The 144179-nt window shown below is 37.8% G+C and overlaps 1 protein-coding gene across 2 annotated transcripts; it reads left to right on the forward strand.

The window, feature by feature from the left end:
* The first annotated feature begins 7095 nt into the window (after positions 1-7095).
* CNIH3 (cornichon family AMPA receptor auxiliary protein 3) lies at positions 7096-61211 on the forward strand. Of its 2 annotated transcripts, XM_062573525.1 has the most exons (6): positions 7096-7176; positions 32637-32705; positions 35326-35373; positions 51804-51916; positions 58821-58964; positions 61171-61211. In XM_062573525.1, exons 1-6 carry the CDS (start codon positions 7096-7098, stop codon positions 61196-61198), a joined length of 483 nt encoding a protein of 160 aa, XP_062429509.1. In that variant the 3' UTR covers positions 61199-61211. The 2 variants fall into 2 exon arrangements, with proteins under 2 accessions (XP_062429509.1, XP_062429510.1); XM_062573526.1 differs by lacking the exon at positions 35326-35373.
* Positions 61212-144179: the final 82968 nt, after the last annotated feature.

Genomic DNA, 144179 nt, shown 5'->3' on the forward strand with positions numbered 1-144179 from the left:
TGCCCCAGATCGTTGTTCTCTGGACAGCAGGAACGAGCATGCAGTAGCAATAGCAGTTTCAATATACAGAGACAAACGATAAAATGAGAGAATTTAATCTCCCTCTGAGGAGGAGAACCATTGAAGGGCATCCCATTTAGCTTCCCTCTGGCTGCTCTGTTTCAAAAGATGGAGCCATGAGGTGTGATCTGCAAAGGGTGGGAGCAACCCACAGGGTTTGTAGATTAGCAGAATATTTCAGATTGTGGGAGGAAAGAATTAAACGCTATTACAATCAGAGGAACTTGGCCCAGAATGTTATTTCAGTGTTTAGAAAAAATGCATTATCTTTTGCAAAATGTCTGGTTGTCATAGCTAGCACTGCAGGATCTTCAGTGACTGTTGAAGGATTTCTCATAGGTTAGTTATTGAGAAAATTTGTCATTCTCTTTACAGCTCTTTGATGACATTCAGTTATTCAGAAGTGTTAAAGTCAGAACTTCCCCTTCCCCCAACACAAATCCGAATTCAATTTAATGTTAGCAGGATTAACAAACATTAATGGGAATTACATGTGTAAATTTTCCACGTGTTAATTAGAGGCAAATTAGGCAATGCAAAGACAATTAGGACTGTTTCATTTATTCCATGTTAAGATCTTACTTTCCGTTCCTTGTAATTGTCACCCTGTGTGGGCTCCCATTTTCATGATGGGCTTCATCTCCAGACTAAACTTTTTGAACAGTTTAGAAAATTATTCATAGAAAAAAAACGAGATGTGTTATTTTGCCAATGCTTGAAATTCTTTTTACTATTTTATAGAAGGCTTCTGCTTTCTCCAAGTCTTGGAAAGACTTTACATCTGGAAGGAGGAACTTTTGTATGATAAATATGACTTCTGCGGTTGCCATGAATAACATGGTCTCTGGCTAATTTTAATCCTTTTGAAAATTTCCCATATACTTATTAGAGATCTGTTAGAATTAAGCAGACAAATTCTTTGCCCATCCCATCTCACCAGTAAAACTTTAGACGAGGATTACCCCTGCAAGTGCTACTTTCACTTCCTCTGGTGCTTTGTCCTGGGACCAAGAACAGAGACCCTGTCTTTCCAGGGTGCTTAGTATCCTATCAAATCGTTCAGCACTGGTGCAGAAGCAGTCTAAATTAACTCCCAGGGGACAAAAGCTGAGTTTAGGGTAAGGGTAGGGGAATGGGAGGCAGGGGACGTATTAGATTGAGGCTACGAGCTAGTGAGGAGATAAGGGAAAGGCAGACTAGTGGGCAGGAATACTGGAACTGCAAAATAGAGGGAAGATGATGCTGGAGAAACAGAGCAGAAAAGCATTGGTTAGGAATGAAGAGGTGCAGAAAGGTCTGTGCTCCACTAACCCTGCAGAGAATGGAAAAAGTCCCAAATTTCCTCCTCTCAAATACTTTTCTATTTGCCAGCAAATTATTTCTGACACCAACAGTCAAAATGTCAGAGCATGGGACACAGCAGTTACTGAGATCAATAAGCTCAGGTGACAGTGATCCAAGTTGCACATCTGAAGCCCCAGTTTTGCTAGTGCCCGTTTTGGGCTTGAGTGTGTTACTGTTTAAATTTGGTACTGGCTGGCAAGTGACTAGTAGAAGCAAAGCAGCATATTAACAGCTACAGGTTGCCATACAGGAAGACTTCTGCATTGCATGTTACTCTATACTTTTTGTAAGCACATATCTCAACAATTAAACATGGAGATCACGGCCTGACAGGAACCTTAGGAAATTCGAATGCAAAGTCCTGCACTAGGGAAGGAATAAACCCAGGCAATGACGTAGGCTGGGGATGGCCAGGTCTGCTGAAAAGGACCTGTGACAGGAAGGCAGTGGAACGAGCTGCCCAGAGAGGTGGCGGAGTCTCCGTTCCCAGAGGTTTTCAAGACCCAGCTGGACAAAGCTCAAAGCAACCTGGTCTGACCTTGTAGCTGGCTCTGCAGGAGATTGGGCGAGAGACATCCCGAGGTCCTTTCCAACCTGAACTCTCCTATGATCCTATGATGATTTCCTGTGGTAATAAAGTTAGAATTTATTCAACTGGTTCCAAACAGAAGAAGGTGGGAACAATATTTTTGCTAACAGTTGGTGAAACCGAGTATTCATGCAACTGGCAGTGAGATGAGATTATTGTCAGTCAGTTTATGAACTATCATGTTCCTGGTGTCCAAAAATAAGATTTCATTAACAAAATGTCTCTTGCCTTAATGGCTGCAACAGTAACCTTTTGAAAATGAACTGATCATGGACCAATGCAGTCATTTCATCTGGAATTTGCAGATAATATGAAATAATCATGTGTAATGCTACCAAATGCTTCCAGTCATCTCTATGAGATATAGGCAGTAAAAGCCAATGGTGGCAATTTGTATATAAATATTAATTATTAAATATTAATCAAAATTCACAAAAGGGAGAGTCAGCTGTATTATCAAAGTACAGTCAGTTTAATGTGACAGTTCTCTAGTCTAATGAATATAATGGCTTTTACTCTAACAAGTGTTAGGGAATACATTAAACTTAAAACTATATATTACAGCTATAATAAATCAATCTTAAAACTGTGAGCCATCTTGGCTTGGGGTGTACCACCTTGTTGGTAGATTTATGGTGATTTTAACCTTTCACTTCAGGGTCTACTGAACTTACAGACTTGCTCTTTAAGTTTCTGTGGTTGTGGTTGTTGTGTTTATTCAGTAGTTGAAAGGACTGGTTAGCAGCCTCTCCCTACCTCTGATGTTCTTCTGTAAATTAGTCATTTCAAAGTTCCTTCAGTACCTTCAAACTCTTTCATTATCTAGCACAAAAAGGTAATTTCATATAAAATCAAGTGCACATGACCTGCTAAAGTAAGCACATCTCGAACTCATAAAGTTACTGAATCTATTTTCATAACATGTCTATAGGAACACTGTATGTCATCTGGTTTTGAGAAATGTCTTTTGCTTGCCAGATGTACTCCTTTATTATTATTTGTCTAGTGATGGAATTTTTATTAGTTTTTTTTGGTCCCTTCATAGAGGTCTTCACAAAGTAAAAAAAAAAAAAAAAACAAAGTAACACCCTTCCCCCCCCCCCAATCTTCTCTGTTTGTGCTCTGACCCATGAAAATGTTCTTAGAGTGATAGCTTCCAAATTCAGTATCCCTGAGCTGGTTATACAAGAGCAGCACCACCATCTATCCCCTTGTGGTGACTATGTACGGAATTGCAGTCAGTTTGCATTGTAAAAAGCTGTTCGTCTGATTCTCTAACTCCTTCGGGAATCTGAAATAATATTTTCCAATAAACATGCATGATAATGCATGCTCACACACAATAAACCCACAGCACAAAATATGCTTCAGCGATAACTAGCATTCCTAAATTTGTTCTGCTCAAGTAAAGCAAAGGCCCTTACAGTCTTCTGTAAAAAGCATTTCTCCAATGGTTTTACAAAGCCACGATCTGCTTGTGTGTATTGTGGGGAACAGCCCACAAAAACAGTTCATGTAAAAGCTTATGCTAGGAAATATTGTTAAGCTCAAAGTACATTGTATGATCTACCAGCAAATGCATTTCAGAGAAACAACAGCTTGATAAAGATGAGAGAGGGAGAGAATATGAACCATTTGCTTTTCATTTCGATCAGTTTGAACAGGAATTCACTTTCTTTTTCTTAGCAGACTTTTGCCTGGTCTGAAATTCATCTCCGTAATTTTTCCTGCTGTCTTCCAATGATACTGATGTGTGCAGGAGAGTGAGAACAGCAGTCTGTTCAGGGAATTGATTGGGAATATCCATTTCCTCGAGGAAGCACAAGCATTTGTGAAATTTTGAAGACAACAGAATTAAAAATGTGGTGCCAAGTCTGAGATGGTGTCCACTAAAATAAGCTGCTAAACATTAGTACAAAAGATTAGTAATTTGGGAGTTCAAACTGGTGAAACTGGAGAGAAATTGAAGCCACTAATAAAAATAATGGGAAAGCACATGAGAAATAAGATGTCGGTCTTCTCTGTCTCTGAATATGGTACCGTCAGTTCTGTGTCTGAATATCTTTCATGTAAAGTAGTTTGATAGGAATGCATTTCCTGCTGGAGCGCTGCAAAATCTCTGGGCCTTTTATATCCCATAAAAGAAAAAAAAAAACACATATGTGCCTTGATGTGTGGATGTCATTTTGCTTATTTGGGGGGGAAAAGTGTAAAAATAATAACTTTGAAGCGTTTTATAAAGGTATGTACAAATATTCTGTATTTGTCCAGTGTGCCAATCCCCCATCCCTTCAGTTGATGCTGCTGCACTCTCAGCTCTCAGCTCATTCATTCCGGGCTCTGAGTTGCCTTGTTTGGAAGGAGCACAGCTGGGTGCTGGACGGTAATTTCTCACGCAGCTAGCCTCAGATCCACCCGTTGATTTGAAAGTTAGGACCAAGACCTTAGAAGTGGATGGGGAGCTAATAGACGGCTGATGTTCCTGCTACGTTTACAGAGGCTTAAACCAGTGAGAAAGGGGTCAGGTACAGCTGTATTATTTTCACCTTTCGCCGCAGATACTGTGATTTGCAGTAATCTGGTTCAGAAATGACAAAGGAATGGCTCCCTGCTGTGAGGTCCCCATGCCACACAAAGTCACGAGTTCGTAATGAGATGGAGACAAGGAAGACATTTTTAGTGATTACTGTGTAGTCTAGACAAATACCAGAGATGTGCTGAGCAGAAGGCTAAATCTTTGCACCACTTACCACAACTTAAATATCTGAGGATACTTAAGACATCCTCAGGGTATAATGCAAGGTGGTGGTGGTGGCGGGACACAACGTCCTAAACACATCTTGATTGATTTTTCCCTTGCTGTGTATCCGAAACTTTTGTTATTAGTCACTCACTAACAATGATTAAGGACTAGAAATGCAGCTGATGGGCAATATATATTTGAAATCAATATCAAGACTGTGAGATCTTGGAAGTGTTTGGCTGTGAAACTGCCTCTTTGGAAAATGAGAAACAATTATTTTGCATGTGTGTTTATTGAAGAGCCCCAGATACATAGCTGGAATGTAAATGAAGATGAGAGACAGTGAAAAACAGAGACTATTTACCTTGGAATACAGTCCTGAACTGAGATTTAATATTTTTTTTGCACTTTTGTCTTTTATGGCACTTACAGAGTATTTTGATTTTTATAGATATACATATATGCGTGTGTGCACATAAATACACAAGTGCTCCAGAAGAAAATGTTTTGTTTCAGTTTCCCTTGAGCTATCAGCTGTTTTGTGATCAGTGTTAAGGTAGGTAATATATATCCAAGTATTAGAGTAACCGTGACAAAATCAAAAAAATGCAAAGACTTTGTAGTTCATTTACAGCTCTTTACAAAATGTATGGCTATGAATAAACCATTTATTTTCTCAAGTGTGTGCTCTGCAGGATAGATTTCAGATACAAAACAATTAAAAGGTCAAAGAATTACAATGCATTTACTGCATCCCTGTATGAGAGCAAAGCTCATTATTTGCAGTGTCCCAGCCTTCTTAATTAAATCATCAGATCACAGGTACTTTCTGGAGCATCTCAAGTATAAAAGGTTACTTCCATCAATTTATTCCTGATTAGTTTATTAATTATGGGCCTTGATACTTGATTCAAGTCAGCACTCCTCCCTCAAGATAAAGTGCTTATTATTTTTTAAAAAATATACCTTGATTTTAAATAATAATATATTGTAAATATATTTTTAAAAAGCTTGTACTAAACTTGGCTTTGATGGAATTATACTCTCTTCTGCCATAAAGAAATCTGATTCCTTGTTGGTGACCATGGGCAAATTTCTGAATAGTTTTGTTACTGAATCCTCCTTCTAGTCATAAAAGGATAGAAGAAGTACTATGAACTGTAGTTCTTTTAAGTTTTGAAAAGGTATTTCAATAGTGTAGCTTCCATCCATAGTTTTCAGAATAGTTTTAAATGAGACCTCTGGTGATTCTGTGGTATTTTCTCCTGAAAAATTTTGTTTACAGACCTGCCATTTTGTGTCAACTGATGCACTCCCAAGAGACAGACAAGCTTTTCAAGAACTTTTGATTATGTATATAATAGATAGCCCCTGCAGCTTAAATGGCTAAGTTGTCACTGGAGAGACAACAGATCCTGTTAAGAGATAGGGTAAGCCTTTCCTTCCTTATTTTCGATATGTACTTCAAAGATTTGGAGAGAGCATACACCCAAAAGTCATTAAGAAAACTTTGCCAAATTGGGGCATTTAGGAAGTTCCTGTCTTTATTTAACAGCAAAAATCTTTTTCCTCTAGTGGTAAAGGATAGAACGATCCTACTTAGCTGAGCTACTCAGTTACACTTAATGAGCTCCTAGACTCCGGTTCAGCCACCTGGCCGGACGGGAAGCGTGACTCGTGTCTCCGGCCTCGGCTGCCTTCCGCGCAGCAGGCCGAGCGGCACCGTCGCAGCGCCCCGGCCTTCTCCGGCCGTGCTCCCCTCGGCAGCGAGGCCTGCTCCCCGCTTCGGCAGGGCACGCGGCACCTGGGCGCCAGGGTGTTTCTCGCCGCTCCTCTCAACAGGGCTCCTGCCCTTCTCGTACGGGGTTTAGACCTGATCCTAACAAATATATAAATAAATAAAAACACTTAAAACTTGGCCATATGATTTGTTATGCCAGGATTTGGCCCAAACTGATCTCAGCGACAGCCTCCTCTCACTTCATTCGCACCGTGGTGATACTATCTCAGTCAGACATACGCCGCCGTCGTGACGGAAAATGCCGGCCGGGAAGCGACGGCCCCTCCCGTTCCCTGCCCCCATCACACACACACCGCGCCCGGCCGCCGGGAGGCTCCCGGAGCGCGCAGCGGGGCGGGGGGACCCCCGGCTCCCGCCGCCTGCTGCTGCTCCTGCTCCTCCTCCGCGAGCAGCAGGTGGAAGGAGGGCGGAGGCAGCGCGCCGAGCCGCTCGCCGCGCCGCAGCTAGCGGGGTCGGGACGGGCTCGGAGGAGCCGGCTGAGAGGGGCGCCGCGCCGCGCCGCCGGCGCGCTCCGACCGCGTCCCGCCTGTGGGGAGGAGGGGGGCAGCCTTCCTCGCCATGGCCTTCACCTTCGCCGCCTTCTGCTACATGCTGTCGCTGGTGCTCTGCGCCGCCCTCATCTTCTTCGCCATCTGGCATGTGAGTACGCGCGGGTCCCCCGGGCAGGGCCGGCTCGCCCCCCGCCCCGGGCCGTTAGGGGCCGTTAGGGGCCGTTAGGGGCCGTTGGAGCCGCGAGGCGACCGTTGGCGGCGGGGCGGGGGAGGGGCCGCGCCGCGAGTGCTTGGCACAGGCTGGGTGAGCTGGGCAGGTGTTATCTTCTGTTAGTGCTTTCTCTAAACACGGGTTCACCAACGCAAAGACCGATGAAAGTGCTTCTGTGACAGCTGAAGAATAAAATAAAGTAAGAAATTCGTGCCCTTGCATCTTCTGGGAAGTGCTCGCACCCTGGATGCTGCTCTGGGCTTGCAAACGCGGGGAACTTCCCGCGCTCCTGCCTTTCACTGAAATAGGAGAACTTGCTAATCGTGCTGATCTGTGAGGTCTCCAAGGTAAGCGTAACAATTTTTTGTTGCCCAAGAACAGGGCATCGTGATGGAAAAGCCTTCACATACACGGTGAAGCAGTTGGATAGTCTTTCTTTCAATAATTACCATGTTAATAACTTTTGAAAAGTCAGAGTTTAATGTGAAACTTCGTCACCCTTGCAGAGTGTGAACTGGGTATCCAGGATCCATTAATTTCACTTGATAATGGAATTGTTCACTTCTTACTGTACCCTAGATTTAAGCATGTAACTTAAAAGGTTTATTTCAGCAGTGGTGATGTTATGCATAATTGGGGATTCTTTTAAATGGTTACATATTTTGGAATTATTTATTGCTATGTGTACCCTACACAATTACCTGCATACTGTAAACATTTAAGATGGAACAGGATAACTTGAAAAAGAGAGGAAGTGTCATTAGTACTTTTTCAGGACGGATATCTGATTGAGTAAAATGAAAGAACTCCTTCGACTGATAATCAAGGGAGGTGCAGAATTTATTCTTGTTGAAACAAGACAGTAGGAAAGCTGCTAGCTTTGTTTTACATAAGCCTAATCGGCATATGAACCAAATCACGTTTTGTGTGTGTGTGTGTTGCAAGAAATCTAGTTGTTCTAAACTGTTAATGATGCAGTTGCAAGATTTTTCTTACTAATGAAACCACAAAAGTATTATAGTAATATCATAGTACTGCGGGGCTGAAAAGGGTTGCTAGCAGTCAGCTAATGTACTCCTGTGCTCTGAACAAAGATGAAAATCTCAAGATTTCTCCCCTCCTACCCCCCCCCAACCTTAAGGACTCCAAAAAGTGAGATTTCTACAACTTCCTCAAAGGGCTTTGAGTGAAAAAGTGTCTTCTATTCTGAATCTCTTGCTACGTATTAAACTCTAACTTCCTTAGTTACTATCATCATTTCCATAATTGGTGACGTATTTGAAGTCTATTATCATGTCTCGCCAGGAGTATTCTTCCTGGACTAAAGTTGCTGTAGTCTAAAGACATACAGTATTTCTAGGAAATGTGGCAAATTATTCTTCTGTAAATCAGTGTAGTTACTGCAGATCTATTCTTAGTGGAGAAATTTTCAGCTTTCAGTCTGCAAACCCATGGAGAGTGATACATTATATCATAAGGGGCACCTAAGAGAGGAAACCTTTTTTCAGAAAGCTTAGGTTTGTAGTGCATGGTTCTCATATTTGTTGAAAAACTGTTAAGGGATTGAAATTAAAAGTGGCTGAAAACACCATTCTGCTGTAATAGAGAAAGCAGAAGAAGCATCTATTTATTCTTATAAATAGATGATAATTTTATTAAAATACATTGTTTGTGAAGATCATAGAATAATAGATTTAACACATGCCAAAACGAACATTTAAGCATACCCCATACATAAAAACCAGAAGAATTTCTATTATCCCGTGTGGAAGAACTATTATAGTCTGTTTTTCTTATTTGTTCTAAAATGTACTCTAACATGTAGCTAATGTATTCAGTCATAGAAGTTTCTTTTATTTAAAATATCTCATATAAAGATTTTCCCAAGAAACAAAACTCCTACTCCTTCCCTGTGACCTGATTTTTTCACTGTAATATATTTTTAAGGAACAGTAGATGTATTTTAAATAGGTTTTCAGAAGGGCAGTAGAGGTTTTCAAGAATTATGTCTTCCTGTTGAAGTGCCTTTTAAGTTCTTTTTTTTCTTTTTTTTTTTTAAGAATTTTGTTACTGAGAATAAATTGTTGATTGATCTGATCCCATCATTTTGAAAGACTCATGAAGTTCAGAGACTGAACCTGAATGTTGTAAATTATTTTGAAGGACCAGAATAAATTCTAGCATTTGAACATCCTATTGTTCCAAACTAAAGCTTATTCAGATTTGGGCAGTTATCTGGATTGATTTAACAATGGCTCAAGTAAAATGTCAATTTATTCCTGCCGGGACATCAGATGGTTTATATAATAATAATAATTTTCATTAATATTGATGTAATAGGTGCAATAAAAATGTGAAGCCAAAACAAAGAAAGAGTGTAAAATGAGGATTTCTATTTTGGGAAACTGTACTCTTCTGATGCCTTTCCTCTAGATACTTAAAGGCTCTCTAAACATCGTTATGCTTAGTACTCTGTTGGGGCAGACAGAATGAAGCTAGACAGAATTTTTAAAGGAATTGTAAAGAAAATACGAAAACGCCTTCAAATATCTGAGATGTGTAACACATTTTTTCCTACCTTTGAGTGAAGTGCCCAACTAGGTTTATGTTGGCTGGCATGAGAAGAAATGAACAAATTAGATCATACTAACAGAAGCATTTAAACTATGCACAAAATTTATCTTAACGTATTATTGCTGGGATTTCACTCATACATATTCAGTGAAAGAAAAGTCCTAGAAAATCTAATTCTCAGTGTTGTATATAATGCCAATATTGGTCTCTGAGGTATAGGAATCTCTTAAGCATTTAGATTGTTCAATGACCATATTACTTCTATTTGGACTGACACAATTCTGAAAACATTATGTAGTAGTGGATGCTTTTGTGCCACTGTTGTGCAAAACAACTGGAAAATTTAGTAGAGAATAGTGACCTTGACTATTCTACTTGGTTTCTTCTAACAAGGCTGTGGAATTTAGTAAAACCTTACATTCCCATTATAGAATTGCATAGGTTGTTTCAAAAAATCTCTCTTGGTGTTCAGAGTAAACTCTACAGATCACTGTGAATTAGTGCTTTCAAAATTCAGTAACACTTTTTCATCTGAGAACTAAAATATTTCCTGGAGTTTATGAATTCTCGTAAATATATAGTTTGGTAAATTTGACTACATTTGAAGCCACATTAGCTGAGTATATGCCCACTAAACAGAACACTGGACAGACTCATTAGTCTGTCCTCAAATGAAGCTAGCCAACAACAAAATGTTAAGCTAACTTCAGTGAGTGAGTAGTGTGAAAAAAACAATACATTATCTAGAGATACCTTAGTACAGTTGTATTGAGTATATGCTCTATGTGATTGCAAGATGTTGCAAGATGTGATTGCAGAAATGCAGTTATGATAGCTCTCTGTTTGCTTTAGTAGCTGAAGTATCATTTGAGTGTATTTTGACAAAAGTGTCCTCTCAGCTGGCGTAACACAGCTGACCATATTTTGGTGGGGTTGTGTGATATCACTAACAGCAAAATTTGGTTCATTAATTCATAATTTTATATCCTGATCTGATGATGTCATATACTCAAGAACAGAGTATGCGATCATCTTTACTGGATGTCACAGAGACTTCATCTTGCCTTGCTCAGCTGTTATTGTTCCTTATAAACAACTTGTTAATGACAGAAATCAGTTTTACTTCAATCCTAAATGATTTTGAACTGAGATTTAGCTTTCTGTTAGCATTTAACTGAGCAACGTCAAATCTTTTTGGACTCCCAGCAAGATTTGATATTTGATATGTTTTCTGGTGTAGTTCTGTTGATTTCAATTAAGCTATGCCTGAAGTGAAGTTGACTGAAGATGACCAAATTGTGGTTTATTTTTAGTCATTTAAAATATGATATACATTTGCAGGACTTCATACTGGTAATATTCTCTTAAAATACGTTTATTTGGGGCAATATGGATATATATGTAAGAAAGGCCATCCCTTTTCAAAAATTTTAAGATAGATTCATTTGCTTTGAGACTTGCTATTTTAAGGAAAGCTTTAAGAAGAGAGCTTTCCAAATGCTCAATTTTATAATACCACAGTAACAACTCATAAATATTAAAAACACTACTGTTTCAAAAAATAAATTAACTATGTAGTAGACATGTAGTTATGTCTTTTTGAACTTATACCGTCATACTTGTAAATGTATGTTAATGCTTAATAACCAGTAGTACTAAAGTATTGCCAGAAAGTATTAGAAGTATCATACCAATGAAAAATTTAATAGTGTTTGCACAAGAATTTGTGCCGAATCAGGTAAGTCTTTGGGGTATTTTGCTGTAATTGTGAAATCAAATGAACATGGAACAGCTGTCTGGCATGGTAAGAGCAGCATCCAGTGAAATCAGTGACGAGTATTTGAACCCAACATAAGAAAAATAAAACATCAGAGCATGAAGAATTTTTAAGTTCTGTGCTGGTTTTTTTTGAGTGTGGGGATAGTATTAAACCCGATAAACTCCCTCCATATGACTTTGCCCAGACTTTACAGTTACAAGTTCGCAAGTTAAATATAGTGGGAGGCAAAGTTTGAATACAGTGAGGTAGACTAAAATTGGATTCTTGGTTTTAAGTTGAAGTAAGGAGTGTCCTTTTTTGAGAACTCCAGGGGCAGAACCCTTGGGAATCTATATTTTGTGCTATTTTTGCTTTTGGCTTTGTTTTTTTGTGCTTAGCAGATGCCTTAAATGTTCTATGCATTATTTTTTCATTTATTAAGAGTGGATAATAGAATTGAAGTCCAAGTGCTGCATGTTGTTTTATTTTAATATGTATCTCTAAAATATCTTTAGCTTTCAACAGAAGGTGCTGTGTACGTACAAGGTGTATGCCACTTATGTTATTTGTCACTGTATTGTCCAGCTGATGTGGACTGTATCTTATTAGTACTCAATTTGTAGCAATTTAGGTAAAAAATTGAAAAGCTATCTGAGACCTCTATACATGGAATTTGGTGAGTGTTCAACGTCAGATGCACTTATGCTTCCTTCTAAAATTCCTAGCCTAATTTTAGATAAGTTAGGATTAATTTTAAACATAAATGGAAAGTACAGGAGAGAATAATTTAAAACTTGATTTGATAGCAAATTCACATTAGTCACACATGATCTACTAGTGTATCAGTGTTCTCTGTATATAAATGTCTTACTGTGTCTGTACGTTTGGCTTGGAGGGTGGCTAGCTATCCTATCTAAAAATGAGTGAAGAGATTTGTGAGCTTACTTGAGCCTGTGCCTTGCTTGAGTAAAGGCTGCCAGTCATCTCAATTTAACCTCTTTACAATGCATTAGAGCCTGCCTTGTAATGAAAGTAATTTCCTTATAGACTTGCAGTTGAGCTTGATTTTTCTTTGAGTTATTTAAGTTCAATTCTGTCCTTTAATGAACCATTAATTCAGTTCTCTGAGAATATTGGGTAATTATATGATTAAAGATAAGATCAGATTAAAGTTTGAGGAGCAGGAGCACAAAGACTGTTACTATATGTGTTATACCTATTTCTTGAAGATCTCTCTATCTCAGTGACTGAGCACATTGTCCCTGAAGGTTTCATAATCATGACAGCCTAAAGAATGAGTCTGATATTTCCACTCTTTTTAAAGACAGAGCACAACCAGATTGGTCTGACTATAACATAGCTTGACAGTTCCTTTATAACTCTTCTTTCGGAAGTTTGTCACATCAATGTTGACAGGCGATGTATCAGACCAGGCAGCATAGACTGTGGTAGAAAATATATTTTGTATACTGGTAAATAAATGTATTTCAGTTTATTTACTTTGTCATGCTTAAACAGTAATTAAAACAAAAAAGTATTTGGGCTTTATTACAGAATTAAAAACTGTGAAAACATTTAATTGGATCTGTCTATATTCTTGAACTGTCATGAGATTTATTTGGAGAAAGATTTTAAATTGTGAGGGGTTGCCACTGGTTGTAACTCCAGATGCTTCACAAATCACAGTGACTCCATTACTTACGTACATCTGTGCAGTCTCATGCCTCCTACGAAGATACGCAAAGAACTGTTTCAGCATCATTTGAATGTCACATATACCATATTTTTCTTTAGTTTAGCTGAAAAATCTGATTGCTACAGAGATTTTATCTCTAAATTGATAAATCATGTATTTCTAGTACTTTTTTAAAGTACAGTGGTTGTTAATAGCAAGGCATTACAATTTTCATGTATTACTAAACTATTTGCACAACTCTCAGATGGAGTTTCAGGCATGAGTTTATAGCACTTGTTATATATGTTTATTTCTTCAGCCACTCAAAAAACGATGTTAAATCACCCTTAAAACATTTAATTTAACCTTCAGACCTCCGGCTTTATTACTTTTTTTTTCCTTGAAGACAAGAAGCACAGCAGAATTAAAATCTTTTCCTTACACATACTAGGACATCTCTTTGACCTGACTAATTTACTCAGTGGCTCTTGCATGCAGTTCATTTCTAATCAGTGTTGCTGCTGACAGCTAGTGTTGACTCTTAAGCAAGACCTAGTTTGATTGCCTGATAAAGTTATAAACTGGGGGGTAATTAGGGATTTAACTCTTTTTGAAATTGGTAGTTTTGAGAACATTTCCCTTTTTGTGGAAACAAACTTATCTTTCCCATGTGAAACAAGTAAGCATTATTATTATTCCCACTCTGCAAAGAGATATTTTCTTAAAGTCACAGGACAGAGTCAGTTGATGAGGTAAAGGCTGAATTTCAAGTACTAGCTGATTTACTAGATTTACTTGTTCTGACTTTTCACAGTTTGAAATTCAAAAAAAAAAAAAAAAAAAAAAAAAAAAAAGATTTCCTGACCCTGATGCTCTACAGAGAGTAAGATGAAATTTTATCAATAGGATACCTCCTGTGTTCCTTAGGTATAATAATTACTTCTTCAAAAATGTCCAGTTCCTAGAAAATTCATAGAATAATTTAGGTTGGCAAAGACCTAGTAAATTGTCTAGTCCCATGTCTTCCAAAAAGCAGGGCTATCTCTGTGAACATTTGTTTTCTTATATGTAGTTGGAATTTTCCGTGATACAACCTGACTGTTGTCCTCTTGCTGTGCATCTCTTAGGGGAGCCTTGCTCTGCCTTCTCTGTAGCCCCCTGCCACATTGAAGGCAGCACTTAGACCTCTCTGTAGCCAAACCCACTTCAGCTTCTCTTCATATGCCATGTGCTTCAGTCCCCAATCATCTTAGCAGCTTCCCCTGGGCTTGAATTAGGTTGTTGGTATGGGGGACCCACAACTGGACACTGGATTCCAGAGGAGACCTCACCAGTGCTGAACAGAGGCCACGTACCTGCTGGGAGTATTGGTAATGCAGCCCCATGTGTGGTTAGTCTTTTTTTTTTTTTTGTTTCAAGGTTGTGGCAAAACTCAAATATTGAACTACTACTGTGCACCAGGACAGCCAGGTCCTTTTCTACTGGGCTGCTCCCAAAGCAGTTAGGTCCCAGCCTGATGTGTGGCATGAAGATATTCTGTTCCAGATGCAGGACTTTGTGTTCGTCTCTGTTGATCATCACGGGCTGCCCATTGGCAGCTTGTCAAGGCCAGTCTAATGGCAGCCATGCTCTCCAGTGTATCAGCTGGTCTCCCCAGTTTGCTGTCATTTGTAAACTTGCTGAAGGTGTATTCTGCCACACCTTCCAAATCGTTGATGAAGATGTCAGACAGGGCTTGCTCCAGTGTTGATCCCTGAGGAACTCCACTCCTAACCGGGCATGAGTCAGACTTCAAACCATTGTCCACTGTCCTTTGAGCTTTGGTGGTACAGCCGGTTTTTTCACACATGTTGTAGTCTGCCCATCCTGCCTGTGTCTATTCTGTTTGGCTGCAGAACTTTTCTCCTGGGACACTGTTACCACCCTCTTGCCCAATGTTTCACTGCGCTCAGGAAAGCTCAAAGGAGCAGGAATGCACCTTGTGGAAGCAGCAGAAGTATCTGTATGTTTTTCTTCACTTTGTGTTGAAAAAAAGATTCCTGTACAAAGCAAAGATCTATTTTAGGAATATTTTTGTGAAAAGCTATATCAGAAGGCACTGCAAAATTGTAAAATTGCTACAGTGGAAGTAGCTTTTCTCTGCTAGACTTGGCAGGCATGCTGAACTTGCAGCTACCTCTGTGATAATGTGAATAAATGAAACGGAACATAACAGGAGACAAAGAAATAACTCATTCTTTGGGTAATCTCATAAAACACTGCTCAGAGCTCCTTATCAGTGCAATAGATGATGAAATTAAAACAGAAATACATTTGGGTTGGTTTTATGTTCTTTTGTATTTCTACACTTTTGGAGGATATGTTGTATTCTAGCTAGAAACCTTTTTTTTTTTTTTTTAATATGGCTGAAAGTCTAAGCTAAGCACCTCACTGGAGGAGATGGAGTTTAAAAAACTGAATGTATGGAGAGATTTACAGTAAATTGGTGAGAATTAGTAGGTTAGAGTCCTTTGCGATTCTCTGGTAACAGGTGCTATGCAAGTGCCAAGCGTTGTTGATATCAACGCCATTTTTTGGATTGAATGACTTTTGATTTTTTTCTAAATGTATTTAAATGCCAATCATCTTCGTGTTGCAATTCACTGTTTTAAGTTTTTGAGTGTTTAGTCAATCTTCTGTTGCATTATTATTTTATCATGTTAAGAATTCTGGCTAGATAGTTTAGTTAAAATCACAATATGTAATACTTCTTCCCTTTCAAAATTATTGTACAACACTTAAGTATAAATTGCCTTGTACATTCACAGAATTGGTACTTATAAACAAGAATTATGAAGGCTTCACTCAGATGAGTTTGACTGCATGAACTTCAAAATTGGCCTTTCATCTGCATTACATAAACATATTACATAAACATTAGTAGTAGATTCTTTACAGAATGCATTTGATGATCATTTAAGTGGCAGGTCTTTTGGGAGCTTTGCTGAATTTGTCCTTACCCTTGATCATGCTCTTGTAGTTAATTTAAGTAAGTTTCATAAGAACAGAGGTGAACATACAAGGTGAAGGGATGCCTTTTGGGTCAGTGTTTGGTCATCTCACTATCAACATTTGATCATTTTTCTTAGCTGCTGTATCTCTTCACCTTGCTTTATTTCTGCAACCACAGCTGTATTCCTTCACCTTGCATTATGTCTGCAAATACAACTGTGTTGCTAGTATCGTCATTACCCTGCCCTTGGTTGTTCCCTCCAAATTCTGCCTGGCCTTTTTTTTCAGAAAGAAAACATAGAAGGATCTTGTATGTTCACATCCTTGCCTGATGCCACCTGCATTAAAACAGTTCCTTTTTCTTACCTGCTTCTTGCTGGTACAGCTGGGCTCCTGCTGTCCTGTTGGCAGGAGGCACAGTTCTAGCAGTGTTTTGTTTTCTTCCTGGCTCCTGGTTACAGCACTAGAGGGACCTCACTGTTGAGTGGGCAAGGAGGAGGTGAAATGATGTGGGCCCTGGGGGCAGTGGAGATTAAGGAAAGAAGGATTCCAGGGTGAAAGGTATGAAGGAAAGAGTGAATGTGAGAGAGAAGGTATAGATATGAATAAGGGACTAAAATGAGGGAAGACTGAGGACAGAGAATTCTTGTCCTAGGTGTAGTTATTTGAGAAGGGAAGGCTGCCTGAACTGGAAAGTGTTGCTGAATTCAGATATTGGACCCCTTTGGAGGAGCTTGTGTAATGAGTCTTCTGTGTATGGGTATAGGGTAGTGTGGGGCATGCTTGGTCAGATTTATGAATGACAGAATCTAGATGCACTTATGTATTTCCTGGATTTGGGTGAAGACATGTAAATCACTGCTGGTAGGAATGGAGAACAGGAGAGAGGGGAGAAGAGAGATAGCAGCAGTGTGAAACCTGTGAGGAAATGCCAGAAGGAAGCTCAGTATAAGGAATGAGGTGGGTAGCAGTGCTACTTCTCCCGTCCTTCAGTTTTTCCATCATATGTTGATACTTTTGAGGACGTAATTATATGGAAAAAGAATGCATACAACAGAAATTAAACCTGTCAACATAATGCATTTGTAACAATGTGCAGGAAATTTTGAAAGCTAAGGAATAGAATATGTTGTGGTATGGTGGTAACATTAGAAATTTGCTTAGGGACAGTACTAGGTGATTTGTCAGTCTCTCATCCATGACTCTTATCTTACTGTATTTAAAAAAAAATCTTCTTTTTATTCTGGTGTATTTTCCCGTATGTTTACTACCCTCTCCCTGAAATTATTCTGCGGAGCATCCTGTTTATTTCGAGCTTTGATATTATCAGCTTTGTACTGGTAACTGATAGAAAAAGTGCTTCTGTTCCTTTTGAGAATAATTTATGAAGATAGAGCTTTGTGGCTTTAATGTTTCTATGTATTTTTTCTTTCGTATTTCCTGTACTGTAGTTTGATGAAAAGAAAAAGAGAAGTAGGGACACTGAACAGAAGCACATTACATGTAGGAGGGGATAAATTGCAAACGATTTGTAATTTTGAGAAAAACAGAGGCAGAAGAATGCCTTCTGCAGATCTGGTCTTGTTTGTAGCCTTTCCAGGACAGAAGAAAAGCTAGCTGGAAGAGTCTGTGTGAGATGAAACAGGATGTGCTTTGGTAGATTCCTGAACGTGTGGCCATGACTGGGATTCCACACTGTCACGTTGTTTTTCAAGGCAGTCTTGACTATCAGATCAAATTAGTACCTGAGGAACAAGTGACAGCGTTCTTGATATAGCACATCAATTTGTTGTCATGTTGATGTAACTGATCTTTGGGTTTTGGTGCTGAACTAAAGAATTGAAAGAGGTTAGACACTAAAATGTTTAAAAGGGTTGATTTTATTATCTAAACGGAAAAGCCTTTTTGTTTTGGGAAGAATCCCCGTGAAATATTACATTGAACATAGGAGGAGGATATTGGAACATAAGGCAGGATATTGGTGGCATGCTTGCGTCTAAAACCCAAGGAGTCACTTAGGACTGTGGGAAATCTATATTCCTTTCCCTTCACTGCAGAAGTTCAGTCTGTATTTCCTGTAGCCTACAAAGGTGCCCTGACTTCTTGGCTGTTGGGAGATACTGAGGCGGGAAACATTCTCAAGTCCTAATTACAGGATTCCCTCTTGTGTAAGTTTCTGTTGGCAGAAGGACAACAGCATGTGCAGCCACACGGGAGTGCCAAGGTCAGATCTGCTGTCTTTGATTCAGGCCCTGACCTTACCTTTACCACTAGCCTGTAGAGTATCCTGAGAAGGGTGTCCTGCTAGGTGGAGTGGTCTCACACTGTGTACAATTCTTCAATGGAGAAGTAAGAGTAGGTCGCATGCCTCCCTAATCCCTTCAATGAAATGGGTATTTATGCAGTGTGGCAGTGGTATATACAGCGTTATCTCTCTTCCAAAAAAGCCAAGTAGCCTGATGATTCAGGTTATCTGGAGAGATGGAAGACATGATTTTAAATCAGCTGAGGCAGAAGAAGTGATTTTGTCACACTGAATGTAATCAAATGTATATGGCAATCCAATACTTTTTTCTATTCAGAAAAGCTTGAGGTATTCATCCATTTTGTTTAATACTTGCTCATTGAAAACTTTTTTTTTTCTTAATGTAGTTAATAGCTGGTTGTGTCCTGTAAAAAAGTTGAGTTTCTGCAGGAGTATGTTTGATTCAGAGTACTGCTTCTTTCTAAACTGTTTCCCTGTACTGATTGTAGTAATGCAAAAGTTGTTTTAAAAACAAATGAAAAAAAGGAATTGTAACAACAAAATGATGAAATCCTTCAGGAAAAAAAATGCGTGACAGTCTGGACTTACCTTAAAAATTCCTCCTCCGCTTGAAGTCTGTTTTGAAATGTGTTCTAGCTGCAGGAAGTAAAACTATTAGCCTATTTAGAAACAGGCTCTGTACAGCTATATTAGCATCATCGCTTCTCTTCAGCTTGCTTGCTTGTCTTCCTGCTCTTAATGAACTGCAGTTTATCTGTGCACAGCTGATTTTTCCTGGCTGCATTTCAACTGGTTTAGACTGAAAGACAGTGAGTGGGTAAAAGGCTGTGGTACAAGCCCAGGTATTATCTGAACTTTGTATTTGGGGAATATTTGGCTTTTTTTTTTTTCCCTGTCTTTCCTCCCTTGTGAAGGAGAGGACTGACATCTCTCAGTTTCAGGAGAGCAGGAACATATTTCAGTGACTGGTGACTGTAGTAAGAAGGTGCAGTCTCCGTCCAGAATCCTGTTGTTATCCAGTAAAACTATTTTTCCCTTGCAGTTGGATGAAATGATTTTAAAGAGCCCCTTTCATAACAGCTGTAGAAATCTGTCAATAAATGCTTGTCAGATCATCCTTATGTGTTCCCAGGAGATTTTTGCAGTGCTGTAGGTCTCAGTGGTTTTGTCAAAACTGGTAACAACAAGCAAATTCTTTGCATTCAGAAATCTGGTTGCTTTTTCAAATTGTCTGCAGTGTTGCAGTAGTAATAACCAGTAATGCACCAAGACTGTAACTTTCCATTCAAAGTACTGAAAGCTCTGTGCAGTGTGGTTGTGTTCTTCAAGATAAATTTCTGTCTGTTCACAGACAGTTAAGAAATTACAGCAAGATTTATGTGACTGTCAGTGTAGCTTTAGCTTCTAATTAGAGCCTATTAAGTTTAAATCACGTTCACCTATATGTAATACCCTATTACAAACAAAAGAATTTCAGTGAAAAGATGAAAACCAGGTGCTGAGGTTTACATTTGTGCATCCCTGGATGGAGCCAACAAAAGCTTTGTCTGTTTACGTTAGCAGTGTCTTTGGATTTCTGTGTGGAGAGCTGTTTAATAGTGGCAGCATATGAAATTCAAGTTAAGTAGAGCAAGGAAATGCCATACAATTATTAATGTGAAATCTGACAAATCGAACAATTTTCAACCCTTGAGTGATTTAAAACCTTTTGCAGTCTTAATCCAAAAAGGCACTGCTTAAAGCAATGCTCTGCTCTGCAGAGACAAACAACAGTCATCTAGAAATGCATAATTTAATTTCTCATATGCTATTAGTCCACTGTCTGTATTCTTTGTTTCTGCTAGCGTTTTATAAGATGTCGACATGTGGAGGCTCTCTCTCTCGCTCTCTTTTTTTTTTCCTTTCCATTGATCTGTAAATCATTTAACTTCTGAGCTTCATTTTTCCTCTTCTGTGTAAGATAGAAATGATAATTCCCTTGCATTTGTGAAGGGTTTCTAGGAAGGAAGGTTTATAACTGCAAGACATTATTAGTTATTGTTGTTTAATTAATGTGTAGTGAATTCATTTATTTAAATATAATATTCAGAAAAGTAAATACACTGGAGAGAGGGAAGGGAAGAAAGGAATACCTCTGATCTCACTTCCCTCACCACACTTTGCTTGGCTGCGGTGTTAAGATATTCATCAAAACCAGCATTCTGAACACATAGCTCTGGGAAGCTACTGAGTTGCATAGGCAGATATGATGAAAACTAAGTTTGAAGTTTTCTTTTTTAAAATAGATATTTAACAAAAGGATATTGGAAAGAAGAAAAAATGTAAAAATTAAAAGGTGAAATTCTCTGGCTTTTGAAGTAGGTTCCCAATCCATTCATGCAATTTTGAATAATTGTTCTAAAAAACTGCTGTTTTTCGTTGTCTAACAGAGGAGAGGAAAGCTGTTAGAAAATCAGGAGGAGTGATTTCCACAAATTATACCTGATGATGCAAAAATCACTCCAAATTATTTTACTTTATGCCCTGTCCTTGGTTCATTGATAATGTAACTGCAATTTCCAGAGGGATTTAAGACTTGCTTTAAATATAATTAAGATGCAAATGTGCCTTGATATGGCAGGTTTGTAGATGAGATCATAGGGAGAAAGGCAGGAAACGAAGTCATATGAGATTGACTGGTATACCCATCTGGCTAATGGGGAAGTGCTGTTACAGATATCAGAGCACTTGCTGGGTTTTAGAGATAAGCACTTACAAACAGTCAGATAAAGCCATGAGGGAAGGCGTGTTGTCAAGGATAGGCAAGGATTAAAGGTTTATTCTTTGATGCTGTGATACTAAAATGCAAGTTGGGGGTGCATATTTCAAATATTAGCATAATATATCCATGTAAAACTAGAACATTAGTAATGTTTAAACCGAATGATTGTTTTGGCTTTCTGACTTTATCTAGGATTTTTCCAGGGTATATATGTTTAAACTTGCATGTATTTTGTAGTAGTTCACATGCTGTCAGAATTATATAATCTGATAACACATTTTTATCTTATCTTCTAAATCCAAAATAAATTCCTAAGTAAAAAAGTAATGTTGGAAAGAAATTTTGCTTTTTGTCTTAAATCTGGAAATGCTTTTGGAATTTTCAGTTTGTAGATAATGTTGGAAATACTTGCTCTTCTGATTTAGAGAAAATATATTATATTGAAATCTCTAGTAAGTATACTTAATGCTCTTATTAAAAATGAGGATCTGATTGCTTGTTCTAATTAAGAAAACACTAGTGTGCAGGATCATTAGTAGATATTCTTTCTGCATGAAATAGCATGCTGAAATAGACCTAAAATGTTCCTTGAACGGTTGTATGTCTTTTGACTTCCATGTCTTGGTTAAACTGCAGCTTAATAGTTCTACTTTCTGGTGACTTAAATCCTCCAGTCCTGCACTTTCCATTGTAGTTCTTCATTTCCTTCTCTAAACTGTTTACAGGGTATTGATAATTAGGGTTACAGCAATAGTATTCTCGACCACCACCCTTGAGAGAGTGAATATTAGTAAAGCAGTGCCATGACATGTTTTGGATCCCCAGTAAGTTGAAGCAGTTTGTTTTGTGAAGAACCATTATTTTATTCTAGATCTTTTTACTCCCAAAGGAAATAGATGTTGGGAGTGGGGGTATGTGCAAACAGCTTTGTAAACTTGGAATACTGCACAACTCGAGGATTTAAAAGCCAATACTCTTCAGTATCCAACTTGCTGAAATACTAAATTTGCTGTAATTATGATTGTAACGTTTATGAATAGTTTTGTGCTCTTTCATGGATCACAGATTGGACTTGTGAACCTGAATAGGGAACAATTCTGGGGCACAACAGAAAACCCCTTAACTTTGTCAAGTATGGATTTAATACTGGGTCCAGATAGTTAGTGATAAGAACATGAATGAGTAGTGCTATAAATGCTCATCTTATTAAGTAGATATGAAATCAGAGTGTAAAAACTTCTTTAAGAAGTGAAAAGCAGAGAGTTGTACTGATCTGGTGATGTGTTTGAAGGGTATGAAAATTGAGCCAAGACTTGGAACAAATGCTATTTTTCAGCCTCTTGTCAGCACGTGAGATGATGCTGTGCAGCGTCCGCCTCTGTTGTTAGCGCATTTCATTTTTACTGAAGTAACTTGAGCAGTAACAGCCTACTTTGTCCCACCTCCTGGAGACAGAAGGTGAATCGAGAATAGAGCTACTATTTTGCTGCATGTCTACACAGCTTCAAGTGTTTTAAACAGTGAGTTAGCTAATAACCTCTCTGTTACAAAGTATTGCAGATAGTCCTTGAATCACATGCATCTCTAGGGAGCTGATGTCTAAAAGATTTGAGTGTGCTCTTAACTGTGAGCCTGGCTCCTTTCACTGAAGTTAATTTTCTATTTAAGTAATAGTTATAGAATGTTTATAAGGTGCATGTGCACTTTTTATCTATATATACACCCTTCTGGATATTTTCCCGTCACTACACCTTCATGTTTTTATTTGATGCATTTTTTTGAGTGGCTACAGGTAAGTGATAGTGTAACAGCAAACTCTGTTTTGTGTAGCAGGAGTTGAGTTCAGTCCCTTCTGCCTTCAGAGGCTGTGAAAGCTGCACTGTGCAGCCCAGTGGCAATCAAGAAGTTGCAGCAAGACATTGAATTATTACAATATAATATGAAATGGGAGCTGAACGCTATTTCCTCTGAGCAGCCAGCTCTTGATTTCTGGGTCTTAAAAGCCCCAGTTTGGTAACAACTACTAAAAAGAGATAATGAACTATACACTCAAGCACTGTCAAGTAAAAAATTACTTCCTGTTGTAGCACAGCCAGGTTCCATCCTCTCCCCATGCTTATGGACCAAAATAAGCCAAATAGCACTTCAGAGTATCACAGGCAGATTTTTTTCCCAGTAATTTTTTTCATATTTTTCTCCAAGACTAATGTCAGTACTTTATGCTTTTTCTAAAGGAACATTGTCAGGTGGGTTTAAACCTACTATCAGGCATGCATGATGCTGTGAGTGCTAAAGTTAAGAAAAAAGCATTCTTAGTGTGGATGTCAGTATAATCTCTGAAAAGCTGAGCCACATCAGAACCTATAAAATTATTTTACAGTTAACACTTCTTATGATTATGAGTATTACAGGAGTATATGAGAGTGTTATGAGCAACAGCCACTTAAGCTAGAATGAGTATTCTCATAGGAGATCACAGTTGAGCTATAGACTCAGAGGAGCTCTTAGAGAGGGGAAAGGGTTCTCCCTGTTGTGTTTACATTGTTTGGTAGTGTGAATCAGATAAGCTAAAACAGGAGAAAGAAGGGAGAGGAACAACCATCTTGAACAAATGTTCGCATAGCAAAAGTTATTGTCCAGATTAATTTCACATCATGATGAGGATCAGGTGGCATAAACTGTTCTCTTAGTCTGTCACTTTGTCCATATCACCCCTCAGTACATTTCTGTTTTGGCTCCCTGTCATGTGAACTCAGCTACTTATTCTCAACTTCAGGTCCCTTTGCAGTCCTACCCAGTTGACTACCTCCCACACATTTTGTCTGTCGCCTCCTCTGGTCAACAAAATCCAACAAAATAACTCACTCAGCTTGTATCAAACTATTTTCTGCATGATAAATATTCAGCACTATTTGCCAGGTGGTTTGGCAAGTCAGGGAAAACAGTATAAATATGTCTATACTGCAGTTGACGGGCAGGCCTGAGGTCAGTGTAACTGCACATTGCACTTACCTGTCCACCTTCTGTCTGTGCGCTGACTTTAGACAACCTATGCACTGCCTATGTGGGTGGAAAAGTGCATGAAGCTGTGTGTATAGGAGCAGACATATGTTGCTCTGTTTCCCCCATCTTGGAGCTGCACTTTGTTGTCTGTATGGCAAATTAGTCTGTCTGTCTGTCTGTCTATCTATCTATTTATTTATTTATTTTGGTAGACAGCTTTAAGTGGCATCCAAGATGAGGGGTAGACAAACTCTGTTAAAATGAGCCATAAAGGTAATTTCTTCAAGATAGGGTTGTAGTACATTGGAATGGTCATGACAAAGAAGCATATATTAAATGTTGCAATTCTGTTCTGTGCTAGGTGTGGTTGTAATCAAGTTCTATTTCATCTTACGTTTTCTGAGATACCACTAAGTAATAATAACCAGTTTCTTCCCTGTTAATGAATTCACATCACTACTTCAAAACTTCATGTTCTCAAATAAAATATATTTCTTTAAGGACTCTGTAAGTGCTTCTGTAAAGTCTTAGTGGTTAAAAAAATCATGCATTTTCTTTAAAATTGAGAGTTTGTGATTCATTCCTGCAATTGAAAGGTGAAATTTTCAGTTAAATGTGTCTAAGCATAGAAAGAAAACAAAATTCAGGTTCAGTCGTACGTGAATGCTTCATTATTCAAAGCTGTTATTGTCTGGAGAGATGTGCATAGAGAGTGGGGATGATGAAAACACATTTTATAAATATTCTTGCAATTATTGCTCTACCGAAACATACGATGTCATCACAATCTCATCTGTTCAGTATAAGCGTTTAAATAGCAGCAAACTCTTTTCTGACTTACATGTGGAGTTACGAGATTTGCAGATGGTATGAATCACCAGAGAATGCAACCGGTATTTTTATAAACCTTTAGGTTTATTAGATGGCTAGCATCCACAATTATACTTTATTTCTGTCAGTAGAAAAGGTATAGCTCAGCCAATGGTGGAACAAGCTCCCTGCAATGTTCTGCAACATTGAATCAGGGGGGAAAATCTCCAAGTCAAAAGATACATCAGTCCCTGTTGCCCATCCATCCCTGGCCTCTTTTTTGCAATAACAATGAACTTTGTTGTGATTTTATTTGATGTAGATTTCTAAATAGATAACACATAGATAAACATTTTAGTTTCTGAAAAAAGCATCAGATAGCTTTCTAGAAAAAAAATAAAGACTATGTGTAACGTTAATATTCACTAATAGAAATAAATTTCTTTTCCATGTAAGATCAGTGGCATATATTACCGAAATGCTATGGCTCTAGCTATCTATTTAGCTTTGTAGCTAGAGGCTAGTCATTTTTCTTTTGAATAGTGTTTTTATTGCATTCCCTTTGGTGAGACAGGGTCACTGATATCTGCATGTATGTAGTCTTAATTGCCATGCTAGATCAAATTAGGTTAGGTAGATAAAAGGTATTGAACAGTTTACAAAACATGCTTATAACAAAGGCATTTTAAATGCTGAAGCGCTCTCACTGGTATCTGTTGCACTGTTTGTCTCCAAAGGAACTGCTCTATCAAGGTGCTAAGTGTGACAATTTGTGAGCTGGAAAGTACCTTGAAGACATTCAAATGCTGTTTCAAAGTGTTCAGCAACTCTGATCAGCCCATGTATGGGAAGTGGAAAGTTATATTGCATCCAGCTAAAATGTAAACAGGCAAAAGATGGTTTCTTTGGAGTATGGCCAGAGCACTGCACCTCCTGTGAAAGCACTGTGCAGTCTTTAATGGTGACAAGTAGTCAGCTACTTGGCTTTTGTGGGAGAAAATGGCAACTCCAGCCACACGATCCCCCTAAGCATTAAACTGGTACATGATGTTAATGATAATTGAAGATATTTCCTAATTAATTATGTAAACCATTCTGCAGCACAACGCAGTCTTGTTTTCAGTAATACACTATGTGAGTGTACAATTATATTATATTGTGAGCAGCCACCAGTCTTGGGAAGCTCTACCTTCGTTTTCATCATTTCTCATCCAAGATTTTAGGATTAGTATACCCAAAATCATGAGATTAAAAAAAAATAAAAGAAAAAAAACACTTTGGGAGTTTCCTTGTATTCCTTCTAGTTGTGAGCCTGCCTATTGATACATGTTCATTTTTTTTCATTGTACTGAGAAACAGAAATATACTTTATCATAAATAAGAGCAGATATCTTCATGTGATCACTGGATTTCCACTCCTGGGAACTTAAGAAAATATGTTATAGAACTTAAAATATTAAGAACTGGGGAGGGTTTATTTCTTCCTACCTCCACCCAGAGAAACGTTGAGTCTGTCACTGAAGAAACTTTCTTCCAATTCTGTGTGCTCAACAGCAGACCTCAATAATTTTACTGGTACCTTAACACTGTCTTCATTTGCAGACATCCCAAAAGGTGCATCTGTGAGATCATTGTATTTAGATTCATTGATTCCATTAGAGGAATGTGTTTAAAAGTATCAGATTAGTTTCAGTCAATTTAGATATTATGTAAGCATAACAAAATCATAGAATCATAGAATCAATAAGGTTGGAAGGGACCTCTGGAGATCATCTAGTCCAACTCCCCCTACTCAGCAAGGTCACCAAGAGTACGTTAGACAGGGTTGCATCCAGGCGGGCCTTGAAGATCTCCAGAGAAGGAGACTCCACAACCTCTCTGGGCAGCCTGCTCCAGCGCTCCATCACCCTCACAGGGAAGAAATTCTCCCTCACGTTCAGGCGGAACTTCCTGTGCTTCAATTTGTGCCCATTGCCTCTTGTCCTGTCACATGGGACAACTGAAAAGAGTTTGTCCCCGTCCCCTTGACACCCTCCCTTCAGGTGCTTGTACACATTGATCAGATCCCCCCTCAGTCTGCTCTTCCCCAGGTTGAAGAGGCCCAGCTCTCGGAGCCATTCCCCAGAGGGCAGATGCTCCAGCCCTCTAATCATCCTCGTAGCCCTACGCTGGACTCTCTGCAGTAGCTCCATGTCTCTCTTGGACTGGGGAGCCCAGAACTGGACACAGGACTCCAGATGAGGCCTCCCCAGGGCTGAGTAGAGGGGCAGGATCACCTCCCTCCACATGCTGGCAACAGTCTTCCAAATGGAGCCCAGGAGACCATTGGCCTTCTTGGCCACAAGGGCACATTGCTGGCTCATGATCAACTTGTGGTCTACCAGCACTCCCAGTTCTTTCTCTGCAGAGCTGCTCTCCAGAAGGTCAGCCCCCAGCTTGGTGCCTAGGGTTATTTTTCCCTAGGTGCAGGACCCTGCACTTGCCCTTGTTGAACCTCATGAGGTTCCTCTCCGCCCAGCTCTCCAGCCTGTCCAGGTCTCTCTGAATGGCAGCACAGCCCTCAGGTGTATCAGCCACTCCTCCCAGCCTGGTGTCATCAGCAAACTTGCTGAGGAGGCACTCTGTCCCCTCATCCAGGTCACTGATGAATAAGTTGAACAGGATGGGACACAGTCCTGAGCCCTGGGGGACTCCACTAGTCACAGGCCTCCAACTAGACTCCACACCACTGATGACGACCCTCTGAGCTCTGCCTTTCAGACAGTTCTCAATCCACCTCACTGTCTGCTCGTCTAGCCCACGTTTCCTGAGCTTCTCTAGGAGGATGTTATGGGAGACAGTGTCAAAAGCCTTGCTGAAGTCAAGGTCCGCAATGTCCACTGCTCTCCCCTCATCTACCCAGCCAGTCATGCCATCATAGAAGGCTCTCAGATTGGTTAAGCATAATTTCCCCTTGGTGGATCCATGCTCGCTACTCCTGATCACCTTCTTTTCCTCCATATGTCTGGAGATGACCTCCAGAATGAGCTGTTCCATCACCTTTCCAGGGATGGAGGTGAGGCTGACTGGCCTCTAGTTGCCTGGGTCCTCCTCCTCGCCTTTTTTGAAGACTGGAGTGACACTGGCTTTCTTCCAGTCCTCAGGCACCTCTCCAGTTCTCCAGGACCTTTCAAAGATGATGGAGAGCAACCTGGCAGCAACACCTGCCAGCTCCCTCAGTACCCGTGGGTGCATCCCATCCGGGCCCATGGTTTTGTGGATGTCTAGCCTGCCCAGAAGGTCTCTAATCCTATCCTCCTCAACCAAAGGAAAGTGTTCCCTTCTCTAGACTTTCTCCCTCACGTCCAGGCTGCAGGATTCATGAGGGCTGCCCTTAGCAGTGAAGACTGAAGCAAAGGAGGCATTCAGTAATTCTGCCTTCTCTGGATCCCTTGTCACCAGGGCCCTTGCCCCATTCATAGTGGGCCCATGTTTTCCCCAGTCCTCCTCTTGCTGCTGATGTATTTGAAGAAGCCCTTCCTGTAGTCCTTAACATCCCTTGCCAGACTCACTTCCAGCTGGGCCTTAGCCTTCCTCGCTGCATCTCTGCATACTCTGGCTGCATTCCTGTAATCCTCCCAAGCAGCCTGTCCCCTCTTCCACATTCTGTGTGTTTTCTTCTTTTGTCTGAATTTGGCCAAGGGCTCCTTGCTCACCCATGCAGGGCTCCTGCTGCCTTTTGCTGCACTTCTTACTCATAGGGATGCACCGCTCTTGAGCTTGGAGGAAGTGATGTTTGAATAGTAGCCACCTCTCCTGGACCCCCCTTCCCTCTAGGGCCTTAACCCCTGGGATTCCACCAAGTAGGTCTCTTAAGAGGCCAAAGTCCGCTCTCCTGAAGTCCAGGGTTGCAATCCTGCTTGTTGCCTTACTTCTTTCCTGTAGGATCCTCAACTCCACCATCTCATGGTCACCACAGCAATGGCTGCTCCCAACCTTCACCCCTCTAACCAGTCCCTCTCTGTTGGTAAGGACAAGGTTCAGCAGGACACCCTTCCTCGTAGGCTCCTCCACCGTTTGTGACAAGAAGTTATCATCAATGCACTGCAGGAGCCTCCTGGACTGTTGGTGCCTTGCTGTGTAGTCCCTCCAGCAGGTGTCAGGGTGGTTGAAGTCCCCCATGAGAACCAGGGCCTGTCATTGTGAGGCTACTTCCAGCTGCCTATAGAAGACCTCATCAACTTTCTCTTCCTGGTCAGGTGGCCTATAGTAGCTACCCACAGCAGTGTCCCCTGTGTTAGCCTGCCCTTTGACCTTTACCCATAAGCTCTCGACTGCCTCCTCTTCCTCCCTGCCTAGGCAGAGCTCGATGCATTCCAGTTGCTCTCTCACATATAGAGCAGCTCCACCACCTCGCCTCCCTGGCCTGTCTTTCCTACAAAGCACATATCCATCCATGGCAGCATTCCAGTCACGAGAGCTATCCCACCATGTCTCCGTGACTGCAATGAGATCACGGCAACTGCACACAGATCTCCAGCTCCTCCTGTTTGTTCCCCATGCTGCGCGCATTGCTGTACAGGCATTTCAGAGAGGTGGTCATGCCTGCAGGTTTCCCAGGGAGGGTGCACGAGGGTCGCTCATAGCCATGTCCCAAATGCACATCCCCAGCTGCATGCACCTGTTGGAGGCCCCCCCAACCCAACTTGTGTTTTGTTGTCTGCCCTGTCTGTATGACACCTTCCCTCCACCCTCCTACCTAGTTTAAAGCCCTCTTTACCAGGCTGGCCAACCTATCTGCAAAGGCAAATGTGCCCTGCTTGGTGAGATGAATCCCATCTCTCCCCACCAGTTGTTGGTCTTCAAACCATGTTTCATGGTCATAAAATCCAAACCCTGCTGCCAACACTAGTGGTGTAGCCAGTTGTTGATCTGGGAAATCTTCCTACTCCTCCTCCCATGCCTCCCCCTAATTGGCAGGACCGACGAGAAGACCACCTGGGCTCCCAGAGCCTTGACCACCGTGCCCAAGGCCTTGAAGTCTTCTTTGATTGTTTCCAGTTTGTTCTCTGTATCGGTAGCACCCACGTGAAAGAGCAGCAGAGGGTAGTAGTCTGAGGAGCGGACAAGCCTTGGTAGCCTTTCAGACAGATCTCGTGTCCTCGGCCCCGGCACGCAGCAAACCTCTCTCAAGGAAGGGTCGGGTCGGCAGATAGGCACCTCTGTCCCCCTCAGCATGGAATCACCCACTACAACCCCTCGTCGCCTCTTCCGAGTGGTCGCACAAGGCACAGGGTCAGACAGGCCAGTTGCTTCCCTTGAGGCCAGGTCCGGGTTCTCCTCATCCTGGAGTGCACTAAACATGTTCTTCAACTGTAGCTCCAAGTCTACAGGAGGACTAGGGGCCTTTCTTCTCTTTGTTCGAGAAGCAACCAGCTTCCAGCCTTCTTCGACAGTGCTGTGCTGTACTATTTCACCCTTCACAGAGTCCTCCAGCAGCTCCCCTGCTGCAGGGGACTGGGACTCTGGGAGCAGTACGGTCTCTGAGAACACCCTGTCTATCTCCTGCTCACGTTCTTGTACGCGTCGCAGCCTACTGACTTCGTCCTGCAACTCTTTCACTTGAGGACACAAATCCTCAACAACAGCACACCTCTTGCAGGAGGGCAGACCATCAGTCCAGGCCTTCTGGAGATGCTCCAAGCACTCCCTGCAGCCTGAGACCTGTAGGGCAGCATCTGCTGTAAGAGGGTCTGTCTGGGTTGAAGCTTCTGACACAGCTGATGTAGCAATTCCCACAGCTACAGGTAAATATGCTTTACGGCGAGTTACAACCATGTTAGCAAGAGTGGGCACTACTAGCGCAGGAAAAAGAAAGATGTCCTCTTGCACCGAATTTCGCTCCTCCTGCATGAAAATGAATTGTACGCTAACAAACAATGCAGTTTTTGACTAAAAAGTTGGGAATGGTGGCCAAAAAAAAAAGAGAAAAAAGAAAAGCCAAAATCTAAACACATAGTGTATCTGAAGCTAATCTCTCTTCCAGACTGTCACTTAGTATTTCTCCAAGGTTTCTCTTAGCTGTGTTAGAGCCCTGCTCAGCAGAGCCCTGCCTTAATGGCTCTGTCTTTTCAGAGTGACTGGGTTTCTCTTCTAAACATGCTTGAGGGTTATCATGTTGCCTCTGTGTTCCCTGAATCTTTAAAGGCTTTCTTGGACTTCTTGTGGAAAAGGTTCCATCTCATGATTCCAGTATACCATTTCCCAGTGTTGTCTCAAACCAGTGCTGCTTTGCCACATGAGCTTATTCTTGTATTGGCTGTCATTTTGTATCATCATTATATCAAACTGCTTGTTGCTGTTACTGACTACCAAAAAGAAATTTCACAGCAAATTCACTCTGATTCATTATTTGAAAGAAATTTCAACTCATCTCTGCATTTACAATAAAAAAAGCTGTTTCCATTATACATAGTTAAAAACAGTTGTCACTTGAAGCTCCTAACTAGTTTTCTATCTTAAACCTACATCTGTAAGTACCAGTGCTGTGAAGCAAAGAGAATTGAAGGGAGATGCCCCAGATCAGAAGGTAAATCAGTGACAGAGCTGTGAACAGAGGCAACTCTCTTACCTGTTACGAGGCCATCCTTCCCCCTTTCTGTTGATCCCGTCAGTACTGATAGTGAGAGCTGATTACAAACACAAGCATGTGTGCCCGACTTTGGCATGGGTTTTACCCTGTTAACAGGTGGCTCAGCTCAGGAGTATGAGGAAAGAGTTGTCATATGAACCTAATTCTTCACAATCATATTGAGGCCTTGTAGCAGTCTCTGTTATTCAGTCTTTCACCTTAGTCTGTTGCAGATCTAACTCCTAACTTGTGGTGATACTGCATCCCCAGAGAGGAATGTTTAATTTATAATCACGCTTTGTAGTCCCTTTGCAGTTTATTCTGGCACTGTGGCTTGTTGTAGTTGAATAAGTTGAATTCTGCCGTGTGCTGTTATGAAATGCCACATTTTTCTGATTTGAAATGTGCTCAGCATGATGACTGCAGTGTTGGAGTGGGATACAGAGTAGTAGTTAGATCTGTGGATTGTAGCTCCAGGTTTTATCATCAGGTCTCCCAGTAAGTTGTTATATAAATCATGGACAGGTCATTTTCAGGCTTTCTGTTTTTTCATTCCATATCTGTAGAATAGGTGAGATTTTAACTCTCTACATAATACCTGTATTAATATGCAGCTTTTTATTTTTTGAACACCTAGGCAAACATGTACGCTGTAACATTTCATAGAATGATTGTTACATTTGTATATTTGAGGAAGTTAGTTCCCTGTATTCTGTTATAAGAATTTGATTTGTGCTCTGTTTCCCCAGCCTGATATAGAAAAAGTCAGGAGCTCAGCCTCTGGAATTTGTGTAATATCTGAAGCACAGTTTGATTCTGGGTCTCTGCAGTGACTTAAAGTCTTGGAAAGGGAGGGAGGGAATGCATCTGGCTAGAATCTAACTAAACAACAACAACAACAAAAGTATTTGAACATTAATTACAATATTTGAAAAAATTGTTTTGCAGATAATCGCCTTTGATGAGTTACGGACAGACTTCAAAAGCCCAATAGATCAGAGCAACCCAGTCCACGCAGTGAGTACAACCAGGAGCCTGCTAAGCAATAACTGCTAAAGAGAAAGATGCTCTGAGCTATCAGTGAAAGTGTGAGCATGGAATGGAATGTAGAGTCTGTTGTGAATATGATTGTAGTTTGCAAATTTGACTTACCAGGCCTGTCTGAGGCAACCAGATGGCAGCTCTTTATGCTAATAGCTCTCTTTCCTGCTGGAGAAGACAGGAATGCACTTTGGAAGTTCAAAATTTTGAAGGACTTAAAATGTAATGCTAAAATTTTCTTTTTATCTTTTCATTCTATGGCACCAATTTTCCTTTTAAAAATCATTTACTTTTTCTGCATTTTCGTATGGTATGACCACCATCCCCAGTGCCATCTATATTGACCAAAGTTTTGAAGGGATTGCGTAAGAGGTGCATTCCTAGACCTCCCTGTCTCATGACAGGGCTCGAAGTTCTCCTGGTCCTTTAAGAGCTAATAACACATTCTGTTGCATCGGCTGTGAGAAAGGTTAAATTTCATCCTACAACTGTGAAGTTGGTTTTACCTCATGAACCAAAATGCAACCCAGGTTTAAGCTTATGAAAATACATCTTTAAAGTAAAACTGTGAATTAGAGTGATTTGGTTAACTACAGTTAAACTTGCATCAGATTTTCACTACCATAACTAAGACCAGAACTTGGCCTCATCATGTCCCTTGAAATTATAATGCTTATGACCGGTGCTGAATTTGATTTCTACAGACTATCAAGATGTTGAATTACAAGCAAATGATATTTAGATTCAGTAGAATTTCCAGTAAAGAGCTGCAAAATATTTTGTGATTGGTAGCATTATTTTGACTGCCATGTACAAAAATTCTTACGGTAAGTCAAGCAGTAATCTCAGTTTGCCGCCTTCTGCACAGTGCACATGCTGGTGTGCTTTATATTGATAGGAAGATCTTTTTATATGAACTTTTCTTAATACTACATATTTCTTCTAGTGTCTTTTTGAATGTCAATTGTCTTTTCCCTGTGCATACTCATTGGTGCCCACATTCCATTTCTTTGGTGGGGTAGTTAGCCTCGTTGCACTGTGAGGAAAATCTGGTACTCACTCATGTATTTTCTACCATGTTTTTAAGAGGTAGGGTAGAGCATTATATCAAAAGTAGGCTGAGTTAGGGAGAAATCAAAGATAAAAACAGTGGCAGTGCTGAGAACTGAATTCAAATTTCCTGATTCACACTGTATAACTGTCAGTCCAAAGATAGATTTTCCCCAGCTGCAGTTAGGCATCTGTCTTCTAAAGGTTGTTGAGAGGATTGTCTTTCTGTCTGCACTTAGCTCCAGTGAAGGCAAGAAAGGTTTCTGCAGGTGCACAGGCACATCCTGTGTACATTCAGTCTCATGATTACAACCATGATGAACTTAAAATTTCTGAAGCTCTTTAAGATCACAGACATCAGAGACAGAAGCAAGCTATTTGTCTTGTATCTATCAGTCTGTCACAGTCTTTCCAAAATGACATACTTATGTTTTAAAATGATTAAAATTGGGGAAGGTTGAGGAAAAGAGGTATTTCTTTACAGAACAGAAATAAAGCTCAAAACCTGGAGCAATTTTAAAACATTTAAAGAGCACAGTCTTAGGAAGAGTTTGCTTCTTGTACTGGTGCATTCCATTACCTGTTTAAGAAAGGTAACTGCTGAGAAGAGTTTTTCCCATGTCTGGAGGAAAACATTACTCTGTCATAAGTTTATGTTAAGATCTATATCAGTCCAGTGCTTTGACTTATTGTAAAATTGCTTTTGGTTTCAAATTGCCTCACTACTACTGGGCATAATGCACCAGATCTGTTCTGTGATAAACCTCAGTAGATGCAGATAAATACTGAAAGTCACCATAACTGAGCAGTCTGACTCTAAGGATGCTCTAAGCAAAATTCTCAGAAATAAAACAAATCAAAGACAGGTTCTCTTTTAAATGGCTTATAGTGAGAAATTCACCAAGAAAATCAGACCTACTCTGCACAGTTACCATCACTGGAAATACTAGGATGTTGGTTACACTGTTGGAAAGCAGAGTGGTTTTGCTGCCCCATCAGCAAACTGCTCAATTATAGTGACTTTCAGTATTTACGAATGCATTCATTGCTTAAAGTGACATTTCTTGGACTTTACAGATATTCTTTACTAATAGGTTAAGCTCTGTGTTGCATGTAGCTCAGGCAAACTGTCAAGGGTAGAGAGGTACCATCTTTACAGCTGTTTTTTAAGTCGGAGGTTGGGTACCTGAAAATGCAAAACCAAGTCTTTTTGATGTAAGTTAGCACCAGTGTACAGAGTCACAAATACTGACTTAAAAAGAAGTTGTAGCCTCTAACTCAAGGCCAGCTGTGGTTTGAAACTCTACTTTATATAATTATACCCAGTAACAGATGAAAAAATAACTTAGAGGAGTATTGAAATGAGTAAGTTACTTTACTTGCAAGCAGTAGATAAGAAGTGAATACTATTGGGTAAAATAATAATATACGTTACTTCCTTGAACCCAATAATTATTAATTTTTGACCTATTGTAATTTTAATATATTGTTTTTAATTTATAACACCAGCTAATCTCCCTCCTCTTTTTCCATTTTTCTTTGACAGCGAGAGCGGTTGAGAAATATTGAGCGTATTTGCTTCCTCCTGCGAAAGGTGAGCTCGGATTTTGTGAAGTTTCTGAGAAGTAAAGCCACTGAGTGGTGGTGTACATTCATTTTCTTTTTGTATAATTCTCTCACCACACTGATGAAGGCTGAGTTGTACTGCAGAAGTGGAAATCATAGTGACTTTGTAAAGAAAAAGCAAGATATGTTATAAGAGGTTAACGTAAGCCAGGATTTCTGGATAAGAACTGAAACTTCAGAACATCTATCCCTTCATTTTGGAATGTGCTTTTCAGAGATGATGCATTATTTTGCAGTTGCAGCTTCAGGTGTGTATAGGCGTATCATCTGATGGTACCATTTGTGATACAGGCTTTAGAAATACGAATTCTGGACAGTGGCTTACAGTTTGATAAATGAAACATTTTATTAATGACATGTTTAGTATTTGAGTTTTTTAAATGGTTAAATAGAAAGGTTGAGATAATATTTATTTTGACTTGAGCCAAGAGAGATGTTGAATGCCTCAGTTTCTGCAGATTTTGAAGGAGCTAATAAATTGTAGGTTACATTCATAGGTTACACCTTTCCTCTATAGCTTGATAGAGAGTTTTCTGTCATCTTGACTCAGTGAAGTGAAAATAATCACCATTCCAAACTATTCTGCTTTATATATTCAAGTTTCTATGAATTGCCTTCACCTCCAGAGTAATACAGCCACCTAAATTATTCTTCATTCTTCCTTAAAAGGTCATGAGTGAAGTACAGACTGCTAATTGCATCCTAATCAAGCTAAAAAATAAATTCAGATATATTTTTCAGTAACTGATTGCCTTATCCTGAGAGGTTTGGGGAAAGGTAGGGCAAGGAGTTGTTGGCTCAGGTTGATCCAAAGAGGTTACTGTGGCCACATCAGCATCTATGAAGTGACGTTCTCAGAAGAATCAGAATTTTAGACCTATGTATTTGGCACCATTATGAGCATGTGGCTGTCAAGAAGCACATTTAAGTACTTACTTAACATGCTTATGACACAAGAGATGTGAAAAGCAGAGAAAATACTTATTATTAATAGCTTTCCGTTTTGTGAAATTGGCACCCAGCCAGTTTCAAGCTGTGCCCCAGTTTCTTTGATATAAAGATATAAAGATATCACCCGATAATGAATTAATATATGTGAGCCCCATGAGAATGCCTTGCCAACACCAGTGTTTAATTTCTGTTGAGCCTCAGCCTCACTGAACAGTAAAATGGAGCATTTTGGCAAATTACAGACTCTGTGCACATCAAGGACTGGGTTGCTTCTGGTCACTTAAATAGTTTGTGAATTCAGCCTCTCCTTCAACATTCTTTGGGGACACATTTATTTTCATTGAGAGATGAGATACAAGAAGAGGAAGTTGGAATAACTATGGCAATTTGTAGTCTTCAAATCTGAAAATCACTAATGATATCTATGGCCTACATAACATAAACGATGTACTATTGAGGAAAAATGCTGGAAAAAGAGTGAAGATATTGCGTGTCTGTTATATTGATACAGGAAAATAGCAGTTAGGACGTTTTCAGCAAGCACTAAGTTTATCCCTTATGTTATAACTTTGTTTTTTATTTGGCTTTAGGTCTGTTTCTATTTTTTATGAAATAATGACATACATGTTTTCCCATGGCTTGAGATCAGCTATTTCTTTTAAAGGACTTTGAAAATTATAGTATCTTAGTACTTATGACACTAAGATTTAATGTTTAGGATCTGCTGTAAATCTGTATTTTAAAGAGGTTTATAGGTAGACTATAAAAAATATGTTCAGTTTCATTCTAGGCTGTTTAAGATGGTTTCTCATGAATTATTAAATATGCATACAATACCATATATGCTATAGAAATCTGGCCAAAATAGGCCAAGTCTCCTAAGGGTGGATTTTACTTGGAGGATATTATTACTAGACTGACTAGGTATATGTTATGTCACCAGATACTACATAATTTAGCCACATTTTCTAACATAAAATAGTTTTGGAAAGATGATCTGCAGCCAGGCACTTTCTGACATTTGGCGTGGGGAAAATGTTTCTATATCATTAAAGCAACAATTAAGAGAGCGTGTGAAGCAGGTTTGTATGGTGCTGGCATGTGTACAAGTACAGTGCTATAAATTAGAGTTAGATCAACCTGTATTTTCTGGTCACTGGAGAGGTATATAAAGAAGCTATGAACTTTGAATAGCCATGGACAGACATCTTGTTTCCTAGTGTAAACAATAGGAAGGAATTATTTTTTGAAAGCAGCATTGTGTCACGTTCCCTCAGGATACACAGATCTCATTCCACTCAATGGCTTGTTTAGGGGCATGTGTGGTTTGAATTGATGAGTATTGCACTGTGGGGCCATCGGTGCATTACGGCTGTTACGTGATTCACACAAGAGGCCTGCTGGTACTGGTGAGCACTGTGCCGTCTGCATCTGCGCTATCTCTTTTGCTAAATTTTGTCATCAGTTTCCTACCTGTGAGTGGTGCAGCTCTGCTGTTTGGGCTAGCATAAGAACAGCTGATGCTTAAATTATCAGCAACTCATCCAGAAAAGCGTATGCTACTGCTATTTCCAGGAAAAGTAACTGCTCTAGCAACAGAGGGAAAGTTACAGGAACAAAGAGAAATGCAGACAAAGCCACAGCACTGACAAGGTGGAGGAATTGTCTGTTTTCCACTGATCTTTCTGTAACAAATCTCTGAAAGAGCTAGGAATAGGTCCGAGTGTTACTGTCCTCTGCTTGGTCCACTAGGCTCCTCTCTTGCCTTTGTTTCTCTTAGGATATGCCTGTGTTACACTACAGTGCTGCACAGAGATACACAAGCGGGTTGTGAATGAGCTGTCTTGGGCCAGTGGAAGCAACACAGGGATGTTTGGTTGGTGTCTTCCTGGGCTCCTTAGCCCCGTTGAGGAGCAGGATAGCTCAGGTGTGCCATATAGATCTGCTATGATTTTAATGAAAAAATATTTGGGGGAGTTATTAAAACATATTTAGTAAATGATGACAGCAATATTATTTTATAATTGTAGTTGCAGTTTTATTTCAAAAAATCTACCTACTTGGCTGATTCCTATTGGAAATACTTATTTTAGCACTAAAGGCAATGAGAAATTTCCTACATTAAACTATAGTCTATATAATTAGTCAACTTCTGTTAATATTATTACTTTACTTTTGAGGAGACGTAAATTAAGCTATGATTAGGTTATGATTATAAGCAACAGCATCATGGTATTTGAATTAAACTGGTAAATCCTTACTGTAAGGAGGAAAGTTCATTGAACTTGCTTCATTCTCAGCAAACATTTCAAACTTCAGTTTGCTCACACCAAACACTGCTGAACAATACAAGTGACCTTTCTCAAAATAACAGCAAATATTTGTTTTTAAACTCCATTAAACTCAAGAAAGAGAGATTTATGAACAGCAAAACTGGAACTGGAGCTTACCTGGGAGGGAACTGAGGTAGATAAAAAGCCAGATTTTTTTTTTGTTGTTCATTTCCCTACTGCAGTGGAAATATTTTGGTTAGATTAAGCATAAAATTCATAAAACTGCAAGTGTAAGAAAATACTCTACCAGAGCTCAACCCTTTATCTTGATTTTAATTGAATTTTTTGCAAGTCCTGAAGAGATGATTGGAAGAGAATAAATTTGGCAAGAAATCTAACCACAGATAAGATGACATTAACCTCAAAGATATTCCAGCTGAACTTGAACTGTCTTAAAAAATACAAAAGCAAGCAAACAAACCCCCCCGCCTCAAGAACAATTTCTGTATATCCAGAATTACAGGCAGTTCAGCACTCCAGTACTAGCAACAGCAACAGAGGAGGGTAAATCAGGAGCTGATGTGTTAAAAATTGTCTTCACTTAATCCTTTTCAAAATGTATTTTAACACCCTAGCTGGGAAGCTGTGGTTTGTCAAGTCTCGGTCTATTCTAATAGTTCTGTCACTGTGGTTTCCAATGAAGCTGGATCTGGGATAGCAGTGGTAGAAATTTATTGTGTGTTTACCAGATAAAGTTCTGGTTTTTACTACCTTGCAAAAATAAAACTGTTCTTCCAATTTACTTTATATTTTACAGGACATTCCCTAATACACATTTTGATTAGATTTCACTGTATTTACAGCTAAAACTTGGTATATTTTCATTTTTAAATATTCTGTAAAAGTGTCAAAGCCACTTATATGTATGAAAACAACAGTAATTCAGAGGTATAAGTTATCAGAAACGTGAAGGTTTGTGGACTAACACTGCAGGTTCAAATGTAGATGGAGAATTCCAAGGAAGATGATCAAGCTTGATATTGCATTTAAGTCATACCTATTGTCAGCATTGAATACATGTACTCAAAGTTTGGGAAAAAATACTCAGTGAAAGTTTGCCAAATTTGCTGGACCAGTTAATAGGGAACAAGATTTTCATCTGCTTTTAATTTTTCCTTAATAGCAGATGAAAACATTAATTTCTTAGTGTGGAGGTTATTCTATATTTAAATGCAGATAAATATTACAGAAAGTTTGCATTTTTTAAGAGGTAGCAATGTCTCTCCGTGTTTCTTCTTATTCAGATGACAAGTTTTTTCCTGCATATTTTGGATGAAATGTGCACTAGAGTAATTGCCATGTGAAATTTTTTTGTATTTGTACTTCGTTAAGTTCCAGACCTTCATCTACCAATAGCTCCTACCATTCTTTGCATGCAGTAGCTATAGTGGACATACCCCTTTGGAGAGGATTGGTTGTCACAGTAACTGGTTTCAATTGACTGATGGCAACCTTTGCTTCTTGGAAAATCTGCTGATTGTTACGTTGATGACTCTCTCCAATGTTCAGCCTCATGACCATTTACAAGCCTGAGATAATGTGATTTTTTTTAGTGTGTGTTTTTGGATAGGTCAGCTGATGACTTTATCACAGGTTTAGGGGGTTCATAATCTGTGATATTCTTTTAGCCGCTCTCCATGCAGATAGTCATCAGCAGGGTACTTCTTTAATCATATTGTATGATATATTAAAGCACTTAATGTAAGGATATACAAGTAAATTTAACAAGTGTGATGTATAGTCACTTGGAGTTTTTTAAGTAGTGTGAATCCACCCATATGGATTAATAGGACAGGAATAATATTTTCTTTGTGGGTATGACAAATACTATAGACAGAGACTTCAGTAGTAGGCCGGTTAGTTTGTTGCACAACTGGAAATAGAAGCAATAGTAGCCTTTAGTTGTACTATAAATTATTTTCAGCTCTAGTAAAGATGTTCTAGTTCCTCATTTAGCTAGACTTAACAGAAAAAGCAAACATTGCAGCATAGCCACACTGTAAAGATAAGTCTGCTTAACCAAAAGATGCCTGCGTTGTATACCTGCATGTTCAAACGTGACTGGACACGGTCTTAGGCAACCTGCTGTAGCTGACCCTGTTTGTGGAGGGGGTTTGGACCAGGTGATCTCCGGAGGTCCCTTCCAACCTCAACTATTCTGTCATTCTGTGATTGTCTATGCGAGGTAAATGTATTCAGGTTTGTGGCATGTAACATGCATATTTTCAGTACCTCCTAACTAGTAGCCAGCATTTTGTTGTCGAAGTTTAGGTGCTTGTGTTATCTGAGAGGAGAGCAGTTGTTTCATCAAAAGGTGATTTCAGACAGTGGAAGTAATACCGGTGTGCTGCCTCACAGAAAAAGTTGATGTATCCAGAGCTCTGATAAATTGCACCTGCAAGAAGGATCACAAAGGGAACAAGTCACAGGACCGTGTGACATTTTTTTTTCTATTTATAGTGATTGTAACAATGATGGAACGCATGAACTTTGTGCATTCTCACTGGAGTTCAAAGAGTTCATCATTGTTAGTGGTTTCTCAATGCATGTTGTACTTTTTTGCTGTATCTAATGCTCTCTCTTTTCACACCTCATCAATACCATGAAACTGCTGAGTTTGACTAATGGTCTGGGCAGCAGGAAAACTGGCAGGAAATTCTTCCTACTCCATGACTGGCAGCATAAACCCTAATCAAGAGGCCAAGTGGATAAATTATCAAGAATGAATATAGAATTATGTGTGTAGAAAACGTACGACAGTTACCTGTGCAGTTATTCAATGGTACATCTCCCTGTGAGTCAGTACAAAGACGGAAGTTTGTACCCAAGGAGACATAACTATGTATAAAAAGATTTAAGTAAATACTGTGCATTCTTTCAGTTATTTTTATGACCTCAGATACTTTCTTAATCTTTTTCACTGTAGTTCAGTGGTTCAAAACAGAGCATATTCTAGATCAAAAAGCTTTTTTGATATCCCTGAATTTAGGAAGGGTTCAACTTCATGTGAGGCATTTGTGCCTATCATTTGTCTCTAAGATGGGACAAAAACTCTATGCAAGTGTTCCCAGTCCCTAACTGATATTGACAGCTTGGAGCAATCTCTGTTTATTACTAAGAGATGAGTAAATGTTGATATTCAGACCTAAAACCATGTGGAATAGGGCAGGACTTGGATCTGAATTTGAGACTGACTCACATAATCTAGACACAATTTAAATAAAGGCTGCAGTGCATTCTTGGTGGTTATGATTGAATTTGTCTGAATTTGTGTAGAAATTCTCAGAGAAGCTCAGGAGAGGCGATGAAGGTCAAACTCTGACTAGAATGAGGTGGGAAATACAAGTTTTTAATTAGACAGTTCAGCCCCTGCCTTTGTAGCACTTCACTTGTGCTTTACTCCTTGTAAAATCATAATTTTCAGGAACTTTGGGTCTGGTCATTACTGGGAGAGGGAAGTGTCACAAAGGTGCCTGGCACATATTCCCAAGTTGAGTGGCTTTCGATCTGATAGCAGTTTCATTGCTAGTCATATCAGGGTCTGAATTCTATAATAACTGACCTGATAAACAATATGAATATGAAACAGTTTTTCAGTGGTCCTTATTGCTTTAGAGGTTTTAATATATGATCTGTTGGTACTACAAAGGCATTCCAAACGAACATTATCATATGAAAAGTCGATATATGTCAATATATTTTAAAAATGTCTTCGGTTATATCAAGAGTATATCAGAGTGTTCTTATTTGTCAAGATATTTGTTATTTTTTTACATAAAGGAATAATGAGCCTTCTAATGTCCAACATACTAGAAAAATCTGGAAGAAAATAGAATGCAGGAGTAATTCTGCTTTAGTTGTGATTAGGTGAATATTTCTTTGTTTTATTTTTTGACATTGTTTTCATTTTGCCTTCTTTACTTCTTTCATTATTTAGGTACTGTGATTTTTTAAAGGCCCTATTGTACCTTCAGCTAAAGATTCTTTTCAGCAAGACTTGGCACTCCTTCTCCATCAGAGCTTTGTAAACATTTTCATTATGGCAACGCTTCCAGGCTCATGTAAACATTCAAGCCTCATGTACCAAGTGCTTAAAAAAATGCATAGTAAGGAATATTCCCTACTCTGAAGAGCATACCTTTATGCTCATGAGACGTGTGTGTACAGCAGAAAAAGAAAGATTGCATGACTGATCCAGTGATGGAACTCTTGTTTTCAGAAAGCTACCTAGTTTTCTGGCTAGCAGGCATGGTTGTAATATCTTAATTTTAAATGAAGCTAAAAAAGTGTGTTTACTGTTTTTGAGAGGTTTGAGGGTTCACTGAGTTTGTAATTGCATATAGTCTTTAATCTCCATAGCAGCTGTTCAAATTCAGTCCGGCAGTGACTGAAAACTACTCCAGTCTGATTGAGAGCTGTTGGGAGTGAAATTATTTGGTGTTCTATTTTCATGATGTTTGTTTTACAAAAATGCTAATAAATATAGACAATATGATGAGATGATAGGTCTTTAAGATTACAGTGAGCGTGAGCTACAAACTTCTCTCTACTATACATATGCACACATAATTAGCTTCTATGCTAACTGTCTCAGAAAAAATTCTAGAGATTACATGTAGGCATTGGAATAAAGGATGTTGTTATTTCTAAAGCATTAGATCTGCAGTAGAATTCATAGACCTAGGCCTGCCATGCTGTACAGATTTTGTCAGTTAAGGCTTGGACTATCAATCCAGTGTCTTTTATAAAATTAAATTAAGTGTTCTTTTGTTTGAAGTGACATAGGACTCTCTTACATCAGAGTCTATGTGTGTGAGAGGGAAAAAACTGATATGTGTTATAAGTGTGAATACTTTTTTTATAAATTATTTGAAAGATACTGTCACTGCTGAACTGTTAGAGATGGTAACGTTAACTTTCTTCTGGCCTTCCGAATGGTTCTGACAAAGTGTTTTTGTATGAAGACCCAGTAACTTTTTATACTGCAATAATAAAATTTTAAGTTAGCTAAAGTTGTACCCAGTTTTTACTTTATAGAAATCATGGCTTATGCATGATTTATTTTTAGACAGTTTTGGTGGAGTACTTGTTGTTAGTCAGAAGAGAAATGTGATAAATTTTGCTGTTTGTGTAAATAGCAGAACTGTCCTCAAATTGCATGAGTAAGGGAAAGAAGGATGTAGCTTGGCAGGGGGAGTGAGGAAATGGAAAAGCAAATAAAATATTTCTAACTGAGGTATTGTGCACTTTCATTAGCTCTGTATTGGTTTAATTGTTTTCTGTAGCTTGCCTGAAAGAAGATGGAATTTACATTTGGTTTGAAAGCCTGAGACTGTTTGAATGAAAACTGTTGTTAGCTTAAAGAATGCTTGTGGGTTTTCTTTCAAATGATTTTGTGAATTGGTTGAAGACTTATTCTAAAGGAAACATTAGAGACATGGAGTTATAAGAACTTAAAGCACCAGAAATATTTCACCTGTTCCTAAGATTATTAAATAATAGATCAAATAACTGTCCTCCGTTTTTTTTTTCTGTGTTCTATGAATAGAAATCAGTATTTGACACAACTCTAGAAATAAATAGGTCAGTTTTACATGTTTATGTTTTGTCATGTAGAGTGGTTAAGTAAACTTAACTTATTAGCAGATAAGCCACTAGCTTGGCTAAAGTATCCTAATAATTGTCAGATCTGTAAAGGATTAGATGAGAAAATGATCCTCATATGAGAAATAAGGAATATGCAGGACTTAGAGAATATGTAGTGTTCTTGGCAGGCAATTCAGTCACTACTGACATTCTTTTATATGTTCATTGTGCCAGCACTATTTTTAGTCAGATTTAGAAGTTCTTGAATTCAGCGCTTTTCAGAAGTTAGAACATAAAATAATTGAAATTTTTAGGAATCATTACCAAAGGATGTCTGTGTCCTTTACTAAAGATAATGAAAAGCTATATCCTGCTGTTCCTGCGCAGGTGTTCAAAGCAGGAGTGGATTGTACAGGAGAAGCTGTATAACTATTTTAAGCCTAAGAAGGAACAGTTTAAATTTTAGATTCAGTCACAGTTTGGTGCTTACTGCCCCCTTTACTCCAGGGAGGAAGTAAGACTTGCGAATGCAATGTATGATGGAAATTGATGTATCCTTTGAGGGGAGATATACATGGTTAGTGATAATACTATTACTCATGAAAATATTTACATATAAAATTATTTCAGGCTAAACCACTCTATTTTACTGTTAATCCTATCTTTTAAATGTTTATTCAATAATTAAAAAGTGGCAAACGAAGTATGACCCTGTAATAGACTGCCTTGTTGCCTTACCATTCTGTTTCCTCCGCTACTGTTTTGGAGCATGTGTAAACATATGTACTTACAGTGTCAGAATATTGCAAGAAACAGTACAATAGGGCTGAAGTTGCAGCAAAAATTGCTATGAGTAACTGCTGCCTGTATTGTACTCCTGAGAGTAGAATTCTCAGCTGCTTTGGTAACAAAACTTACGCATTTGCTCCTCAAAGTTGTATTGAAGATACTGGCAAAATTTTATTTGTTAATGGGCTATATTTGTTTTAATTTGGTAAGCAATTATGTGCATTTATATGTGCTTTTTAATTAAAAAAAAGGATACTGGGATTAACTTGAACACTACTGTTATATTAAATGGAATTTTCTTCATACCAATAAGTCAGAATCCAACCCTATGCAGCTCTATGCAAAGACAGAGAAACAGTACCATAGTTAAAAATAGAATAAACTCATTTTCCATCATACCTTATATATGGATGGAAACTGTTTCAGCTAGGGAGTAAATTCCTACTTTGCATTTAAACGCTGATGTTTTCAGTAGATGTGTAAGAATAGCAGGGCATGGTCTGTCTTTACCGTGTCTGCTCCGTACAGTCACCTTGCACTTCCTCGGACTGACAGTCTTTACGCTCCGGCTATGGGAACAGGCCTTTAGTGAACACACAGTTTTCAGTATTTATGAAACTGTCAATCTGAGGCAGACCCGGGGAGAAGGCCTGAGGGCCCTTCATGTACTGTGCAGATGGCTGAGCTTCATTTTAATGATCTCTGAGATTTATGCACTCACAGACCTGTCTGTGCAATGAGGTGCTGGTTTTCTAGTCCCTAATGAACAGCTGCGATACTAATTGTCATTCTCAGCAGTTTGGGGAGAGCAGACAAAGCCTGGCTGGGCTCTTGGACTAACCCTGGCTGTGGGGGGCCCTGGCTGGCTGTGCCTGAAATGTAATAGTGAGGTATGGCAAGAAAGCTTTTGTTACCCTGTTTTGTATGAAGGTTGTGAAAATTAGAGACGTTTGCCCTCTGGGGTTACTAACCCAGCTTTTGTTACTGGTTCTGAATTAACTTAAAAAAAAAAAAAAAAAAAAAAAGGAAAGAAAAGGAGTTGTAAAGATATTCTCCTGATCCCTGCAGAAAAGAACAGTTGGCAGAGGATGTACACTTGTAAGATCACAGCGCACGTGCCTTAATGGCATGTCTTTCAAGGACTGGGCACTTTTTGAGTTGGCCTAGTTCCTTGCAGGCCTTAGAGTGGAGAATCTTTTTCTTAATCCCCTTCATAACCTCCAACAGCTTCTGCAAAACAGACATCTTTATAGATATTCTTGATAAATGTTCCATAATGACCTGATCTTCCTCTGTCACTCTTGTCAAATAGTTACTATTATTTGTATTCTGATAAGACTTAAATACTGCAGCCATAAACTAGCTCAGTGCAAAGCATTATACAGATAAATTTAAAAGACATTCCCTGCCCTGTTATTCCACTAACAGCTCTAACGGAATCTATAGATTTTAATTATCTCGGTCTTCCAGAAGATAAAAATAGACAATTAAGTAGTTAAATTATAGGCCTAAACACAGATATCTTCCAGTAGCTGAGATGGAAACAGAATCAAGAAATCCTGTATTTTAATATTAGATCTGGTACCATGTTGCAGATGGACAGGGACTACTTAGTGAGAATGATAATTAGGTTCTTTGTGTTACTCATTTCACTGTCAGATATCTGTGCTGTGGAATGACTTATGTTCATATACACTTGATAATGCTTAAATGAATTTCAATAACGCATTAGAATAACAAAATTCCCTTTACGAAGTGTTGGCTTTGTGCTGCTGCTTTTCATTGTGGGCCAGAAAGGAGGAGGGTTGCAAATGCAGATGATACAGCCTTTGTTTTTATATGTGCTCTGCATTCAGTCCATGCGGCTCAGTCTCACATGCGTTGCAGCATTGGTCTCCACTGGATAAAATGTAAAACTGTATATGTGAACTTGGTCAGTTCTGTACTATAGAAAGACTTTACGCTACAACTTGTTCTTTTGATAGTCAGAGATCCGTTTTTCCATCCATTTTCTTTGCATCTACATAGCAAGCTGCTAGTTACTTCTTTATGTTTGGGTTAACATAGGTGTAAATAACCAAAAATACTCTGGATATATGTTTGTGTCATAACAATTTTAACTGTGCAGCTGAATATTCCAGGAGATGACTATAAGCAACTAGAGAACAGAGCTTCCAGAGACACAAATGAGCACGGCATTTAACAGGAGGATTGAATGAAATTGAACCTGGAAATTTGCACTGAAAACTCTGTGTTTCATTTAATGGCTCTAGGGCAGCCTTTCAGAGAAAGTTTTGGAAGTCATATAACTCAAATCATTTAAAGTGAATTGGAAAGATACAATGGAAAAAAGTAGGAAGCCTTCCTGTACTTAAACAGTAAATTTAATGTGTTTCAAGTAGCATGTTTAAAACTGTTGCAAGTGCTAAGATGTATGGTCAGTGTATTTTAAGTTATACACAGTGAATCTTGCCTCTTTGGTTTGTGTAACACCTAGAGCAAACAGACATGATTTGTTTGTTTCCGTGTTTGTGCCTTCCAGATACATGCCCATTCTGGGTCAATGCACACACTACTGCTATTTTTCTGTGTAATTCTGCATTTTCACTTGCACTACACTCTTCCTACTTTTGTATCTGTATTGTTCATTTAGCAGAATTTCGGTTAGTTCTGGCAGCCTCTATTAAGATGGACTCTAAAAGTGTAATGAAATTAAGTCTGTGTTCTGAAAACCTTGGGTTTATTTCCCTCTCCCCCGCTTTCCTGTTGCAGGTGAAGACAAATTCTGCCAGTCGGCTTTAGCAACTGATATTATGGAAAAAGCAGCAAAGTGAGCACCATAGTGACAAGCTGCAGTCATCCTTTAGTGGAAGTAGGTGCAGCAGTGCCTGCTGTGATAAAGCAGCACACACACCTCAGGCCGAATTTGGGGCCCTGGAGTGATTCCATGCATACATAGTGTTTTCAGTTTCTTGCTGCTAGTAAGTGGATAGAAGAGGGCTTGTGTGTTTGCAAGGTAAATAACTTGTTTCCGCTTGGGTAATCAACAGAGCTCTTATGTGAAGGAGATTCAACCTCCTCTTCTCATTTTTTTCCTGTCATTTGCGGGAGGGAAGGAAGGCTTTAAGAAAGGAAGTTGTCTTTGCCTTTAACAGCGAAATAAAGACTGTCTCAGAAATTCTGGGAAGGGTGGAGTGCCTAATGGCTGGAGTCCTGAGTAAAGTGTAAAATCTGTGGGTACAGTATGGAGGCTGGGTTGCAGGAGGGGAGACTGAAGTAGACTCAGAGTCTTTTTTTAGAAAGAAACAAAGTTTCTGTTAAAAACTGAGATTTCCTATTATTACTGTGTAGCATTCAGGAATATTTGTCCTAAGAAAGAAGTTGAAAGAAATACGAAATCCTGACACTTCAGTGACTTAACAGTGATTTGGAAAAAGTTTGATTCATTTATTGAGTTAATTTCCTATATATGCAGGATTTATCAGCAGTGATGGAAGCAAACTGCTATTCATGCCACTATGATACCTAACATAAACCAAAACTAGGAAAATATGTTGTGTGCCATATTCACTGATGAACCAAACTGTAAGATTTATTCCATTTAAAAGTGAGATAATGTTCTGTAATAACAAAGTCACATATGGGAAGGAAATACTAATATATAAGAATGCATAAGAAGGAGGACTGGCAGAAAAAATGGGGTTATCTTTTGTATAAGAACAGCACCATGTATTGAGGAAACAGGAAACTGAATAATGTGATTTAGGACCAAGCTACCTGAGAAATACCCTTCTGCAGCTGTGATCTACAGAAGACTGTTTTCCTACAAACATGAAGAAGTTGCAGACAAGTGCTTAGCTCCAATACTAATTTTCCCATAGACATCTACATGCAGCAAAGCCTGCCTTATTTTCTTACAAATTTGAGGGAAAGAAATGTATCTACATGTACATGCGTATGTGTATGATTTTGTATGAGGATATATTGTATATCTATAGTGAGATGGTAATGATACGAATATGGTGTCTACCCAAGATTTTACATTTTAAGTAGATATGATGGACTCTGAATAAGGATTTTGAGTAATTACTGATACATATTTTTAAGTAAATAGGCCTATCAGAACAAAGCATAGGAAGGTCTAGTAATTTCTTGCCCTTGCTTTTGTACATTATAACAAACATACATTATAACAATAGCATCATTTTGGTCTAGAAATTGTGCTTCCTTTTCAGTTTTCTTTGTGGTTTTTCACAGGTAAATGTCAGTAAGCAGAATTTCTGGTGATAAGTTTGTAGTGCCATTTACTAGCTTGGGACCCAAAGTAACCAAGCTGCAACTCTTAAGAATTGTACCCCTTTGCCAACTTCTCCTTCAGCTCTGTGTTCTGGAACCATTTCAAGACTTTATCTTAGTGATTGTGTCCAAAACCAGAGGTCTTTACTTGAAGCAAACTGCTCTGGGTTCAAAGTAGAAATACACTATTTATATCCTAACATACTTACCATCTGACAGCTTCATATGGTCTCTCAGAAATAAATTAAAGATCTCAGTTTAATTTCTACTAAAGATCTTAGCTTAATTTTATTGAAGAGAGATCCACATCACAGCAGTTACTATCTCAGTTGACTACCTCAGCAGAAATGACAAGGAATGACTGTTGCTCCAGATTTGCTTCTCTCTTGGAGCCTAATCCAGTATTTGGTAAAGTTGATTGAAAGTTTCCATTGGTTTCAGAGGACATTGTGTCAAACTGCATGATGATTCTTCCAGCCAAAAACAGAGGCATGTTACTTTTTCATTATTTAAAGTTATAGTCTACTTTTTCTCACAAGCCTTGCTGTGGGGGCCCTTCTACGCTTAATGCTTTCAGTTCTCTCACTTACTTTTAGATTTGGTCTTGTGATTAAATCACTTGTATATAAACTCTAATTGGCCTGTAGGCTGGGCTTTGTTTTCTCTTTTCTATAGATTTCCTTCAGCAAGTGATCAGCACTGATCCTTTATTTATTTATGTCCATGGGAAAGTATCACTCTCAGAAAAGGGCAAAGAGACAGAAATGGCCCATTTGATGTTCTGTCAAAAGCTTAGGTAGATGTAATTTACACCACAAACTGTGACTAGAAAGCGAGTATGTTCCTGTGAATACACTGCTTCCTTTGTTTCCTTTTCAGTTTCACAATGCTTTTTTTGTTTGTTTGTTTTTTAAGTTCTTCATAAATTTCCACTATAGGTTTCCTTATGCGTTACTATTGGCCAGCCTGTTGATCAGGCACTGGGATGTGTTCTTGTTAAGTTTGTGAACTGAGGTGGAATCAGAAGTTAAATATATGATAATGGATGTTACATATTTTAAGTGCTAGGATGTTTAGTGGGTAGCTATCCATCATTAAGACCTTTCTTTTCTGCAATTAGTGACAAAGATAAATCATTATTTTGGGAAAGGTTATAGTTATGCTATAAATCACATTCTAAAAATGAAAAAAAAATCAAGCAGTGATAAATAACTGCCATCTGGAATCCAAACTATGTAATTGTACTGTGATTTATCGTCTATATAAGGTAAGCTTTTGTGGATGCTAAAGCTGAAGGCATAGATACAGAGATACCAAATGTGTTAACTACTTCAAGTAATAAAGTTAAATGAAAGTAGAAATATGTTCCATGTGAGTTAAAAAGAGTCCTAAAAGCCTGGAAGCTGGACTCCATTATAGCATAGCTGTATGGGAGACATTATAGTAGGTTTTTCATTATTTTCAAAAATAGGGCTTGTATTAACTATTTGACAGATGAAAATGATTTCAAACTAAAAGAAGCCACTCAAATGTTTTTTCTGATTTAACTGCAGTTGACATGGCTCCAAGACACAGCAAGAAATGCAGATCAACAGTGCATGGGACTGTGTAGCTGATGAGAAATATAAGCTGTTGGAAATTAATTTCTTTTATGACTTGAGTGAAGATAGCAGATTTCTGAGAAAGGACATCAGAAAAAAAAAGATGAAAGACACCTAAGAAACAGGGAAAAAAGTAAAATGCCTTTAGAAATAACCACTCAATTAACATCATGTGATTTTCAGTTTCTGCTAGCTGCCCACTCACTTTTTCTTTTAATAGAAAGAATTCTTGGGTCTGAAACACATAGTGATGGGAGCCATGGATTTATTAAGGAAGTAAGTTTTCCATCTTAGCGGTTTGAGCTTAAAACACTTATTCACTAATGAATTTGATCTCTTCGGGATGTGTATAATATACCAAAGTGGTAGAAGTAGTCTTTTATTTATTGGAGGACACTCTCCAATACAGAAGGTGAGGCTTCAATATTAGGTTTATTCTTTTCTCTTTGAATGGATCAGTGATGAAACTTATCTCTTTAAGAACTCTTTTATAAACATGCACTCTTTTAGTCTCACAACACTTCTGTGCAGGAGGCAGTAATACAATCCACATTTTGCAGACAGAAATCTGGAGCACCAACTGAGAAGATAAGTGATTTGTCCCAGGCCTCTCAACAGCCAGTGGAGTAGAGCCAGGATTAGAACCCGGACAAACTTGGCACTGCACCTTGTGCTCATTACTCTTAGCCACACCATCTGTCAATTGAGGTATGTCTGGGGATAGACCTAGACACATAGGAGACTTGCAGAGATGGTTTGTTTTCTGAAAAACTATTTTAGTGGCTAAACTCATAGAGGTGTTTTACTGACACCTATTCTTATTTCTATTCCTTTCTTTTTAGCTGGTGTTGCCGGAGTACTCTATCCATAGCCTTTTCTGCATAATGTTTTTGTGCGCTCAAGAGTGGCTCACACTGGGGTTAAATGTTCCTCTGCTTTTTTATCACTTCTGGAGGTAAGTCTGTCTTTGTATGCTGACTGGTTGTTACCCTTATTTGCCAGCTTGGTGCACATGCGAATTGCTTGAAGTACAAACTGCAACAATAGGAGGATGGCTGGTTATCTTTTGCCTAATTACTAATGAAATTAGATATTCCCAGGAGTTTCAGGATGCAGTCATTACAGCATAATCAAACTGAATGTGAGACTTGGAAATGAAATAGGCTGGAATAAGAAAATGGAACTCAGTGAAGTACTAAATACTTCATAGACAAAGTTGTAAGACAGCCAATGTGCTAAGACCTTAGATATGTTTGTCCAGTCCTAACAAGGAGATCTTTCCATTGAAGTTGTCATATTTACTGGCAGGTTGAGGGAATTTTGCTTATCTTCTCTCATAACTTTATGCATTTTTGACAGTATAAAATAGATTGTTTCTCACTGTACCTGTCCAGAAGAGAATTTCTGTTCTGTAAGAGAAGTATACTGGAGTATAGATTACAGAAGACGATAAACTGTTGTCTTCAGCCCAACAAAGTGAAGAAGTGGGAGTGTTTGAGCTCCAGATCTCCTCTGGTTCTCTGTATTCACTGAGAGGCTTTCAGAGGGAATCATACGCAGTTAGATCTTCTGTTTAGGAGTTTTAATTTTCTCTGGATGGGCAGTGGCAGCTGACAATGCAGCTTCCACTGTGTTTTAGCTTCCACTTATGTCACTTATGAAGATAAGTGAGATACATTAGTTTTTGTCAATCTGGAATCCTACACTAATTTTGCATTCATTTGTAAAAGCAAAGATGATTTTTGTCTGTCAGGATGTCTTTGTGTTACAGAGATACATTTGGTAGCAGAGAGCTACTTCGTAGAGTACCTTGAAAAATAATTCTGTAATGAATGCAATACAATTATGTAATCTCAGCTAGAACCTAGCTACTAAAGAGTGACAGCTTTTTTTACACGTTTTTCTGCAAAAGCTAAGTAGTAATGAAGAATGATATAGAACAGCATACTACCTAGAAGTTAGAGTAACAGTATAGTTCTCAGAAACCTAAATTGAGTGAAATTATTAGTGTTCTTCTCCTTGTTGGTTTGATGCAGTAATATTGTAATGTTTTAACACTGTTTTACTAAGGGTTAGCAATAAAGTTGTGACAATAATACTTGTCTAAAATAAAAATTGTATTATATACAAGCTCAAATGGTGAAACTCTAAGTAGTCATATAACCTTTATAGGGAACTTTGGATTGTCTTTGTTTCCCTGAGGCTCCATATGGGCTACTGAATTATTCTGTAATTATTGCTGTTTAACCACAGATAAGTTTGGTACACGAGCTCCTTATGTAAAGTTCTACCCAAACTCATAGGAAGATACTGTTTAATATTTTCATCCAATGAAGGTAATTAAGCAAGGATTTAACTTGTGATCTCTGTAAAAGAATTTGCACTATTCTTAGAGATTAGAAGTGAATGTGACTAATAACAGAAAGGAAGAAGGGAGGAAGACCTCTTAGTTTCAGAGTTTACTGCTGGTTATTTAGGAACATGGGGATTTTATTTCTATCTGTTTATCTTTGTATCTATCTAAGCAATCCTAGCAATCTTTAATACAGTTACATTATTACTTTCAAGCAAAAGAAATAACTACTTTATGTGATTCATACAGATCTTAAAAACATTTCATTAAAATTGATCAGGACCTTTTGTTTTTGCTTTTTACTGCAAAGTAAATGAGATGAAAGCTCCTTTGTCAAAAAAAGTTCTTTTTTCAAGATTCTCTCAAACATCCAATTGTTGCTGAGAATAACTAGAAATTTCATCTTTATTGGAACAGAAAACAATGAAATATATTTGGATGATAAATTTTAGAGCAGTGCTGTATGTAGAAAATTAGTCACTGGCCCTTATTGAATTATAGAATCATAGAATCACAGAATCAGTAAGGTTGGAAGGGACCTCTGGAGATCATCTAGTCCAACCTCCCTGCTCAGCAGGGTAACCTACAGCATGGTAGACAGGGTTGCATCCAGGCGGGCCTTGAAGATCTCCAGAAAAGGAGACTCCACCACCTCTCTGGGCAACCTGCTCCAGGGCTCTGTCACTCTCACAGGGAATAAATTCCCCGTCATGCTCAGGCGGAACTTCCTGTGGTTCAGTTTCTGCCCATTGCCTCTTGTCCTGTCACATGGGACAGCTGAATAGAGTTTGTCCCTGTCCCCTTGACACCCTCCCTGCCGGTACTTGTACACATTGATCAGATCCCCCCTCAGTCTTCTCTTCCCCAGGCTGAAGAGGCCCAGCTCTCACAGCCTTTCCTCACAGGGCAGGTGCTCCAGCCCTCTGGTCATCTTCGTAGCCCTACGCTGGACTCTCTCCAGTAGCTCCATGTCTCTCTTGTACTGGGGAGCCCAGAACTGGACACAGGACTCCAGATGAGGCCTCCCCACGGCTGAGTAGAGGGGCAGGATCACCTCCCTCCACGTGCTGGCAACAGTCTTCCTAATGCAGCCCAGGATACCACTGACCTTCCTGGCCACAAGGGCACATTGTTGGCTCATGGTCAACTTGTTGTTCACCAGCACTCCCAGGTCCTTCTCTGCAGAGCTGCTCTCCAGTAGGTCAGCCCCCAGCTTGTACTGGTGTCCAGGGTTATTCCTCCCTATGTGCAGGACTCTGCACTTGCCCTTGTTGAACCTCATGAGGTTCCTCTCCACCCAGGTCCAGGTGGAGGGACCTGTCCAGGTCTCTCTGAATGGCAGCACAGCCCTCAGGTGTATCAGCCACTCCTCCCAGCCTGGTATCATCAGCAAACTTGCTGAGGTGGCACTCTGTCCCCTCATCCAGGTCACTGATGAAGAAGTTGAACAGGATGGGATCCAGTCCTGAGCCCTGGGGGCCTCCACTAGTCACAGGCCTCCAACTAGACTCCGCACCACTGATGACAACCTTCTGAGCTCTGCCTTTCAGACAGTTCTCAATCCTCCTCACTGTCCGCTCGTCTAGCCCACACTTCCTGAGCTTCTCTAGGAGGATGTTATGGGAGACAGTGTCAAAAGCCTTGCTGAAGTCAAGGTCCACAATGTCCACTGCTCTCCCCTCATCTACCCAGCCAGTCATGCCATCATAGAAAGCTATCAGAATGGTTAAGCATCATTTCCCCTTGGTGGATCCATGCTCGCTACTCCTGATCACCTTCTTTTCCTCCATATGTCTGGAGATGACCTCCAGAATGAGCTGTTCCATCACCTTTCCAGGGATGGAGGTGAGGCTGACTGGCCTCTAGTTGCCTGGGTCCTCCTCCTTGCCCTTTTTGAAGATTGGAGTGACACTGGCTTTCTTCCAGTCCTCAGGCACCTCTCCAGTTCTCCAGGACCTTTCAAAGATGATGGAGAGCAGCCTGGCAGCAACATCTGCCAGCTCCCTCAGTACTCGTGGGTGCATCCCATCCGGGCCCATGGTTTTGTGGATGTCTAGCCTGCCCAGAAGGTCTCTAATCATATCCTCCTCAACCAAAGGAAAGTGTTCCCTTCTCTAGACTTTCTCCCTCACGTCCAGGCTGCAGGATTCCTGGGGGCTGCCCTTAGCAGTGAAGACTGAAGCAAAGGAGGCATTCAGTAATTCTGCCTTCTCTGGATCCCTTGTCACCAGGGCCCCTGCCCCATTCATAGTGGGCCCATGTTTTCCCCAGTCCTCCTCTTGCTGCTGATGTATTTGAAGAAGCCCTTCCTGTTGTCCTTGACATCCCTTGCCAGACTCACTTCCAGCTGGGCCTTAGCCTTCCTCGCTGCATCTCTGCATACTCTGGCTGCATTCCTGTAATCCTCCCAAGCAGCCTGTCCCCTCTTCCACATTCTGTGTGTTTTCTTCTTTTGTCTGAATTTGGCCAAGGGCTCCTTGCTCACCCATGCAGGGCTCCTGCTACCTTTTGCTGCACTTCTTACTCATAGGGATGCACCGCTCTTGAGCTTGGAGGAAGTGATGTTTGAATAGTAGCCACCTCTCCTGGACCCCCCTTCCCTCTAGGGCCTTAACCCCTGGGATTCCACCAAGTAGGTCTCTTAAGAGGCCAAAGTCCGCTCTCCTGAAGTCCAGGGTTGCAATCCTGCTTGTTGCCTTACTTCTTTCCTGTAGGATCCTCAACTCCACCATCTCATGGTCACCGCAGCAATGGCTGCTCCCAACCTTCACCCCTCTAACCAGTCCCTCTCTGTTGGTAAGGACAAGGTCCAGCAGGACACCCTTCCTCGTAGGCTCCTCCACCGTTTGTGACAAGAAGTTATCATCAATGCACTGCAGGAGCCTCCTGGACTGTTGGTGCCTTGCTGTGTAGTCCCTCCAGCAGGTGTCAGGGTGGTTGAAGTCCCCCATGAGAACCAGGGCCTGTCATTGTGAGGCTACTTCCAGCTGCCTATAGAAGACCTCATCAACATTCTCTTCCTGGTCAGGTGGCCTATAGTAGCCACCCACAGCAGTGTCCCCTGTGTTAGCCTGCCCTTTGACCTTTACCCATAAGCTCTCGACTGCCTCCTCCTCCTCCCTGCCTAGGCAGAGCTCGATGCATTCCAGTTGCTCTCTCACATATAGAGCAGCTCCACCACCTCGCCTCCCTGGCCTGTCTTTCCTACAAAGCACATATCCATCCATGGCAGCATTCCAGTCACGAGAGCTACCCCACCATGTCTCCGTGACTGCAGTGAGATCATGGCCCTGCGACTGCACACAGATCTCCAGCTCCTCCTGTTTGTTCCCCATGCTGCGCGCATTGCTGTACAGGCATTTCAGAGAGGTGGTCATGCCTGCAGGTTTCCCAGGGAGGGTGCACGAGGGTCGCTCATAGCCATGTCCCAAATGCACATCCCCAGCTGCATGCACCTGTTGGAGGCCCCCCCAACCCAACTTGTGTTTTGTTGTCTGCCCTGTCTGTATGACACCTTCCCTCCACCCTCCTACCTAGTTTAAAGCCCTCTTTACCAGGCTGGCCAACCTATCTGCAAAGGCAAATGTGCCCTGCTTGGTGAGATGAATCCCATCTCTCCCCACCAGTTGCTGGTTTTCAAACCATGTTCCACGGTCATAAAATCCAAACCCTGCTGCCAACACTAGTGGTGTAGCCAGTTGTTGATCTGGGAAATCTTCCTACTCCTCCTCCCATGCCTCCCCCTAATTGGCAGGACCGACGAGAAGACCACCTGGGCTCCCGAGCCTTGACCACCGTGCCCAAGGCCTTGAAGTCTTCTTTGATTGTTTCCAGTTTGTTCTCTGTATCGGTAGCACCCACGTGAAAGAGCAGCAGAGGGTAGTAGTCTGAGGAGCGGACAAGCCTTGGTAGCCTTTCAGACAGATCTCGTGTCCTCGGCCCCGGCACGCAGCAAACCTCTCTAAAGGAGGGGTCGGGTCGGCAGATAGGCACCTCTGTCCCCCTCAGCATGGAATCACCCACTACAACCACTCGTCGCCTCTTCCGAGTGGTCGCACAAGGCACAGGGTCAGACAGGCCAGTTGCTTCCCTTGAGGCCAGGTCCGGGTTCTCCTCATCCTGGAGTGCACTAAACATGTTCTTCAACTGTAGCTCCGAGTCTACAGGAGGACTAGGGGCCTTTCTTCTTTTTCTTTGAGAAGCAAGTAGCTTCTGGCTTTCTTCGACAGTGCTGTGCTGTACTATTTCACCCTTCACAGAGTCCTCCAGCAGCTCCCCTGCTGCAGGGGACTGGGACTCTGGGAGCAGTATGGTCTCTGAGAACACCCTGTCTATCTCCTGCTCACGTTCTTGTACGCGTCGCAGCCTACTGACTTCGTCCTGCAACTCTTTCACTTGAGGACACAAATCCTCAACAACAGCACATCTCTTGCAGGAGGGCGGACCATCAGTCCAGGCCTTCTGGAGATGCTCCAAGCACTCCCTGCAGCCTGAGACCTGTAGGGCAGCATCTGCTGTAAGAGGGTCTGTCTGGGTTGAAGCTTCTGACACAGCTGATGTAGCAATTCCCACAGCTACAGGTAGATATGCTTTACGGCGAGTTACAACCATGTTAGCAAGAGTGGGCACTACTAGCGCAGGAAAAAGAAAGATGTCCTCTTGCACCTAACTGCACTCCTCCTGCACAAACTGCTGCATCTGTTCTCTGCCTTTGTTCACTGCACTCCAGGCCTGGCTCTTAAATAGATCTCTCCCTATTACCAACCCCCAGGGTACTTGATCCACCCTAAACAAGGGCTACCTGTGTCAAAAGCTCCAACTCCTTCTATTCATGGGCAAGGGGAAACTGCTCGTTAGTGGTAGCTACAGCCAGCTAGAGTGGGGGATGAGTGCTGGGGCTTCTTCCAGGAGAGCTTAAGGCTTCCTGCAGTTGCCCTTGCCCAGCTCCCCTTACCTGTTGTTGGCAGAGTCACTCTCTAGTCCCCTCATCCCACAAGGGTCAGCAGACCACAATGACCAACACAGGCCCCAGAAGTTCAAGGCAAAGCCGAGACAATTATTTCCTTTTTATAGTTGGAGAAATTGAGCTATCAGTTGGTTGAGACTGTTACCTTTCATCGTATCTGCAGTCTGTTGTATAGATGCAGTTATAGCTTAGGAATCTGAACTCTATGCTGTGGTCACAGGCCAGCACATACGGTCACTCACAATATGTAAATTATTGGAGATTAAGCCAGAAAGAAGTATATGGGAAGGTGGAATGTGTCAATCTGAAGAATTAATAGCACAGAGAAAGTCCGTATGCATGAATTGATCAGGCCTGTAAGAACAATCTGCTTAGTCTAGCATCCTGATTTTAACAATGTCCAGAAATAGAGGCTTGAAAGAGAGAGGAAAATTCCTGGTGTAACATGGAAGGAGATTTTCTTCTGAACTCAGCTGTTGATCAGATATTTAATATAGAATGTTACAGAGACATTCCAGATGTTTTCTCCTGCTTTTTCAGGTATTTTCATTGCCCAGCAGATAGTTCAGAACTAGCATATGATCCACCTGCAGTCATGAATGCAGATACCTTGAGTTACTGTCAAAAAGAGGCTTGGTGTAAGCTAGCTTTCTATCTCCTTTCCTTCTTCTACTATCTTTACTGGTAAGTCTAGTCTTTCTACTAACATTTGACATTTGATACTATATTTAGAAATGACTGGAGCAAATAGGCCCATTTCTTTAGCTTCACAAAACTGTTCCTGATCTTGATTCAGGGAAGCATACCCATTCATAGCAGCATGTACTTAAATCCACTGACACCTCAGGATGTATTGCTAAGTGCATATCTAAGACCTCACCCAGGCCCTAGAGCTAAACCAAGGAAACGCATTTTTTGGATCCTCTGCATAGTCTCTTAGGATGGGTGACATAGCAAGTGTTATGACAGTGACATTATATCAAAATTGTAATCAGTGAACTGGCATAGCTTGTTAGCATGTAATTTGCCACATTATGGGGCATTTGACAGTGTATTTCCCACAGTCCTCCATAAGCCAATCTGAATGCAAGACCTGAAAACCAGATCTCCTGTATCACAAGAGTAGAGAGTGTTCTAGTGCAGCTGGGAACATCCCCTCCAGAGCAGGCTGAGTTCCTGCAGGAGCCTGGCACGTGAGATTACCAGGCACACACTCATGGGCAGTTCACAGTCTGCATGCATGGTGATGCTCAGGGTGGTAGGTAGGTGGGACACAAGGTGTACCATGCTTGTAGTCATTCCTACAACATCCTTTTTGTGACAGAGTGGACATAATTATAGTGTATGATTCAGAACTCCACTTTAAGTTGGTTCTTGGAGATCTGCACCTCAGTCAAACCTGCCCCCACAATCCTTTCAGCTGTCAGATGTTTTTAATGCACAGTTGCAAATGTCAGATGCAAGAATATATGGGGATCATATTTAAGGTAAGACCTCCACAGAATCCCTGTGCTTTTAGTGGCCTCTGTAATTGCACCGTAAAACTACTTGACAAGAAAGGCTAACACTTTTAACTTTAAATGAAGGTATTGTTTTATGACACCTTTCTCCTACTCCTTTTCCCATTACTTATTTGCATAGACCACCATTCCAACCAGTCTTGGATGCTGTAATTCCTTTGTAAGATATGGTTGTATACTAATGGAAGAGGATAAACGTCACTTCCTCTTTGATCGCTAGTGTGTTATTTGTTCTGTTGTCAGTCAGCACCTTATCTTGAGGAGTCTGCTGCAGGTTGACGTTTCTCAGGTTTACATTTAAATACTATTTAGCACAAATTTTCCTGGCCACATGTGCATGTATATTTGCGTGCATTTGCATATGTAGAAGGAGAAAGGAAGTAGAAGAACCCAAACACACAGAATTTGGTAGATGCCTAACTCACACTGAGATGGATGGAGTGCAAGAATCTGAGCAGGTATGTAGCATCCAGTAGCTTTGTGGATTTGGACTGAATGTCCTTCCCTAGCTTCCCTGTCCTAGCTCTCTTAGCAGAGGTAAGAGGCCAAAGTGGGAAGCATGGGAGTTATGCTAGACCAGCTCCGTTGATAGAGTAGGAGAGATCATCACAAGGCATGGGTGGAGGAAGAAGCATTTTTAACCCCACATTTTTGTGTTGGGTAACAGACCCTGGCAAATCAGCTATGTAATGTGGTTTAACGTTTCAGCTGGGGCTTTATTGTTGTGCAGCTTCCTCTGTGTCCTCCCTCCCTTCATTTCAAAATATGGCCTTAAGCTAAAATCCACTGTCTGGTTCTAAAAGAAGTAATATGAATTGTATTCACGTTTGCTGAATTTTTCTGGATACTGTCAGAAATAGAATTATAGTAAAATGGAGCTGTGGCAATATACTGTGATTTCTGCACTTTTCAGAGTTGCATTGAATATGTATGGATTCACTGCAGCTGGTTTCTGCATTTTATGTTTCTTCCACTGCATGGAGTTTTTTCTAAAGGAAATAAAATAGTGCAGTTTCATTGGAAACCCTGGCTGCCCTGCAGAGCAAGCACACTAAAGCAGAATGGTTTTGTTCCTTCACTTCTCAAATTCAGCATCAGACTACACGTTAATAAGCTCAAACACAGCTTGAAGTATAGTAGTATGCTGTTAATGAATTTGTTATTTCTTGAGTGCTTTCTGATACCTATCTTGAATCCACCATAATTAAGATGTTTTAGTGAGATGGAAGAAATGTGAACCAATGGAGCAAAGGAAAGCACAGGCCATTACAGTCAGGCCTGAAGAACAGACAGTAAAGGGTTATAAAAATCAAAGTGCTCTGCATGTCTCAAAAGGATACTTTCATATTGTGTCTTTCTTTTACATTCAGCATGATCTACACTTTGGTGAGCTCTTAACGAAAAGATCATCATTAAAAACTGAAAGCAACAAAGGTTGGAGTGCAAAGACAAATCAGCCAAGTGATGCATAATTAAGGAGGGGAAAAAAAGAAAAAAAGAAAAAAAAAGAAAAAACTTGAAAACTTTGAACCCAAGAAGTAAATAGGACAATTGAAGGAGAGACCCAGCAAGAAGGATGGCTACTTGAAGAAGCTGAATATCATGTGGAGAACTGCTGAGTTAATTTTGTTTATCTCTTTTTTTCCCAGCATATTGCGGTTGGTAACTTTCAAACCCAAACAAAACAAAACAAAAAACTATCACAAGGCAGGCCGAGTTAAAGAACTATTCACCTCTTCAGGGATAATGCTTCTCGGTTAAATGAATTCTTTGTAATCTGTAGCCCAGGGAGCAAAACTGCTTTTCTTAATGACTGTTCTGTCCTGAGGAAGCAGAAGACAAGATCAGCTTACGAGGAAGAAACAGCTATCTAATACATTCTGAAAATGAGCACTGACTGGAGTTCAGATAAGATGTATGATTGTCCTCCAGGAATGTTCACTTGATGCTAATCAAACAGGGATGTTGGATCCTGTGAAGTCGTTTCAGTATTTGTTTTCCTCCTCACCCATAGCAACAATAACAAATTTGCAACTGTAGTGTTCTAATTTCTAATGATATGCTATTTCTTTAGGTGAATATCTGGTATTTTTGTATTTCATTTGTTATGCACCAATAAGATATAATAGCATGTATAAATACATTGAACTTAGATCAAGTACTTATGAGGATAGTATTCCTCTAAGTACAAAAAATAGTGGAAAAAGCTACATATCTTAAGGAAGAATGTAACATAGATATTGTATCCACTGGAATGATGGATATGAAATGCTGGACCAAGTGAACTTGGTCTGTAATTCTAATGTACAGCTTTATTTCTGCTGTCAAATTAAACTAATGCACAAAATGTTTTTTTTTTCTCATATAAGGTAGGTGTTGAAAGATGCTCCTCTTTTATAATTTAAAAAAATTATTTTATCATCTAATTCACATTTACATTCATGTATGTGGGCTGTATATCTTCATATATATGTATATGCAACACATCTACATAAACGGTCTATCTGTATTAGGTTAATCTATTTGATTTAACAAATCAAAGCCATCCTGTGTCCAGCACTGCTGTTAAATCTATTTCAGCACTCATCCTAGAGGACTGGGGCTGGTTCCCATAGTCACTAAGCTGTTTCAATGCAACAGCTACCCAGCTGTTCGGGGCACCAGGCACACCTGAAAGATCTAGAGTAGCACCAGTGCATGCACAGAAAGCGTTTGGGTCTTGCACTGTGAATGAGCTAATAAGACATGTTGCAACCAGTAATGCTGTGGAGCAAAGTGCAGAGAGCCCCACCAGCAAGGAGACAGCCTGGTTACAGCTCGACTTGTAGGTGGTAGGTCATTAGTACACTGCCAGATTTGGTCTGGCTTTTGCAGAGCCAATAGGCCGTTACTCTACCAAACTCTGATGACTTGTTTATCTGGGCACAGGACTGCAGAAGGGGAGAGAGTCCAGTCTCAGGTCCAGCACTGACCCTGTGTAGAACTCTATGTTAGATCATGGTGCAGAAGCAATGGCTGAATGGAGTCAGCTTATGTCTGGCAAGGTAAAAACTGAGCTGAAGTTACTGCCTCAGTATGGTGCCAAGGCTCTTTCTGGTGTGACCAGGCTATGGTGATAAAATTAAATTTTTGTAGCCTGCAAAGCACAGTAGCTGCATGCAAACTGCCTGGTGCTGGCCTGTGCCAACTAGCAAACTATGCCTGAGCATTGATTGGAAGAGTGCTAGCTGTTTTGGGCAAAACATATGCTGGGGCCATTCTAACAACAGTTAGATGGTCAAGTTTTTCTAAGCCCTGGCACTCTTTAATTCAGAAGTACAGACATAGCCTTGTCTTGTGGGATCCAGATGAACTCCTTATAATCTGGCATTCTCTGTTCTGGAAGCACACAACAAAGTTGCCAGATCAGATTTTTGCAAAGCTAATTTGCATCTGAAACAATTAATGCATAACCCATAAAAAGCTAAAAATTATGTATAACTGAATTCCTTCTTCACATCCTAACTGAAGTATCTTGTTCTGCAGAAGCATATGAGCTAGATATGCAGGAGCAAATCAGCATCACTGTGCTAACGTCCAGGCATCTTTCTTGTAAAACTAGCAACACTGAGTAAGTGACTAAATCTTTCCATGCATTATATAGGAGAGACATTTCCTGAACACTTCAGTGGAATTCACAGCAGCTAATAAGCTGAGCAAGATGCTAAGAAAGCTAGCTGTTTTTCTCAAAGTTAATCAACAATTTAAGGCACATCTGTCAGGATGCATAGGAGGTGGGAAAAATTGAATTCAGGTTTCCTATGTTCCAGGACTCCACTTTAAATTCAGTTCCACCAAAAGTCCTGGCAGTTTTTTATGAGACTGAATGTGTGGAAGTATGATGGGGTCTTGCAGAATGGCTAGCCAGGAGAACACCTAATTTATAAATCCTCCTGAGATTTCTGTGTAAACTAGGCTGCAAACAGGTCAGTTGCTTGCCTGTAGGGCTGGGTAGAAGCTGTGTGGGTTCTTGTGACTGCTGTTGGCATCTGATTCTTGACTTTGGCACACACAGGGGCACTTATGTACGTAGGTCTTCTGAATGTAGCCTCAGGTGACTTAAAAGACATAATGCTTGAATGGACCTGCTAGGTCCCTCCAAAGAAGTTCTCTGTTTCAGACAACCTCATCAGTATACTTATCAAAATCCACTAGAAAGCAAAAAAGATTATTTGATCCAACTATTGCTGTTAGAATGTGTTTCCAGGATCTCACTGCTCTAATGCTGGAATTTTTTTTTCTTATTTCCAGTTTAAATTTATTTATGGGTATGTATTCCATTTGCTCCTGAGTAAACATGAGCCTAAATACCTTTGTCTTACACTGTTTAACCTGACATATAAAGAGGCCAGACTTTTCCAACCTCCATTTTATTAGGATAAGTGAGCCATCTCTTCTTGCATCTTCCTGTAGAAAAGCTCATTTCTTACTTAAAGGATTTCTCTGCCATGTTTCTAGTCAAATTAATCTTTCTTGAGAGTGGATGACGAGAGCTGTGCATCCAGCTGCACATCTGCTCTGTGACCAGAGCAGGGTATTTTTGAGAACGTCTTACCCTAACTTGTCCTTACTAAGAAGAAGAGTCCATAAATTTTTTTTCAGCTAAATTTCTCGATTTCATTTATAATCTTTATTCATAAAAATAGTCCCACTGCTCTTCATAGCATTTTGTCTCTCTTCAAGAAAAATTTCAATTTAAATCAATGGAAAAATCATTTAACATGAGGATAGTTTCTCTGTCATTGAATTTAGAGAAGCTCCTCTATGAGCAGAAAGTATTTATGAAAGTGGTCAAAGCATTAATTTGAGGATGTGTTTAATGTAAGGCAGATATCTCCAACCCAGATCCCATGAGTAATAAGACCCTCTAAATTTCAAGAACCTGCGAATGCTGCAGACCACACAGAGAGCGCAGTGAGATACTGCCTTCAGCATGTTCCTTGCCATGTGTTGTTACCCACAAGTTGGAGGATGTGCTTAAGGAAATCTTCATAACTTAGGTTATTAACTCTGTCGCCAGTGCCACTCTTCTGGCAGTGCTGAGGATAAGTCTGTGTTACATGGAGACTCTGAGATCACTGAAGTACTGATAGTAACAAGTAGATTTGAATACCGTATTCATACAGGTATTCAAATTAGTCATTTTCTTCTAATGATATGTTTGTCTCCCTGAGTTTGTCAAAAAGTTTTCTTTGAGAAGTCAGATAGCTTTGTTGCATAATAGAAGGTGTATCGTTACTGTAAAAGGTTGAGAAATTACCCTGGGCTCTTCTGAGTTATGGCTGTGTGATCTGGTTTCTGAACCATAACTGTACCTATGTGTAGTGGATGCTTTCAAGACCAGATTTGTCACTTTCTCTTTTAGACTTGCCAGCTGTATTTTAAGAGCAGCAGTATGAATAGAGCAGGGAAGAAGATGGAGATAAAAACTATTAATTCTTCTCCTAATTCTTGGTCATATTGCTAGCTAAACACTCTAGCTAAACATACTTTCACACAATCAAGGGAAGTGCAGGGCTGCCTTGCCTTTGGTGAAGAGCAGGAAAAATGCTGTGATTTTCATTCACAAGGTGGTCTCTTATTTGTGTCACACTTTTAAGAAAGAAATAATCTATACTATCCATTTGACCTCCAACTTTTCTTTGTTGGTTGGTGCAGGCTAAAGAGACCCTGTCAATATGACCCTGCCTGCTCACTTCCTATCTATTTTCACAGAAAAGTAAATATCACTATCAAGGAGCAGCAGTTCTATTCTCTCACATGCTCTGTTGATATAGCTAAACCCCACAAAGGGCATAAAAAAGCACATTATGTCCCTTTGGTCTCTTGAACAGGCATGTAGTGAGTGCACATGATTCAGTGATTATTTATTTTCCTTGTTTTCCCCATGTGTAAAGTAAGAATGACAATTTTTAGCTTGTAAAATCTTTCCATACATATAGTATTGTTTTTCGTAATTGTTTAATTATGAAATGTTTAAAGGAAAAAGGTAAGAGATGGAAGAAAAAAATGTGTGTGGATGATGCTCGCTGAAGGGTTAGGTACATGGTGTGCTAGCCTATAACTGCCTGTTCGTGAATACGATGAGAAAGATGCCCTGTTGGTGAGGTGTTATCCTTTGGTTCTGCCTGTCCTATTTATAGTCACAGTAGTTGCAGTGATGTTGAATAAAATTGTTGCCACTATGAGTGTTTTGGTCTCAAATACAAGTCAATGCTGATAGCAAAGTGCTTCAACTACAAGTGATTAACTGCCCGTAGACTGTCATACATATTTTTTCCATCTGTTTCCTTGGGCTATTAGCTTCATTTTGCACAAAGCCAGTGACAGTGAAGAAAAAGTTCTTCAACCTACACCTTCTTACAGAAACTATAGTTTCTTATGATCTGGCACTGCTGTTGGGGTAACGATTGCTCATGCATTAGTATGAGTATTAGCAGATCTGCTGCTTTTCCTTTCTCCATTCTGTCTCCACAAAGACATTTTTGAAAAACATGGAACTAGCGTACAGACTTACAGTCTGCAAGTGTAGAGTCGTAGAGTCCACAGAAATTCTTTTTAGTTCTGCATAAGAATTATTCTGGTTTCTTTACATCTGAGAAGCCTTCACCCTTTTTTTTACAGGGCATGGTCCAAAGTCCCTTGAAGTTAGAGGAGGTTTTCTGTTGTTTCAAATGGACTTTGGGTAATGACTCTAGAGCTACTGGGAAAGAGGTCCACACTGGAAAGTCCTTAGAGATTCGGAGGTAGAGATCCTGCTTTTAGCTCTGACATCACATCCATTTAACTGAATTTTCTTAATGGAAGAGGAACATGCATTTCAGAGATAAGTGTAACATTTCAGTGCTCAGCCAGGCTGCTACAGAAAGTTGGGTAAAATCCTAGCTTTGGATAAAATCTTGACTTCATTGAAGTTAATGAAAATTTTGCACTTAGCATTCTGCAAGTGCAATCAAGAAGTCAATGGAAAATAGCAGTAAGTTTAACTCATCAAAAATGTTGGATGTTGGAGAAAGCTTGGATTGCTATAAATAGGACAGGAGATTGAAAGGTTGAAATAAAACAAGATGTTTTTATTTAGGAAGGAGCAAGTGTAAGACTTCCATCTGTGCAGCACTGAACTTTGCTTCAATGATATCAATCCATATTTCTGCTCTGTTGAGTTTTTAATGATTCATTACTCATAAAAACATGATTCTGATTTATTTTTATTCTACACAGTAATACAGTTGAAGGAGAGGGAACAGGAGAAACTGTACTCTAAAATATAGCATTCCCATTTTTACAATGAGCCTTTTTCCCCCCAAGAAAGCTTGTGAACAGGCTATAACAAAATTCTAATGACATATCTGAGCAGTACATCTCAATTAACCTAAGACTAGAGCTGTTTGCTGCAGATGATTGCTGCAATTGAATAAATCTTGGTCTTAGGAATATTTTTAAGTGTTTACACTTTTAAAGTAGGGAAGTTTTCTTTTAATCTTTAATTTGCTGGCCAACTTCTCATGCAAAAGAAAGTATGCTTCTGTGGCCTGATTCTGTATGTTTCGGGTAGTCAAACTCTCAGTGAGGCTCTGGGGGAAATTAAATGTTTATGTTTTTTTCTAGTAATGGGATCTTATATGTTCATCTGTTACGGAAATGAAGAGAAGAGGTTAAAAAGAGCAAAGCTCCTTTACTTTGTCCAAAGCTTGAATAGATACTGCTCCTTTTCCCTCTGAAGTATATCACTAGTCCCCTCTGGTCAAATCTGACCGTGCAACTGTTACAATAGTTAAAGTTTTGTTAAGCAGATTTTCAACCACTGGTCATTGTAATTAAACATTTATTGGGAAGAACACTCCTACAAACCATGCTGAGATTTATGGAAATGTTGTCCTAATTAATAAAGCCAAGATCCAGTCTTACGGAATAGCTCTCACCTGTGCACAGGAATATATAGTACCAACCAAACTAGAATTTACACTTCATCTGTAATACAATTCTTTTAATACTGTATTTTGCTTGGTGTAAAAAGCAATATAAATTACAAGATAGAATATAATCAGGCTACCACAGTTGGCAAAAATCTGCAGTGCAAATCAGGAATGTAAAATTTGATTGTGGTTCTTTCTAATCATTTCAAATAATTACTATTTCTTTCAGTTATGGACACTTCAGAGTTATTGGAGGTACAAGTCGTGAATTTAATAGCAGCTTTAGAGATACATACGTTCACTCATTTTGAAGTAAGAATTTAAAACCCATATTTCTTTCTAAAATGCATTTAACACATTTTCAGACCTGGCTCTCAATATGTAGCAAATACGTATTACAAATGAACTACTGAACAAATGGAAATTAAAGCAAATGAACTACTAAAAAATTAAATACTAATACAAAATGTGACAAACATAAGAGATTCTTTAGCAGATTTCTAGAGAGCTTTGTTATCTAAGGTAGCGTCATGAGGGGTTTGGTGTCATTTACTGGTGTGAGTATCTGCACTGCTGAAGCCTACTTTAGTGCTGCCATTGTCTTACATATCAGTAACAACAGTTCTGTAAGAACATGAGAAAATACAAGCTTGGTTGTGTCTTCCCAGCTGCTGAGAAAAATCTTGTCATGTAGTCACATTCACTCCAGAGCAGATTACATCCGCTTTGTCACTTTGAATCACTTACCCTCTCAGAAGGGAAGAACATCACATTCCAAAACCCTTCCCAGCCATATGCAGTAAATGATGTTGACCTGTCTTGTCTTTACAAGCACAAAACTGGTCACCAGGCTGAAAAATACCTTAAGACAAGAGCAATTTTCTGTTTGTTCTTGAGCTTCAGCTTTACTGTTCGTCTTAAAAAAAAAAATGTGTGTGGGAACTAGATTTATCTCTTGTGCCTATGACCACCACCACTCCATTGGTTCTGGAAACCTTCATCTCACCTATTCTTTTGTAGAGTGCATTTTAGTACATATCAAAGTGTACTAAATCCATTTCTTTGAAATGCATTTCTCCTTAGGTTTGACATTCAACATTCTTGCTCTTTCAGTACTGATTAGTCATTTAGCCAGGAAGAGGTTTATAGATGAATGATAAAGCTATATAAAATAATCAGTGGAAGAGTGCACTTACTTGTCTTTTCTCAAACATTAAAACAATTGAGTACTCAAAGAATACTAAGCATACTGAAAGGCAAAGATGTGAATCACATGAAAACAAGTATATATGGTATTTCAATCAGTGGAACACATTGTCTCAAAAGATACAACTAGGCCGGATATTCAGTATTGTTCCAAATAAAACTATACCCTTAAATAGATAACAAAAACTTCCATAGTTATATTTGAAAGAATAAAACTGCAGAAAAGAGGCAAACTCACATCTTTTGGGACATATCCAGTTGCTAATGGATTGCATTCACCAGACAATTTACCTTGTGCTCAGCTTATCTATTACAAAGATTTTTTTAACTTTATTCTGAAATGTCTAGAAGTGTTTACTGTCAGAGGTAGTAGTTGAAACCACATGGGCTATTTCTCTGTTCAGCTAAGGGTTTGCATTCTGTTCTCGAATGTAAATCCAGAACATTCACTGAATTAGAAGCTGTATTTCAAATTATTAACTTTTCTATACTGAGAGTAAAATTTTCAAAACCTCCTAAATGATGAAGGAGTTTAAGTCTAATTTTTAAAAGATATCTGTGTATTTATTTAATAGAGTTAAGGCTCCTGAGAACCTCTTGAAGGTGAGACAAAATGCTTGTCCACATAGCCAGTATTTTAGTGTGCAGTAAGCAGACTTTGCAGTGTACTAGCTATTCCTCATCAGCTCCTTGTATTGACACTCTATATTGGCACCTTTCACAGTTAGTGTGCACTGGAAGTGCCCACAGAGGAAGTTAATATAGAAGAACTAGCGTATCATTCACTCCCATTTGTTGCTGTTTAGATTCACTTTCCCTACAGATGAATCATTAGACTCCTACATAGTTTAGGTGCTTTAAGTTGTTATTTGAGAGCAGTGTAAACGCTCATGTTAATGCAGCGTACATACTCAAATCAGCTAACCAGATAAGATACTAAGGCAAAACCACATAATCTCTATTTAACAAATGATAGTCTCATTGTTCAGGTATCAGGCCAGAACTGAGAAAATGGGAGTTCAGTTCTTGCCTCTTGCAAAGACTTCCTTTGTCACTTTGGGCAGCGCTTAACCTCTCAATTCACCCTCTATTAAGCAGAGATGGTAGTATTTGCTTTCTCTCTCATTTTGTCGGTCTTGTCGATTTAGATTATGTACTCCTGTGAGATGGAGCTGTTTCTGTCCCTGAGTAATGCCTAGACTGCAGAGCTGAAATTGGGAATGACATACCTAGATGGTTTTATAATATAAATAATTAATACTTTGTCTTATGGGTGGGAGCAACTGAATTCAATGAGATTAGTCAAAATACATTTGTTACAGTATAGCCAAGATCAAGACCTATCCCTGTATGTTGCTGTGAACCTACTGACAAACTCGGAAATGTGCTTTGTCCTCTGAATGCAGGTAATGCTATATAATTTGATGCTGCCATAAAAGTAGCAAAATGTAAAGAACAAAAAACCAAAAAAGCTGTCGTTCCTGCATTATGCACCCTTCTAATACATAACATTTCATTATCTTCCTCATCATGCAGCTGACATCCTGTTTTACTGATCTTTCAGTGTTGCAAGAGCAAGCCCAGTGCAAGCTCAGACTAAAATGATGATACTGATTCTGATCCAGATTGTTTGTTTGCATGCGGACATATATTTTGGAAGAAAAGCATCCTATTTTAGTTTTAATTGGTTAAAAATGAAAATCAGCTAATTTCATAGAAATAATTTTTATTTTGAAATATGAATAAAGCCACATATATACCAGAAGCTGACATTTAAATGTATTTATCTGCATTAGCTAATGCACTTGATTTTGGCCTGCAGGGAGTGAGTCATGTTCACAGGTTAAATCCACTGTGGGAGCAGTGATTATCATCAGAAGGGAAGGGAATGCAGCTGATAGGGTCTATGAGAGGAAAATTAAAGCTGACCAGTCCTGTCTCTCATTCAGAGCACTGTTATTCTTAACAACAGCAGCCAGTGCTTTGAATATCTGTGAAAGAATATATTGTATTTTCTATTATGGGTTTGCCTTACAAGAGCAAGCAATGTCCCTTTAAGTTAAGTATTAAATAAGATTGAAAATTATATCTCAAAATACAAATCATTCTTTCCACACCTGTTGAGTTTAAGTAGAAACAGTATTTATCCTCCAAAAGCTTCCTGAAGTGGTGGCAGCAGCAGGAGAATTTTAATGGACCTTCTCTTATTCATCATGGGAAGTCTACGAGAATGAGCAATGAATCTTTTTAAGCTTCCTTCAGATTGTAATAGCACTTTTATAAGCTTCAAGGAAGTTCAGAAACAATTTCTTATAACTTTTTTTTTTCTGTCTAGGAGCATGCAGCCCTATGCTGAGCATTGATTTATCACCAGATTAGAAAGCCTTTTCCCTATATTTCTACAGTAAATGAAAACCTATGTAATAAATATTACAAAGATGTTTTCCAGAGAGATCCCAAGTAAAGCTGACAGACCACCAGAATATTTATTAAGATTACATTTTTATAGTGGATTTAATGAATCCCTTGACTAAGCCTGGAAACTGTCTCCTTTCCCTGCATGCTGAGTGTAATTATGAATTGGTGATGCTGTTTTTCATGGGAACACAGGGCTCTGTTTTCTCTCTGCAACAAATTTTAACATCCATGAAACACAGTTTCTATGTCCAGCAGATATTTTTTTTCCTAGAGCTTAATCATAGAATCATCGAATCACAGAATCAGTAAGGTTGGAAAGAACCTCTGGAGATCATCTAGTCCAACCTCCCTGCTCAGCAGGGTCACCTAGAGCATGTTAGGCAGGGTTGCATCCAGGCAGGCCTTGAAGATCTCCAGAGAAGGAGACTCCACAACCTCTCTGGGCAGCCTGTTCCAGTGCTCCGTCACTCTCACAGGGAAGAAATTCCCCCTCACGCTCAGGCGGAACTTCCTGTGCTTCAGTTTCTGCCCATTGCCTCTTGTCCTGTCACATGGGGCAACTGAAAAGAGTTTGTCCCTGTCCCCTTGACACCCTCCCTTCAGGTACTTGTACAAATTTGTGTTCTCAGATGAGGACATTAGTTTTGTCCTTTCTTGTTTTGTCGTGGTTTTGTGCCTAGCTTTGATAGAAGCTGAATTACTTTATGCAAGGAATGAGAAGTCAAAGACCTGAAGCTGAAGATTTGTTTATTGTTAGTATAACCTTTGCAGTGACCAATATTGTTGGCCATAAAACAACCTGCACATTTTAAAATTTGTGTTGAAACTTTAGTTTATGACTTCTTTAGTTTATGACTTAGAGAAACCCTGGATATAGTTTCTGGCCTACATTAAGGCATCACTGCAGGGCTGCCTTGTTTCAAGGTTTTCATAAAGAGACCAACTGGCCTATAAAAGAGTTTTCATACTTTGCAAGGCATTAGAAAAGCAGAGCTTCTTTGCTGTGTCCTTGTTGATGATCTGAAGTGTCAGGGTCTGGGTAGGGGTCTGTCTATCCTGCTGACTAACTGCTGGAGCGGCTTTTTGAGAACTGCTATTAGCTCAGAGCAGTTGGCTTTCTTGTTATGTTCAGTGATGAGCTACTTTGCCAGTTCTAGCTGTTGCTTATTTTCTACAGAGTTTCAGTTGAGCAGTACTGTAAATTGATTTAGTAGGAAGACTAAAGGTTCATTTTGTTTTCTCAGGGTGGACAGATAGTTAGCAAATCTACCCAACCATGGGCAGCAGTAGCTAAACTTCTACCTGTCTCTCTTTGTTCCTTCTTGGAAAGCTTCCTCCACCACCTATCTTCTCAGTTCTTGTCAGATGTTGTCTGAAACTACTACTCTACTCTTCACAAAAATGAGAAGTATATCAGATATTTCTGCATAGTTTAGACAGTAGAATCTCAGGACACCAGAGTCTGGATCACATGGCTGCTCTATGTCTTCACTGCAGGCAAAGGCATCCAACCTTGTCCTGTAATAGATACTAATCTTTGGTAACCCTAAGCCCAGTGAAGTTTCTGGGACCATCAAACAGAGTGCAGGATCTTATCAGTGGATGTTCATACCTAGTAACTATCTAGAATGGCCTACAATGGCCAAAGCCTTAGAGGAAGGTCTTGTAGGGTGTTAATAGATGTGGTATGATCTGTCCATCATGTTAACTCTCATCCTGACTTCTTAGAGCTGGAGATTAGTATGAGTGTCTGAAGTTAATATCCGTGAAGCATTAATTATAACTAGATTTTTTAATATATGCAAGTGTCTAAACTTTCTTGTTCCAACTAAATTTTGGGGTTATGTGGCTGTGGGCTCTAGAATTTTACTATATGCTATTTGGGAAAAAGTCTTTTGCCGCTTTGGAATTTATTCTTAGTTTCATTGAAAATCCCCGTGCTCTTCTGTTATGAGATTGACAAGACAGAAATTCCTGATGTATCACCCTTACCATATTAATTATCAAATCCTATCATGACCCCTTTGTCATGTTTTTTACAGTGTTCAATACTAGACTTCCCAGTTTTTGTGTGCCTGCTTTTCCATGCCCAATTCAGCCTTTTTCTTTTCTTTTTTTTTTAAGGGGTAGTTTAACTGTATATATTTCTGCTTCAGGTGATTTGAACAGGTTTTCTGTATTCTCCATGTTATTCATTGTTCTGCTTCTCATCCAATCTAGCATGTTTACTTTTTTGTGTTTAAGTTACAGCTATTATGAAGCAGAAATCTTCTCTGAACTGCCCAGCTGTGATATCCAGTCGGACAGATACCCGGCTGTACAGATTGGACTGAAATATCCAGTTGGACAGATTCCTGATTTGGAGTCTAAACCATCCCCCTTTTAAACTGAAAGCAAGCTATGTACCAAGTTTTTGCAACATACCATCTAAGGGCCAAACAGGCCTGCACAGCAACTTCTTTGCCCTTTGGTCTGTGATTCTGAAGCAGAAGCATAGCGTCTGACTAGCCAGCTGACAGGCATGCACCCCTAAACTGAAGTGTTGCTCATCCCGACTTCTCAAGCCAAGAGGTATGGCTAATTGGCTGACTATCACTGAAAGGATGTACACATTGCTTGACCTCTCAGAAGCTGAGAAGCAACACACATTGCCTTTATAAATACAAAAGTTTGCTAGTGCATAAATGAATTAAATGAGTGCCTGTTAGATTCTCTCCTTTCACAGTTTTTTGAACAGCTAGCCTCAGAGAAGAGCTGAAGAAGATGAGTACAGGACAGGTTGGAAGAAGGCATTTTAAGAAGAAGAAAAGAGAGAGGGCATAGAAGTGGATGAGGAATATTACCTTCTGAAGGAAACATGACCATATGGAAAGCTTGTAAGTTCTCAACACATATGGCACCCATGGTGGATAACTGGAGTAGTTAGTGGCCTACTCACTTACGTGAGAAAGCTTTTGACTACCACTAGAGTACCTTTTCCAGATCTTGTTGCTGTGGCTTATCAGTACTTACCAAGCATCTTGCCTAGCAGCTTATCACTGTTTTTCTTCTGGAAGCCTCTTCCCCTCAGCCTCTGCTGGTGAGATGGTTTGTACCAACGTTCCTTAAACCACCTCAGTGAAAAGCCATTAGCTCACATTTACCAGCAGTTTGAAATTCTGTGACAATACTGAAGACCATGGAAAGGATTGTTTGGGAAGCAGGGAGCAGTCAATAACATCTGAAACCACAGCAAGTAAAGCTCCTGGAGCTCACATTGGAGTCATTACTGAAAGAGCCTAAACAGAAAGTAATAACTTGGTTTTCTGGCATTCAGGGCATTATGTACTAGATTGGGAATGAGAAGAGAGACTCAGATAAAATTAAAACTATTCTGACCTTAAAATCTGATCTGTTTGGAGCTTCAGAGTGTTTGGATAATCCCTTTATCCCCTTTCTGCTAAAACTCAAAGTGAAAACTCTGAAAAAAGAAAAGAAATATTCTTCTGAGATACAAATTCTATTCTTCAGACTTGAGGAGGTTGATTTATTTTAATAGTTAATGTTATAATTAGATAGTTATCTGAACAGATGGTCCACAAGACCTCTTGAGGTAGATTTTCTGTCATTGATGCCAAGTAAAGGAGTAGATGAAGTACTGTATTCTGACACAGCTTCACTATGTGATCATGGTCAAATGGCCTAACTTTTCTACACTGCTAAAATGGGGATTAAGGTATTGCTGTGTTTCACCACTGTGCTGTAAGTTTTATATATAGCTTGCAAAGGAATTTGAGTACATGGAATGTGAGACATTTCACTAGCAAAATAAATTCTTTTATATTAAAGAGAGACAGAACAGTTTAAAATTTAAAATCCATGACAGGAAAGCTTAGCTTTTATTTCTGAGTATCCTAATGTCTTACTGTCAATGAGACATCACTTTATTTCCAAAAACCTTGATTTTTTCCCCTCTCTCTAAAATTGGGTGAATATTGAAATACCGAGTTTTGCAAAGACTAAGGAAATTGCCAGATGGAAAGCGTCAGAGAGGAAAGAACATTATCAATGTCACAGCTCATAACCACTGGCTACCTTAAAATGAAAGGGTTTTGTATGGTTAACATGTTGCAGGTCATATTATGAAAGCTGTGTTGGCAGCATAAGCCTTTAAAATGATATTGTTGAATTTGGTTTTCAGGAAGTGTTAGTCCTTATTTGCGTAACAGACCGTCCAACAAGTTCATCAGCTCAGCTCATGTTTGTAAGAAGTCTAATACATTTTATTAGCATTCAGAGCAGTTCACAGACCTGTGGATTACGACACATCGCATAGAAGTGTTTCAAGTCTGACTGCATGATAGCTGTCAGGAGGATATTAGTTGACTGACAGTTATCAGAATTATCTAGTTTTGTTTAATTTCAGTAAGGGAGGCAGAAACTACTGTCAAGGCAATCTGGGAAAAGGCACTCCTGTATGGATTTAGTAAAATGGATTCAGTAAAATTAATTTGCTTGAGAATCTATTTGAGGATGAAAACTTGCATAACTAATGTTAGTGTCTGCCAAGTGATCTGAATTACCAAAGCCACTATTGCTCTCAGCAGCACAGAAAGTTGACTTCTGGCTTATAGAAACAATTTGTAACAGTGGATCAAAATTGCATTCATTTTCATTTGCAGTATTTTATTTATTAGGCAAGTTGGTTGCATAGTGGTATATCAATTTTGTTAAATATCCAGTTCAAGAAATGGCATTTGAAAGCAAAAACACTACTTGCTGACAATGTATTCTGCTACTAGAAAAGCAGACTAAAATCTTATCAATAAGAACTTTTTTTTTAGTTTTTTGTCTCTTGACTGTTGATAAAAATAAAAATGTAAGATCTAACATTAACATGGAACTTTGGTAATAAGGTGCATGTGACCCATTTTATTACCAGTGTGTCTATTAATCTGCATTTTGTTTTTCCTTCCTAGACAACAAGGAGATACTGTAAATCCAAACTGAAGAGCAGTTGGCTATCTGTGTCCAAAAGTGCTAGTGGAATTAAAGAGAAAATAAATAGTTGTATAGTAAATGTACCATGAAGTGGAACCATTAAAGGCTAGCGGGACAATATTTCTCTATAGTCTCATTGTTAGGTAGATAGTATATTAACCTGCTGTCTCTGTAGACCTCTCTGTATAACTGCAGCTATTTCAGCCTAACCTGCTACAAGCTCTTGGTCCTATTCCTCTTAACATAGACTTCATGCAGCAAACAGCAGCAATACGGGCAAAGGATATGGTATCTGTGGAGCGCTACATTCAGGGACTGAGTAGAAAGCAGGCTGCCTGTAAAGATGAAAATGTATTTGGGAAATGCAAGCTTCTTTGGGTCTGATCCAGTGGGTCTTTGCATTCTGGAGATGCTCTTGCTGTTCTTTTTCCTAGATAGAGCCTGTGGCAGGCTAATCTCCTCGGCGCGTGTCTGATTGGCTTAGGTGGAAATTTGTGAGAAGTGGAGCTGTACCCTCAGCACTTCAGCAGTGGGAGCAGCTTTGTTCTGAGCTGTGACACAGTCAAGAGGGAATGAGAATATGTCAGTCTGAGGAAGGGATGCGAACCAGTGAGGTTGTGGCAAAATGTGGGACTAAAGGGGTGAGGGTGAAATGCCCTGGGCTGCGAGAGATCAGTATAGCACTGAGTGGAGAACCTACAAAATATTGCAGTGTGATAGAAGAGATGTGAAAAGGAGAGTTTGGACTATATGAGAGCAGAAAAGAGGCTAGAGTGGTAAAATAAATTACCTGTACTCAGTTGTGGCCCTGAAGTTCTTCCTACTTTGTGTCTTTTATCTCCCAAGGTCAGCAGCCTGAATTAATGGTTTAACAGCAAACTGAGGAGCAAGTACATAAAAGGATTCTGTCTGAATGCATTCAGCTGAAACTAGATAAACCAATGCAATTGCTCTTGGTCTTTTTTTGCCTAAGGAGAATATTATCTAGCTGTTTCTAGCCAGAAACATTTTATATGTGCTTAAGGAAAGGATAACAGTTTGTTTTGCATAATTGTTAAAATATCTAAAGTGAACCTGACAGCTCAGCTTGAAATTTCTTGAGTTGAGAGACTAAGGCCATAGTAAGCTATCATTAAGATCAGATCTGCATTATTGGAGCGTCTGGCAGTACAAATGTGGTCTGGTTGAAGTGTATGTGAAAGGCAATGTTTTCCTCAGGTTAGTCAGAGCAGAAAATCTGGTGGTTTTAGATTTAAAATGAAATAACAGTAATACTTAAGCTGGGAGTATATAATGATGGAAAAAATACGTATATACAACTTCCTATCAGTAAACTTGCGAAAATTCGGGCTGAATTGATTTTTCAGGGAGAGCACTTTTTTAGAGAGTTAAAATAGCAGAAATGTTAATATCTCCATGAGAAAGCAAACAAATGTCACCCCAAGTAGTACATCCCATTGTCCAGAACAGATAAATTATACATTTATGTAAATCCTAAATTATACAGGGAATTTTGATGATACATTAATCTGTCAGGACTACACTATGCTTTTATTCTTATTCTAAGTGGAGTTACCTCTTCATTTCTGTTTTTCACTTCAGTGATCTCAGTGCAAAACTCTGACTGGAACCTGAAGGTACAGGACAGCTCAACTTCATGCCTCTTTTGTAATTTTCCTATTGCAATAGTGTTTCAGTGCAAAGGAAAGGTAATGCAAAGGTAATGTTGAGGAGTCACTGTGAAAATACTTTAATTGTAATAAGGCCAGATAGAGCTTACATTTTCTCTGTTTTGACTGTTTCTAGTTTTTCCAAAGTTGTTTATTCCAAAACATAGAATTGACCTAAACTGAGCCAATCTAACAGAAATAGTCACAGTTACTGATCTCTGAGGATTTTAATAGTTCATTAAAAGCTAATGAGTTAACTCAGTCGTGTGTGCTGAAGTTGCACTTTAATTCTAGGTGGCACTGACACACATTTGCTTTGATCTTTTACTGTGGAATCCATTAGAAGACTTTAACAGGTATTGCTTGAGTGTTAGATATTTTAAGAAATTTGTGTCAAATACACGTCTGTTCAAAAACTATCTCAGAGTGCAAAATATAAGATGAAATTCAAAATCCTAGTCATAAATTTCAGATTTTCCCTTTAATAAAAATGGAGAGAAAGAGAGAGATTCCCTGCCTTTATACTTGGAAGAAATTGCTAACATATAAATAAATAATCTAATAGAGGCAGAAGCCAAAAGATTCCCATTTCATTAGCACCTAGAAGAGTTAAAAGAAACTTATTAGAGATAGGGAAAAAAGCTTCATCTCACAGTTTCTCTTCTGATTAAGAAGATGTCACTTCCTTGATCTGTTGTGCTTTAAATTAGATGTATAGCACAGTTCTAAAACATTTTAAATAAGTATACTTATATTCATAGGTTTTCCTCCATATTTTTTCTTTCCAAAAATACCTGTATGGCTTATTTTTAATGTGACATGCAGAGATTGTGCTAGGTTCTCACAAGGAGGCCATTCTAACATCATCGAAAGGCAGGATAAGATTACAAAATTTTTTGAGTTGGGAGAAAGAGAGAAATTTTAAGGCTTTTATGGCTTAAGTAATTACCTGATCTTTTGGTATTATTTTTCCTTCTTCAGATAACTATACCAAAAAAAAAAAAAAAAAAAAAAAAAAAAGGTAAGTAAATTTTGATCAATTCTGAAGCAGGAGCTGTGCTGGAAAAAGCTTGTGCTTATATGCAGAAGGAGAAGGGTCCTGTTCTCTTTTACACCTGCAAAGCCTTACAACTACTTTTTCATGGAAAAGCAAACTAGTGATTTTGTAGGTCAATTTTGATCTTAAAGCTGGTGTCATTTTGTAAATGCTAGGAACGTTTTAAGTGTGCACTTCAAGGACCTTTCATTTGGATGCTAGACAGCAAGATTAACCCAACTCAAATCTCTCAGAGAAAATGTCAACAGTATGTAAACTCAGGTGGACTGCACTGGGTATGTCTCTGCACTGATGGAGATGGACGGGCAGAGGGGACATCTTCCTCTATCTCCTTATGCAAGACCTTGCAACTAGGGTGACCATACCTGTAGCATTTACTACAGGTATGCCGTGATTTCTTATGTGCAGTGCTTTGCAAAAACATGTGAAGAAATGAAGGTAATGAACTCAGATAGCATAAATAGGGAGGACTCCTGCCAAGCCCTGGGGAGTTGAAATAGGAATTGTATGTGTTTGTGTCAAAATCTGATCCATGACAGAAAGAGACTGGAAACAAAGATATGTATGTGTGTGCACACCTTTTGGCTTATGATTTTGGCTAACATTTAAATAAGATACTCTGTACCATCTTGTCAGGGTTTTGTGGGGGTTAATTACTACATTGCATACAAAGTTTCCATTATGACTGTTTCGCCTAACACAAATTGCTTTGATGTTATAAAGGAAAAACAGTTTTTGTCCTTAGAAAAAGCTTTACAAAAACTTCTGCTTTGATATAAAAAAAACCCCAACCAAACAAAAAAAAGATCTCTGAATCTGAGGGGGACTGGATGTATTCTGGAGAAATACAAGTAATAAGATATCCTATGACACTCTCATAAGTTCCATTTACAAGCAGGCAGTAAGAACAAAAATCCTTGTTTCACTGAATATAGAACATATTAAAGAGTGAAACAGATTTCAAGCTTGAAATCTCCTGCAGAATTTTGGTTCAGAAGCCTGATTCCAATGTGTGGCTGTTAAAAGCTTATCGAAACCAGTTGATATGGTTAATCCCTTGACTGGTAAGTTGTGCAGCAGGACTGCAAACACCATCGTTCAACATGGCAGGCCTCAAAAGAGAACTTTTTCACAACAGAGAGACCACATAACTTGATGTTGGCCAAAAGCGATCTATTAATCATAACTAAACTAAAGCTGTATTTCATTAAACCCACTATGGTCATAAAGTCAATGATATGTACAAAAGATCATGTGATACTTTTTAAAAATAACAACCTTTCACAAAGGAGGAAAACAAAGTTACTGTTCACGCTACTTGGTAGCATTACTTAGGGAAGCTTCAGGAATAAGCTTTTTTGCTATTTTAGTCTTGAGTTGTCGTGAGATGATGCTGTCATTCATTTTGAGTTATGTTTGTAAGGTGAGCAGCTGCAATTGAGAACTATAGCAACTGATTAAACATACATGTATTAATATTCTAAAACCTGTTAGAACACTTTTTCAGAAAGATGAGTTCCTTTTGTTTAGTGGTGTAAATTAGATATAGAGGGATTAAGTGCTGATTCAGATTGATGATTTAATGGTGAAATTATCATAATTTTGTCCACGATGAACTTTAAGCAGAACTGTGGAACTGTATCTGAAGTAAAACTGAGACACCAATAAATCTTGAAGGAGTTGTTTGCTGTCAATACTAGCTTAGCCTCAGACTTGTTATATTACCAACATGATTTCTTAAAAAAAACAAACCAGCTGAGCTTCTCTTTTATCTTAATAGTATGTACTCACCTGGAATTATCTTTCAATGGTGTGTACTCACCTGGGATTACCCTTGTGCCAACTGCAAAATGAACCAGACAGGTTGAATGATGGAGGGACATGAGGGATTTAAGAGGTGTGCGTAGAGTTGCTTAATTGCCATATATATCTCTTAAAATCTCTCATTAGAGTAGAAGGATCTGAAAAGAAAAGACAGCTTTGGCCAAAGGGATGCATACTTTATTCATACTCAATCTTTCAAAAGGGAAGTAAATAGAATAGCTGGGAAATGGGAGGCCATAATGCGATGGTTCTGTCTATTATATTAGCTTCAGATTATTCTGATATTCTCTCTCCATCTTCCCCTTTTTATTGCTGTTCCATGTAATTATATTAATGTAAGTGGTTTAATGGATAGTGGCTATGGGAATTAGGAATCTTGCACAGATTTTGTTATCCCTTACAGTAAAAAGCAATTCTGAAAATAAAAACGTGTAAATCTTCCTAATGAAAAATGACTTTAGCCATGCTATGAATAAAAGGATTAAAAAACCTAAGCAGGCACCACAAAAAAATGTAACGCTGGTTCTGTTTTTTAATGTTGTGAAACTTCTAGATTACAATGATGTTTACTATGAAGCAAACACTAAAAATAGGAACCCACTACCAGCTGTAAATTTTGATTTTACAGAATCATCCCATGAGGGACAATCTGATTCTTACTCCAAAGACCTCATTCCAAAGGAGTATATTGCATACTATGGTTCCCTTTTGCACTTTTGAAATAAGAAATGCCTGTCCTTCTGTTATGTAGACTCAAGTATCTTTACATTCTGGAACAAACAGCTGACATAGTTTCTGTTTTTGTGAGATAAGAAGATTTTATTTTTCCCTTCATCTCCCCTATTTCTTAAGTATGATGGATGGTTACTACACTACGAAATCTTTTATTTGTCTATCAGAGGAATCCTATGAACATAAGTCTTCCGTGCTGCCTCCATCTCTCATGCCCTTTCAGCCTGTACCGTCTTTACCATGGTAAAATACTTAGGTTTCACCACAGAATTATTATCTGAATTATTATTATCTGGTATTTTTGTCAACTCTGTTAGAAAAAAAAAGTAATGATTGAGTAAGTTTGTATTTTGAATGATTTGCATATGATTTATTGTAAATAGTTCCTAGATGTGGAAATGATGTACTATTTTATTATTTGATTGCATAGGTCAAGGAGGCATTCCATGCAGATTCTAAGAACTGAAATTGCTTATTCTAATTTCACTTTCCATAAGTGCTCTGTAATGGTTTGTCTCACTTGGGAACCTACCAAAATTTTTATGGAATCCTTAAAAGGATGATGTGGTGCCCACATAGCAGCTTACTCCAAGTAATCTGTTCTGGTACGTTTCGACTACACACAAAATGTACAGTTTGCTTTAGAAAACCTGCAGTTTCTTTTTATCTAGCCAGGAAAAAACTTCTCCAAGTTCTGAACCGTGGTTTCCAAGATGACTGGGTCATACATAACAAGGGAATGTAAGTCAGAATTTCTAGGACTCTTTAAAATCCTGGAGAACACTGATTTAGAGTTGGTTTCACTTGTTTGTTTTAAAAGCATTTCTTGTAGAAATTCTAGTTTCCTTCCTGTGTACCAGAATACATATTAAAAGCAACAGCTATAAACTTTTAACATAACTTATGTTATGATCTGACACTATATTAAGACAAAAAGGGCTGCTAATTTAAAATATTAGAATCGGTGTCTGAGCCCAAGCTGCGATAGATATTAAACAGTTCAATTTTATATTTATGTTCTCAAAACTATTTTGGTTTCACAGTGAGACCAAACTCCTCACTGAGTTATTTCTAATTTGAGAATCACAGTTCTAATTTGCTTTTCTAATTTCCAAATTCATTATAGTCCTTTGAAAAGGAAAAGGCTTATAAATACTCAGACAAAGGAGTGAGGAGTAAGAAAACACTTTAATTTCTTTTCATAAATTTGAAAAGTATACTGTTCTTGAACATGTTTTCTCTATTTTTCTCTGTTGTTTTGGTAGTATCTTGGGGAAAATATGCTGGTTCATCTTCAGTAATGAGTTAATTGTTGACTAGGTTGATGTAGCCAGGGGACAGACCAGATTCCCTGCTGCTTTTATTGCTACTAAGGAATACCTTGTGGTTTGTTTCAAACTGGGCTTCTAGCATGGTTATATTGCATCTGACCTCATTACGGAAGCAGAGTGTTCAAATCTTTACACTCTCCAACTGTTCAGAAACAAAATTATCTGAGGAAAGAGCAATTAAAGTGCTATTAGAAACAGCAGGAAAGAGGTGCTGAGATCCGTGAAATCGTTCTCTTACTGAGGATCAGGAAAGCTAATGTTATACTTTATTTACATTTAATTTTTATTTGATTAACTGATTCAAGTGTCTACTATTTTCTGACCTAATTTCAGTGGAAGTAGTGCAGGAGGTTTAAATAGAAATAAGAGTTTTGTCTTTGTATGTTCAGACATGTTCTCTGGCTCAATGTGACAATGGACTACAGGAACCAAGCATAGTTCCCAGCTCAGAGCTTTCTCTGCTCTATGCACTCTCTCCCCCACCGTGGCATTTGATGTATACTGAACTGGTTAAAAGCTTGATATGTTTAAGGATTCTACTGCCTAAGTGTTTAGCGGACTTTCACAGAAAAATAGAACTGGAAAGGGACTCAGGATATCAGCTTGGCTCCAGTGTACCATAACTGGACAAGTTTGTCATGGATGCTAATCCAAATCTATGTCAGTGACCATGAGATAGCGTGTTTAAACTGTGGTTGGCAGCAGAGGCCAGAAAGGTTGCCTAATGTAGACTACCCCACATTGCAAGGTAATATCAATTATTCCTATATTATTCCTGAAAGAGATTTGTCTAACTTTCTAAAAAAATCCTCTGAAGATTACATGATCTCCCTAGACATTTCCTCTTCCATTCTAATACCTCTCATACTTACCATTAGACAACTTTACCTCATATCTAACCTAAATCTCTTGCTGATTACTTCTTTTCTTGACTCCCAAAAGATAATTCATTCCCTTTTTCTCTGCAGCATCCATTTAGCTATCTGAAGAGTGTTATCATGTCTTACCTTAGTGTTCTCTTATCCATTATAAAAGTTTTAATAAAAAATCTGTCTTTCCTGCTTTATGGCATACTTAAAAGTCAGATTCTTTGTAAATTAGCATCTCCCAGGGAGTGATACAATGAGGATGTGAATTTCAAGAGGACCAATATGTTGATTGTCTTTTTTGTCACTTCTGTCTCTTTTACAAGTGCTAATGCAGCTCTAAGAGATGGGTCTGGGATAAGACATCAGACTCCATTTTTGATTATGCTACCAGCATGTATTGTGGTCACAAGGAAACCTCTTCCTTTTTGATCAGTGTTTGTTCACTTAGTGGCTCTTAAATGCCTCCAATAAACACTGTGCCACATTCAGCATTCACTCATTGTATCTTCTTCTGAAAGGAAGTGTGATATAAAAGTAGAAACCTGCTTGCTAATGTAGAAAATACTTGCAAAAATTGTTTCTTCTCTGTATTAAGATGATGTCAGAGTCTTTCTCTTTGTTTTTTGTTAGGATCACTCATAAATAATAGCTACTTACCAAATAAAGAATTTTATGAATCTGCTTAATTCTCATCATATCTAATATTTGCAGCAATAATTTGATGACTTTACTATTATGTAGTATGGACTCCGATTAATTTGTAAAGAATTGAAAATAGGTAAATTTTCTAGCCTAATTTCAAGTGAGAACATGTTCTGTTTCTGTGTGGCAGGCAGAAGTAGGAATTTTTCCAGTGCATGCTAGGCCTGGCAAATCTAACATTTTTACAAAAATTTCTTGAAATTAACATTATTCCAATTTCTAAATATTTCCCCTCTTCCTTCTTACCACAGTACCAATATATTGGTCCAGATCATGCCACATACACTGCTTATAGAAGTCCTGCCCCTTGCGGATCTTCCTGGTTTTATTAAGATACAACACTGACTGCTTCTGAAGCACTATCCTCTCTGGCTCCCTTGGGTACGCATTAAGCAGCATTGTCCTAGACTGAAATTAAAAAAAAAAAAAAAAAAAAAAAAAAAAAAAAAGCTCTAATTCAACTTAGAATTTATCTTTACATACCTCCAGTGATTAATAAATCCCCAAATGTTTTAATGATTTATATTATATACCCTCTCCAATCCTAGTTTGACTTTTTGAGATCAAAGTCATTCATTTGTTCTCTGACATAACTCTGATAGCTTTTGCAGCTAGAAAGATAGAAAAAATAGTAGAGTATTATTGGAAGGCTATATTTTAGGTGTAGCACCCATTTCTCTATACTGCAATCACATTATTATTTTTATAGCAAAGAGCAATTCTTTCTCAAACATAGATAACTTACTAATAACATCTTGTTCATACAGTACACATAGCTTTTAAGAATCTAGGGTACTTTAAACTTATATCAGTAATCTAATAAAGATGTATTAGGAAGAGTGTTGCCAGCACATGGAGGAGGTGATCCTGCCCCTCTACTTAGCCCTGGGGAGGCCTCATCTCGAGTACTGTGTCCAGTTCTGGGCTCCCCAGTACAAGAGAGACATGGAGCTACTCGAGAGAGCCCAGTGTGGGGCTACAAAGGTGATCAGAGGGCTGGAGCATCTGCCCTGTGAGGAACGGCTGTGAGAGCTGGGCCTGTTCAGCCTGGGGAAGAGGAGACTGAGGGGGGATCTTACCAATGTGTACAAGCACCTGAAGGGAGGGTGTCAAGGGGACAGGGACAAACTCTTTTCAGCTGTCCCATGCAACAGGACAAGAGGCAATGGGCAGAAACTGAACCACAGGAAGTTCCGCCTGAGCGTGAGGAGGAATTTCTTCCCTGTGAGAGTGACAGAGCACTGGAACAGGTTGCCCAGAGAGGTTGTGGAGTCTCCTTCTCTGGAGATATTCAAGGCCTGCCTGGATGCAACCCTGTCTAACATGTTCTAGGTGACTCTGCTGAGCAGGGGAGTTGGACTAGATGATCTCCAGAGGTCCCTTCCAACCTTACTGATTCTATGATTCTATGTGGCAGTCAGAGCAGTGCTGGTCTGTCATGCAGTAGGCATTAGTCAAGCAAACAGCAGTATCCCTGCAGATTACTCCAGCAACTACTTTGTATTTTCTGTTACCCAGTTTACAGCTGGAGACCCTGGGAAACAGAGACATGAGGGTCGAACAGACTGAACTTCAGAATAGATCCCTACAAACTATTTTAAATTCTGCCTTACTGATTAGATGTTAACTGTCTGCTTGAGGATTGTGGGAACTTGTGATCCAGGTCATTTGTCCCATTAAGTGATGACACTTGACATTGCTTGGATTAAACACCAGGTAATGGAGGAAGTAAACAAAGTTATCAGTTGACCACGAAGTCATTTTTTGATAGTTAATAATTGGAATGGCATTTGTAGTGGTCAAACCAAATTATTATAAAGGAGAGAACCATTTTAAACAATCCTCTCTGAGAGACTTAAAGAATAATAAAGCATTTTGATAAACTGGAGCTTGTTATATAGGTAACTGCGTGCTGCTACAATGATTTTTAATGTAGATCTGTGGTCTCAGAGGACATGATTTTTTTTCTTTTTTTTTTATTTCAGCAGCTATTGCCCTGTCACTATTAAGCTCTATGTTGCCATGGAGTTTAATCCACATCTTTCTAAAATAGTAAAATCACTTGAGACAATAGGTCAATGTTGCAATGCACACAGTGAATACTAATGCAGATGCTGCACTTTATATTCCAGATTGAGTGACAAGACTTCCAGGAGGAGGATAGAAAAGAAATCATTTTAGTGCTGCACGAACATGACAGGTTTATTATAGTGTAAATCAAATCAAAGGAAGTATGTTTAATAAAAATTAAGAATTAGTTAACTTTTTTTATTAATTAGGAAATATTCATCATAAAAGAAATTTAATTTTAGTTTATGATCTCAGTTAACTGCATGTCTAAATACAGCTCTGCAGGTTCTACAAATAAGATCTATACAGAGAGAAACAATTATATGGAAAGGGGACTAGATAGATACTTCTTGTTCCAAGCACTTCTATAGATGGCACATCTGTACACAAACTAACACCTATGCCACAGATGAATACTTTTTTCTTGGCATATAAAATTACACAGGAAGGATGTTAGTGTAATGCTGCCTAGCAAGGAGGTACAGGAGCTGCTGTTCTAGTTATTACCACGATATCTGAGTATATCCCATAAATATTTGGTGAGTCTTCATGTCGCCTCTCTGAATGGGACTGAGAATTGACAATAAAGGTATAAATTCAGGGTCTGCGCTCTGCGATTAGGAGGAAAGAATAAAGGTGGTGAAAGAAATACACAGGCAATCAAGCTAACTTAATTGATGGAACAGACGCAAAAGGCCACTTAGCAAGAGAAAAGAACAAATGAGTAGGAAGGGGAATCTAAATGATAAATAAATTTGCTTTGTGTTTCTGTATATGTTTCTTGCTGGTCATCTGAGTTTCAAGGAAACACATTTCCAAACATGGAGACTAGGAAATTTGCAATTACTCAGTGCACAGGAGTGAAATAACCCCAGCAAGTACAATCCTGAAGCGGAGCTTGCTGATGTCAGGTTCTAATCAGATCTGTCTCGTGGCACCGAATACATGATAATCGTAAGCACTACAGTAGCTTGTTGCTATCGTGACTGAAGTCTGATCACTATGTATATGTTATTTAATTAAATTTACTTCTACATTTCACATCATGTGACATTAAAGCTAAGATGTAAAGTTGTTCCTCATTTGGTTTCCTTTCACCTTTTAATCAGTCAAAGTTTCTACGTCCAGACTGCTTCATTATGCTTTCTTCTGTGGAAAGCTGAACAGTACTACCTACTGTTCACTAGCAGTACATACATAGGTTATTTTTATTTTAACAAACTGTTCCTTTCAAACTTATTCGTATTTTGAAACCAAGAGGTGAGTATTCCGGAGTGGCTTGAACTTTGACTTTTTTTTATTAAGCATAACAAGTTTGATTACGTACGTACAGAGGTCAGTAAAACCTGAAATAGTAAAAAAATTTGTAACACAGAATTTTTAGCTTTTGAGGATTGTATTTCTGATTTAAATTCTTTCAAATTCTTTCCCTATTAGGGACAAACCTGTATGTAGAGACTTGGAGCAAAAGCATAGCACAGAGAATTGAGTGAGGCACAGCTTTTCCACAAATGCACACAGGGCAAAATTATTTTTTGCCATTGATTTCAGTGTAGCCTGAAGTTTTCTTAGAAAATTCAAGAGACCAAGCAGTGACCATCTCTGTGGGTGTTTCATGCTTCTATGTAACTGTGGCTATTTGATACTATCCTTTCTTAGCTTCTTGAGTAGAACTCTTGAGATTCCAGATTTCCCCTTTGTTATGGATCTATTGTTATGTCCTTAGTGATACTGCTGAACATTTTTTGTTCAAAATAGTTCATTTACTTTTCTTCTATTATCTCAGCCTGGGACTGACTTTATTCCTCATGCAAATTGCAAACTATCAATTAATGATGTTTATAAATCTTAATATAACTTTCTTTTTTAAACAGAAAAATATATCCTGATCCATCAAAATTAGTTTTACGTATAGATCATCATCTGTGAGAAATGTTTGCTAACACTGAGTCCAGGTCTGCAATTCCTTACTTTCTGGTGCTGTTGCTATCAAAGGCAGTTAACTGAGAAGAGAGCTGATAAGGATTTATGACGGTCTGTGGAAAATTTAGTGGGTTCTTCTTTTTTTTTTTTAGCACTATAGTTCATCACCTTTCATGTAAATTTTGCTCTGTTTTGTGCTGTAAGAGTCTGAAAGGACTGTCCTTAGCAGCTGGAGAGTCTCTATAATATAACCAGAGCAAAAAGATTCACACATATTCACATGCTTGTAGTGAAATTAATGTTATTATTTTGCTGAACTCTGATAGTGGTTGTTAATAATTCAAGATAGCAATTTTTCAGAAGTAACTGTGTAGGAGTTATGCCAGTCATGCTCAATAAATCAAAATGGAAGGCATCTGAGTATTGAAGCAAAATGAAGACTAATTTTGCATTGAACTGGGCCTGTGATAGCTCTAAGTTACCCAGAGCAATTCCTTTTTACTATCCAGATATGTGGTCTGAATATCATTTGTGGAACCGCACCATTTATGTGGCACATCTGGACAAATAGCTACTGCACACGAGCAGGTAGTTCTGTAGTTCATAAACAGTGGCTTCCTTGTGCCCCAAGGCAGAGAGAAAATAAGTCCTGATTTATTATCAAAATATTAAGATGACTTACAGCATGTTAGAGGAAACTGTATAGTAGGTACAAGGTAGGTCCAGCGTGTCCCACCGTGTTTGATGTAACGTGTACGTGAAGGTATGCAGCAGAGAGAGGCAGTGCTTAAAGGACAAAACAATTCAATGTGACAAAGTTTCCCTCTCACTGACAGTTAGGAAACTAATGCTGCAAAGTACTTGAATGTGTGTTGTGTGTGCAAAGCCAGCAGGAAAGCAATGACTTTTTGCACTTGTGATGAAGCATTCTGTCTTCTGAATTGCCTTAGAAGCACAGTGACCAAGGAGCAATATTCTAACTCTTGTTATTTTGAGTAAGCATATACCTGTGCACTGCCAAGGTACTTCAGCATTAATTAAAACTGTGTGAATCTAACAATTCTTAATTAGACTAACAAATTTGAAATTGTGTTTTACAGTGCAGGATCCAATTTATTTTAGGAATGTCTAGTGTAATTAATAAGACTGGAAAAGAGATGACCCAGACATGATTTAACAAAAAAAAAAAAAAAAAAACAAAAAAAAACAAAAAAAAACAGCAAGGGCAATTAATTTTTTTAAAAAAGTCTGTGTTTCTGTGCCATAAGTGAGACCCTGATCACTTTGTCACAGTAAATTCCATGGGATTTTCTGCAAAACTGCTCTGTCATTCTAACTGAAGGATTACTTTCTGCTATTTAACCTCCCTTCCTCTGTCCCCCATATGTTTTCAAATGACAAAATCCTTTAAAACTATGCCTATAAATACTAGTGATAATAGATGCCAGATTTCTATAGCAATGTAACTGCATTTCTGCAGTTTCTTGTATACACTTTATGAACAGTTTAAAGAATCTTCTAGAGGAAGCGCCTATGAAACATTAACTATCTTCCTTAGAAAGTAAGAACAATTTACTCAATCATATCTAGCATTTTAAAAAAAATCTGTTAGGTTATGCGATTAAAGACTCATCTGCAGGAACACGAAGGAGCACAGAGGAAACATGGCACATGGGGAAGTGCCAATAACCCAGGCAGAGAGGGGGTTACGGCCTCGGGGGTACGGGACACATTGCGGGATGCAGGGAAAGAACGTTTGGGGTTGTAAAGGACTTATTATGGGATGTTTACAGGAGGCACCAAAGGCAGTGAAAGGGAGGGATCGAGCAAACTTGGGAAAATAGAAGGGTAAGAGGATAAAAGAGACTGATCAGTACACTTGTCTGGCCATGTCTGGCCTGCTCGGCACAGTCTGTCCTATCTTCACATTATACTTCGTTTCTAATGTATTTTCCTGGGCAAAGGGCTCTCTGTTCTGCCTGCATGCGTGTGTGGAGGGCCAAGTGCCGGCAGCCAGCGTGGAGGCTGCGGGTCGCAAGGGCCCATGTGCCTGGAGCCAGCAGCAGCTGGGGAGACCGTGGTGCATGCCTGTCGTGCTGACGCGTATGTCGGGGGTGAGTGCCAGCGGCTGTGGAGCCAGAGTAGCCAGCAAGCAGGATAAAAGAGTTGGCAGCCGTTACTGAAGTGGCCCTGAGTCTCGGTTGGCTGCTGTGGAGTGCAGAGGGTTGTGAGTTGGCCCCTGGATGTCCAAGCTACAGGGTAGACTGAGTGCCTCTGGCAGTTCCTGCAGGGATCCACATTGTCTGTATGTGTGTGTATTTACCACTAAGAAATCTTCATCCCCATCAGCTAGAGAGGAACATGAAGCTGCTGATGCTCTCTGTGTGCGTGAGCATGTGTGTGTGAGCGTGTGTGTATGTGTGTGCACAGCATTTCCTGTCTGCCTTAAGGTGAGCTTTCCTTTACCTCATGTATATTGAACAGTGTGTTGTGGGGAAGCAGTGCTGAAGCAAGTATGTAAATAAATACAAGCAAGTTACCCTGTTTGTTCTGGGCTGCAATTAGACCATCTGAAGGATTCTATAAACACAGTTAGTTTTTGGAAATATATGGAGGGCTTTAATGTTTGATTTGAGCCTGTTCCTGGAACTCTAGTTTTAGACCAGCTGGATTATAATGCGTTTATATTGAATTTTCTATTAGGACATTTCTGTAAAGATGTAGGTTCTCTCTGGGGGTGGGGGTTGTGTTTGTTTGTTTTAAGAAAACAATACTTAGCACCTTTATATATTATTTAGTTCTCTTACAGTACAATAGGAATATCCTTTGTATGTGGACCAAGCAAAGCATACTGCAGCTTTCTGATTCTCACTTACAAAATAGTCCATTTCATCTGAAAGAAACAGTAAAGAAAAATGTTTGAAGACAGTAATTACAGTGCTTTCTATACTGTCATTTGTGGAGAGCAATAAGGCAGTAAATCACTGTGCAGAAGTAATTATATGATAACTCTTTTTAGGGACAACTTGGTGACAAAGGACAAATGCATATTTAGGAATTGGAACAGACTGATGTTCACCTATTTGGTGGTATCTTTGAATGTGATTAGAACCATTCACTTCAGATGTAAGTGTACACATATGCCATAAAGCAGGAAATTTGGGGAAAATATTACAGAGAAATTATTTTTTAAAATCACACGTGGTATCATTAAGCATGCAATCAGAGAGAAACCCCAACTGCAGACCATGGGGTGGAACACTATTTAGAGCCAGTGCTTGTGGCAAGAGGAGGGATCTAGTGAAAGGGAAAGGAGTCAGTCTATGAATTAAACTTGAGACCATCTCTAATTGTTAGATAACAGAATAATATTTTTGTGCCTGATGATTTTTTTTAGGATATAAAATTGTGAACTACTTCAGTCTGTCAGATTTCCAATTGAGTGTGATTTTTGGAGCCTATTTTGATGACAGATTCATCCCTGTGTACATGAACTTTGTTAAGACCTTACAAATCAGACTGGTTCAAACACAAATGTATTTTTTAACTATATTTTCATTCTGCTCAGTTGGAATTTGCTTAGATTCTTGAAAATACACCGAATAGGCTAGGTGTGGGCAGAGACTTTCATATTAACATGATTTTTTTCATTGTAACAAATGGTCAATGGTACTTCTGTTCACTGCTTTGTTGACCCTGTAACTTAAGCTGCTATTCTGTTTATTTTTGAATGGATGCTAACAATGTGTGTATCTCAGCAGTAGTTTTCAAAAGTCCACATGAAGTAACTTAGAGCCGTTAACACCGTTTTACAGATAGGGGTGGGAAAGAGTGATCTGTCTGAGGTGAAGCCAATGTTCTTGGGTTTAATATACTTTAGTTTTCGTAAGTGTCCATGTGTAGAAAGGCCCGAAAGAGCTACTATCTTCCAATTCTGCCAGAATTTTTTTCCCCAAATAGTTCCTTTTTTTTTTTTTTTTTCCCTCCTGTTTAACAGTGGTAGAATACATATAGAGGGAAGATACTGTAGTGAAGCACCATGTGCTCAAGACCAATGATCAGGCTGATAGGTCTTGTAGATCCAAAATTATAAATCAGGAACCCTAAATCTCAATCTCCTCCCTCAAGCTAGATTGAACAGCTTCTTAATCTCCAAAACTGTATTGTGAACATAAGTGAGAAAATAAATGATTTTTCTCATCTAAGATTTAGAAATATACAAGAAATGCCACAAAATAAACTGTAACAGAGAGGGGGAGATTTGTGTGTTGACATTCCAGAGAAGTTCCAGTATTTAGACGACTACTGTATTTTTAAAAAATTTATTTTCTGTAAATCCACATTGTGATCCTTTGTGTTCAGAAACTGCGGTGACCTTGTATGATCAAAAATGAATGGAATAATAGGTTTAAGATCAGAAGAAAACTTTATGATTTACTTGAGAAAATTTTCTAAAGCTTCCAGGTCTAATTAAAGATATTACCTAGATGCTGATGCTGTCTTTTCAGCTACATAAAGAAGGCACTGATAAATCAGCACTGATAGGGCATTTTGGTAATCAGTCCTGCTATTCACAAGGAGAAAAATTTGTATAAGCTTTCCTATATGGATGCATTGATCTAGCATCATGAAGGATTATGTGTGAAATGAATGACAATACACTGTCCCTTTTTTGGGAAAAATGAGTATTGAGTAGTTAAAATGTAGCTACATACATAGCTCAAGGTAGTAGGCTAAAGGGATATGACTAACTAGGCAGAGAAGCCTAGTTATAGACCAAAAGGTCTATAAATAAATTTAAAGTAACTTGATTTCCTGCGGAAGGCAGTTAACACTCATAGTTGTCAGTAATTTCTGACCAAGAGAAAAGCTGATAGGGTAAGGTTCTACAGTAGAGTAGATAGTTATTCCTGTTAGTATCCTAATGTGAAAGTGCTTAAAAATGTGGTTATAAACGGCAGTATGTCCAGAGGCAGTATAAGAGGGTCTGAAAGATGTTCCATCTTAAAGGATAGTTTGAAACTTAGAGGGACATACTTTTGAGAAAACAAGGAGGGCGAGAATGCAATTCGTTAGGTAATAAGGAAAGACTTATTTATTGGTGATTCTTTATAAACACTTATTTTTCTGTGACTTTCCTATTCTTTATTTGTAATTATTATTATCTGAATAACGGTTTGTTGCTTGATGTTTTGATCCTGACAATTCTTCAACTTCAATGGAAAGATAAGTAAAATGCAGAACTCATGGTGGCTATTCAGTGGTCAATAGATCTCTACTTCCCTCTTAAAAGATGAAGGGTGAGTTGTGCTAACAAGAACGTGTGATATAATGGTCTTCTAGTGACGCTGAATTCAAATGATGCTCTAATATGATTACAGTTCATGGAAATACAACACAGGACTTGGGCTTTTTTTTCCAAGAACAAAATACTCTGCTTACAAAGTGTGCTTAAATATAATTCCATGAGGAATTTCATTTCACAAATTTTGGCTCAATTTCAATGACTAGCTTGTAAAAGCTAATGTGACATTTTCAGACAGATCTCTGTAGTGAGATAGTTTCTTTCAGTACAAAATTCAAATCATTTTATTGGAATTGTGTGTACAGTTTTACTAGATGCACAATAGAAATGATCTTTCTTTAGATAATTTGTTATAGTTACTATAATACAGTGTTATCATCATTGTTAATACTGAACAATTTGGTATTCTCTTAGATTCTTCCCTTTCCCTTCAGAGGGTCTACTTCAGCAGCAACAATGTTTTCACAGTGAAATACACAGTTTACTGAATGCATATAAAAGCTTTTCATGATACCACTTTTAGGTTTGAATCTTCCACTCAAGAGACGTAAGAACATTGATGAGCATGAATGATCAGCCATATATATCCTTGTCAGCTTAACCTTTTTTCTGCATTCTTGTAATAGAAATGAGAGAAAACTCTATGTATGTGTTTGTGTTTATGTATTAATGGATGACAGTCTTAATTAATATTTAAAACTTCTAAATAAGGCACACGGCATTTACTCATCAGATGATTGTCCAAATCCCAGCATTCTATCTAGTTTATTAATATCTTGTAATGACGGATGGTAAAGGGTATTTCCTGACAGTTAATGACTGACTGGAGGAGTTGAGCTATATGCAAAGATCTGTATCACCACCAAGAGGAAAACAACATTACTGAATTCTTAAAATAAAATCTTTGGCTAACAACATATTAAATTTCCCCTTTTTACCAATCATATTTTTCATTGGTTTGTTCTTTCAGAAACTCTTGGAGTTTTATGGAATGAAAGCTGTATACTTTATTAGTCAGTCAGTCAAATTTGCTGCTTTTATCATTTTTCCCCAGAAGGAATAATGTTACCATTGTAAACTGTGGATCAACTTAACCTATACTGACGAAATGCTTTTTTTTTGAAAAATTTCAGAGTTACATGGAACACATATATTCTTTAAAAAAGAATAGCAAAAGCTGGGCCAGGTACCTAGTTGCATGTTCGTTACAAGTATTGTTTTCCTTCTCCCTGGCTTTATCAAAGGTTAAAGTTCTTCATCGTTTATCTTTCAAAGATAAAATATTTCAGCTGAATCTAAAACTGGTAACTTGAGTTATTAGAATACTGTGAAAGCTGTGCTTTTAAAAAAATCCCTTAAAATTAATCTTTTTCCTTTTTTAACACTGTTCAGATGATCTTCTTTGACTTTTCTTATTACGTTCCAGACTAGTCCTGCAGAACTTTAGAAATTCAGTCTCAGTTAAATCTGCAGAGCTGGCACACATCAGGGCTTGCTGTTGCACCTTTGGTGAAACTCGAAAGGCATGACAAATCCTGCAGGAGGCAAGGTCATCAGTAGCCTTGTCAGTTTATTTTAAAAGAATCAGAGTTTCTGCATTTAGAACTTAGGGCAAAATGTCAACTCTCATAAGGTGGAAAATTTTAATATAAAAGAAAGTGACATTTGCTTGAAAATCGTAAGAGTCCAATGTACCTTTTTTTTTTTTTTTTTTTTTTAAGAGTTGCCATATTAAATGACAATTTTTGTCCTACCTCTTTATAAATGTTTAGGCTGGGATCCAGTTCCCAGCAGGAGATGCTCTGCCTACTGAGCTGACCATAAGGTTGACAATTAAGGCCAATTCTGATGGCATTTTCTGTGCTCTTGATACCTGCAAACTGAAAGAAACCATAGATCAATTTTACATTGGAATCAGTGAAATATGACTATGGCATTAATAAAAGAATACTACTTCATTTGTGCAGACAAGAGTGCAGAGTAGTTTCTTAAGGGCAGCAACAACTTGTATCAGAAACAGACTGATTTGCTGTTTTTTAAGATGTCATGCAGGCTGTTTATGGTCTTGTTCAGAACTTTCCACCTCTGCAACACATTGTTATTACTTTTGTTTTATATCATACATTTAAAATATATCACCCCTCTCTTTACCTTTTTTGTTCCTCCTGAAATTCATGTGTTTTCTCATCTGCAGGTCTAAATAAATATTTACTGTGAGATTTGACTAGCTAATTCAATTGATCCCTGAATAAATGTTGCTGTGGTATCAGAGCATACTGGTGGTGGTACACACAAAGTGAGAATTTTAGAATAGAAAAGATAAATTTATTTGGATAAAGAGGATGTTCAAGCTTTGTACAGGTCTTCAGTGGTTCTCAGACTGGTTCTTGGGTTGCATCTTAAAGTGCAAGAAACCCTTGGATAACTCAGTCACCGATGAAGAAAAAGCAGTAGCTAGTGGGAGAAATAAGATTACAATGCCAGTATTTTGTTCTAAACTATGCTTTATGTTGAACGTGTTGCCTGGTTCCAAACGGTGCAGTTTTCATTTTACTTCACACTTTATAAAAGGAATTTGGATGCTCTGTGGATTTATTTAAGAGGCATTATGTTCTTTATTTCATTAATTTTCTACATCTGCATTCTTCAGCAGTAAATTCACCTTTTCCTCTCACCTTTTCCTATCCTTATTGTTTTTTATGGAGTGCGATATTTGCATCATGGTTTATAAATATATGGGTCCCTGCCTCAATTAATTTATAGTTTAATTTATAATCTATTATCCACACAATTATTCTCAATGAGTCAGTCTTGTGAGCAGAAGAATTTGAATTAATCGGTGTTTGGAGCACAGTCCTCACCCTTGGAGAAGTTGCATTCTATGCAGAGAAAGTTTTCGGAAAGGTTCTGAGGTCCCAGTTTGCCATAATTGCTCTGTAGCCATCCTTCTTTATGCAGCCTGTGATTGCCTAGACATTTGAAAGGTGATATTAATGGTTCTTGAAATGCTGAATCAAGAAATTGCACAAAAATGTTTTTTAAAAGCATTTGTCAAACTAAAAGATTTTTGCTGAATCACATGTCTCAGCTATGTATCCTGAGATATGCAGTGTACTACAGGTTACTCACCCACTGTTTATAATGTATGCAAAGTAATGCATGTTTAATATAAATGTCTTCGATGTGTAAAATAGTAGTATTCAATATCCATTTCTATTGATACTATAGTTAACATCAACTGTTTAATGGTCTGATAAAACATACTGAAAACATTTAACTGGAATCGATGCCAGGCACAAAGTAAGGAAAGAAACTTACCTGGGAATTCACTGAACTCATAAATGGAAACATATTACAGTTTTATGGAACCTCCTATACTACAAGTATGGATAGGCCTTAAATCTTTGCTGTAAAGAGAAAATACTTCATTTTACTGTATAATAGAGAATCCATTCGTGGAACAATCTACATGCCACATCCATGGAGATGTCAAGTTAATATAGTCTGATCAGTGTCACTGTAATTAATGTGCAAGCAATTCAGATTGACCTGATGCACAACACCAAGCTGCAGTAATGATAGGGAAAGAAGCACTTGAAAAAAGCAAAGCCAAAGAACCTGACAGTCTACTGGCATGATGTTTTGCATTTGAAGATTAGGCTTGCACTGAAGATAAATGGGAGTAGCCATGCAGCAAAGGGATACCCAAGAGGCATTTGAGCTGCTGTGGCTAGAAAAGCCTCAGAGGCTGCAGGAAAATACTGATCTCCACCATCTTTTTCTGAAAATTAACGTATACTCTTTCTTATCCCTGTTCCATATACTGACTTTATTACATCGGTTCTTGAGGAGCAGGAGCTGGCCCAAGTACCTGGCCTCAATTCCTTCTCTCTGTCAATATGGAAAGCCAAAGGGATGACTGAGGTTTTTTCAAAACCACCTAAAGAAGAAGGTGCCCAACTACTCTGGTGAGCTTTGGAAGAGCAGCTTGAGAAGCTGAATTATTGTTTCATGGGAGCAAACCATTCTTACTGAAAAGCTGTTACTCTGGCAGGAATGCCAGTTGTTGCAGATCCTGTTGCTGTTTGGATGTTGTCATTCCTCATGTAATTTCCAGGTTATTCTAGACAACTCTGGGTAGACTGGGATACTCCTCAGTTCTCTATAATACAGGACTCACCCTCTAATGGGGATTAATTCTGCAGTGTTTGCAGTATATTTTCGCCTTCTGAACTCTTTCAGAACTGAAGTGTTGGCTAAAATATTATCTGATTTCAGAGAGGCAACTCTATTGACTTGGACAATAGTAACTAGGACCAGAAAGCAACTAGCAGCAAAAGATGCCTACCTGTCCGGGCCCTGAGGGCACCTAGAGGCTCTAATGGCCGTGACCAGCCTCACCTGGGCCCCCATGCGCACAGCCTGCTGTGGGCCCAGGAGCCTTGTTTCAGCTCAGCACTGGGCACCCTCCCTGGCCTAAGCCATGCCGTCGCTATGCCTGTGCCAGGCCCCAGCCCCAGCCCATCCTGACTTGTTGGCTGGACTCCTGGGATCGACTTCTCACTTCCTGTTCCCTCATATTTGCCCAGTGGTCACTGGAGTGTCCACAAGACCTGTCACTGTCACCACTCAGCCCAGGGCTGTGCCAGGTGGGTGAGGGCATGGCTAAGCTGGGACACTCTTGGCTCCCAGTTTGTCCCACCTCATGGAGCAGCCCGGCACCTGCTGCTCCCCAATACCACATAGGATTTCCAGTCCTTCGCTCCACTCAGGACTGGTTTATGTTACTACAAATGAAGGGAGGAAGTATATGCCTATTTCAATTACTACTTGCCACTGTAGTAGTAATTGCAAACTGTGGGTTTACTCACACAGAGCTCAGGCTAAAGACTGATGACAGTTCAGAGAAAACTTTGGGGAACTGCGTATTTCATGGTTGGTTTGCAGTCACTTGGAGGGGAGAAAGAAGAGGTTTATGCAACACATCAAGAGCTATATCCAAAATTATAGAACTTGCTTCTGTGGTGTATGTTAATCTTTTAAAGGCCATGTGATAAGTGTCTAGTCTCATGTTTATGTTCATTTTTCCAGGCTTCTCATATCTGAATTACACAGTGATTTCATGTGCTTGGACTTCTCGTTCACAAGCAACATGTTAAGGCCTAGCAGGAAATAGATAAGGCTATACACAATAAATCGTTGTTCACACATATTCTAAATATTGCTCTGGGAGGTGGTAGCATTTCAGGTCTTATCACAGAAGAAAATTTCATGTCTGCTAGCATGATTTTATTTCAGATTCTAATGGAAATAAGGCCTGTTCTCACCATTTGATCTTAAGTTTCTGAAATCTCAAAATCTAATTTTGTTTTATTTGCAAGGAAAAACATACTTACTACCTTTCCTGAGAATCTCATGCACAAATGATGGAAAAGGGCTGTAGTATTAAAATGGATTAATTCATTGTGGATTAGCTAGTAATATAACTTCTTTTGAAGGCTTCTTGTAACAACAGTTTATGAGCATCTGTTTTCACTTGTTTGTAAGTTAAGTAAATTTTTACTTCTCGGGTGAAATTGTCCATGCTGTATGCCTTCCTCAAACTTATGGGGAAATTTATCCCAATACAGCTTAGCTGCTTTTTAAGAATAAGTCTAGGGAAGAGTATGTTTTCTTTCTCTCTCTCTCTTTTTTTTTTTTCCTCTCTGTGCATTTCTGTCATCACCAGCCGTTGGAGTAGGGACTTGAAATCCAATGTGGTGACCTAGTTTGATCCACACCACTAAGTTTATTTCATCGTTTCTGTCAAACCAGAAGAAAATAAAAAATGATGGAGACAGTGATGTGCAACTGAAGGACATGACTGAGAGATGACTCATAGCAACAGTTTAATGTTGGATTACATTGATATTGGAATTGCTGTTTAAGTTTCTGTCCATAATCTGACTGCATAAGGGAATACTGCCACTTTTTTCATGACTTCCTCAGTAGAAGAATCACAAACTATGTGAGGGACTTGTATCAGCTTAAATTTTGTATAGTTAAATTGTTGTGATCTGCTTGCGAGAATATTCTTGGTTCAATTTAAATACTGTTTAGATAAATCAACTACAACTTGTTATGCAGCATGACTGAATTACAAAGGTTCCTCTTTTAATAGATTTCCTTTTTAATTTTCACTGTAAGTAAGTTAGATTATATACTAGTTTATATACAGAAGTATATACATAATGATTTAGGGAGTTCTGAAAGATTGTTAACACAGTTGTCTCCCAACTTAGACAATTAAATACTTCTTGTAATATTTCTACTTAATTGTTTACATAGTGAAACAAGAGAAATACTATTAATTTGTTTATTTGACTAAATGTAATATTTTGGTTCCTTTTTTTTATCCCCTTGTCTCTGCAGCTTAAGGATTGAGAACAGGAGAATGTTCCTGGCTATCGTAGATATTAGGATATCTTGTCCAACATAGAAAATGCCCTGACTTAAACATAAATTAAGCTAATTAATTCTAAGTTAAATTCTAATTTAACTAAGGCATGTCAGTGTTATAGTTTAAATCTTTGCATTTATAAGGCCTTATCTAGTCTGAAATAGTTCAGAACTCTATTTTTGTGGACACAAATTGATGGGGATTGAAACGCATTGAACAGAAATTGAAATAACTGAACAAAAAGGGGAATTACTTAGGTTCAGATAGCACTAACATTAACTGGGCACCTTCATTTTTCTCTGTTCAGGGAAGTATTTCTAATAAACTTGAGTTTTGTATCCCAGAAAGATCACGAAAAGTATGATTTCTGTTTTTACAAGCTCTTAATCTGTTAATCATATGTTACTTTTTATTTAAAATCTTGAATGCAAGTTGTGGTTCACTGCGTACTCTAGTTCTTAATCTGTTTGTCAGCTTCTGACTTACTCTCCTGGATCCAGCTCCTGTATTATTAAAATCTGGTTCTTCTCTATCAAGACCAACACACAACAGAAGCCAAGGTGGGAAAGCATTTTCTTTCTGAAACTACATCAGAAGTAGATTTGGTGAAGAAATTAAAGCAGTCCATCCTATTTTGTTTGGTGATGTTTGATTTTTTCTTTCTTCTCTTATCAAGGTTTAGTAATAATCTCTTTAGATAATGACTTGATTTTTGTCTCATTCAAAATATTTTTAATCTCATTACAGAATTTCTTATGTTCTTTGCAGTGTTCAAGGATGCTGCAGATATTACGGCATGTCTTCAGTTGAAAAATGAGATCCTCGTTAGATAGTTAGAAGGCATAAAGGGGGGGGTGTTTGGGGGCAAAAAATGTAGATTAACAAACATAATTGTACATTATCACTAAAATTGAAATTGAACATGCTATTTTAAGCAGAGAAAGAATTATAAATAAGCTTAGCATTAAGTATTTTTTTCTAAATCAGAACCTGCATAATGGAAGTAAGGTACTGTTTCAACAGATTTTTCCCTACCAATTTATCATGTTTCCTCTATCAATTTATTCATCAAGATTGTGTTAAGATGCTAATCACACACCTGGATACTGTTCAGTTGTCATTATAAATATGAAAAACATTTGCTGTTAAATATGATTTGTGCAATGTAATTTTCTTTTTTTCCCTTTCTTACTATGGAAATTCAACTCCTCACAGTAACTTCACTTGTTATTCTTTAGGGTGCAAAAAAACAACAGCAACAAAAGAATTTAATAGTTAAGGTTTTTCTCTTTGTCATTTAAATGTCAAAATATGAGAATCTGGTTGGCATTACCAGGTTTAAATTTTTTCAACACATTTAGGAGAACTAGTTTTGGAATAGCTGTTGGAAACTTTTTTGTTTGTTTTCCTATGCAAGTTGGAAATCCAGAACAGACATTTTCATTCAAAAAGTTGATAATGCTGGGAGGTTTATTGTCTTTTGGATCATCTGTCAAATCAAGTTACTATGTAGGTGGAAGAAGTTCGTGTAATTCATTCAAAATGTTTGCCTTGTAATGACTATGGGCAAGAAGAAAATTCACGAATGGACATGTCTTCACCATGCAGACAGATTTCTACAGACAACAGATGCTTCTATACCATTTCTTGCCTCTTTTATGTTGAGGGATCTGAAAATTCCATGCTGGAAGGTGGTGAAATTGGAGCACCCGATTTAGCTGGACCAGGGAGTCTCCAAGGGGAAAGCACTGAGTTCTCTTCTAAGCAGCTCTGCAAAGCTCCTGGTGTAAATGGAGTTTTTAGATACATATTACCAATAAATTGAAGAAACCCATGCTGCATTTCTGAAAAATGGCATGCTGCAATGGGAAGCTCTATAAAAAAACACAGAGACTTCTCCATAAAATCTCTTTTCCGCTGAATTCCACATGATGCCAGAATGTTCTGGCCACAGAAGTTAGATATAGAACTGCATAAAATGCTTGTTAGTTAGAGTGATGCCATGGTACTTCAGCTCCACACTAAACAAGGTGAGATACTGGGTTTTTTTGGGATTATATTTTTGCCAGAAAAAAGATATTTGGTTCTGGCTCCTTGATTTTATACACATGACTAAAACTTTTCCTATACCAGTTCCTAAACTAGCTGGCTCCTGACTGTGAATAGATTCTTATGAGCTACTTATCCATAGGATTCTGGGGATTCACAGCATGGTGGGACCTTACAAAGATGCCTTCATATTACTACAATACAAATAACTCAGTAAAAATCTGTAGCATTCAGGTGGATCTAGAAGTTTTTTCTAACTCCTATGTTCTAGTTATTTTCAATTAAATCCAGTTAATGTACTACTTAAAGATTTAAAGATTTTTTTTTAAAGATATTACCTGAATTTATGGATTAGATGGAGTGGAAAAACATGTTGTTTCTTAACATTCCTCCACCATTCCTGAATGCCCTCAGATTTGTTTTGTAATCTTTTATGGTCCAATTTGTTTTAGAAACACTTCCTTGTATCCCTTAGCATAGTACACTGCTTGCTTTAGCAAACTATATTTGCCATCGTGCGTTCATTTTAATTTTATTTGTTTTATTTGATTAGGAGCAAGTTACCCTCAAACGAGTACTGCAGCAATGCTATTTATCTCAATACAAAGGGGACACAAAATTTCCATGCAAAGAGAAACCATCCATAAACCTACATTTGGTTACATAAAATACAGTGTAGTCATATGTAACAAAAACCAGGTAAACCACGTTAAATTAATTTCAAAACCACATGGAATGTTTTTGGTTTCAAGCATTAAAGAGATTCATGTAATTATTTCAGCCAGCAAACAAAATCCAAACTGCTTCTCAAATTAACTGCATCTAGATTAGCAGTAGCACTTAGAAAAGATTATTTTTGCTGTTGCATTAGAAGAGAGCATTTATGCTTGCAACCATATATAATGTGACATACTGGCTGAACCTGTCCTGGCATAATACGATAGTATCAAATGTCAGAGTTTTCTGCAGTCATCCTTTGTAAATCCTTCATAAAAGCCAAATATTAATAAACAGAAAAATCTGCAGATATAACTTAAGCCATACATATTAATGGCTCAAAACATTTTTTTTTTTGACAGCATTCTGATTTTATATATTGTTATAACTGTTCAAAATTAACTGCAAGTCACTTCAATTGGAGCTTGGCATGTAAATCTCCTGTGCATAAGTGGAAAAACAGATTAGTCTTCTGGAAGTGTTTAATTATTTTTATATCTCATGAGATTCCATTTCCTTAATATGATACTTGTTACTGATTCACTGAGTCAGACCATATTAATATCTTTGAAAATTTAATATTTCATTTGAATGTTAAGTATTTCAGATTAACAAATCATGGATTAGTCACCATTTAAATCTTTAGGAAAGCCATGTATGGTCAAATCAAGTGCAGATTAGTTACTTCTGGGCAGACTTTTATTTTCCTTTTTGTTTCCAAATGAATCTGGCAGTTTAGATAAGTCATCCTTAAATTTATTAAAATATACATTGTTCTTTTAATTATGAAATAATGTTATGATTAATGAAATGGAAATTGAGGATATAATCTATATATATGGATGGCTCAAGAGAACTTATAAGCAGACTAATTTCAAGATATTAGGTAGAAATAAAATCCTGAATTATTAAATAGTTCTATCTTTTTTTTTTAAAAAAAAATCCATTTTGATGAGGGTGTGGTAACATCTCATTATTTTACCTGTTTGCTTTATCCATGTCTTTTGAGCTTCCCACAGCTTCTTAGAAACTTAATACGTTTGCTGAAATTGCAAACAGCTTTTGAAGCGTGTGTGACACACTGTCATACTATGGAAATTGCTGCAAGAAATAAATATATATAATTTATTTATTGGCTTTACTCAACAGTACTGTGGAATAGATTTCATCGAAGTTAACCTTGCTTCACCTCTTAACTGCCGGGCTTGATTGCCGTTCTGACCGCCTTCCCTTCATAATCCTCTGAAGTGAGAAAAATCCCATTCGGTGTACACATCTGTTTTGACAGAAACGCTCTTGCTGTTTTTGGCTCTCTCCCGCCGCCGCTCCGCAGCCGCTAGCGCCGCGCAGACGTGCGGGTGAAGCAGCGCGCCCACGGGCGCCCGCAGACGGCGTCGGTGGCCGCGCCCCGTTCCCTTGCGGGAAGCCTCCTGCCTACAACGGCCGCGTGCCCCGCCCGTTCGCCCGCCCGCCCAAGGGCTTCGCCCGCCGGCCACACCGCCTCAAGCGGCGGCGCGCGGCCAACGGTCGCGGCGCGCGGCCGTTGTTCGGCGGGGCGGGGCACGCGCGGCCGGCGCCTCGCCGCGGGCGCTAACGGTCGGCTCCGCGCGCGAGGAGACGGTGAGCGGCGCCGGGGCGGGGGGCGGCCTGCAAGGGGCGGCCTAGGCCGCGGCGGTGGGGAGCGCCTCGGCGGGGGCGGGCGGCCGTTGTAGGCAGGAGGCTTCCCGCAAGGGAACGGGGCGCGGCGGCGCCAGGCTCCCCGGAGGGGCGGCGCAGGAGCTCCGTGGCCGCGGCGGCAGCGTGCCCTCCGCCGCCGCGCCTCTCCCCGGCGAGGCAGGCGTCGCCTCCGCAGCGGCCTCGCGGTGCCGGAGAAAGCCCGCAGAATCGAGTCCTGAATGCGGAACCGCTGCAGCTGGCGTTTGCAGTGAAGTCGGTCTTCTCTCTGGTCCCTCTTTAGTTAAGGTTAAGCTGCTGCTTTTCCTGCATTTGTTGTGTATTTCCAGTAGGATGAATGAGTATACAGGACTGAAACAAATGGGCAGCGTTTGCCAAACTTGCTAAACTATTCGGGATAGTAAAAAAAACAAAGCTGGCTCTGAAGTATTTTAGCTTTTTTGATATTGCAGACAATAAAATGATTTACCAGTTATAAATAAATAAATAAATAAAAATCCACTGAGGGATGCCCAAGGTGTGTAACTTCTGCCTCAAGGAGGCCCTGAGGCACAGGTTGGTGGAAGCCCCGCTCAGTGTTACTGCCCGGTGCTTGTGCTCTTTGAGCGTCTGTTGCTGGTTGTCAGCTGGACCTTTGGATCTGCCTTAGCATAACTATCCTTATGTAGCATGCATCTTGGATGCATTAAAAGCACGCGTATGATCGATTGTCATGCAGTGATTCATTAAGCTATGTTTTAATTCTTAAAGGAATGATTTAAAAACCAATTTAAATTAGTTTACAGGTGTCTTGTCACAGCTGTATATGCAGTCTCATACTTCTTTCACTTTCCAAATATATGACCTTGAGAAAACACGTATGTTGTTACGCTGGATTAGTACCTATGATTTTTAGCAGACTAAATCTAAAGATCCAGAAGAATCAAGCAGTTATGAAATATCTGAGTTTTATTTCTTTAAAGTGTATCATAGGTCAGCTATAAGAAGCAGTTAAATGGTTTTCGACAAGTTGAACAAGCATCTTAGGATTGCTGAGAGAGAACGGTCCTGCAAGGAAACACTGCATTATCTTTGATTATACTACCTCTGCTACAGCACCAGACTCATAGATTTTGTTTCAATCTGTTTATGCTTAAATTTTGATATTCATAGACACTAAGGTACCTGTAGTACAGGTAGAGACTTTAACGTTAAAGTCATTTGTTTTTCAAGCAGGTAAGATATATGCATTTTATTAGATCCTTGGTGTTTTTGCTGATAATTGAAAAATCAAGTGTTTGCATTGACTGTCAACTGGATATCAAGTACTTACATTGTTTGATCAGTTGAGTCCTTAATAATTTAACTTTTAACACATTTTGACTAACAGATTATGATTATTCTGCCAAAGGAAAAGGCAGTTTTTTGATTTTTCTGTTCAAGAAGCATAAGCATAAATGGTATTTTCAGACTTCACTTACCCAGCTCTTCCATCTAGTTGTACTTTAAAAGTTAAGGAAATAGGTGGGTCATAGTCATCCCCTCTGTTTCTCTAGTGGTGCTACATCTGATACTCTTAGGAAGATCTGTGGGGTGTAGCTAAAAAGGGTCCATCCAGACCAACAACAATAGATTCTTAGAAGAGATATGAGATACTGGTGTTAAAGGTACTTGTTCTTTGTGGCTTTTGCTAGCAGAGCTGCTTCTATATCAAAAATGTTTTGCCTATGTAGTATTCTTGATGTATATGTCACCTGAAGGCATGTTCCCAATTTGTTTTCAGTCTAGCTGTAATGAGTAAAGAATTTACCACTATTGGTTGGAGATTTCCTCTTCCACAGTTGAACTTCACTGTCAACTCTCCTGATCAGTTGCAGTACACAGTTGCATTGGTTTGGACCATCTATTTTTTGCTAAATAGTTTGAGAAACGTGCATGATTTCTGCAAGATACTGATTGTGGGAATATTAACTACAACTTAAGTGGTAAGAAGTAGAAAGGAACAGCAGTGTTCTTTGGATGTGAATGGATGTCTTGGATCTAGTTGGAGATTAAAGAGGTTGCTGCTACAGGTCTGCTTGCAGCTACTTCAATGACTAGTTTTCATGCACGGCACTTCTCTGCTGAAACGGCTTTGGGCTGTTAGAAGCTGTAGTTTTATAAAATAATACTACAAGAATGGTAGTGCTCTTCTTGTATAATGGTAGTATAGCTGCCACTCCAAGCCCCTGAATGCTTTTATGTTTTCAAAAGTTTTGTTACCAGATGTTCAGAAATAGACTGAACTTCCACACTTCATGGCATAATCAGGATTAGGATTCAGGAAACTGCTTTGGTGTGTGCTGATGAAAATCAAGTTATGTTCATGCCTTGCGTTTGATCTTTGATCCAGTGAGCATAGTAGTCTCCTGCCATTGTGAAGACAGCTAGATCTAAAGAAGATGGTGTAGTTTCCAGAAAAGATCTCAGCCACTGGGATGAGACAAACCTCCTTCCTTCCTTTTCCTAATTTTAAGATCACCTGAGTGGATGGCTGACTGTGGATCCTAGAGTCACAGGAGAAGAAAACTGAGCTCAAGGAATCCATGGGTAAGTTGCCTTACCTCCTGCTCGAATGAGCAAGTCTGCCTCATTGACTTGGGATTTCAAAATCCCAGACAGAAGACACTGTAGCCAATGATTAACCGTCTTACAATTTCAATATGAAGCAAGGCAAGATCTTTATCAAGCTATTATCTGCTTCATACACTTTCTACTATGAAATATATAATAATAACTAAAACTTAAACAACTTTTATTCCTCTGTGTGCTCTGTTGCTTGTTTAAATCACTGAAAATGCAGTATACAAAATAATTCCAGTGGTGGTTCTTGAATGTAAGTATTTGGGCTAAATAGTTCATAAGAGTTCATATAAGTTCCATTATAATGGAATGTAAATAACATCTTTTTCTAGATAGCAGACATTTGTCATCAGTTGCCTCTTCGGTGGCAAGTGAGAGTTTTTCTGTAAGATGCATGCTGTAAACTAATAACATCTGAAATAAAGGCAATGAAGGAATTGCATGTCCTGTCAGACTTCCCTTTTCTATTACGTATTTGTCTGTTGTTTATTAAGAAGGCCAAATCAATAGAGGAGGAAACTGCTTTTACTTGACCCCTTTAAGCAGACTTTGGTGCAGAACAGTGAAATTTAAAGGTGGTGAATACAGAACGGGCTTTATGCAGTGAGCTAGCATGTGTTGAGTCAGTTGAATTTGTAGACACCGATCTAGAGTAGTCTGTTTTGATTTAAATTTGATATATATTTGCGGTTGATAACTAAATGCTTGTTGCAAAATGCAGCTTCAGGAGGTAGAGACACCAGTTAAGAAAACGGAGCAGTTCACCAAGTTAAGCATTTATCATTTCTATTCTTTTACGACACTGTAAAACATCATTCTGAAGCATGCAAGGGAATGGGGAGAGGAACTGGGAAACTAGGCTAATATGATATTCAAGTGAGACACGCAAGACAAGAATGAAGAATTGTATTCTGTCCTGGTTTTAAATGCTTATTTGTATCTATTATCTTCTGTGTTAAAGAAGCACAACAGTCTTTTTGAATTGGGTTATTTAGATGGTTATTTTTGACCGGATTTAGGATATTAAAAAAATCTTAAAATATCTTTTCAAATTTTTCAAACTTTGAGTATGTACTGTATATAACATATAATTCTTTAAAATGTTTTAAAATGCATTTTCTCTTTTAGTGCTACTTGTAATTTAGGTAAAAGAACGTACATTTTTACAATTAATGCAGAGCTCCATATTACTCATTTGTCAAAGCAAGTAAATCTGTAATTTGCTATATGTAGTGTACAGTTAACTATCTTTAATTTGCAAACTGTGTGAACTTTTAGTTTCAACATTGCAGAACCACATAGCCCAACACAATCTGATTGACAATGACATATGCAGATCTTAGCAAGTGTTAAAAGTGGGCAGACAGTTGTTACTTCTAATTTTGTTCTGTAATTGTTTTCATGTGATTAGAATGAAAGATACCTACCCCAGATGGATGCGCAAAACAAAATGCTGAAAGAAAAGTTAATGTCTCATCTCCGTCTTGAACCAGAGAGGACAGAAGTACTACGTGTGGTAAATGACAAGTATATTATGTGTGAACTGGCTGATGGCAGTGAGAAAGACAACAGTGAACTGGTGAGAATGTACATACTTTAAGCCAGACTGAGTGTTAAAATTTTAATTGCTATTAATATCTCCTTAACTACAATCCCGTTATACTAAAGATCTGACTTTAATTAGGATTTAATATTACAGTTATATGTTGTCATAAACTAGAGTTAAATATGAGAGTATGCATATTCCTAAATCTTTTCTAAATCTGCATGCTGAAGTCCAAAATGAGATCTTCAGAAACTCTGGTCAGTTGCTGCTAATCCTGGACTCAGGGTTAGCCCACGCTTTTGCACATTTAAAGTCATGTAGGACCATGTATGCTTCTGGACCAAACTGTGGGCATAGATTCAACTATGACTGTTGAATTGTCATGGTATTGCTGAGCTTTGGGTGCCTAAGGAGTGATCCAAAACCAAAACATGAACAGACCTGTAGGAGAATATAGGGGCTTTTATAGACTCGCTGGGGGGTTGTAACAATGTTAATATTGCAATAACTTTTTTCATAACTGATTTTGTCTGCCCAACTCAGCTATGGGGATACTGGGATGTTTGGTAAGATTCAGAAAAATGACATTAACCTAATGAGTAGACAGAGATCCTTTGTGTTAGTATACATAGGATAATCCTAGATTTACAATATTTTTACATACAGATTTTAAAATCTCTCTTCTGCCTGAGAAAATGTTATATAAAGCCATACCAATTACCTGCATAACGCCTATGCAGCCATGGGAGTGAAAGTCTAGTAAGTGAAACTGCAGAGACCATGTGTAGGTAGTAGTTGGCTTAAATATCCTGAAAAACAATGGTTTACTCTTTTAATTTTAGAATTTCTTTTTTCTGAAGATTTGTAACCATTTCAGCCGTGGGGTGATGGAAACAGGAGAAAGGAATTTCATACTCCACATGAAAATACTGGACATTAATTGTGTTTCAACACAGTTATTTTTAAGTCATTTATCAGGATGCTTTTTACAAGCAAAATTTAATCCACATAAAATATCTTAACTCAGAAAAATTCTGTAATGAAAGCTGAACTAAGCCATCACTTGGTACTTCTGAAGACATTTTCCATAGCTCTTAAATTTATTCATTGATTTTTAGAGCATAATATATGACCATCCACTCAATGGTTATTAAAATTAATGCATTTCTCTGCTCTTTGTTCTCAGTCATCCTCAGTAGAGAAGAAATACTCTATTCTCCGCACAGCAGTTTACAGAGGAAGTACAGAAAGGAAACACAAAGCAGCAATAAAGGAGTAAGGCATATATTTTGAAAATCTGTATGTAAAATAGTATTTCTTTGTGGTATCTTTTTGTTCTGTGCTGCTTAAAATTTGAAACAGCAATGGATGTCTTACACAGAGTTAATTGACTGTTTCCCTGTGAATTCTGTGAAGGCTGGATTAACGCTCCAGCATAAACTTTATGTTTGTGGCCATGGCAATAGAATCTGATTTTGTTTGTGTCAATGAAAATCCAGAGAAATGCTAGTGAAGTCATTGTAGAAAAAATAGAATCTAGTCAAATTGTACTTTTCATTCTAATAAGATGAGGGCAATATGTATTATATGATTCTCTGCAAATGTATTTCTATGTATTGTGTTACTTTACCTGTATAGCAGAACATAAATATTAGTATTTTTCCAATATGATGACTGAGTTAATTTGAATGTTTAATGTTCATTGCCTTTAAGTGGGACTAAAGGAGTTGTCATAATACTCTCAAATACTATATTAAAAAACCTTTAAAGTGACATGACAAAGTGAAAAGGATGATGTCTACTTGCTAAGAGGCAAGAGATCAGAAAAATTGCCATAGTAGGATAGACAAATAGTCTGTTTGATCTGGGATTCTCTCTCCAACATTAGCAAGTGCAGAGGCTATTCAGGGAGAGCATGCCAGTAGTAGTAGCTCTTCTGGGTCTTTTCAATTTGTGTTTATGAACCTGTTACCTATGAACTTGTCCTCTCTCTTCCTGAACCTGCTCACACTGGCAATCTCCAGTTGCCTGTGGCAGAATGTTTTAGAAGTTCATAACCCCCAGTTCTCAAGCATAATTCATCTTTTGGTGTCCTTTCCCTTCTTCTATACAGGTGATGAGGAAGGACTTCTATACAGGTGATGAGGAAGGAAAATAGCTTTCTGAGGCTGAGGTGGCTAGAACACCTTCTTTTAGACAGACCTCCAGTCAGGAATTTTGTGAACTGAATTAAAAACACTTGGGCATTTTTATCCCAAGTTCCATACAGAAATGAAGTTTTACTGACTTGGGCGAACAGTTTCTTCCCAGTGAATTTTGGAGTAATTGACCACTTGCGTCTAAACTTGCATGAGAGATGTAGAGATCTGGAGGATGTGAAATTCTTTTCAGTTTTGTGGAAAATGAGTTTTTGTGTAATTGAACCTTAATTTTCATGAGTCCTGAGCCAGGCAGAAATTTCTTCATTCCAGCTATCAGAAGCTATCTGACTAAGTAGGATCTCTGGCTTATATCACTGACCACAATACATACTGCTGTTTGTCTTGCTTAATTAATGTGTAATATGGGAGAAAGCTGAGAGAAGGAGTCCAAGCATGGAAACTGAAGAAAGCTGGAAGTATTTCTGGAGAGTGATGGAGGAGTGTTAGATTGGGAAGCTGACAGATTTCATTAATTTCAGTGCTCACAGTATTTTGTTGTGTTTGTGTAATTTTTGGCTTTGTACTTCTAGTTTGAGAAGAGCAGATAAATGCTGATATTTCCATGATGGGGAAAGATAAACTCTTTTTCTTTTCTTTTTTTTTTCTTTTTCTTTCTTTTTTTTCTTTTTCTTTTTTTTTTTTTTTTTTGAAAAAAAGATGCTCTTTCTAAAAGGTAGCAGAGGACAGCTGCCTAATCTTGACCCAGGGAAGGTAAACATTCAAAAATCAAACATTATTCTAGTACAAAGAATGCAATTTAGGGGACTGCTTTTGAGTTTCACCAATCTGTACTTCCTCCAGGAATTTCAGATCTAAGTAGACATTGGTGTTTTTCAGTGTGACAGTCTGACAAGGGAGTCAGAACTTGCTTGTACATTCGGAGCTGTGCTGTCTTCTGCATCTGTGTAATATTGCATGACATCTACTTCTCAGATACGTGCAAGGTGATTTCTGTTCTCTAGGGAATCAGCAAATTTAGTGAAATCTGGATGATCATTCTATAGAATCACTATTCTGTAGATAATAGAAAATCCCTGCTCTGTTATCAGGTCTTCCCTTGCTTCCTCCCATGAGGGAGGAAAGCTGCTAGCATTCCTGTTCTTTCATGTTAGTCCCAATATTAGGGCAGCTAGTGTTTGTGAACAGCTTCAAGGTTCAAGATCCATAGAATCCATAGAAGAGCCATATTGAGAATCCTGAGGTGGCTGTTAAATCTGGCAAAACTGTCCTTTTTCTCAAAGACCCTTAGATCAGTCTCCAGAAGAACAGGCTGCAATTGTTGAAAAGCTCCCCACAGCTAAATGTGGATGTGAACAAATAGTAGGACCTGAAAGAAGTTATGGAACAAAGTAAATTTTTTGAGATGTATTTTTGGTATGCATGGTGTTCACCTTGTCCTTCCCTTTAGTAGTTTGTATTCTGGAATTCTGTATTGGAAGAGAAACTGGGACTTAGATACATGCATTAATCTTCTGTGTTCTTACGGGAAGTGCATGTTGTGTGTGGCTGCTGCTAAAGCAAAAAAGTTCTGGCGCGTGAGTTCTAGACAATTTCAGCTGCTGATCTTTCTTTGATGCCATTGCCACTTTAATGTAATCTTGAGCAGACATAAACAAATCAGCCTTTTAAGTTTGAATTATATAGCCTGAGTATTTTACAGCATATCCACAACTAAGTTAGACCAAGAGTTAGCTCAAGCATGGGTATCTAAATTCTTTTTTTTCACCATTGTTCCTGTTTTTTTGTGTTATTTTCAGTTGTTACTGAAGATGAGGCTAGTTAAATGAAAGCAGGTGGTGTATAAAATTGTTATTTCCTTCACGGTTAATTTTTTTTTTTCATTTAATCTTTACAAATGAAATTAGTCAGAACCTCACAGATGAAAACATACCTGAATTGTGCATGCTTTAGTGCATGCAGAAGCAAAGTCACTGCCAAAATACATGAGAAGTTGGTCTTGGGATAGGAGATGGAAGCTGACTCTTCTGTGTCCTGTTTTTGTATGTTAACTACTGACAGTTATTTTCCTTATGTTTTCATAAAGGGTAATACAGAGTAGTTTTGGGGAAGGGGGCTGTCTAGCTTAACCTTGAATTGTTTCACATTCATATTGAACTAATTTAATTTAGAGGTCTTTTTCAGATTAGTTTACAAATCTAAGAATGACCTTGAAAAAGCTAATGTAATATAAACTAGAAATAAAGTCAATTTTAGTTATTATATTCAATAACTGCATAAGGTGCATTCAGATTGAAAGGATTTCAGGATTCTTATTTTTATGCTTTCTCTAGGAAATAAATTAATTTTCAAAATGCAATTTATTACTTTCTTTTCTGTTTTTGTAGTATCATAGAATCATAGAATGGTAAGGTTGGAAGGGACCTCTGAAGGACCTCAGCATAGCCCTGTGGGGATTGAACCCATGACCTGGGCATTAGCAGCACCACACTCTAACCAACTGAGCTAAACAAATACAGTGCTGTCTGTGTTACTGAGAACAAATGATAGCCGTGTTTTTTTTGCAAATATTGTTTTTTCAGTTTTCTTTCCTGCAGCTAAAATTTATAGTTTAATCTTAAAGCTCTAGACTAATCAGAGTAATGATTGGGTTTTATGTAATATTGCTTTTGATGCTCATAGTGTTAAAGTTAGAGAAGTAGGGCTTTAATTGTATTTTGATTTCCTTCCCCACCCAATGGTATATTTCATTCATAGTGAATAACTTTTTCATTCTGTGCCAGAGGACAGCTGTACCTTAATCATAAATGCAAAACATGATACAAATCACTGATGATTTTTCTATTTTGCCTGTATGATTGAATCTTCAATTCTTTTTCCTAAAAGAGGATATTGTTAATTGTAGACTCTCAAGAAAACATAAAGAGAGGAGAGAAGAATCTCTTTGTCAGCCTTCTAGACTGTCAGAGCATGAGACAGCGAATCTAAACAGGAGCATAGCACAAATGGTATCCTTAATGTCACAGAATGAGAATTTGAAAACAACACTTTCCACAGCTTCTACTAGCAAAGGAGTTCAGCATTTTTCTGATACACCACCACCTACTACTGTATATGGTAAAGTACATAAAATGGCAGAGGGGGGAGTAATAATAGATATGACTTTCTTTACTCATGATTGTAAGGATTCTTAAATACGAAATATACTTTCTCTTGTGCTCTTTTTCTCTCTCTCTCTGTCCTCTGAGCATTTCTAAAAAAGAATATCACTAAGTCACAAGCGTTCCAGTTTTTACTTCAAACTTGGTCTGATTGTTTAGTGCTGTTTTGTCTTGTTGTTACTGAAAATAACAAGGCCTAAGCAGGCTTTTAGTATTTGGTGAGATGTGTAATTTTACAGTGGGCAGATGTAGCATGAACATCCATTCTGTCCGGCTCTGCAAGGGCTGTAGAATAGGATGCTGTTCTTTGTGCATTATAAGGAATGTGAATGATGCTGCTTGTATATGTGGTGAGGGTGTAAAAAGAATGCTGCAGAATTTCACATCTTTAGAAAAAAAAAAGAATAGTGGAGATGTAAGTAAAAGTGAACCAACAGGAGTGTAAAAAGAATGCTAAAATATTGTTTTCTCTCAGAATAGATCAAAAGGTTTTCTGATATTAAAAGAAAAACAAACCCCAAACTTTCCTCTTAAAGTAAATGCTAAAAATCAAGGTGAATGCTACCCTCTTTACCTCCTAGAGTATACTGGAAACGAGTATTACATTTCTTACTGATGTCAATGAATGATCTCAGTAGTTTTTAGTGGGAAATAGAGTATTTGCTCTCCCTCTCCAACTCCATCTTCTGTCTCTAAATCAGGATACGTTTTGAGATACAGAAGTTGCAGGAATGTTATAAATTTATAGGAAATTTTGCTTAAATTAGAAGATGATTATGTGTGGTGGTCTACTTTAAATAAATAATATTTTTCTTTTGAATGTGTTTATTACAGATAATACTAGGACTGAAATGCAAACAGCCATTTTGGAACCAAGTCACAATAAAAAAATCTGTGAGCAACAAAAAGTTGAGAGATCATCCAGTAAGCCTGTGAGGAAAAGAGTTCCTTCTTATGATAGAACAGGTAAGTAGGTCTTATCACCGGAGAACCAGACTATGCCCTTAGTTATGTCACTAAAGCCAATATATTTACTTCAGATTTACGTTGATAGAGTAGAGAATATACTCAACTGCTGCTCTCCTTTCTCATCCCTATCTTCCCTTTAGGGTAACTGTACACATACAGGGGAAAAAAAAATTGTGCCACAGCTCTAAATTAGAGCATGCTGTGATATTTAGACTTCATTTCAGAGGCTTACAGCTCCTTCCTCCATGTCTAGCTTCTTATGTTTCTTTTTTTTATGCTTGATACCAAACCAGAACTTAATGTACTTTCATAAATCATTTGAATTAGTATTTTAAGGTTGTTTATGACTAACTACAATACGATATTTTTTTAATTAGTGAGGTGATTCTTAAACAGTTGTATTTTCCCCAGTTATATTCTGGAGTGAGTATGGGGAAAAATAGGTTTTGCTCACCATTTTTCCATTAAAAATATCTGTCATTTAGTCTGAAAATTGGGAAGGAATGATACTGCAATTGGATTGTGATCTTTTGTTCTTTCTTTTTTTAAAAAAAGCCTTTTTTCTTATGCATATTTTAATGGAGATTAAATATTGTAAACATTTATTTTTTATACTTTCCAGGATATCTTAATTTTCTTTTTCCATACCTTTACAGAGTCTTTTGTTAAACCAGAATGGTTTTTTCCTATACAGGACTATTTAGATTGTTCTGATTTCCTAATGGGTAGTATGTTTCCATGTACAAAGGAATTTTTTTGAAGTATTAGACAGAAACCATTATTGCTGGTCTCTTTTCAACCTTCTTTTTGTTTAGCTGCAATTTTGCCCTCCTTGGAGAGGGCTTTTCTTTTGGGTTTTCTTAGCGTTTGCAAACGCCAGTAATTAAGTTATTTTTCTTCCACTGAGTGTTTTGAGTTTTGCTATGTAAACTACACAGGGGAATAAATCAGTGACAGTTGAAGTCACTTTGGGTTCAGCTGAACTCCTGCTTTCCCCTTGTTGCAAAATACGTTTGGAATACCTGAAAGCTTGTTATTTTTCAGAATGACCTTTTAAGCCACCTTATCGATTTCTTCCATTTTGATACTAGTCACATTAGACCTATTTTCATACTTGTTAGGTCTATGTTATGCAATGAATCTAAAGATTTTACATTTAAGAAAAAAAACACTTTTTTCTCCCTTTCTTCAATGTACCAGAACCATTTGATGATGATGTTATAATGCATATTTTGAGGCTTCGAGACAAACTTGGCTGGGAAACAAAGTTACCATCATGTGAACATTTAGCTAGAGAGGCTGATGTAACCAGGCATCAGAAGTTTGCATTTATGGTAATTTTTACTTTCCATTTTCCACATCCTGTGTAATTATACTCCAGAAGTGGTGTTGGTTATAAATCTAAAATATTTAATTCTTGACCATTTTTTCCTCTGAAAATGATGATTCTGTCCTTAGAACCAACAAGATACTTACTAAGAACAGACTGTTAGCAGAACTATATTCTAAACCTTAAAAATAGGAAATAGAAGCTGAATTACACTTTGCAATGGACAGAGCCATGCTCTAATGCTGGGAAGAGATGAACAGAGTACTGGTACCAAGAATTACTTATTCTATATCTGGATGCATAGCAGTCACTTAAACTGTAGCTAGTGCTCCACATAGCTCAGCTGTTCTAGCACTACCTTAATTACAGAAGAATCTTGTAGCAGAATTATGGTAGTGTCTGTCCTGATGAGACATGCCAAGTGTGAGGCCAATATTTGTTGTGATTTGGCGGTCTGCTCCTGATGCAGCTGAAATATTCTGCTATGCAAGTGCAGATTACTAGAGGGCCTCCTGTGCTCCTCTACTAGTTTAGTGAACTTAGAGACAGACACACACACATTTGATCTAACTGTATTGAATATTAGCATCTACAGCTTTTGTGTGTATGCTTTTTTGTGAACAAACAAAATAACCAGTGCAACAATCTCTGTGCCCAATGTTGTTAGATCTTTTGAGGCCACAATTAAAAAAATATCATCAGCATTATATTTCATTCCTTGGGATTGAAATCTCTCTGCAAAGTTTTAAGAAGCATTACAGTTGTCCACAAAATTAGTTTGTTCCAGCTACAATGATGTATTTGCAAAACAACTAGATACTAGTGATATTTATAGTCTTTAACTGTTTGGTGTTTGCTGTTGAAGAGCTTTGCAGTATTGTTTAAACTGAACAGTGCTTACCACTGATTTTATGTACAAAGAAACTGAATTACTGGAAAGTCTGTGGCTTGTTCAAGTTTACATAAGAAAATTGTTACATGAACAGGGTTTAGTCCTGTCCCTATGATTCCTTGTCCCTATGATCCATCTTGTTTTTTCAAGAAAAGATAGTAATATTTAACTTTCTGCTGATGGAACAGATGAATTTAGAGTGGGGCTGATAACGTAGAGTAACTTTCCAGTCAATTCAGTATTGGTATTTACTAAGCTTATTATTAGAAAATTTTGGTACTTACTTTCTTCTTATATATATATGTATAGATATATAACTTGTAATCATGAAAAATAAATTACATACCTACATATAGATAATTTTCTCTTTTGACAGAAACCTTTATTGCTAAAAGATAGTGGAGAATATATATATTGTCTTCGAAGAGACAGGAACAACTTTAAAGCTCCCTATAACCCATATGATTTACAGGCTGTCTCTGTGAATACAGCTAGACAAAACAAAGAATATTGGACTGTTACAGCATCATTTGTGTCTAAGGTAGTAGCATATTGTTTAAAACACAGAATAACATGAACTTGAAGATTTCCATAGATAGAACCTTTTGTTTTTTCACTTATTATCATGCCATACTCCTGTTACAATTATGTTACCTTATTTACTTAAGTGCTTACTGGTCCTTCCTTAAGTCCTTGTTGGCTTTGGGCTTAACATAGCTGATCCTTTTGCTCAGGCATGTAGTTAGATCTTGAACCATGCCCTCCAGTTTAAATTTGTAGGGGTATTAGTAGAGGGCTAGCTTTGCTGCTCGCTGATCCACTGATCCACTAACTATCTGCATTTTTGGACATTTTAATGCACTTCAGGGTATAGACTTAGATTCTTCATGTTTTGATTTCACACATGGGCATACCCTTTACTGATGATTGTGCATAAAATTTGTAATGTTCACGTCTTATGTTTGTTTTTTCTCCTTTTTTTTGTTCTTTACCTTGTAAATAGGTAAGCCCTCAGTAACTGTTTAGTGATTAGCCTTTGTTTAGTCTTGAACAGCATTTCCCTTTTTTGAAGAAGAAAAGGACAAAGTTTATTCTTTCACTCAGAGTGAGATTTCAGGATTGTTTTAAACCTGTGTAAGGCTTCCTCTAAGCCACATATTCCATTCTGTTGTGACTGGTGATTCTATAGCCGATGTGTTGGACTATCTCATCATTTAAGCTGAAAGTGAACTAAAGTCTTTTATATGAGTGTTTGTCAGCTTAGTTTTCAGTCAGATTAGAAAGCTAATCCAGCTCACCGAGAACACGGAGTACTGATATACCTAAAAGGACTAAAAATAATGCCTTTTAAGAGTCTGAGTGTTACATCGCATGATGTTTCAGCAGTTCTTAAATGTCTTTGTAAAGACTGGATTTCTGCTTCATCCTTGAATCCTTTATTCTTTTTGACATCAGTAAAGTTGATGTGGTAGTATAACACTAACCTTGCATGGAGAAAGTGATAACTGCATCATTTGCATAACTTACATAATTGGATTGTTGCTGGATGCTGAAGTTAAACTTTTCATTATGTATATGAAACACATGAATGTCAGAAAATTACAAACATTGCTTAGAAACTGATGCAATTACTTGTATTATGTGGCAAAAATGTATTTGCTGCCAGTGGAGGTATTAAGATTTTATAAAACCAGACTGGGAGAAGAGAATAAATGTTTGGAACCTGACTGGAGAAAAAAAAGGCTATAACCTTATTCCTTTGCCTTAAGGATGCTTGCTACAGTGCATAAATTTGAAGTACAGTCTTCAAATGCAAAGAGATTTTTTCCAAAATGTGTCTCATAAGATCTACCTTTTGCTTTGGCTAAAACACAGAATGATTAATTCAAAACAATTAATTAGTGCGTCATAGCAGATCTGCTATCTCTGAAAGATAAGAACTGATATGTAAGTATATATGTCCGTTGCCAATTTGCTATTTGCTTGCAGTCAGAGTCCAGTCCAGCTTTTGGAAATAGATTATACTTATTTATGACTTCTCATTTTTATAGTCTTTCACACAGAAATGAGCATTCTTTTAGGAGAACAAAAGTTCACTTTCTTTGTATGTTATTAATTTGTTTATGAGATGCTGTTTTCCTACCTGAAAGGTATGTCAGAGGTTTAAGAAAAGGTTTTTTGGAGATTGTTGCTGAAAAGTGTTATGGTGGCTAATTTCTAGGTGTGTATAGCTGTCAAAGTTTTATTGGAAATCTTTCCACATACTAATTCTCTTTTCCTCTTGTTCAGTGTTGCATCTTGTAGCAACTAGAAGAAATTGATATTCCATATTTTCACTTGTTAACAATAAATAATTACATTCAGATTTATCCTTTTTATATACCTTGTCCAAGATAAGTATTTCTTTGCAAGAAAGGTATTGAATGGGCCTAAATGAAGGTGATTTTAAAATGTACTGAAGAGTTTTCTAAATAAGGATGGGCTTGAATATTTTCCTAAATAGTCTGTATGTGCCATATCATATACTTTGAATCATGGAAACATATTGATATTTGGAATGATAAAAACATGCAGTGACGTCAGACTTGTTCAAAATTAAATGAAAGCTGCGTTGATAGATAACATAAGATGCTGTGAATCACAATTCACAGAGACCACCATAGAGGTCATCTGAATTCATGTGTTCGTCTCGATGTTGGTGAAGATTTTGTAACACCTGTTAATTTTTTTTTAACAAGAAGTAGTATAATATTTCTTTTTTTCCCCCTAGTTTTCTGCAGAGCATAGATTAGGAGAAATAGAAATGATACCAGTACCACAATGGCTGCGTGAAAGACAGCTGTATTATAAATTACTCAATTTTAATTTATTCTCCAATTTCAGGTAAGAAATTAAGAAAAAATTAATTAAAATTAACCAATGACAGTAATAACTTTCTCATATCTTTGTATCCTAAAGTGCCAGCTAGTTCCTTAATACTGTGTTAATTCTTTTATTGTTGTTTTCAAGAATAAAACTATTCAAAGAGTACTCAAAATATTTTTGTCCTGATGTCTAAAACATTAAAGGAACAAGAAGTCCTTCTTTCTATTTTGTTATTTTTTGTTTCTTCTTGCTGCTTTAAGTATAGAAAAAATATCTCTAATCTTCATAGGTACTAGATTTTAAGAGCTAAGTTAATTCTTCTGTTCTCTTACACGTTGTAAAGAATGCATGATATACCTAGTACTGTTGACCTTATACAGAATGCATCTGAACAAATTATGTAGTGTAAAATAGAAGAAAATGTTTACTGTGAAAATGTCACATTCTTTTGGTTGGCTGCTATGGAAACACCAGTAAAAACATAACCTCTTGCTTAAATAATAATAAACATCTATATCTTGCCTATTTGCCTTAGTATTTTACCTTTATTACTTTTTATTATTTATTTCCAATTTCTGTTTGACTTTCAATTAGAGAATATTACTGAATGTCATTCAGTTTTGAGATTTGATCTCATGTGTCTCCTGTTCCTTTTGTACATGCAAGTTTTTTGTGTACACATCAGGCATGACAATCATGGAATCACAAAAATTTCCGCACTTTTGAAACTGCAGTTTATGTAGGCCATTGCCACATTTCACATTTAAAAATTAACCAAGTAATCGTGACCTTATTTCTTTCTGCTGACACTTGTTGTCACTGAATATATGTGTATGTGGCAGGGAGTTAAAGATCACTGTGGTGGGAGCGTTCAGAAGGCTGGTAAATCAAGCCAGTTTTAAGCTTTTAAGCAAAATGTTACTGGATTGGCATTCTTTCACCACACGCCTCTTACTAATATCTAGTTCTTCCTCATTATCAGTTGTTATCACTACATATTCATACAGTGAGTTGTTTGCAATCTTTAGCAGTGAGTATACAGTATGACAGAGGTGCCGCAGCTGATGCTGCGATGCCACAGTGCCAACGCTGATGGCTGCCGTTCTTGATGGCCTTAGTCACTGAGGCTGAAGTAACAGGACTCAATATTTCTTCACCAAGGGAACCTGAAACTATAGTGAACGTCTGCTGCCTTCTCTACACCAGATTGGGGGGGGTTTACTGTTCTATAAGGTGGTGTGAGTTTCTAGATAATTGGCCTCTCCTCCTGGGCTAGGTGCTGCGAGAGCGTGGTGGGTACTTTGCCAGGCTCCAGCAGGTGCATTATAGTGTTGCTTGGCTGTTTTGTTTTCCTTTGTTTTCCTTAGTTCGCTGCTGCTGCTTTTCTTAAAGCAAAAGCCCAGCTGTTCAGGTTGTGTTTTATTAATGGCCAGTAATTGACCCTCAGTGAGTTATTTAAGACTCTGAGGCTTCTGCTTTCTGTGCCCATATTTTCAAGGCCTTTGCTATTATTCCATGCTTAGACTGTGTCACAACAAGAGACACCTGGTACCGAGCTCTAGTTTATGCAGATAACAAGCCTTGATAAGAAGCCTAGCAGGGCTGGGGCTAGCACAGTTTATGTAAAGCACAGAAGCTTCTGATTCTTAGTTACAGTGGCAGTGTTATTTTTGCTAGGCTGTTGGGCCCAGAAATACTTACGCAGTTATAACGTATTAGCATGCTCATGTTTGGGTTTAAAATAAGATAATTTTAAGGTCTCCTTAGCTTGCTTTTTCTTTTATAGGTACAACAGGCCTCTGCTTTAGCTATACATTTCATTCATCTGTAAAGATAGGTGAAGAGGTGGGGAAGCAATATTTGGGAGTGTATTTAGAAATCAGAAATTGGCTGGATTATCTAGATCTCTGCATCCTTCTCTAGATTCAGCATGATGAATTGATAGTGAGTTGTTGTGACAGCAGGTGTGATAGTCTGTAAAACTTTACATACATAAATAATTATTTCTGTTGCTTCTAGGATGAAGAAATATTTTTTAATCTGGAAAATCAATGTTAGAAGAAGCAAGGCAAACAAGAGCGAGTCAATCTGAATGTAGGTTTTCCATGTGAAAAGAGTTAAAGGAATACTTAATCTTCTGATGTACACCTTATTAATTTAGAACTTTCCTGAAATATTTAATGAAGCAACAATGTCTATTATAAAAATGCTAGGTTGTCTATTGATAACTACATGGAAGACTTTCTGTAATAAAAATTTTGATACCTTGATCTTGTTGTGAAAAAGCCTAGAATCTTAATCTGGAGAAACCTGGGCTTTAATTTGGTATTTGTCTAGTGCCGTGCACAGTAGGATTCTACTCCATGACTAGGCATTTTCAGCTATAAATATGATGAAAATAATAATTAATATGATGTTCTATTGTAAAGTGAGAGTGATTGTACTAAATTCAGGCTGAATATAGAGTGAATGAGAAGATGGAATTCAGTCTACATGTTGAGGCGAGTGAATAAAATCCTGTCACAGTTCATCTTTTCTCCTTGTTGGCTTACATCATTAGCATGCAAACAATATTTGTAGTACGTAGGTTTGATAATAATAAGAAAAAAAGACATTGACTTCACTAGAGATTTTTTTTTTTTTTGCCCCATTTTAGTGAAAATTTAACTTGTAGGTTAAACAGGGTAAATTCCTACAGGTTTTTAATCAAGCCTTGTGTTAGGAGACTTCCTTCTGAGCTACTGGTGTGTAGCTGAGACAGGTTCTGTGCTTCTGGAGCTTTATAGAGTGTGCTTTCCTAAGGACCTTGGTGCAACATCCTGTTACGATTTTCTGTGGCCTTTATGCTTTGGGTGAATTTTATATCAGAATGATAGGTTTGTACTGAGAGCATATGGATTAATCTTTCACTCGTACATAGGGGTGAGGACCTGTGAAAGGTTTATGTCCTTTCTCTTTCATTTGAGTACTCAAGTGGAAAAGGCATAAGCTATCAGGTATCCTTTGTCTGATTTTAGAGTTACTGAAATGGGAAAGGTGTTAGAGTAAATAGAAGTTTTAACTACTTAAATTTGAAAATTGTCATTTATAGAATGAATCATTAAAAATAATTCAGAGTGAGTCAGCTTATGCAAGAAAGTAGCTATTGAGTTAGAGACATGTTCATTATTTCATATGTTAATACTTAACTGATACTTAACTCTTCCCGTAAAACCAATATTTTTGTACTTGGAAAGCTTGCCAAAATTTAATTGGGGCACTTTAAATGACCTAATTATGAAATATTTCTAGTATGTTTTATCAAAATGAGATTTGTATAATTCAAATGAGCTGTCTTTCGAAATGTTTTTATGTCCTGATAACATTAAGCTATAACTGATTTTTAATTTAGAAAAAGTGGTCCTGATACTCTTCACACTTCAGCATTTGAATAAATTTGTGGTGAGCTATTCCTGTAAACAAAGATGGTGAAAGAGAGTCTCACTGCTTCATACTCTGTAGATGTGTTTTACTGACCTTTTGTTCCTGTTTTTATTCCTCGGTATATTGCTGCTCACATGAAGGTGTTGGACCTTCATGTTCGTGGGTTAGAGTAGGATACTTCTTCAAAAGGAGGTCACAGAAGGACTTCTCATGCAGTGTTGGTTACTCAGCTTGTTGATGCAGTTGATTGATCCTACACTGGCTTACGTCCTTATCTATTACAAAAAGCACTTCAAAAGTTGCTTTTGTTGTGTTCAGATTTTTTACATTTCTTAATTGTGCACCTCCCATGATCTGGGATGTCAGTGTAAAGCTCTTTGAAGTTCCCTCGTGTAATATGCAAGATTTGCTATGCTATTCTTTATTTCAAGGTCAGTAAAAAGGATACCTTGAACATAGTGAAACACAAACATACTTGAGCTATATGTTTACTGCTTAAATGAGAGTGCTTAAGTGAGAATTTGTAGTTTTGGGTGTGAATTGCAAACGCAATTGTCTTATGACACACCAGTAAAATTCAGTATGTTATGGCATTGTCATTTATATTAACAATCAATGTGTCTTGCTTATGACTCTGGTCAAGTGTTTTTGTCTGACTTCAGTTATTTTATAATTGGGATAACTTAAGATTCCAATTTAAATTGCTTTGAGGTGTACTGGATGCATGTTGTAGATTTCTGCTATGTGGTTAGATGCTGTAGATGCTGTTCCAATATAAATTGCAATCTTTGCTATTAATAATGCTGAAGTTTGCCAGAAGCTTTGAAATAAACTTAGCAAAAAAGGTTTTCCCATTTTGCAATAGAAATTTTAATACTAAAATTTCTACAAATTTGGATTATTTGTGAACACTTGTAAACTGCCTGAATGTTATACCTTGGACATCTTTTCACAGTACTCAGTGAAATATGATTTTGTGTTCTGGTATATACCCTTTAGTGTCCCAAATATGTTCTTAATTCAGGTTTCTTTATCAGTTATGTATATCCGTTTGCACTGAATACAGATTTTGTTTTCATCTTCAGCTTCTTATGTGGTTCTACATATATTGCATTTTTCTTTCATTTCAAATCACTGTGCCTTTGGATTATTCTCTTTATCAGTTTTTTGGGTTTTTACGTGTTCATTTGGTTTTGCATTGAGTACAATATAGATGTTGCTCTCTGTTGCCAATAATTATGTACTAGAAAGGCAGAACAGGGAGGGTAAAAATTATTTTTAGCTATTTATAGTAATCTTTCTCATTTATATATTGACTTACCATTTTAGGTGGAATGGTCCTGTTCATTGGATGACTTTTGTGAAGAAGGTCTACAAAATAAGCAAGCACATAGTCAAATGCAAGCTTTCAGAGAAGTGATTGTAGCCATTGAAAATGCTTTAAGAGTAATTATTAAAGTTCATTTCCAACTTTACTTTCAGGTTTTTAGCCTATATCCTTTATTTTAATTCTCTCATGATATAAAAATTATAGGTGATATGAACAGAACTCACTGTACCATACAGGTTTTCACTTTTTTGTTTACTTATTTGTATTTTAATTTTGGAACCATTTGTATTTCACTGAGATCTGCAGCTTTATCTTTTTTTAACTGAAAATAATCTAAATGTTTACATGTCTAAATGTTAAAAATCTTCTTATACTTTATTTAAAGACCTCTGCTAGCATAGGAAGTTATCAGCATATACTAACAAATATTTTTATAAACAAAGAGATACCACATAAACTGAACATAGGAATATAAACGATGTTTACTTTTAATAACTATTAGTGTGCCATCCTGAACAGCAGGAAGATTTGCATATGTATAATTTTGAGATCAAAGCCTCTCTCTCTCTCCCTGTCTGTATAAGAGGTATAATACAATTAATTCCAATATATACTGTGCTGTAAGAATCTATAAAAGAATTTCTCATGTTGGAAACGGGAAATTTTTGTTTAAAGATGGAGCGGACACTCGTAGACTCTGAGTCGTCACACATTTTTTTTGTTTGTTTGTTTGTTCGTTTGTTTTTAATGAAACTACCCAGGACAGCTAGAGGTGCAGTATTTCTTGGTGTTACAGAAGCTCTTTCATTCAGATATTTAAAAGCTGTTATTTATTAGATAAATGAGCTCTGCCCTGAAACTGACGTGTGGAAACAAGTTTTTGCATATGTTCTAATTCCAGAGCGTTCACATGTAGCTGCAAACTTACTCAGGCACAGACCTTTAGAAAAAAAAATGCGTTTTTTTTAAATGGAAAGCTAATTCAGCTTAGAGGAGGATATAAGGACATCTGCAAAGATGGTGCTTGTAGAAGTGTGTGCCTGAAAATAGGAGGGAGGAGGCTGAGGAAAGAAAGGCACTGGATTCTGCACTTGAGGCTGTGGTGAGCTGCTGGCTCAAAATCTTTCAAGTAATTTCCATTTTCCTTACTGGAGTTCAAAGGGCAAGGGAGCATTTCCCTTCGTCCCACCTCCTCCTATAAATGTTAGTTAGTATGCTTGTATTTCTGTTATTGGCAAAGTGATCTTGCAGATCTGATCTTTTATATATGGCGTTTTTTTATGTCATCCTCAAACAAAAAAAATAGAGTTAGTTTAAATAAATTGCAAGTAGATAAGGGCTTACAACTGTGATTTTTAGTGCAGTAGTAGTCTCTGGATTGCTTTAATTTTATATTTGTGAAAATGAAGGCTGAAATAAGGATATGAATATGTTCAAAACCTAAGCATCGGCTTTAATTTTATTGTAAAACTCTATTTACTGCTCTGTTTTTGATTATTTTGTACTATTTATCCTTGTTAGTTATTCAAATTTATTGAATGTTTTGAAACTTTCTTTCAAGTCCAAAGTCTAATCTGAATTTTCATGCTGTCTCTGTCTTTACACTTCTTCATTTCTGAAAAATGCAGAAGAAATATACAAAAAAAATCATTTGATGTTCTGTTTGTAACATACCGTAATTAATTTGTTTGCTAATGTACTGTCTCTAATACCATAGGTATCAGAAAAGAAGGAAGTTAAACATTTTTTTTCAGTTTGTTACCAATGGACAAGAAAATAAAACTGGAAGATGCGGAAATAGGTGAATGGTATCAGATGAGTGCTTTTCAAGATTTCTGCAGCTAATGGACAAGTTCTTCCAAGATATGCTCTGTTGCACAGTGTGATCCAGCTGCTGATGGGGTTATTGAAAAGTTCCAGTAATGTTCCTGCTTCAGATGAAAAGAGCGATAATCGTACAAAGTTATTTTCGTGTTTCGGGTTGGAAGGATTTTTTTGAAACATTTTTGGTTATACTGGTTTCTTCGAATCTAATTTCTTTCTTATTTTGTATTGGACTGGTGGGATATTGAGTTCTTGCTTTAAAAAATGCTTGCTTAGTCTTCCTCTCAGCTGAAGCTGCCTATAAGGCTGACAGATACGATGTTAAATTACTAATGCAAGTATGCATTTTTCCTTTTGAATAATGATAAGACCAATTAAAATCACAGTGTGATATTGGGCTAGAACAGAATGCATGATAGATGCTTAAAATAGGGCTTCTGGAAATGCTATCAATGTAACTTCTTTTTTCTAATTTTTTAAATCTTGTTAAAATTTCAGGGATTATGTGAACACTTATGAAGAACAGCTAGCCTGTTGGATGCAGAGAAACTTCAGGAGGATCTAATGATTTTATTTAGCACTCTGAGAAACTGTAAGAAGAACTGTTTTGTCATCCAGGGGAGAACCAGGCTTCACAACCTCAAGCATTTACTGAAATAGTTACTGGAGCTGATATTAATAAGGTAAAGAGTTGTGGGGGCAAATCTGAAGAATGAAGTGTAGAATCATGGCCAGCTTCTGTGCATGGTTCCATGAATAAGGGGCAAACTGTAAAGATCTCTTTCTGCTCCAGTCTATCAGTTTATATACACTGTTGGATATCATACTGTAGGTGTGGAACTTAAGTTTCCAAGGTAAGAGCCTCAGTTTTCTATGTAGGTGGTGAGAAGCTCCTAAATTAAATACTTTATTAAATATATGGGGAGCCTACACTTCTAGTTTAACTCTCAGTTTATGTGCATGTCAATAGATAATTTGAATAACCCCCATTTTTTTTCCTCTTACTGGTCATAGACTTGCCTCTGTGTGAGAAGTAAATGGCACTATCCCTCTTTGCATCAGAAAGAGCTGAGAAATACTGTAGTTTCTTTAATCTTTGTTGAATATCTGCTGTTTATTTCAGTAGGTATTCATGCATGTCAAGTAAGAGTCTTCACATTTGTCAGGAGGAATACTAACTGGGAGTAATTCATTGTTCCGCCATAAAATTGCACAATACCTGGTTTTTAGCTAACATTTATAATATACAAATATGAAATACTGTGAAATTAAAGAAGTGCTTGTAATTTGCAAAAATACTTTTTACTTAGAGAATGAATATCAGGAAAATAGAACCTACAGCTTTTATATTGAGCAAGTAATAGAATGAAGTTCATGGTTCTTGTTTACCGGTTCCTTCTGTAATGTTGCTCATTTCACCATAACAAGGAAGGAAAGAAGATGGACATAATATTGATGGTGGCTCATCATCTTACCAGATTTGATTCTTTGCCAGCTTTTGTTTTGAGATTCAAGTACTTCTTGAGGTAAGCATCATATAATCCTTTAAAAAGTTTGGATTATCATTGTATGAAGTGACTCATTTCTTCTCATACTGTTCAGTAAAACAATCTAGCTTACAATGTTTAGGTCAAGTAGTATTTTTGTATGTCTGTTTGATATGATTTGTATTTAGTTTGAAGAAGCTTGGCGTTCCAGCCTTAAGTAAGCTTAGCATTAAAGTTGGTTCTAGGTCTGTTTAAATACTCTTAAGAATATTCTTGAAAAATCTGTGTTAACTATAAAAATGTAAGTCATAATAAATGAGAAATACAGTTTAGTTACAGGCAGTACTCTCTACTGAGTAGATTCTGTGCTTTAATGAAGCCCATGAATTCTACCAAATCTCGCACTAACTGGCTGTGTGACTTTGGCAAATCGCTTGATTGCGTTGTGTTTCTCTTCCCTGTTGCATAGTAAGATATCATGCTGTTAGTGTATTTATGATCAGTTATTTATTCTAATAGAACTTAAGTCAGCATCCCTTGTGTGATATATTAAGCTTGCTTTATAGCTGCAAATTCAAGGAAGAGGAATGACATTCCCCCATTTTCCCATTCACCACCCCACCACCCCGCGATTCTAGGAAAGAGAGCTTTCCCAAGCAAAGAAGTTTAGAAAGAATACAAGGATAATGTACTGGCAACTGGTATACTTTCTATTGCCTGCCTTTACCTGAGCAATTTGTCAATATTTTGAGTCTTGCAAGTGGTATTGCAGTCAGGTGCAATAACTTGCTTCTGTGGATGTGTCTGTATAATATACTGTAACAGAAATGAAATGGATGCACAATTTGTTCTCTGTCTGTTACACAAAGGTGCATGTATACCTTCATACAGACAAATAACAAAAAACAAATTATAAATCTCCAAACAGATCTCTGCCTCAGAGTGGCTATGTTTTGGTTTGGATGCCATAAAATGGCTTTGTTCATCCTAAATAGGAGGTTGTAGTCTTAGCCCACTTATATATTAATTCTGCCCATTATAATACTCCTTTTTGGTGTGTGTTTTCCCTCAGAGAATTCGAGCTAAAGCTTTTGTTATCAGCGGCATTCACTGAAGAGACATCCTTATTTTGAATATCCTTCCTTGTTTAGTGTGAAGTATTTTAACAGTGTTATTAAGAAACAGTTGTCTCTGTTAAATAAAGGAATATTTGATATGGCTTTATTTAGCCTAAATTTCCACGTTTTGGATTATTCATTGTAATTTATGCCATTGAACAACAATGTACTGGCTATGTTAACCTGGACAAAATTGTCTAAGATCTATGTGAATTCTTTTCCAAGAGTAGAGAGAGTTTAGAGGAGTTTTATGTTTATGTATGTATGTATTTATATATTCTTCTAGAAAGAAACAAGCATTTGGCAACCGCCCAGGCTTGCTAGCTTAGAACATCAGATTACGCCTCATGGAGAAATTTTCGTAGCTGGTTGTTCAGGGTTTTACACAAGTATTAAAAACAGGTCTTCCACTTTAAAAAAATAAAAGCAAAATAACCCAAATCACACTCCCCCCAAATCTTTAGGTAACTAAGAGGTGGTTCTTCTAGCCATCCTCCGTAATGCCTTTTAGATTCAAAGATCTGTGAATCTGCTAGCCTGACTGATCTGAAGTAGCTCACAAATGGCCCATTCAGCGGCTGATCACAACCCCTCCGGAGTGGGATTTGGTACCTTAGTGGTTATTTGCTATTGACCAGTGTTCTTGAAACTACGATGAGAGCCGTTTAAGTCCCAGTAATCCTACTACTGATTATTAGAGTGTCGTTGTTCATAGTAATTCCTTCATAACGTTGCATAGTTAGTCACTGATCCCCTGTGATACCGAAATCAACCATATTCTGCTCAGTCTGAGGACCTACTAATGAGTGTCAGCATTTTTTTCATTTTTGTGATGTCAGTACTAAGTTCTCCTTTGCTGGTATCTAAAATGATTTGTAATCTAGTACTCAATGGTGTTAATTCTAGTATCTGCTATATCTGTCATACCACATTCAGGAAAAAGTGCGATGCTTTATTCTTGGTCTTAAGCCATACACACACAGTGTTACCTGTTGAATTATTTAGGGCCTGGGTGTATTTCCCCAACCCTGCAAGAACCATATTAGTAACAAAAACTAGGTCCAGACCATGTTTTCTTTCACTGCCAACCAAGAGCGGCTGCTCTAAAAGGAGTCAAAATCAGTTGAATAAGCACAAGAAACGTGTCTTTTTATAGTGTTTGCTAGTAGTCTGTGCTTCTGCAAGACTACTGTAGTAACATCTATTCTGGAACTACCACTTGTGAATAAAAACTTCAACTAATAGATACTACTTCCACTACTGGTTAAGGTTCCCTAGATAATCTGTTAATGGGGACCTATTAGACATAGCCGCCTTATTATGGCAAACACCCAATGCATTGGTCCTTTCAGAATTCGGAGAGATCTTGCCAAAGAAAGCAAAGACCTTCAAGTAAAAAAAATATATATATTTTTTATAACAAGAACTGCTATCCTTGATAATACAAATGGAATTAACAAATTATTGTCTTCTTGACAAGATACAAATTTATCAGTTGGGATTCTTTGTTTTCACTGAAAATTTGCCATAATACTTGAGGGAAAAATTAAGATTTGTTATTGCAGATGTTAACTTCTGGCAAAAAAAAAAAAGTACTAGAGGAAGCCAGAAAAGCAAAAACAAAAATTTCAAGCCATTCAGTCAATGTTGTTTAGACCTTTCTGACACTATTACTCTGTAATGTCAACAAAAATAAAAATAACCTAAATTCTACCTTCATGAAGTAAATACTCTGTGTTGCATCCACATAAACAAAAGAAAATTTAAGAAAGTTTCTGCTTAGTTTAAAGTGAAAATAACACAAGCTGTAGCCTTACTAGAAGCAATCCTTTTACCTAACAGAAACCAGATCAAGAGAGGAAGTACAAATTTCTTACAGGGATTTCAAGCATAATTTTACTCTGTCTCACTTCCTTTATACAATAAATGAAGAACAAAAACTATCATTTCGTAAGGAAGCAGCTCGTGTTTATGTTTTTGGAAATTGAGTCACAAATTTACATCCACATTATATCTTACTAGAGTGCCAAATTTGTATATATGAAATGAAGAAATTAGAAAATTAGCTAGAACAGTCTTTAGGTTTCACTACTTGCATAGCTATATTGATTTAGTGATTTTCTTGTTATTGGTTTTAGAAAAAAAATACATTGTAGGTTATGTGGAGAATTTTAGAGAAAACAGACATTATTTATGCTATTTATTTATGTATCATACTTTAAATACTGATATTTGTCTTAATTATTAACCTTTTTTTCAGCTCAGATTTATAATCCAAGCATTTTGCAGAGATTCTCATCTATCAGTCTTCACTTATCCTTTACATAAAATAATACAACCTTCTGGAAGAGACAATGAAGAAGAGCGAAAACAATATCCAAAAGCATGACCAAGTTGAGAATTACTTGTAGGAACAGACTCATGCTACCAAAACAATGTATGTTAAGAAAAGTAGCTTAAGTGGCAAGGGGATTTCAGAATGTAGAAGAATAATTTCAGAAAGCTTATATTTAACTCCAGAAGTGTGTGCACTTCTATATAAAATAAGGCAATATCTGTCTTGAAAAGTTAACATTCTAGGAACAAAACATTAAGAGGGAATACGAAGGATGGAATACTGGGAATGTTGGTATCATAAAATAGAATTTTTAGACAGGCTTTGAAAGAGTTTAAAATAATTGTGCAGTATAATAAGCTGAATAAATGTAAGAAAATACAATTTTGTGCACTTTACAGCAGTCTGTCTTTTTGATAGTGCCATTTTTCAAAACTGCAGTTATTTAGAGGTTTAAGTGATTGCTTGAAATGGAGCTGCTTATTGCTTCTCATTTTATCTATGACCGTATATGCTTCAGGAATATTGCAGTTGCAATTTGAATATGTTAAAGTAATCCTTACATTAACAAATTCTAACAAGTCTTAGTAGACAATTGGTTGCAATTAAAAGATGGCCATTTTTATTGAACAAAATAAAACTTGTGGTTCTTTCTTTTGCAGAGATCAAAGAGTTATATCTGCAGATAGTAGTTGAGCACAACTTGACTCCTACAGCAGACAATTAGTACATTATTGTAGCATGGTGAATAATGCTAAAATTGCTGACATTAAAATCTTAACACTACAGAAGGGATTATCTTCAGAAGATTTCAAGAATGTTCTAGGTAAGTATACAAATGATACAGAAGAAATTTTGTCTATAACTACCAAAAACACATCTGTATGATCAAAGTCAGAAGCTTTAATTATCAGAAAGACTGCCTTCCATATTTTGAAGACTTGATTAATATAATGTTTTGGTGTACAGTAACATTGAAGAAATTAATGCACACCTCTTTGAAGTAAGTGGATTCATAGCTGGTAAGATATAAACACTGGAACAGATAAATGACAATATATTATGAGGTTGTATTTCATATTTAAAGCTCATTGATACTTTTGAAATCCAATACTTTTTGTTGACAATGTCATTAGACACAACAAAATGTCTGTTTGACACTTTAAACCGCATTCTACATTAATCATGACTGTCTTGAAGAGGTATGTGTGATTTATGTGTGTATTCGTAAAGTGGACATACATGTATCCTCTCTCTTAATACTTTTTATCAGGGTGGTCTGTAGAGGGGACACTGATGCTTCACTTCTTTCTTCTGAATCACGAGAAATAAGATAGAGAGCACCTACAGTAATTTGTGTTCCTTTCAGCTACCAGAGCATTTAATTTCTACTGTTTTCCAGTGGTGCAGCCATTTGCAATTCCATCCATGCCTCCTTTAAATATTTAACCACTTCTGAGCCATCTAGCACAGGTACAATAACGTGATAGTGCGGTTTTACAATTACTTCTGTGAAGGATTCCACAATCTGGCATCTAGTGCAATTGTGTGGAGGCTTGCAGTTTGGAATCATCATTGTGTGAATGCACACTGCTCAAACAAGTTATGTCCAGCAACTTTAGTGCTTGAAGTCCATGATCTACATTTCCTGCTCTTCTGTTTCTCATAATCTCAGAACAACTGTGATATATTTAGGATTCTGCATGCAATAAAGAACTAAAGCATGTGCTTTACTTTGCATACATGCACATTCCATGGGAGAATATAGGGTATGGATTCATGCTCTATGATATTTTTAGAGTAGGAGAGTCAGGACTCTCAAGTGATAGCACCACTGCGTATATATACTTCTTTTTGCTTATCATGCCAAACTTCCAATGTGTTTTTCATACTTTTCTGGATTTTGTTGAGCTGTGAGTGTGAAAAACTTCAAGTCGTCTTCAAAATATAACAACAGTAAACTGTTCTGTTTTTGCTTTAAAAAAAAACAAAAACCTTTAAACATTTATAAAAATGTAGCTTGTTTTGAAGGCAGTCAAGACTACGATTTAGTTCATAAATTCTCCACTTCAATTTATAGGGTTGCAAAAGGGTCTTGGAGTTGACTGCAGATACCCTTTTTGTCTTTATAGTTAGATGGGAATCTTGCTGCTGTAACACAAGGCCATAGAACAGAGAAATGTAAAAACTATGGAATTGGACTAATTTAATTTGGCAGTATTTTGTATTAGCAAGCTTCCCTTTTGTCCTGAATTTTCTTATTTATGTAAGGGACAACTTGATTTGTTTCAGTATATTTTGAACTACTTTAGAAATCTCTTGCTTCATTAAAAACATGAGATGAACAGTGTTACTGGTAATCTTTGCACCTCATCTTCAGCGTCTCTCACTTATTTTGTATGTTATTTCTCATCTTTCTCCAAAAATGATTATAAAACAGATAAAATATAAAAATAATACATTTTAAAAGTATGTGTATACAATATTGTAATGCGAAATGTGCTGATTTATTGCTGAATCATTATGATGTTTTGATGATTTCAGGTTATTCAGTCAGCATTTACAAAGTGGAACAAAGAACTAACAACAGTGAAAGTCATAAAAAAGCCAAACCTCCCTTACAGTTAGTAATACTAGAAAGTTAATATAATAATCTGTCTTAAATATGCTTTATTACATGGTCCTATGACTTTGGTATTCCGGCTGAGAAGTGTGCCATATATTGGATTCTTATGGTCAGTTTGTGTGATTTCAAATCAGCTATCCTTATCTGTAAAATTCAATAGATAGTATATTGGTAGTTTACAGTTTGATCTTAAATTTAAGTATGTTGATATCCAGCAATAATACTTTTAAACTTTAGAGTTAGTCTAGTCTAGCAAACAAATAAATAATTTAAAATTTGTTAGTTCATTAGCCTGGGTCATGACTCTGACCCACACATTTTAAACATTATAAATGGCTTTGCTATTCAGTAAACTGGCAGCCCACATTCAGCAAAGCATTTAAACATGGTTGAATCCCATCCATATTTCTTTTACACTGTATCCAGAAACCAGAGGTCAACTGTGTAAAACTGTACACAAACGTATCATTTTGTGTAATCTGACAAGAAAACAGGTTAATGCAAAGTGCAGAGGAAGCAAAACATATGTGAGAACATAGCTCAAAGAATGAAATCTTTTATTTTATTTTATTTTTTTACTTTAATGGTTAGATCAGAATTTTCTAATTTCTGAGCTATTTATTCATGGCCAACTCATAAATATGCCTTTTTTTAATGTATTGATGGGAAATAATCACTTTCCCACAACCTTTGTGTTTTGGTAAACCTTCTAAGCTGTTTAGAATGGGTCTCTGTGGCTAAGTAATCTCAGCTGTAACCACGGAGTTCTTCACAGCTTTTCTACTGTCGTGACATTATACTTTTGGTACTTACACAGTCAGACTTTGCTGTTAGGTAAATTAGGGAATCTCATGGGAGAAATGGTAAAAGGTAGTTTCTTAAATGATCTATTAGTTGTAATAGAGTGTGTTTCCTTATACTTGTCTTTTGGAAATGGACAAGGAAGTTTGTAACTGATGAAGGAAATAGGCTCATAATGTTTGTATTATAAGTCATCCTTTTTCATGAAAAAGCTTATCTCTAACCATTCACTAGGTTAGGAAGACGAACATCATACCTTTGGAGAAAGGAAATAGATTAAGTGTGAGTACCCATCTGGATATGTTTCATCAAGGGAGCTGTTGTTAGTATTTTTCATTAATATTCTTCTGCTAGAGAGTACTGCAGATCCTTAACTGAGAGCTTCTTTTAAAACCTTTAAATAATTTTAGCTGTTTGATCATATCCCTTCCTATTTCTTTATGCTCTACTGTATCACTATTTTATGGTGGTAATCTGTTAGAAAAGGAAGACTTGAAGTAGTAGTGGTATTAAATTTTTACTTTTCTAAGTCAGGTTTCAGTAATGATTATCCATTAATGATGGAATTTATAGTGATGACATTTATAATGCTAAGTATTCCATTGTATAATAATAAGTAGGCTCCTTGTGTTTATATACAAGTATGTGTTACTGTTTTTTTTTTATTTCATTCATTTCCAAAGCTAAACTAAATATATTCCTTTAAAATGTAATATCTGCATTGACCACAGCTCCTGTCAACATAAGGATTTTATTTCTCCATATAATCTATATCTAACACCTATCATCCTTTTTGTATTCTTGTACCTTTATTTGCCTGATTTTTTTATTTGCTTGTATTAAAAATAAGCACAATGTTAACATCTTTTCCCCTTAAGCTTCTTACTCCATTTACTATTATAAAGCTTAATAATAGTTTTACTTAATCTCAGGTCAGTAGCCTTGATTCAGATGAAGTATATCAATCAAGGAGCTTTGTCTATGCTTCTCTATCTGAATATCCTACAATCTTTCCTTTAATGCCAATTTTGAGTCTTGTGATCAGAATCATCATCGTTCCCTAGGGAGAGGGAATCTTCTGTTACAGATTATATAATCTGTTAATTCCTCAGACACCTCTGCCAGCCTGCTTCAGCTTTCTTCGTTTTCTTCTGCTGGGAGTCTCTTTTTTCTTTATAGTCTGAATTAAAACATACTCCAACGAGTCTTCTGTGCTTCTGTCAAAATCTTAAATCATAGAATCAGGAAGCTTGGAAGGGACCTCTGGAGATCATCTAGTCCAACCTCAGCAGGGTCACCTAGAGCATGTTAGACAGGGTTGCATCCAGGCAGGCCTTGAAGATCTCCAGAGAAGGAGACTCCACAACCTCTCTGAGCAAACTGCTCCAGTGCTCTGTCACTCTCACATTGAAGAAATTCCCCCTCACGGTCAGGCAGAACTTCCTGTGGTTCAGTTTTTGCCCATTACCTCTTGTCCTGTCACACGGGACAACTGAAAAGAGTTTGTCCCCATCCTCTGATCTCCCCTCAGTCTTCCCTTCCCCAGGCTAAACAGGCCCAGCTCTTAGAGCTGTTCTTCATAGGGCAGGTACTCCAGCCCTCTCATCATATTCATAGCCCTTTGCTGGACTCTGTCCAGTAGCTGCATGTCTCTCTTGGACTGGGGAGCCCAGAACTGTACACAGTACTCCAGATGAGGCCTCCCCAGGGCTGAGTAGAGGGGCAGGATCACTTCCCTCGACCTGCTGGCAACAGCTTTCCTAATGCACCCCAGGAGACCACTGGCCTTCCTGGCCACAAGGGCACATTGCTGGCTCATGGTCAACTTGTCATCCACCAGCACTCCCAGGTCCTTCTCTGCAGAGCTGCTCTCCAGCACAGGTCAGCCACCAGCTTGTACTGGTGCCCAGGGTTATTTCTCCCTCTGTGCAGGACTCTACACTTGCCCTTGTTGAACCTCATGAGGTTCCTCTCCGCCCAGCTCTCCAACCTGTCCAGGTCTCTCTGAAATCTGTATTTTGTTTTTTTTTTCCTATTCTTAGCCAGTAGCAATAAGTCTGTTGATCTTCCATAACAAGGAGTCTCCAAGCAGTTTGACTCTTCCGCGGGGTCAGATTATCACTGATTTTCTTCTTAAACAATCATGCAGTGTCACCAATATGTAAAATGCTTGTCAAAGCCCACAAAAGTGCTTCATAGTTGTAAGGTATCTTCCAAGATTTGGGGATAGTTACAGCTAAGGAAATCAGCGGGTTTAAGTGTGAATTTAGTCTTATGCTTAAAATGGAAACGTATGTTTATATGGTTTGTTGAATTGGGAGCAATATACTTTGTAAATGAAAAATTGAAATTAATGCATTCAGGTTTAGGTGTCACTAATTCTGACTTTTAAAAAATGAATGGTAAATCTTTCCTGAAAAAAAGGAGAAGTTGACTAATCTTCAACATAAGAATGCACAACATGGGTGCTTTGAATTCAATAGTCAATCGAGATACTCCTATAATGTTTTGCTTAATCAATTTGTGAACAAATTTTGTTCACATCTTCACTGAGTGAAGATAGAAATATACAGTTAAGTTGCCTTTTTTTTAGTCTATCTATACACAGGAAAAACAAGATTGTAATGCATTAGAAATCATAAAGAACAAATCAGTTTTTCTTGGATTCTTGCAGTATATAACTAAGTTTTACCTAAATAATATTACTAATCATTACATTGTTCTCTGCTTTGATGGCTTTGAAGTATGAGTCTTGCCAGTCAAGTGAGAAATCCAGTCCTCCTCCCATGCGAAATATTGCCTAAGATAACTAAAGAGATGATCCAGGATCTTATGGAAGAAGCTGAAGTTGTGTCTAATAAGGCTAGAAATGATGCAAGCTATCAGAATTTCTTTGGCAGTTACATTGCAGATATAAGAACAGCATCATTGGAAAGGATGCCAGAGAAGAATCAGGCTGATGACTCAAGTGTTTAAAGCCTTAATGCAGTGCTCTCTGAAACTGAAAGTGAACTGGATTTCAAAAAAGTATTGTGGGACTCGCTAGAAGAGTAGGGGAAGGTTGATTCTTTTTTTTTTTTTTTTTTAATTGGAAGAATATACTTTTTCAAAATCCTGATACAAATCTAATGTGAAAGGATGTTAGTAGACTTACGTGGTTAGTACAAATAGTAGAAATAAATAAATAAACCCTCATTCTATCATCTATTAAAAAAAAAACAGTAGTTATGCAAAACTTCAGTCTGTTGATAAATAAGAGGAAAAGTTGATGTACTGATAATAAAATACAGTCTTAGCTGGTAACATTAGAATGCTTCTATCTGCTTCAAATAGATTTCTGCTGATTTTTATCAATGATGCAAAGCCAAACTGAGATAGGATGAAAAAAGAGTTGTATAGATAATAAATCTCTAATAGTTTATAAAGTTAAAAAATGATCTGATTTTTCTTGTGTTTTGGGGTACAGAAATGGAAACTTACATTGTAGGATTAAGGATCTTGATGTTGAGGTTGTTTAGAAAGCTATATACATATGAATAATAGTATTTTTAACAACATTCATATAAATGATAAGAAATAGAACAAACATAATAGTACCATTGGTTTAAAACCAATAGAAACTGAAGAAAAAGAGTAAAAAAATGTTGTTTACGTATCTGTTCATTATAGTGTCTTTTATAAATGGAAAGTCTGATTCATTACAAGTGTATTACTTTCCAAGGTTTCAGAATGATGTAATAACTGCCCTTGATGATTTTAAATAATTTTTCCCTGTCATCATGGTTTTTACACTGTCAGTATCTTCAGTCAAGACATTAGGAAGCTATGGCGCTTGTAACTGGGTAATGAGTGTTTTGAGGTAAGAATTTTACTCTGGATAATGTTCTGGAGCTCAGTTTAAATACTTGTTTCATTATTTCTGCATCGGAAGCTGTTTTCAATATGTACATGAAAAGTGAAGTTATGATTTCTCATGTTTTTATTAAACTTTTAGGACTGTAAACAGCAAGCTTTATACTTAAATATTAATTGTAAAAGCTAAAATAAATCATCCAGTTTCATAGTGTTCTATTTCTGAAAACTTGGGCACTTAAGGTGTATTTTGCAGGAACTAACATTCTGTTCTGTGCAAAATGTTTTCCGCCTATCTTTTACTCGACCATTAATAAATAGTATATTTTTTATTTTAATTATTCCAGTACTGGAGAGAACAAACTAACATACCAATAACAGCTACCAGTGGAACTAATTTTGAAGCAAATTACCGTTGGAACAAAATACATTTCTATTTGTCTCCTTACTGTTCTGAAACGATAACTTTGATAATTTCATCTGCTGAAGATAGTGGTTCGGTTAGAAGATTCTCAAGTAACAGTTTCAATGGTTAAGGACTCTTGCTGTGTTGGACCTATTAAGGTAAAGAGTATTTGTCATTTGTTCGTATTTGGATTGTGTTTTAAGTAGTAGCAAAAGTGACAGGTGGTTTAACAGATATTCTTCTTTATACCTGTATTCAGTTGGTCAGTGTTACCTATTGAATATCCTATCCTTTTAGATGCATGGAAAAGACCTATATTTGGAATGAAGAAAATATATTTGTAAATTTAGATAATTTTTGTATAATTTGCAAAGCATTGTTTATATAAAACCCAGGATAAATTGTTTAAAATAGACTGTATTTTTTTCTTTAAATTCAAAGTTCATACATCTTTTTTTTTTTTTTTTAATTTGGAGTTTATTTCTGTATATATGATGCTGTATTGCAGAGCTACTAGTGAAAAGTTTCCTCTGATAGCTCTAAACTGTGCATCAGTAAGCGAATCAGCAGCAATTACATAATATAGTTGAGCTCTACTTGTGATTTGACAATTTTTTGTTTGTTTGTTTTAATTTAGTGTTTTGTTAATTTGTATCGTCTGGTTCCCTGATCTCAACTTTTCTTGTCAGCTCTTCTGAGACCTTCACCAATCCATATTATAGCTCTAAAATTACTTCACTATACTGGACCATTAGATAGTAGGTTGCCTTTCTGACTGCTGCTGAGCGATGAAATACAATTTCATAGAACTATTTGCTATAAAACTCAAGGACTAACTCAGATATGGTAGCAGTCAGTTCAGAGCTAACCGGTTCCATCTACAGTTTCGTATGACATTATGTCATTACACAGGATTCTTGTTGTGATACAGCTTTTGACAGCGTGCCCCTCAGTCAGTCCAAAAGATTTTAAGGCCATCTTTACAGAATAAGCTGCTGCTAAGAAGTGACCACACTATAAATGCATATAGAATATCACTTGGAGGAAAAGTTCTTTTTTGATACGTGCTTCTCATTCAAAACTCACTAGCCCTTTCCTGCACTTTGGAAATTTATAGAAACCTTTGGATATTAAGGCCGAAAGAAATTGATGGCATGCTATGTCCTTTGATATCGTGAGTCCTTACTATGCAGAGAAAGAGGTGGATGAGTCCACCTTCTGCTAGAACTGCTGTTGACAACACCAAATCCACAGGACTCTGCTTAAAACCAAAGCCTCATAACAATTCTAGAAAGCTAGAAAGACTGGTTTAATTACAGCAAGTTGGCAAGGTCAGAACATTCCTTTGAGTGCCTAATGTTTTGGGCACCCACAGTTGCTTTCTGGGTGGATTAAATTATCCATTGCAAAGGCGTGGAATTTATAATAGAGAGACAAGGTTATTGCTTGGTGTCAATTGCTTGATGGCTATTCCTCTGGTCCTTTTGCAAGGAAGCATACTGTATAATACTGACTGCTGAACTGCGTTTAGCTTTAGAGAAGTACCAGAGTTTCTCTAGCACGTTCTACTGACAAATAACTAACAACTATATTAAGACAAAACTGTCCTAAGAAATTAGCAGGGTGTCCCTTGAACAATTTCATTAAGGTTTGATAGGGGTTCGTGTGCAAAAATGATGGTACAATCAAGTTGTCAAGCAGTCGTGGACTTGCTATGGGAGAAAATATATAGTATGGTCAGACTTGAACAGCATCATGCATGTGGTGTGGAAGTTCTTATATCATCCATTATTTACTCCCTGTTGGCATAGTTTCAATTGCAGTATGGATAAATCGTCAATATATAGGAAAATTTTGATGCTAGAAAACTTTGTCATTAAAATGCATAAAAATAGAAAAACTCCTACGTAATGCTGTGTTTATGAGACAGCATGCCAGGTTTCCTCTTTGCTCAACGTGTACTTAATAGTACTTCTGTGAGTTATTCCCATCTTGCTTCCCTGTTACTCTTTTCCATTCCCTTAACTATAAAAGTTCTGGTTTTGCTTATGTTAGAGGTTGTAACTGTTGAGCTATATGTAGTTATATAAAACTGAATCTATTGTTACAGAGTTTCATTTTACAGCTAGTGTACTGTGTGTACAAATGATATACTTGAACTAATTGATAACCCCAGGGTAGGGGGCTACCTGCTGAAGGAAGGTAGTGGATTCAGGGTTGAGGAGGTCAGTCAAAATGTATTTTTGTTCTTTGTGTGCTACCACTTGCACTTACAGTACTCAACAAATCATGCTGAAAAACAATGCTGAATTGTATTTGAGGAGTAGTTTTATTGTGCACATATTTTTGCGTCTGGATTATAACATAATTGATTAATAGTTTATACGTGCAGTATAAAATTTTTTGGTTGTAAATTCAATTGCTTAGTAATTAATGAATTTTTAATAAATGCAGCATCACAGTAGGTGCATTCCCAGCTTTAATATTCTCTATGAAGAAATGTCAGTTCATAGTTTCTAAGGGTAGATGCAAAAGTTACAGTATGGTGATACCCAAACTAACCTTGAAATCCCTGGTGCTATAGACAACTTGAACTTCAGAACAAGCGGGTTATCAATGATCTAAAGTTACTTGAAAATAACATTAATTTTATTTAAATGCTTTATACCTGTTTCACTCTGTAGATGTAAAATACTAAAAATCACTAATGTTGAGATTTCCAGTTTGTTGATTATTTGAGATAGAAAGGTGTTATATTGTTTCTTTTGGATTTCATGTTGCATATTTTTCTTCAATTTACAGTAAATACATATAAAGGTTTAAGCACTGTTGAGTCTTCTTTTTCTGGATAATTTTCTGAGGGATGGGCATTTTGTATACAGAGAGAAAACTTTTCCGGCGCTTATAAATGAATATTAAGGGATCTTCCTTAAGAGCTCTTTGGAAGTATTTTCCTGCACTTGGAACTTGAGCAGTGCTTACATTAACAGGCGTAATTTGAAACGCCTGTGTTATCCTGCTGACCTCAGTTACACTGACATACAAGGCTTGGTCTTACAAAGTATAAATTGATAGTAGTATTATTTAGTCAAAGAAATTACATGTAGATAAAAGTAGAAGAGAAATGATAAACTTGGAAACTCAAGATACTCTTTACTATATTGCCTATCATTGATTTTTGGGGAGATTTATTTTCTTCATGTAAAAAAAAAAGGTTAAAGGAATGTTTCCAGAATAACTTTCAATATTGATAGCTAAATGAAAACATATTTGCAGGTAGATAATATAAATTTCTCATTTTAAATACATTGTCATCAAACATTTTATATGTTTTAATGAGACAACTGAATAATAAATTAGCTTTTGTTCTTTTCTTCATTATAAAATTTACATGGGAATGTTTCAAGGGGACAGTATAGCAGCCTATTGCATTGTAGAAAGAATGAGTTCTTCAAGAATATTAGTGCTCCTTTTCAAATACAATATGCTAAAGATTTTTTAGTCAAATGTGACTAAGACATAATGTGTTGTTTCAGTTTCATATATTTTAGAAATACCATTGTGATATTACCTGTATATTTTTTTAAATATTAAAAATCAATATATGCCGCAGTACATCAGTTATTGTTGCAGCCTTAGTCAACTCAGACAGAGAATGTCAAATATTGCTCTGTCCATATCAAATCAGTAACTCATTATATCATTAATTGTGCTTCTTTGAAAATACATGTTGATGTTAATGAACACCTATTAACAATTTCAAATTGTTATATTTTTGCAATAGAAACTAATGTATTTTAACCACTAAATTGAATTAAACACTGCTTTATTCATTTACATAAACATAGTCTATATTTTCAATTTAAATCTCTGCTAATAATTTAAGATGTATTAACATTTATTAATATATCAAATGCCATGAATTAGAAACATAAGACCAGAAAACACTGTATTGTAAACTGCAATCTATTCTGTGGTTCCTTTTTTGTTATTTTTTTTCCTCAAAGGAACAAAAAAGCTTTAGTTTCAGAAAATTCAATATTGGAAATACTGGAATATTGGAAAACAAAGTAGGTATAGAGGAGGCAGTTACTCATTTCACAGTAGACAGTGGTTCTGGTAGTATAGGGCATTTGTCTGCAATTTAAAAGATGTAAGTTGAAATCATTGTTCTGCCTGAATCATTGCTTTGTGAAATTTATTAATTTCTGTCTGGGCTTAGCAGTATGTCTGCCTAGTGTTTTGGATGCAGATGTGAGATTGTCATATCTACACTTCAAGTCAGTAAGATGCAAGGTATCAAAAATTTTTTTTGAATTTTTTGTCCTTTTTTTTTTTTTTTTTTTTTTGAGAAAATGAATTGGAAGGGAATTCTAGATGATCTTACCTGCTTCACTTTAGAATTACTTCAAGACATTGTTTTCCATTAAAAAAAAAAGAAAGAAGTTGATGGCAATTCTTTCAACGCTGCCTTAAATGGTATTGGCGGTCTGCTTCAGGCTTGAGTTGCTGTAATATCAGTTGGTACTACAGGGAGAGAAAAGAATACAATTTGAAAGATCTTAGGAAAAGCTTCGGTAATTTTACTTACTTTTACCTTCTTTCGATCATTTTGAAAAAAAATCAGATGCTAAACTGGCTTTGCAGGTAAACCCTTTGAAATGTTTGCTGTTTATATGTTATTTTTAAGAGGATGACTTTATGGGGAAAAAATGATGTAATGATTTATGCAG

Source organism: Rhea pennata, chromosome 3 (assembly GCF_028389875.1).
Source record: "Rhea pennata isolate bPtePen1 chromosome 3, bPtePen1.pri, whole genome shotgun sequence".
In the NCBI taxonomy this organism is placed as follows: Eukaryota; Metazoa; Chordata; class Aves; order Rheiformes; family Rheidae; genus Rhea; species Rhea pennata.

What these genes read in the sequence shown, in the direction of transcription:
- CNIH3 (XM_062573525.1), top strand. Translation starts at nt 7,096, where the DNA reads ATGGCCTTCACCTTCGCCGCCTTCTGCTACATGCTGTCGCTGGTGCTC. An exon ending in TCTTCTTCGCCATCTGGCAT is followed by an intron (nt 7,177 to 32,636) that starts GTGAGTACGCGC and finishes ATTGTTTTGCAG; the next exon opens with ATAATCGCCTTTGATGAGTT. An exon ending in CTTTTTTATCACTTCTGGAG is followed by an intron (nt 51,917 to 58,820) that starts GTAAGTCTGTCT and finishes CTGCTTTTTCAG; the next exon opens with GTATTTTCATTGCCCAGCAG.